The 144179-nt window shown below is 39.6% G+C and overlaps 3 protein-coding genes across 13 annotated transcripts; 1 reads left to right on the forward strand and 2 right to left on the reverse strand.

Annotated features, from left to right (window-relative positions):
* Positions 1-7588: 7588 nt before the first annotated feature.
* On the reverse strand, positions 7589-28213 carry ALG5 (ALG5 dolichyl-phosphate beta-glucosyltransferase). Of its 2 annotated transcripts, XM_065730244.1 has the most exons (10): positions 28089-28212; positions 27438-27609; positions 26180-26226; positions 25469-25537; positions 23898-23990; positions 22337-22450; positions 20262-20321; positions 17868-18019; positions 9139-9224; positions 7589-7965 (listed from the first exon to the last, which is right to left on the reverse strand). In XM_065730244.1, exons 1-10 carry the CDS (start codon positions 28170-28172, stop codon positions 7853-7855), a joined length of 990 nt encoding a protein of 329 aa, XP_065586316.1. In that variant the 5' UTR covers positions 28173-28212; the 3' UTR covers positions 7589-7852. The 2 variants fall into 2 exon arrangements, with proteins under 2 accessions (XP_065586316.1, XP_065586317.1); XM_065730245.1 differs by lacking the exon at positions 20262-20321 and having other exon boundaries at positions 28089-28213.
* A 74-nt stretch (positions 28214-28287) lies between these two features.
* Positions 28288-35568, forward strand: EXOSC8 (exosome component 8). Its single transcript, XM_065730249.1, has 11 exons — positions 28288-28333; positions 28507-28543; positions 29448-29511; positions 29925-29998; positions 30572-30617; positions 31573-31678; positions 31762-31807; positions 32066-32162; positions 32872-32992; positions 34935-35041; positions 35453-35568. Exons 1-11 carry the CDS (start codon positions 28317-28319, stop codon positions 35566-35568), a joined length of 831 nt encoding a protein of 276 aa, XP_065586321.1. The 5' UTR covers positions 28288-28316.
* A 20-nt stretch (positions 35569-35588) lies between these two features.
* Positions 35589-105633, reverse strand: SUPT20H (SPT20 homolog, SAGA complex component). 10 transcript variants are annotated; one of them, XM_065730232.1, is made up of 24 exons: positions 68102-68303; positions 66880-67026; positions 65605-65702; positions 63677-63712; positions 63525-63583; positions 63365-63431; positions 57460-57586; positions 56727-56830; positions 56141-56257; positions 55984-56037; positions 54904-55043; positions 53820-53976; positions 53676-53732; positions 52743-52814; positions 51653-51810; positions 50251-50283; positions 47526-47643; positions 45817-45922; positions 45400-45567; positions 43284-43353; positions 42124-42278; positions 39783-39838; positions 37584-37689; positions 35589-36139 (listed from the first exon to the last, which is right to left on the reverse strand). In XM_065730232.1, exons 3-24 carry the CDS (start codon positions 65605-65607, stop codon positions 36036-36038), a joined length of 2067 nt encoding a protein of 688 aa, XP_065586304.1. In that variant the 5' UTR covers positions 65608-65702; positions 66880-67026; positions 68102-68303; the 3' UTR covers positions 35589-36035. The 10 variants fall into 10 exon arrangements, with proteins under 10 accessions (XP_065586304.1, XP_065586305.1, XP_065586302.1 ...); XM_065730233.1 differs by having other exon boundaries at positions 35589-36136; positions 43284-43596; XM_065730230.1 differs by having other exon boundaries at positions 43284-43596.
* Positions 105634-144179: the final 38546 nt, after the last annotated feature.

Here is a 144179-nt window from a genome sequence, read left to right on the forward strand (position 1 = left end):
ATGCCCTTGTAAAAAGTCCCTCTCCAGCTTTCCTGCAGGCCCCCTTCAGGTACTGGTAGGACTTCAGATACTGGAAGGTAATAATCAGGTACTGGATGGTACTAATCCCATCTCTGTATGTTCAGACAACATCTCTGCATTCTTCCCAGATGACATGTCCTTGTTTCCTCAGCCTGTATGTGCCCTTCTTTTCCCTCAGTTTGACCCTTGGTCCTTGTCAAACTGTGCTGGTTTCCTCCCTCCTGTGCCCGCTTTCTTATTCTGAGGGATGGAGAACTCTTGTGCTCCTGACCCTACTTTTGCCAGGCCCACATTCCTTGAGATCATGAACTCAACCAAGGCACAGTCCCTGCTACCTAGGCTGCCTTCGATCTTAACACCGTTAATGATATCATCTGCATTAGTGAGCACCAGGTCCAGTAACGCTTCACCTCTGGTCGGTCTGTCCAAGACCTGGACCAGGAAGTTATGGACTCCAGGAATCTCCTGGATTGTTTGCAGCTCATTGTGTTGTTTTCCCAGCAGATATTCAAGAGATTGGATTCCCCATCAGGATGAGAGCCTGTCAGCACCACACCTCCTGCACTGAAGCAAGAAGGCCTTGTCAACAGTCTCACTTGATCAGATGGCCTGTATTAGACTCCAGCCACCCACTGTCCTTTATTGGTCTGGTCCCTAATCTTAACCCATAGGCTCTCATCCTCACTGTTTCTCAGAGGGAGCTCCTTACAGTCTATCCACTTTTTAACATAGAGTGCAACTCTCCCACCCCTTCTATCTTGCCTATCCCTTCCAAAAATCTTATAACCTAAATGGCGGTATTCCAGTTCAGAATTGTCCCGTCATGTTTCCCTGATAGCAGTAAGATCATAGTTTTCCAAGTACATCATGGTTTCCAACTCTTCCTGCTTATTTCCCTCGCAGCACACATTGGTACAGAGGCATCTCAGCTGAGTTTTCAGATGCGTTACCCTTCTGGAGGAGCCCTCCCTTGAACGTCTGGGACGAATACAAAGTTTTGCCCTGCTGCTTCCCAAAGTTCCCTTTTTTGTCTTTTTTGATGTTTTTTAATTTCCTGGTCGCAGCCTCATGTGACACAACTTGAAAGACAGGAGGGGATAGTAATCACCCAGCTTTATCATACCCAATATCACAGAATCACAGGCGTACAGGTAGGCATCCAAGCGGGTCTGGAACGTCTCCAGAGAAGGAGACTCCACCACCTCTCTGTGCAGCTGTGCCACTGCTCCGTCACTGCACTGGGAAGAAGTTCCCACGCACATTTGTGCACAACTTCCTATGCTTCAGTTTGTGGCCATTTCCCCTCGTCCTATCACCACACACTGCAGAGAAGAGTCCAGCCTCGTCCCTTTGCCTCCCGCTCCTTAGGTATTTATAGACGTGGATCAGATCCCCCCTGAATCATCTTTTTTCAAGGCTGAAAATCCTCCTCTTGATGTCCTGAATGCAAGCCCGCAGCAGGCAGCAAACCTATCTAGAGAGGTTATACGTGCAGCAGATAGGCACCTCAGTGCCCTTCAGCAAGGAGTCCCCAGTTATGAAGATGCTTTGCCTTTTTCACTTGTTTTTCCAAAACAATTAAAACACAAGCTAAATAATGGCTTGTAAGGATAAAAACTAAACTTGTATCATGAGATTTTGTTACTATTGCTTTGGGTTGTGATAAAAAAACAGTAGGAGTGGAGAAATCTCGTGTAAATTTTTAAAATAACGATTTCTTAGTATGTTTTTCAAAGAGAACTCACTGATATGAAGTAGACTACTGAGAAACTCTCCTGTGTAGTGTCTGTAAGAGCAGAAAACATTTTTTAAAGAGACATTCAAGATCTTTTTTTAAAAATGGAAATTATATTTTTGAAGTCACATAGCATGGAAGGATTGCTGTTGATACAAACGTTGCAGAATTACCATTGTAGGTATACTCCTTATTTCCATTCGAAGTTTGGGTCGTTGGTTTGTTCTGATGTTTCTCTGGGTGGCTGGATCGTGCTGGAGCCCGTGTGTAATCTGAAAGTACTGCTTTTGCATTGGTCACCCCTGAAAGAGCAAGGACGGGAGGAAATAGTAAAGGTTAACATTCAATTGAGACACAAACAGATCGTTTGCATCTCTGCAAGTCCATACAGAAGGGAATGAAGTAAAGCCAGCTATAGCCTTTGTTTGGATGAGAGGCTTTGTGATCACGGAAGCAACTCACTTACATTCAAATCCCGCTCCCTACAGAATCTCTGCGGTTAAGCAGGACTATGCCTGACCTGAATCAATCAGTCTTTCTCCCACTAGAGCCTCTCACTCTGTGCTGTGGTGTTGCATAAAACCAAGTGGTGGCTTTGGAATACACTGACAAACAGCGTCAGGACATTCCTGCTGGAGGTCCATATCTTCAGCTCTTGTCTCAGCTTGAAAGAGGAAAGAAGAAATTTTAACGTGCATTTCCTACTTTAGTCCACAGATGACAGAAGTCATTCTGTGAGCTTGTGGTGAGTTCATGACTGTCAAAAGGGGAAGTCCTCCTTTTATTGCTTTTTACTTTGTGCCTGCTGGAGCACTCAGTGAGTCATTTAAGATCACTAAAATGGCAGAAAATTATCTCAGAAGAAAATAAAAATGGAAAATGGCATCCTGCCATTCTGGTAAGAACTGGCTTGGGAGAGATTCCAAGCAGCCCCAGAACTGGTGTAAAGGGAATGCTCCTTGTTATGGTTGTATGCAATTAAGGCAGCACAGCTACTTCTGAAATGGTACTTAGGAGCATCTTCTGCTGCTTCTGGGATTGCTGTGCAACAATTTGAACTGAGTTATGCTGGAAAGAACACGCCTGGACACCTACCTGTGCAACCTGGGCTAGGGAGCTGCTTTGGCAGGGGGTTGGACTCAATGGTCCCTTCCAACCCCTACAATTCTGTGATTCTGCGAAGGAGAGTAGTACTTTGAAGAAATGTATCCCTGATTTTGATGCTTCTAAGTCTTCCTCACCCTCAGCTAAGTGCTGTGATGAATGAGGTATTTAGACAACATCCCATGGGACAAATGGGTTTGACGTCCCTCCAGTGTGGGAGTTTGCTCTTGGTCTCTCACTTCTTAGGTACTGAGTTGAACTGTAAGCAGGTTCCTGCTCTGTTGAGTGAAGGCTTAGACCTGTTTTTCTGAAAGGCTTCTATTCCTTCCTGCCCTCAGAAAAGGATTCTGGGCTGTGCAGTGAAGAGGCTGATGTCACATAATGCTGAGTAAAGCCAACAGGACGGTCTGGGACAAGTAGTACTTCACATGGGTAAAAGTGCCTCGCTCAGGATTCTGGATTCCAGTAACCACAAGGTCAGGCACCCAGGAACCTGATGGTTAACTTCTGAAGTCACGCATTGGATCTGGTCCAAAAGCTGTCACCTGATGTGATCTTCACGGGAAGATCAAGATACATGATACCAAGCTTCCCATTGGCTCAGATAGCTGCACACAGATATTGGAAGTACGCTAAACTGAGTCATCAGTTAAGTGTCCAAAAATGTACGGATTTCACAAGAAAAGCTCCTCCTTTTAAGGTAAAAGCTTGGAGACTATCAGGATATGAATGACTTACTGTATATATTTCACGTAAACTCACAGCATCTCTGGCAGCTCCAGATTTTTATAAGATGTCATTAACTTTTAAAGGATCTGACTCTGACAGTTTCAAGCAAATTGATTACGTTTCCCTTCAGTCCGTGTCTGACATTTCTATAAAACTCTTTGGTTTGTGTAAAATGTTTTGGTGTCAGACTGCTGCTTGCTTGGGTGTTAGAACTGTCAGATGCTGAAAGTTGGGTCTCTTGCACGTGGCCATCTCATGTGAAAAGGTCATAGTCATTGTGTATCTCAAAACATCTTCTTATCCTTTTTATTTGCTTGATAGTTTTCAGTCCATACTTGCCATTGTGCTTCCCTTTGTCTCCAGTAAGTACATGGATTAAGTTATGAATACATCATTACGTACTGATGTGGCTCTCAAGACACAAGTGGACTTCTGACCCAAACTGAAATCAGCGTTCAAAATCTTTGCTCTGCAGTGAATGGATCTGGATAAGCCACGGTCTGTAGGATCTCTTGAAGTTCCTCATACACAGTAAATTTTACCGTGGACAAGCTCCTATGCACTATTTTTGTAGTGTAAAGGCACTTTTTGCTAATCGAATGTGCTCCTTGTTGGGTTCCATACAAGACTGTGATGTTTGTGCATCGCTGCCCAACATGCAGTTAGAGGAACGCTGGTAACTGAGCAAAAGCCTAAAGCCAACCATGAGTTTAATCTTCTGTTAGAGGCCTCTGCCTGGTGGAGCTCTGCTCACCCGTGATGGTGCTTCTTTCATCATCTGCAAATACAAGGAGTTGAAGACGCTACCCGGGAGACTTCTGAGCACAGAGTATGGCAGCCCTGTTGAGTTGTTGAGTGTTGCTAATGGGTATTAACACTGTAAAACATTAAGTACTGTCACTGATGAATCTGAAGCAGCCTCAAGACATTACTACCTGTAGCTCTCCCCGTTCACTCCAGCTCTGCAGCAAAGCCATCCATTCTCAGCTAAAGTACGTATCCTTTGCTGCCTCTGCTTCACCAATGGAGAGGCAGCAAAGAAAGCTCGAAGCACTTGCTTCAACAAGTGTGGGAAACTGTTCTGAGAACAATGCACACAAAGTACTACTAGTAAAGCAGCTCTTGTGCTTCAACCCCAGAAGATGCTATAGCAAACTTGGAACTCAATTTTTTCAAGTCTGATCTGCTGGAAGATAGAGATATTGCCACATATACATCACTGAACTGTCCACACACCCCCTTGAAATGGCTTTCAGTATGGTTTGGCAATCCTTTCACCATTTTAAGAACTGTGGGCTTGGATTCCCTAAACACCCCCTTGAATGCACTGAGCATTTCACCAAGAGGGAAAAAGAACCATCTGCCTGTGTTGCCATAACCTTAAGCTGATGAAGGAGAGTACACTGCCCCTCTTTTATCACTGTCTCATGAACACGCTATCCAAGCTTCCAATTTATAAACAAGTCAGTCAACCAAGTCGCCTTTGCCACACAACTTATTAATTCTCAGATCAATCCAAAGTGCTAGAAATACGGCTACAGGAAAAGCTGTCCTTATTCAAGCAAATATTTCCTCCCGTAGCACATATACACAACATGGGAAAATGTCAGAAAGGCTCCTTTTGTTTCCTGTGTTCTTCATACCTGGATTTCTTGTTCGGAAAAGTCATCTTGTACTGAAGCCTGGTTTGTGCAGACTCCTGCATCTTTGTTAAAGATTCCATTGCTCCTTAATGCTGTTCAGAACTGGAGCAGACTGCAGCGACCAGGGCTGGAAGCATAACTGATACTGGCAGCCAGTTAAGGACTGGCACAGAAAGATGAGATATGATTTGCCAAAGGATTTTGTGAAGGTTAAATAACAACCGAGAAACACTTTAAAAGGGATCCTGGGTTCCAGCCCAGGCTCTGAATATCGCCGTATCCACAGTCCCAACTTGCTTTAAACCATGCCATTTTTGTCTAAACCTTATTCTTGTGGAGGACTTGGCTTAGTGAGCCCCGTCAGCTTCCCCTTCCCTCATTAGCAGTGTTTCTTTTTCCATCCCTAATTGATCTGTCTTCTTAGCCATTCCCTTGCTCTTGTATTTTTTTGCTGAGTCCAGTGCTGTTCCACCCCATTCCTCATGCAGTCTCGGTGCCCTGTCTCCCATTTCACTCACTGCCTTCCCATCTCAGCCCCAGATCAGCCTCCTTCCCAGCTTCTCCCCATGCTCTTTTTGTCCCAGTTTATTATTATTTTTTTTTGCATTCCATTTAAACTTTATCCTCTCTGCAAGGGAATGTGTCAGGCTACACCTGTACAAGTAACCTACCTGTGCCAGGTGTCCCACAGCTGCCTATGCCTGTCAGCATGCTCTTCAGGCCCACTTTGGCAGTGAGTGCAGGCTCAGGACCACCTCCAACATTCAGCGTGGACACAGCAAACCTGCTCTGAAATGCAGCTGGGAGGACACGGGCGTACGGCTGTGACCCGTGCTGTGTACAGACCTCGGAGTCACAGAACAGATCCTGCACCACTTAGACATGTAGCGACCTTTATCCGTGCCTCAAATTCACTCAGGAAATCCCTATTCACCTCAGAAGAGAATTTCCTGCCAACAAATTCCAGGATCCAATCCCCAGCAGCTCAGAAATGGTAAATCCAGCCTTACCTCTGCATCTCTGAGGTGGAAGAGGTTTTTTTTTGCTGGAATGACCTACGCGCAGTTGATAAAGGAGACAGATCAATACAGAGACTTACTGGAGACTCTTACCTGCAAGGTTTGATACAATCTTTCTAGAAAATTAAAAAAAAAAAATTGAAAAAATATATAAATTAAGTAAAAAACTCAGCACACCCCTTTCCAAGCTCTGATATCCAATATAAAAGCAGAATTTCTTAAAGAAGAGCTCACCAGACTTTCAGTGATTGTACAGAAAACAATGCATGACCTAGGTCTCATAGTTTGAAAAAGATGAACTGTTTTGGTTAGATATCAAATGAATTCAATTTTAAGGTAAGACATGAGGAAAAATTTAGGAATCTGCATTTGAGGGCTGGCTAGCAAGCCGAATTAATCACAGCCAGAGCTCCAATTATCCAGGTTTGATCAGGGCAATCTCTTTCAGCAAAACCAAGAAGCTGGTGTTTTACTTCAGCAAGGAATCACGTGACTGATTCTGCAGGATGAGAGATACATGAGGAATAGACAGGAGAATAAAATCTGCAAAATCAAATATCTTTTTGAGAATTTATTGCAACAGTTTATTATACAGAAAACTGAGGTAACCCTTACAGAAGCAAAACTCAATATTGCAGTATACCGCTGCAGAAGGAATAAGAAAAATCATCAGTTGAAAAGCATGTGAAAGTACAACCATAGACCCTTCGTTCTTGAAATCTGTTCATATTCGTATTTGGCTTCGTTTGTTGGCAGTCCACAACTGTTCTGACAGCACTAGAGTTGTGCACTGTAATAAGGCATGGCATTGTAAGAAAGGCTCAAGGTCCTTTCCTTCCCCTCTGATCGCAATTCCAAGAGTGAGAGCTCCACATTGGCACGGCTAACCGCAGCCCCCGAGTGTGCACGGGGTCTCATTTCTGTATCTCTGCGTTACTTTTCCATCCTCTTTTCACTGCAGATTCGGAGGTGCCAAGGACTCCTAGCCTTGAGCATGCAGTATTAATTAGTACGTATGAACAAAGCATTTATAAATGACAACGGCTGAAAATGAAATGCGCTTTCTCTTGGAGCTTCTGCAGTCTGGAGGCGATCTGCAGTTTGATCTCAGACAAACTGTTTTAGCTTCAGACAGCTTTAGAACATTTGGAATGTCAAGAGCCTACTGAAAGCTCTTAGAACAGCCTTACAAACACTGCTTTTATAAATCAGCAAAACCCACTGTGTTTCCCATAACATTGAATCTGAATACGCATTGGTGCAAATCAAGATCGATCATTCCAGTTGCCATACGGACATATATATATGTTTCCAGATACTACAGAGAAAAGTGGGAGTGAGCTTATACGACACGGCAAAGCAACTGCTTCATAAAAAAACCCTCGACAACCGGACAAGAAAATCTTTGGAAATTCTTTCTCTTTACAGAACATTGTACAGATTCCCTGTTGAGAATCTTACAAAACACGTACAAGCTGCAAAAATGAAACATACAGCAGGAGCAATGAAGAATTACCTCAGCTTTCAACACCATTCCACTTGATTGAAACTGTTCTCATGTTCCATTAAGTATAATAATACATTTGGAAAATGTAAATAAGCTAATTACATTTTCTTGTTTCGAGCTGCCAGGCACCAGTCATATATCGCAGTCGTATAAAAAGAAGATCCCTGCCCATCTGCAGCCAGCTCCAAAAGGGAACTAACTTAGAACCTGTGATTAATGAAGGAGAAAATCGGAAGGGCACTGTTAGAAAAGATGAGGAATGGCAAAATATACTTTTACTAGTGGTGAACCTCTGCATTCTCAGCACGTTCAGCCCCACAACATGGACTTTAATGAAGAAATAGTACAAATACTGTGAAAATACATATTAAAAATGTATCGCCTTGCAGTAATCACATTATATCGTGAGCAGGGAGATACAGTTTAGAAGCAGCACAGCAATCCAGTGTATGCCACAGGGTACACTGACTGCTCTGCAGCAGGGCTTTATTCAAGTCAATAGGAACCCGGACACCAATGGTTGAGTAAAGGATTTCTGAGTGGCTTTGTAGAAGAGGATCACCTCCTGCTCTCTTACAGCAATAATGTGAGCACGCTGATATTTAGGCAATGTACAGAATACACAGCATAAAACTAATTCCTCTTTCATCTCTGCTAACGTTTGTGGGAGGTGCAATACACCTGGAACTACACTGAAAAAGAACTGCACTCTTTTATAGTGAAGTTGGCCTAGGACGTTCTCTGCTTGCCTGCATCCCTTATCACCACCACAGCTCATCACACATTTTGTAGTTCAGGGCTGTGCTGAGGAGAAAAGATTCAGGTTCAAAGGAAGGAACTGGATGTGATAGGAGGGAAGCAAGCGAGCAGAAACAAGCAGTACCTCTTCGTACATGTATGGAGTTCTTCTTTCTAGCACCTCTGTACATGTCTCAAAGTATCAAACCAAATCTTAACAGAGGGTGCTCTACAGATGGGCCTGATAGGTGAGATGAGAATTTTGGAAGGAAAGATACAGAAAAACAGATCCAAATTGATAAAAAAATGACAGTCAGGCTTTCTGCATAGCGTTTCACATGAGCAATATTTTTATTAACACATTATAGCACGAGGATGTGCTTTGTCCCAGCAGTATAACTATCTACTTTGTCTCCAGTGAGAGTTTCTCTCCCCTGCTGTCCATCCACCCGCTCTCCCCGTGCATGCATTACCATGCCATGACAGAATCTGGCAAGGACACGGAATTCTGAAGTTGTATAGAAAGAAGGCTGTGTGCTATCCAAATTGGGTAAAACATGATTCACTTCCAAAAGATCCTCAGCAATTTCATTCTGGACTGATACTTAAGGAATCTTAACAGAGAACAAAGTGCTTCCTTACCTTCAATTTCAGTCCAGTTGACAGCAACTTCTGCTATAGGTATTCCCAAGTGCTGAGCTATATAAAGGAGTTCCACATCAAACGCCCTGCAGTAGAACAGCAAATAGCAAATTCAGTGGTATTTATTTCCAGAAGGAAGGTGGTGGCACTGTTAATTTAAGAGAGGACAGTATTCAGTTATGAAGTTAATACCAATTCTCTACAGATACAATGCATACAAAAGGAAAATTACATTTCCTGACTGAATGACTAAGAAAACAGCCAACATACAGATAACAGCACTTCACTGCATTCTGTTGCTGAAGGTGTATGTCATGCTGTGTGCAGACCACTGCTCACTTTCCATTCTGTCACAATCATGATTTGGAACATTTGGAAGACCAAGGAGTCAAATGGGCAAGGTCAGCCTACAAAGCCCAGTGATGGTTTTTCACCCAAATCCTCCTGTGACTGGGCTTCTTTGCTAGCAGTGCAGCAAAATGAACTGGGGAAGAGATCCTACCCTTATTAAGTCAGTTGCTCCCCACCCAGTTTGTCCAAAACACACTTTAATTCTCTCTGTTCTCTGCATAGAAAGTTGTGCATTTCTTTCTTGCAAGTGAACACATAGTTGGGCCCTATGAACCAAGGCACCACGGGTTCTGGTCTTATAAAAATGCTTTGGCAAGTACAGTTTGGAATGCTTATGTGGAAATCAGTATAGGAAACTACTGGTAGCTGCTATTGACACTGACACTGCTAACTCCAAAACAAATTTTTTTAATTGAAAAAAACCTGTTCCCATTGGAGAAAATGTATGCCACAAAAACAAACAAACAAACAAAGACAAAAACAAAAAAACAGACAAAAAAACCCCCAAAAACCCCAGCATTATTACTTCATGCTTCTAGTGCTGCTTGAATTCAAGCTATTAGTAGCCCCATCTGACACCACAGCTGTGGGACACAAAGAAGATCAAGAGCAAGAAAAATGCACACGTAAGGTGGTGGCCAGCCACATCCGGACACCACTTCCTCGTACCACTGATGAGCCCAACAATAGAAGAGACTTTAAAATATTTACTCAGGTGTGACACATACGTGTATGTGCCATGGAAGTGCAGACTGCAGCACACTGGCCTGAAGGTGAGGTCAGCCCTCATCAACCTGGCCTTGCACTGCACGTGTGTGTGACAGAGCTGCACGGCATTAAGTGGGGGCATGAACAGAAGTCATCAGCAGAGACCACGGTTGCTTTGTTTAGAGAACTTAGAACTGGTCTGTAAATGTGATTTTGATTAGGACACAGGCCTTTTAATTGCCATGAAAACAGTTACAGGAATAAATTAACATAGGTTGTTTTTTTTTTCCCTCAGTCAACTTATTGTGAGCCAAGCAGCCTTGCCACTTTGCCGTTTTCTTTAAATTAGGGCTGAATATTATTTTATTAATTATGCCATGCTCTCTTACTGAAATTGTATTATTTGACATTTTGCTGACATTTTACATTAGTAAGCCAAAAAAAACCCCACGTGTTCACCTCTGAATGTTTATGAGTCATGTGTATTACCAGTAAATCTAATTTTGTAATATTTACTACTCAACTGACTAAAAAACTTAAGAGACAGAATAATTGTCTGATGAATTATACCATATGAACTGCTCTAAAAATATTACTCCATAAAGTATTAGCCCAGTGAATTTGCAACAATTCCTATGGACAACCAATTACCCGAATGTCAGCCATATACATCGGAGCACAGCGACGTTAAATAGTTTTGGAGAACTACTGTGCTCAAAGGAAAAGACTGAAAGGATGGGAGTGAATCAGGCTGAAAATACTGCTACATGGGATTGCCATTACAGCAACAGTGAACATAACCTGAAATACAAAGTGTCATTCAAGGCTGGAAGGAGAACGACTTCTGTGTACACTGTTTGGGTACAGCTCTTCCTCTGCTTGCCACCACCTTTCATGCACTTCAATGCATGCTAGAGTATTTAATCAGGGAACACAGCTTGCAGTGTATTCAATACACGATAACATGACCCTCGTGCTGCAGAGCACCACATCCAGGTGGTACAGGATGGAAGCGTGGGTATTTTAGCTGGAGCCAACTGCAGAGATCAAAGCAACACTGGTGGATGAGTTGGTGAATGCAATACATGCATTCTGACATGAAGCAGCACGTCAGCCATTTGCAACTAGTTACCGTGTGACAGAAGCACTGTCAGGAATTGCAGGGTATTATTCACACCATATACTTCAGAGTGGTGGAAGTAAGAGCCTCCGGGCAGGGAATGCACTCACAGTACCTAAGCGTGGCTCTAGCTTGAACAAGCTCCTAGAAAAGCTTAACGCTGCCTTGATCATGTAGGAACATCAGCCTCTAATTTAAGTACCTCAGCTCAGACATCCAGAAACACACGGTGTGAAGTTTGCCCATCTATTTCTACTAGCAGCTCCATTATGTGTTAATTAATACAAGCATGCAGTATACAACACTGGGAAACCTTTCCATGTGGCTCTACCTACTCTAAGTGCTTTTGTCTAAGTTACGAGTTGTGACTACGTAACACCACGATGAAAGGTGTTCAACTGAAATGAAATCCCTTTCAAACTGAACGTGTTGCAGCTTCTAAAAGGGCTGCTCCGAAAGTAATGCCTCCCACTTTATTATGTCATCCCACAACTTCAGAGGCGGACGTTGGTAGCGGGGTGGTAGAAACTGAACCTTCCCAACATTAACCACATTATATTTCGTTGCTGCGTGACAGACGGAAGCAGAGGGGCAGCCTGACAGGATGGCTTCTGGCATAGCAGTGGGTCTGAAGAAAAGGAGTGTCACTGAATTCCTTCACGTGGAAAACATGGCACCCACCGACATTCATCGACACTTGTTCAACTCCTGTGGAGACCAAACAGTGGATGTGACCACAGTGAGGTGGTGCGTGCTGTGTTTCAGCAGTGGTGACAGCAGGTTGCATGTGGGCTCTTGTTCACTGCAGGTGAAAATGTAATGGTGGTGACTATGTTGAAAAATAAGCTTCTGTAGCTGAGAGTTTTCTCTATCAAACAGTGTTTTTCTACTCTTTGGTGTAGTTTCCATGGAAACAAATATGAGACATTACTTTTGGAGCAAACAACCCTGAGAATTTAACATTTATTTTGAAATTGCTGTTAGGCTCTTCCTCGCTGGTCTAATATTAAATGTATCACACACCAAAATCTGGCCTTCTGTTATACCACTAGAACTGGGATTTGTAATGTCTCTTTGATGATCTGTTGTTGCAGTAAACTCTTAGGAGAGCAGACATAACTTTCAGTGGCCAAAGTATGAAATATGGTGTCTAGCTCCAGCTGTAAGGAGGCTTCTGAAAGCCCACATGCACCTGCCAGGAGCAGGATATTTTACTTCTACAAGACAAAACAGAGATAGTTTTAACAGCAAAATATTTTTGTGTTGATTAGAAGTTCATAAACAATTCTACTTGTCACGCATAAAAACAGGATAAAACAATCCATTCCACTGCTTGTGTTGGTTGACTGTGCCAAAGCAGTGGAAAATGTCCCTGTAACAAATATTTATCTGTTTATCTAAGCAATAGTTACTTATTTTTCTGATTTTTAGAGACTCACACTTACAGCTCAGTGACAGGCAGAAGAAACAATCATATGATGCCTTTTATACCAGACTTGTGAGTTTTAAATGTGAAACAAATGGCTTGTTCAGTGCACAAGGCAATTTTTATAGACTAAAATAATACAATTTGTTCTATCAATTTTACTCTATAAACATTTTAAGCTAACCAATCTATCTAATCAATGATCTGCTAAGTTGCTTAATATCATTACAAATTGCTGCTTTACAAACTGTCAATCAAGCCAGGGAAAGAATTATGCTTTGAATTCCTACTCATTTTATCCCTATTCCGGGTAGAAAAGTGACTGCTGCCACCTCCAGTTCTTCTGGGTGAGGAAATAATTATTCTGTCAGGAAACAATTGTTATGATTTTTCTGTAGTAAGAAAGAAAAGATAATAACCAATCCAATTTTGCATAGGAAAATTCTGTCAGCTGGGCAATCCGATTTTCTTCCTGTGCGTTACCATTTAACATAAGAATTACACTTCCCCAGGTCAAGACTGGATGCAGAAACAGAGCTTCTTCTAGGGTCTGAAAGTGAGCAATTCCAACTGCCCCTATTATGTTTTATAAAATACCTCTTTTAATTTTCTTTTAAGTCTTAATTTAAAAAACGTGCTCCATCCATTTCTGAAAAACAGATTAGTGGTGTAATCAGATTCAGAACATTAAACATGAAGCATATGCTCTCTATTCAAAAGGTTGCTCTTATTTCAAACTAATGTCAAAACTTTGCTATGTAGAAAGTAAATTTGAAGAATGTTTGGGTTTTGCTCACGTATATACAGCCAGTTCTGAGGAACAGTCACACCAAAAAGTAAATAAGAACATGAGTGGAAAAAGAAAAACTTGCTTAGGATACAAGCATGACTTTTAGTATCAAAAATATAAACAATATCCACTACCTATTAATTTTAGGAATGCTTTCTAAACTTTAGCATAACAAAATATCCCAGGAAGTAGCTCGGCCTCTCTTGAAAAACTATTGCATGATTCTCATCGCCATAAAGACAGGACAGTATCTTTTCCTGTGTATTTCTTTTAAGATTTACTAAAAATAAGCATCTAGAAATCAAACACAGCATAGCGAGGAGCGTGGTTTCAGTTTTGTAGAAGCAGCATAATGAAAGCAGAAAAACCTGGAGGTCTGAGCAACTACTTCTTCATTTGTACTACAGCAGAAATCGAATAATTTCCTTGTATTTAAATTTCAGAAGCTGCCAAAAAGATCATGTAAAAGAAGCTCTCGATGCCACATCCCATTGCTCTCACTCCCACCTTAGTCTACAAAGCAAACATGGGAACTCAAGGCTCCATTTATAGGCTAGTGAAATAGTGAAAAAGGCATGAGCATTTAATTGTGGTCTCTCTGATAACAGCGTGAGTGACTCAGCAGTGTTTCGTTCTCTCTGACCTAGCAGCAGGATAGCTATGATGCTTACGTGGATGTATCTACAGCCACAACATGAGGTGTTTAGCTTGCAAGAAAGCCACTGTGCTTCTAACACTGCTGAAGTGAGGCATGCTGTCATCCTGCTGAGTGACACGCAGACAAAGCCCATGTTGTTTACTGGGTACGTACTGCTCTGCACTTGACAACACCCAGCACTTCAGTGCAGCCTCTTGCAATTCAGTGCTAATTCAACACTCGTGCTGTCTGCTGTACAGCCACTTCCGAATTCCTTTAGCAAAAGGGAAGAACTGTCCTGGCTTTTAGTCTATGAAGAACGCTGACATTGCCTATATGGACCAGAAACTGAGCTGCTGTGGATACAGCTCTGGGTTTGTGGACTGAATGGTTTTTACTGAATGGTTTTATCCTTCAGATGCAACAAGCAACTGACATATTTTTTTCCTACATATTACTACACTGAGTGGAATGTACCCTGCTGAACCTCAGCCATCTACAGTGGAGATAATTCCTGTACAAGTTGTCCAGAGTTTCTCTGCAGCTGATGGCAGGAAATGAGCACTTGCTGGCCATGCTTCACTTGGCATACATTAGAGCACTGTATCAGGATGAAATGAATTAAATCCTGAAATTATCCCTTCTTCTGTCGCCCACAATGACAAGTAGATACACTGTAGATGTGATGGAAGGAAATCTTATCCTTTGTGTGTGTATATTTATATTCTGAATAATAAACTTAAGAATTCAGGACAGGGATTACCAGATAACCAATTTTATATGCATCTTATATAAACATCAAGAGTAAATATATACCAGTGCTTAGACTACATGGTATCACAGAATGGTTTGGGGTGGAAGGGACCCCAAGGATCATCAGTTTCTAATCTTCCTACCACAGGCAGGGCCACCAACCTCCAGATCTGGTACTAGACCAGGATGCCCAGGGCCCCATCCAACCTGGTCTTGAACACCTCCAGGGTCAGAGCATCCACAGCCTGTCTGGGCACCTCACCACTCTCTCTAGAACCACAGAATGAAATCATATTTTCACATACAAATTCACTCAACTCTGTAGCACCTCAAGAAACCAGAGCCCGACAAAACTTGTGCAGGAAGGATGTCAAGGCTTCTACAGAACCTCTATTTGCTCTCTTGACAGCTCACAACACTGGCTGAGCAACAGGGGAGTCCACGACAGACTCAATGACCATGCTGCTGGTTCCCAGATGGCCACAGCTCTATTAAATGCTGCTTGTTTGCTGCACGTTCCCCATTATTACTAGACTGTCCCATCACTGACCAATCTGAATTCAATTCTTATTTCAATACTTGACTAATGGGATTTTAAGACTCACAAAGTATCAAATAATTTCTTCAGATGTCAAGTGACACCAGTGCAGTGATGGCAATAAAGCTCCATTTCAGAGGCTCCTCTCCAATATGAAGGTAGTGGTTTCTCTCCAATCCCCTGCAGATGGTCTCAGGAAGAGTGAGGTGATTTGTTCAGGATACTGTACAATAATATGAATACTGATTTTAACAGGCAGATGAAAAAGGGGGCTATTTATTTCTTCTTCTAACAGATCCATACTCATGACATACAGAACCTCCATTCCACAATGTCTAAGCATATTTTCTCTTTTTTTTTTTTTTTTTTTTTTTTTTTTTTTTTTACAAACAAGTAATGCAAGAGAAATGTATCAGGGACCAGCTTTATTTTAAAAAAGGAGTTTATATTACTGGACTATTTCTGATATACTATTAAATACAAAGAAATCCAGTATGTGGTTCTGTAAGATAAGTGGCTGATCTCTCCGTGTCAGTTCCTACTGCAGCTATCCCAACTGCCTGTACACCACAGATATTTCACTTAGAAATACCATTCCTTTAACATACTCACTTTCCCCCCACGATAATCCTCCTGGTCTCCCAGTCTATTTCCAGATCTTGCAAATACTAACTGGAAAGGGTACAGTAATCTGTTCTGTGCACTGAAGCATTAGCTTCCATTTGCACAAGTTGAATTTCAGCTGCGAAGTGGCAAAGCTTTCCGTCCTGAATTCTCTGCTGTTCTGTCAGATTTGCTTGAAATCAGTCAATAGATATGAAAATAAAGGGAGGAAAGCACAGGGAACGCCTGAAAGACAGATGAGGAAAGAAGCAAACAGTATATTGCCTGCTTTGGCAGATAATTAAAAATAATAGTAATAAAAAAGGACTATTACTTTTGGCAAATTTGTGACTTGGAAGTATCTAAAGAGCTGTTCTATGGAAGAATTTGAATTGGGTTTTTTTGACTAACAAAACAAACATCTGTCATTGCTCACCAGTAAGTTTCAGACAAAAAGGAAAACACTAACTGGATTAGTTTATGGGTTGTTGTAAATAATCTACAAGCAAGTATAGAAGGCTTACTTTAAGCACCACATAAAAGCACAGTGACTTAGCATACTGAGGCCTGAAGTGATACTCACTAGCAATAGAATTATTAACAAAATAAATGAGCAATAGCCCTTTATCACTGCCTCTACTCCTATATGGTGAGATACAGATGACAATGTACAGCACAATCATTTTTACTCTTTTGTATTTTCTAGAAACAAAGCAACAAGCAGGAGAACAAGAAGTAGAGCTTTTTTCTTTACATATATGTATAAAAAAAGCTGAATGTTTTACATGTGTCTGACCAGTAAGTACCATTATATTCAAAATCTTCAATTTAAAACATATTAAAATTGATGACTGAGATTTCTCAGATTAAGTTGATTGTCCTTACTTCTTTCAATATTCTTCCTCAAAACATTTAAAAAGTCAAGTTAAATTAGAAAATTTTGAGATGCACGCCATGCATTTACAGAACTCCTGACAATGAAATATACACCATTTTACAGATCAATTTTGGCTTTGGAGGTAGCAGCACAAATCACACTTCTGGCTCAGCTGTAGTTTTCTCTATCTGGAAATAAGAAATCTACTCAGCCAGGAAAGTGATTCTGTCAGTACTAGAAGCCCACAGTTCCAGATTCAGTTTAACAGAAGCTACACGTTACACATCAGATCTGTGAGCCCAAACACTACCTTTGCAACTCCACTCTTGAGGAGTGACATGGTTTGATTACTGCTACTAAAGCTCAGCCTAACAGCAGATGGGATGGATTTGACTAGGACTGTGACACTACACACATTTTTGTAGGGAACACATCCAGTAATCTTCCTCTCTAGCTGTAAGCAGTACTCTGTGAGATTTTCTTGGATGAACAGAATAGTTTGAAAAGATTTGATAATAATTAAGTTTGGAAATGTCACCATCCTTTTCAGCAATAGCTGTAGCATAGGAAATTTGGAAAATCTGTAGTATTTACATGGAAAAAGTGTTTCAGCCACAACAGCAGTAATGACCATTACTCTCTTCAGTAAGAAAAACAGTCCTAAGTAACTCAACAACTATGCATCATTTTCTAGCATCTTAAATTAATGAGGACATCTTCAAAATGAAACAGAATTCCTAGCAAATACCAAGATATTTTACCATAACAAGAAAACTAATTTGCTTTACAAGTAGTACTAAAATACACTAAGGAACTGGACAGTTAGGAGTCATCCACAGACATCACATTTCATAGAAGCTGCAATGCTGAAACTGCTTTTCCAAAATCAGATTAATCAAGAAAAAAAAGCAACAAAGAAAATTTACCAGCGTTCTACATGGAGGGTTGAGAACGTCCTTAAAGCAGCTTCTCTGGTTAAAAGTTTAAATCCACACTGCGTGTCCCTGATCTTCTGGACACAGAGAAACCACACAAGGAAATGGAAGCCGTACATGAGAAGAGTTCGAAAGTAAGAGCGCTGTGAACAACAGGAGAGAAGTTAGATGGTTTCCTTTAGATGATGAACACAGCACAAGAACCCTGTTTCTTGACAGCTTTCAAAATGCATGAACTATTTTTTCTTTGGTGCAACAAACAATACAGAGCTTTTCAGTTGTTACAGAAATTACAGCAGAAAAGGAAGGGCCTGCCAGCAAAACTCATGTCTTTGTATGTAACCTAATCATAAGTCCCCATTCTTGTTGCTGCTTTCCCTAATCCATGGCAGCTTTTCATTCTGGACAGTGCCATATTAAGTGCAGCAGAAGCCCAAACCTGGATTTCAACCCATGAGTGTGACAGTCTGTGATTCTCCCCACCTGCTCTTCGGTTACATTTGTGCTCTTGACATCATGTCATTCGGATATGTTTGTCAGTGGAACTCAGAGGGTGATTCTGTGTTTGCAGAGATCACTTCCAGTCTTGCATTTGAGACAGCTCCTAAACAACTGTAACTCAGATTCATCACTTCTGAACTCACTCCTGAATTCGGTGAATTAAGCTGAATTTAAGATGACTGTATCTTAGACCACAAGCTGACTACCATGCAAAAATCCTTCAGAGACAGCAGTTTAACCATTAAACATCTCTGGGTGATAAGAGATGCCTTAAAGCAAATAATTTCAAACCTTGATTGCAAAATGAGATGATGTTCAGCTTATTATGTAACAGTCTTTGGCTTAAGGAAATTCACAGCTTTCAGAAAAGCACTCTGACCCCAGCTTAATGGTGGATCTGGTGGGGATTCCTCACCTTCCTGGTGAAGGTGAGTTACTGTGTGACAGGGAACACAACTTGTGTGTGACTGCCACTCAGTAACACTGCACCACCAAAAAGTAAGAAATACAGGCAGAAAGGGAAAGCAAAGATGGAATATGCTCATCCTGCAAACAGTATGATTGTATTTTGCACCCAGTAAGATCCTTCAGAGATGGCGAGAAACACGAATGCACTGAAGAAAATGTATGTATACTCCATGCCTCAACACAGCACCAAGGATTTCTGTGGGCAGTGTGGTGTACACCTAGCTTTATGGAGACAATGTTACAGCACCTCCAGGACTCACTGGTTGTACAACTAACAAGTAACAGTAAATGGTGTACTCAGTCACACAAGAACCTGGATTCTGAGTCAAAGATTTATCCTTATTTCTGAAAATTATGTTTTTGGTTTCTTTTTTGTTTGAGGATGTTAACATATACCCACAAGTATTTATAGGAACTCTTCCCAGTGAACTGTTCCAATACCATCTGATAAACCAGAAGAAAAAAACCTGAATGTCTACCAGTGGCTCAACATTACCATTGTAACTTCTTTTGCACTTCTGTAACCATGTGATAATTTGTGTATATGTATCATCATATTTTCAAGTACTAAAAAAAGCTCACTCTTGAGAACATTCAAAACGACAAACACATCCAACCATGCTGAAAAAATCAGTCCAGCAACGTGTCTGTTGCAATACAAGCTCCATGCCTGCACTTTGTCAACTAGTGTCTGCCAAGACATCAGAACACCAGATGCAAGATAAGACTGTGCCTATGCAGCACTGTTTATTTTACAAGAGCCACATAGTGAACAGTACCCATCTGTGTGCTCAAAACTCAAAAATTTCACTATGAGTAATACAGAAAAATTACAGTACTTTCCCACTGATTAAGACACCCTTCAAACAGCTTATTGCTAATTATCCCTAACTCTCTTTGAACAGGTCTCAAGATTTGTAGATCAACAAGCTCCTGCACTGGAAGAGAATCAATAAAAATGAGCTCATCGGTCACCTCCCACTGCAGTCCTGGTACTGGCAGAAGATGTGCACTTGCACAGAGACAACTCCTGTAGAAGTTTTAACTCAGCAGTCACAAAATGTTAACTTCTACCGACCGTGTCCAAAACCTTACCTCCTAATAACAGCAAACCTAAGCTGCCACTAGCTATTAACTGTCAGGAATTTAACACTGGGCTTCTAAGATGCTCTCAACTAGGAAAATGAAATCCTTCAACTGGAACACTAACTGAAACCAGCTCAAAGTTGGTGGCATTTGAAATACAGAACACGTCCTTTGTAATGTGATGGAGTGTAAGATGCACTCGCAGCATTTCTTATTTTTTAAACTCCCATTCTTTTACAGATGTTTATTTAACTGCAAAATCTGTATAGCAGAATCAAATGAAGTATTAGTGTATTAGAGTATTAGTATAGAGCAGAAAGGGAAACAAACCTTTGCTATTGAGTCCTTTTCCAGATGAGCTCTAGAACCACAGGAAATAGCCATCTGGTTCTGCACAAGAATACACATTAAAGGCTTATTAGTTAAACTAACATTTTCTGAATCACTGGAATCTTCTGTCAAGACTCTATATGAAACCTTTAAGAGTGATTAGAATGTACAATAAAAACTTCAAAGCCATACACTTCTATGATTTCTGTAGCTACAATTCATCTACTGCTGGATTCCTGGGTTAAAATAAATATCTTCTACAGTTAACAGATCATCTAAAGACTAATACACTTTGTATATGGTGCTTACAAATTGCTGCAGTTTATTCACACCTAATATCTATAGGCAATTTAATGTACATTGTTCCTCTGAAATACACATACAATAAATAGGCAAGGTTCTACACCTGGGTTGGGGCAATCTCAAGAACAGATACAGGTTGTGCAGTGAATAGCTTGAAAGGAGCCGTGAGGAGAAGGATTTGGGTGTGCTGGTTGATGAAAGATTCAACATGAGCTGGCAGTGTGCTCTTGCAGCCCAGAGAGCCAACAGTACCCTGGGCTGCATCAAGAGAAGTGTGACCAGCAGGTCAAGGGAGGTGATTCTGCCCCCTATTCTGCTCTAGTGAGACCCCACCTGCAGTACTGAAAACAGCTCTGAGCCCCCAACACAAGGAGGACATGGAGCTGTTGGAGTGGCTCCAGAGGAGGACCACAAAGATGATCAGAGGGCTGGAGCACCTCCCCTATAGGGACAGGCTGAGGGAGCCAGGGCTCATCAGCCTAGAAAAGTGGAGGCTCTAGGGGGACCTTATAGCAGCCTTCCAGTGCCTGAAGGGGGCCTACAGGAAAGCTAGAGAGGGACTTCTTATGAGGGCATGTAGGGACAGGACTAAGGGAAATGGATTTAAACTGGAAGAGGGTAAATTCAGAACAGACGTTAGGAAGAAATTCTTTACTGTGGTTGGCTAGAGAAGCTGTGGATTCCCTCTTCCTGAAGCATTCAAGGCCAGGCTGGATGGGGCTGTGAGGTCTAGAGGTCCCTGCCTACAGCAAGGAGTTGGAGCTAGGTGATCTTAAAGGTCCCTTTCAACTGAAACCATCCTATGAATCGTAGTGAACAGCACAGATAAGCAGTTAGCATTACAAGGCACCTAAAGTTATATGTTTTCCCTTAAATGTTGCATCGTGAAAAGAATAACAGTATTTGTCCCATCGATGCATATTCAATAAATTAAATACCATGGTATCGCTCACAAACATCATCTCAAATCACATCAAAAGAGGTAATCAAAATAGAATACTTAAATTTATTCTCGGACGACTCCTACCAAACCCCTAAAACCTGATGTATTTGAGTGTGGGATGGATGCTGGGGATCCGGCAGCCGCTGCGCTGGAGAGTGAGGGAAACACTGCCACCAGGCGGCCCCTGCATGCTTACACAGAGCGACAGCGGCAGCTCCCCCTGGAAGGCTGGCCATCACTTGAGCTTTCAGGAGCCTCGTCAGACCTACCTCTGCTCTGGGTAAAGCATTGGGCTAACGAAAACAGAACTCGGTTCTTTCAGATGACGAAAAGATAATGATTATCCAAGGAGGAGATCTTGTTCCACAATTCGTTTGAATTTATATTTACAATAAAAGTTCCTCCTTATACTGTCATTACACTAACTCTGAGAAAAGAGTTAAAAAGTAGGGTGAAACTAAGATGCATCCTTAGCTATACAAGATGACATCAGATAAGAATAAAATACTGCAGTTACTAAGCAAAAAAGGTTATTTTTCAAGTGAATAGGGAACACATGCTAATTATAGTGACTGCAACAACTTCATAGGAAGAATGATGAGTAGAACACTACGTGCTGCATTTTCCATAGGCACAGTGAACACAAAGGAGGTGAGAGCTCCACGGAAGCTACCACCTCACAGCCCACTCTCACAACTTCAAAGCATGTTTTCACACCTAGAACTTCGTCTGGACTTCAAACAACTCAAAGTTTATAAAAAAAATAATTAAAATCAATCTGTATGCATTTGTATTGAACTGAGAAGAAACAACCAGAATTTATACTCACAGGCCACGGCTGGAGATTTTTTAGACCTTCTTCCACTTTTTCAATGTCTGCAAATTTTGTAGCTCCATCTGCATCAGCCATGAGAATTTTTTTCCCCCGAGAACTAAGAACACCCTGCAATCACAACAGTCAATTAGAATCTACACCTTCCAATGCAGTGTTTGTATTCATACTGTAACAACATCCAGAAACTTCACACACTGCACATCATCCATAATGACCCTCAGTAGATTAACATGGGACCTTAAGGATCCCTATCCACAGGTTACAGACTAAAAGCCTTACAACTAAAATGGTGAGAGACGTTGGCCACAGGCAGCTATGTGTGGGAGAACAAAGCACTCGTTAGTGGTTACCACTGTATTGGACAGCTTTCTTGTGTCATTTGAGCTATGGGAAGGAGGATGCAGTGCTATGTTTTCTAACATATTTCCAAGAGAATTCAAGAGATAATCCTAAACCAGTTTTGAGAAACAAAAGATCTTAAGTCACAGTATCACTGCAAAACATCAGGTTTCATAGCTTGCTTTACCACGTTCTTGGCAATGAGATCTTTGATGATTATTGAAGGGCAAGAAAACAAATAGCAGAGTGTTTGCCAAATCATAACTGAGCATGTGGCACTGAATGAAAGGACCCCACTTTATACTCTGAAGTGCAAAACTGTATCACGTACACCATCAGCCTGCTTCTGGAATAGCTAAGAAATAACATCCCTTACAAAAATTCAATGACTCAACATCACGCTTCCTCCATTTGTTGATATAAAACACTAGTGTCCCCTAAAAAAAATAAAAACAACAACTGGACATACTAAAGATACAGCTTAAAACTGACATACATAGTATGCATGTATAAAGTATTTTTGGAATCATAACTAACTTCACATTGTACAGTTTCCCATTAGGCTCATAAATGCTCTGACAGATCACTAATGCCACCACCTTTTTCCATAAGAGTACAGTATCATCTATCCTACCTAGGTAAAAAACATTCCCCCCAATCGTGTAACAGCTATTTAATGTTTAAGGATATGGTGATTTTATAACAATATCTATGTGCAATAGATATGTGAAAGCATAAATTCTGTCTGTCCTACTGTGAAATAAGGGGGATAAGCAGTGGGTTTAAAGTACAAACTTTGTTGTACTTTTTTCTTTTTTAATAAAAAAGTGATGAGCTGAAAAACAATATTTGCAAAGTTTGTGTTTCCTCTACAAAACCTTTTATCTGTGAGGTTGTTCTTCTTCAAACTGCAAAGTTGTGCCTGAGCTGAACAAGAACATGAACGTCAAGCCAATCTTTTCTTTTTTAATCTTTTGAATTTTGATATAAAAATAATTCTTTGTCACCAACTTTCCCAGGAATAAAACCTCATTTCCAGGATCTAAAATAAATCAATTTAGTCAAGAGTTTTTGCTTTAGTTCATGGAATCTGTATTCAGTTTTCTGGTAGCCATTTTGTTACTATATTGAATTCAAAACGTGTATCAGCACAGCTCTATTCCCTGCATGTTTGGGCACAGGTAGTTCAGACAGAGGAGATGAAAGTATAAATTACCATCCTGACTGCTCCTCCTTTCCCTCGATTTTTTACCAAAGAGAGCACTCGCACTTTGTCACTTCCATATTTCTCACAGTACTTCATTGCAACCTGATGGACATACAAAAAAAAAAAGGCATAAAACAGACAAAAAGGCTCAAGGTAGAAGTTTACAATTGCTCACCCTTTCCTTTTTGTCATTTAATAACACAAAGCTACAAACACTTCAGTCTCAATAAATACACTGCCAGTGTTTGCTGGAGTCTGTTTGGAAAAATAAGTGGTTCACAGTCAACACAAGAAGTCTGAAGGAGGCAGTCATATTCAGGAAGCACAGGATATCCTGCCAAGCAATTCTAAACCCCATCCACTCGAGACCAGAAGACTCACAGTCCTAATATAATTTACACCACACTGTTTCAGACCTTTTATACTATCATTTAATAAAAGAAAAATAATTTTCTACCTGCTACCTATTTCTTGCTTGTCTTTGCCTACTTCTCACTTGTCTCGCTGCTCTGTGCTCTTAAACAAAAATTCAGTGATGCAGGAGCAGGGAGGTGATCATCCCCCTGTACTCAGCACTGGTGAGGCAATTGAGGCCTCGAGTACTGTGTTCAGTTTTGGGCCCCTCACTACAAGAAGGACATTGAGGCCCTGGAGCGTGTTCAGAGAAGGGCAACAAAACTGGTGAGGGGTCTGGAGCACAAGTCTTACAAGGAGCAACTGAGGGAGCTGGGACTGTTTAGTCTGGAGGAGTCAGGGGACACCTCACTGCACTCTACAACAACCTGAAGGGAGGCTGTGATGAGGAGCAGATTGGCCTCTTCTCCCAGGCAACAAACAGGACCTGAGGAAATGGCCACAAATTGTACCATAGGAGATTTAGACTGAACAGAAGGAAAAACTTTTTCTCTCAGAGCGTTGTCAGGCACTGGAATGGCCTGCCCAGGGAGGTGCTGGAGTTGTCATCCCTGGCAGTGTTCAAGAGGCCTCCAGATGAGAAGCTACAAGATATGGTTTAGTGCTTGTGGTAGCAATGGCCATGGGTGGATGGTTGGACTAGATGATCCTGCAGGTCCTTTCCAACTTTGTGATTCTATGATTTTTCTCTCATCTTTTCTAACAGTTGCCACAAGTCAACATCCACTGAAGAAGAACATAGAACTATTTGGAAAACAATGCTACTGGCATTGGGATTTTTAAATGATTTTCAATGATACCATTAAAGATAAGGCAGAGAGATCACCAACTGTCAGCTGTCCTGTCCATCACAGTACGAATCGGGTATTTTACAAGGCTTCCTATGCTTCCTCAAGATCACATTCCCATCACTTTGCATTGCTGCTCATTGAAGCTAGGATTAGAACTTTCAGAATTTCAGCTGTGGAAAAACATCTGACACATCAGCCAATTAAGAATAATCATATTTCAAATGCTAGTATATGTGTATGCTTATGTTTATGTGATATTCGTAATGCGTGTAGGACAATAACAGAAAACATTTAGAAATATGAATTTGAATCAAGAATTTCAAGTGCCAAAACACATATTTCACAAGTACAAAGTACCTCTGATTACTTCCTTACCTCCGTGGTTTGATCTTTACTACCATCATTAACTACTATGACTTCATAAGTGAAGGAAGGGTCTCGTTTCTAAAAAATAAAAACAGAAATAATGCACTGCATGCCATTTCTGAAGTAAGCAGTAGGCCTTTCAAACATCAGCATTCTTTATCTCTGGCACTTTTCAACTCATCCATGTGTGCAGTCAGGATCCAAAACGATGTAGTAAATTTGCTAATGCAGTAGGTTTATTGAAATAACTTTGCCATATTTGATGCCTCTTCATTAGACTGGTTGTCATGTTTTTCCTCAACTACAATGCAGAACTGAACAATCAATTTAATTTATAAAAAGATGAAAATTCGAAGAAATATTACTGCTAAAACAGACAAAACAAAACACCAAGTGCACTTCTCAACCCAACCAACCAACCCTAAGGAAGAACAAATGTTTAAAAACTGGTTGGGACCAACTTATAGTTTATAAAGCTAAATAGATTGTTCATCCTCATCTCTGTCTTGGAGAGATAACACGCACATTCAATTTAATTAAGAAAAAATGCCTTACAGCACTCTATCCAGAAGTAACTGAACTGATAAGACAAATGTTTTACTTCCAAGAGGAAGTTATACTGCTTTAACATACACCAAAATAACAAAGTTAATAAGAGCACATACTTCTTACACATAACTCATAGAAAGATAATGCATTTTGAATGCAAAATTAAAATACCTGTCTTTTTTCTAGATAATCCAAAGCTTCATCCATCATAAGAGGTACTAGAGGGAAAAAAAAGATGAATTTAGTAGATTATAACAGGCTAAACACCGAAGGCACCAGAAAGCATCTGCACAAGCAAGCTGCCAACTACAAGAAGGGTAAGACAAGCAAATTGCCTCATTCATACTACACTAGCTTCAGTGAACACGTTTAGGACCTGCAATTCAAAGCCCTGTCCTGTTTGAATGCAAAAAAGGAAATGGAAAAAAAAAATCATACATGCATGACAACATAAAAACATTTACTTTAAAGATAAGAACGAACACAGCATTTTGAATTAGGTAATTATTTAAGAAGTATTAAAAAAAATGACATTCTTCAAGATGGACCTTGTAAATCAGCACTGACTTCTGTTCAAGCAAGGTGACAGAGACCAAGAGAAGTTCCCAATGGCAGTTAGTACCATGTCCTCTCTTATTAAGGCTGTTGGCCATGATGCATCAGCTGAAGAGCAGGCACCGATTTATTTATCTGCTGGTTAGACAAACACTCAGGCTCACTGCTGCCTTTGCTACAAGTGATTATTCTGTTTCCAGAGAGACAACTAAGTGAAAAGCACACGGAACGTGTTAAGGCCTTGCTTACTGGAAGTATGTATGGAGAACCAGGACTGAGAAATGCACTCTTCTCTAGAAAGGGTCAGGTATACCTCGTGTCCATGTCTCCTAATGGAATCCTGAACAGCTCGCTACTGTCACTCACCAAGAAGAGGAATAAACGTCAGCTAGCACATCAACACCAAGTGCAGCTCTAGAGTTTAATGATTTCTAACAGATGGGAAAGAACTCACTTTTTAGTATTTTGTCCTCATAATTATGGCAAACACCAAACGGCAGAATTAGACCAGGAGATCACTCTTTTCCTGCCTGTCTGAAATTGCAGCTGTTGCTTAGAGAATGGGAGGGTCTGAAATCAATTTTACAAGTCTTTTTCTACGTCCTGCCTCAGGACAATAAGCAGCTTTCTTGTGCATTGTATTAAAACCAAGCAGACTGCTACAAGTGCACCATGCTATTTTTAGCAAAAGAAATCAAATTACACAATATCTTAGTTTTGAAATTCAAAAATGTTGGACTGCTTTCTGCAAATTAGGTACGGAACCACACTCTGGCCTGCTAAAGACTACAGCTGGCATAAGGCAACCTCTGCGTTACCACAGTAAGAGCAGATAGAATTGACTTCTTTTTCCTCAAAACAAGGAAAATCTTACACCGTTCTTCCTCATTGTATGAAGGCACAACAACAGACAGCTCCTTGCTAGGAAGGTCGTGGATGCTCGGCACAGGTTCCTTCCTGCCTGCAGCACTAAGGAAGTATTTTTCTTCTGCGTGTCGGTGAAGGGTGGGCATTTTTACTGCGGTAACGTGAGCGATCACACAAACCTGTGATGAAAAAGAAGAAAAGAGAAAACGCTCGAGCTTTGTTTACCTATCTTGTTAAAGGTTTACGTAGCTGCTGAATGTGCTACAAGTGGCAAGCAAAGGCATTTCGGGGACAAGATGGATCAACAGCACAGGATTTTACCACAGAGTTGGAGGGGTCATGTAGTCCAACCTCACTGAATCACAGCAGACCCTTGCAATTCCTACAACTCTGTGAGTGACATGAGAGGCTTCAGCTGCCCCGGCCACACAGCACTCCCAGCTGCCTCCACCCAGCTTGGCAGCCCAACGCTCGCCTCGCCTCGCCTCCTCCCAGCGATCCGCGCCTCTGCTCCCTCGCCATACTTCATCCTCCACAACCGGAACGCGCCCCAGCTGCACCCACCGAGCCGGGCTTTCCCCGTCCCCCACACAGCACAGCCGCTGCTAGAGGGACCCTTAGCCCGCGCAGGGCCGGGCCCTCACCCCGCGGCTCTCACCAGGAGCAGGAGGAGCACGGCCATTGCCGCCAGCACCGCGCCGACCTCGGGTAGGGACAGAGGCAGGGACAGATGCAGCGCCATAGCGCGGCGGCCACAGGAGCCGCGTCGGCAGCGGTGCGGAAGCGGCCGTTTCCCCGCCCCGCAGTGCTGTGCCGCCTGCGCGCGCTGCAGGGCCGAGCACCGCGCAGGGCCGGAACCGCTCCCGCAGAGAGCAGCGGTACCGCCATGGCGACGGCTTTCAAGTGAGTGCGGGGGCTCCTCCTCTTGGGGGTCGGTTGCGGGGCTGCGTGCGAGGCAGCCTCCTCTAAGGGACGCGCCGTTGAGCAGCTGTTGCTGTATGCTCCCAGCTTGCTTTTCCGTCCCCGCTGTCTCGTTGGGAGCTCGCACATAACACCCCCTTTTCTGTCTGTTTTAGAACAGTGGAACCGTTGGAATATTACAGAAAGTTTCTGGTGAGTAAAGGGTGATGCGCGCGTGTATGCACTGATGTTTGCAGGTTTCTTCCCCTCAATGTCTTGAATGCGTCCACGCGTTTCACGAACGCCGCTGGGGATGGTGATGCACCGCCTCCCTGTGCTGCCCCGGCCCAGCACCTCGCTGCTCTTCTGAGGAGGAATTTGTGCCTGCTACCCAACCCAAACCTTCCCTGGAGCACCTTAACGCCGCCCCCCACCTTCCCACGACCTCCCCTCAGGCAGTTGTAGAGAGCAGTAAGGTCACTCTTGAGCCTCCTCTTCTCTAGACTGAACAACCCCAGTTCCCTCAGCTGCTCCCCATCACATTTGTGCTCCCGACTCCTCACAGCTTTGTTGCCCTTCTCTGGATGCGCTCCAGGGCCTCAGTGTCTTTCTTGTCTTTCTTGGAAACCTGAGGCTGTGAGTGCAAAACAATAAACCTCAACAAACTGAGAAAAAAAGTACTTGTGAATCTTCAGAAGTTGTTTTTCCTCCTGCTTGTGGCATTGATCCCACCTCAGGTTGTGTCCCTGTCTGATTGCAGGTGTGTAAATGTTTTTGTTGGCCTCAAAAAGAATGTGAGTTAAATTTAATCGAGGTGCTGATGCAGGTTTGTGTCTCTTATAGAAAGGTTGGGCTCTCAGATGCTCCAAACTGCTAACACAAAATGCTGCTGATTAAAATACACACACATGAAATGATGATCTATAAGCTCAGACTGGATATCTGTTGATGGAAAAACAAGTTGGAATAAGATCGAGCTTTCCCTAGCAATTTTGTAACTGTATTTCTACTAAAAGAAAGAGATTTTTTTTCCTTCAGTAAGCATACTGTTATGTTGTTTGATACAATATCATATATTTGATGTGTTAGTTGATAGACCTTTGTAAATTCTGTTTAGAAAGAGAACTGTCGACCTGATGGGAGGGAGTTAGGTGAATTCCGAGCAACCACTGTCAACATAGGTAAGTACTATTTGGGAATGATTTTAATGATTCTGTGATTATTAAGGGACATGGTTTAGTCAGCATGGTGGTGATGGGTTGATAGTTGGACTAGATGATCTTAGTCATCTCCAACTTTAATAGTTCTATGAATAATAATACAAACGGGTGTGTTATTAATCTGGCTAGTATACTTGATGACTTGCTGCTCAGTCTTCATAGTGCTCACTGTGAAGATTGCTAGTAGTTCAGTATTTTGACTGTTTGATAGAGAGAGAGGGGAGTTCTGTCCCCATCCTGGGTACATCAAGACTTTGCTGAGACTGTGCTTGGTTTAAAATGATGGAGAGTAAACACTGTGAAGGTGGATGCTGATTAAGGCCTCTTTGGATGGAAAAAATCAGATTTTACTGGACAGCACTTTCTCTCCTCAGGTTCAATTACAACTGCGGATGGTTCTGCCTTGGTGAAGCTGGGAAATACTACAGTAATTTGTGGAGTGAAAGCGGTATGGTTGGGCTTTGTTTTAACCTGTCTGTTAGCTGAGTTTGTACGTTCATCTGGAGAATGCCTCTCCCACAGAGTTACAATAAAATGCCATTCAGACAGAATTAGACTTTCACTCGAGTTACTTCAGGCCTCAAAGATAATAATTGATTGTCCAGTGCTCCTTGTACATTCTGAGAACATGTATTTTGGTAGTGTGTGTAGGGGAAGATATGCACAAGGATGTAAGAGCTTTTATCCAGAAGTAACTAACAGAATCATTGATGAGTTTCATAGGAATGTTCAGTAAGTGGGTTGGTGATTAGCTGGTTGAGCTGCTGAGTGCCCTGTCACCTCAGCTCTTCTGGTGGCCTGCCACAAACCTTGAGACAAATGGCTCCCCACCCCTGCCATGAGAAGTTTCCCCATAGGTAAATAGAGACAGTTTGCTGCCTTGCAAACAACTCATTAAAATAGACATTGTAAATCTACTCGTAATAGTAACTAATGAGAAAATGATACTTCATCAATAGAATAGCAGGAAAATCTTTTGGAACAAAATACTGCTCTTCATTTTCACCCTTTTTTATTCCAGGAACTTGCTGCACCTGCAGTAGACTCTGCTAATAAGGGTTATATTGGTAAGATTTTTGGCATTGTACTTATTTGGATCTTTGGATCTTTTTTGCTTCAACTAAAGGGCTGTAATTCTAGGACACATGGAGTGTGCTGTGAAGTCCTCCTAAAAGAAAGAAAATTGATAGAACTGTTTTATTTTTCCTGAAATCAGTTTCCAAACTGACATTCAGGAGGTGGTGCTTCAGAAATTTTGTAGTTCCCCTGCTTTGCTTGTGAATTTTCCATGCAAAGTAGTCTTTTCATTCCTGGTTCCAGCCCATGTTGAAAACAAACTTCCACTGTGGGATAAGTATGTATGTGATGGGGAAGAAAGTAGTTCATCTCTAAAATACTGCACTGTGCAGGGTTGTGCAAAGGCATGTCATCTTTTTTTTTTTTTTAGAAAAAGTGCTTTTTGTGAAAAGAGTGAACTAAAACCTACTTATTTCTCAGGGAAGTGTAGAAATCTGTATGGCTTCATTCCTGTGTGATTTTTAACTCTGTGGAACTGGGACCTTCTGCAAAGTATGTTGTTTGCAGTGCTCAGGTTTTCTTTCCCCCACCCCCAATAAATATTTCTGTGTTCTTGCTTTCAATCGGAAGCATCAAGTTCTAACAGTTGAAGAAAAGTAAAACAGTAAAGCCAGGCAGTGGGATGGTGTTATTTCATGATCAAATTATGGAAGTGTGTGTATGTGGTCATGATATTCATAGCAGGAATGCAAATGGAAAATGGTACATGTAAGTATTGGCTTTTCAATGGAGTATATATTTCCAAGTACAGATTTGTGGAAATCCTTTAGTACAAAGCCATTTTACATTTAATTTATTTTTTGAAGGGAGGAGTAGGAAGGCTTGACTGAGAAGTCTTGGTCTTGCCTTTTGTTTGAAGTATATAAATGCTATTAGAAGTACATAACGCCCTATTTCTATTTGTGATTTCCCATTAGTTTCTAACTAATAACCTTTGCTCCCTAGTTCCAAATGTAGAATTGCCATCTCTCTGCTCAACGAGGTTTCGCCCCGGACCTCCTGGTGAAGAGGCTCAAGCAGCAAGCCAGTTCATTGCAGATGTGATTGAAAAGTAAGAGCCATTTTTCTGTATTTAAGGTACAAAAAACTGCAGGATGAATTTCTGTTCCCTGGTTTACTCTTGTTTTATTTTAGTTCACAGATAATAGCAAAAGAAGATCTGTGTATTGTGGCTGGCAAGGTAAGTTCTGTCTCAAAATGAAGTGGGTCACAGTAGCAAGATCAGAATTTTACAACCCCAAAGAAAATATGGGGTGGGGGAGGTATAGATTTTGTTGGTGTTTTTTAGTCAACATAGCTTGGCTTGTGTATAAAGTGTAAAAATTTCCTTCTCGTGTAAGAAATAAGTGCCTTTGTTCACGTAGGCAGTGTTTTCTTAGATACTGCACTATTGACTTAGCTGCTGCAATCCCTCACATGTGCAAACCTTCTTTGGTAGCTTGCTTGGGTGTTATACTGTGATATCATATGTCTGGACTACGATGGGAACATCTTGGATGCCAGTACCTTTGCTTTGTTAGCAGCACTGAAAAATGGTAAGTCTTCTCAGGAGTAAAACACACTGACCGAAGCTGCTTGCAGAAACAGTCATTAACTTATTAAATGTCTTACCTTGTTCATCAGTTGTGTGTAGGCAGAATAAGTTTGGGGCCTTCTCATTTATCAGAACAGAATATTCCATGCTTAATTATGTGGTGTGAAATAAATGTTTTCATGCATGCAGTATGTGGACTGATTCTTCACAGGATGTGGGAAACAGTAGGAAACAGAGCAGCTTACAGTAAGGCTTTTTCTTAGTGTGACCAGTATGCCTTTGAATCCTTGTCTCCAATACTGTATGGGTTGTCAGACAAAGAGTTATCTGAAGATCAAACTGCATTTTTTTCTAAAGATTTATTAAACATCTGCACATCCAGTGGGCTTTTTGGGTTGGAAAAATGCTTTTTGTTAAAGATATTGTAATTGTATGGAATTTGGAGGCAGAAAATGCTCCTGTGACAGGAAGAATGTTATATACAGGTTAGCTTAGAACTACCTGTTATATAAATACTTCCCTTGAATTAAAAAAAAAATAAATGCAGGAACACTACAAACATAGCCACAACTCTGTTCTCATCTGTTTTCAGTGGCTTATCCATGTGTTAAAAGAACAGCTGAAATATTTCAATACTCTTGGGTATCTCTAGGCCTACTGAAAACAGCAATACTTAATACTGCACCAATGCAATGTTTTCATTTCTTCAGTACAGTTACCCTCTGTTACTATAAATGAAGAAACTGGTTTGTCCGAAGTTAATTTAAAGCAGAAGAATCCCTTGGCTATCAGAAAGCATCCAGTTGCCACATCCTTTGCTATATTTGATGAGTAAGTCTGTAACTGTTTTGTACTTAAAGAAAACAGCTGAGTATTTAAAAGAAGTAGTGAAGTTCTCTTGCTCTTGCTTCCAAGGTGACCTGTAGTTCTGCATTATGAATGAGTTATGCAGCAGAATGAAACAAAGTCTGTCCCACTTCTTCCTGTGACTTAAAACAGAATGGTTGCCCAGCCTAAGACAGGCTTGAAAGTAGGACTGAAGTTTCTGCAGTAGCAATTGCATGTTTATGCAGTATCTTTGAGGGAAAGGAATGCTAGGAACACTGATAATCTTTTAAAAGTGTATGTACGTAACGGATACAAAAGATGGTAGTTTTTGAACAGCTTACATCAAGTATTTGTCAATAGAGGAAGTAAAAACTGATGCAATTAGAACAAAACCTCTGGCTGATGAAAACTTATTTACCCAACGTGAAATATGACCAGCACTCCTAAGTCCTTGTTCCTGTAGGTGAAGAATCTGAGAGTTCAGAATAATCACATCTGATAACTTGATTGCTCACCTGAAACTGTTTATTGGTTCTTCATTAGTCTGTTAAGTATGTGTTGCTCCACAAAATAAAAGTAGGAAATGACAATCATTATTTACTGTGCTACAAAACCAATTAAGTATTTGAGAGGTCACGGGTTTATGCACATGGGATGGAACAAGGGGAGTGGTAAACTTGAAATGTCAACCAAGTGATTACCAAACTTGAAGTAGAAAGCTATCAAGAACTTAGAACGCTTTTTTTAATGGCTTAATTATTGCTTCTTAAACCTGAAGTTTGACGTGGACTGAAAGTGAGGGCATTTGGATAATGTGACAGGGAGACAGTTGTCAGGAGGTTATTATTTACCAGATGACCAAAAATTGCCTTTGGAAGAAAGTTTCCAGTTAGACTGCTCTTTGTTCCCTTTGCTAAAACTGAGTGTTGCATCAAGTGTTGCATTGCTGAACAAGTCTCACTTTCTCTCTTAAAGTGTGTATGTGTTTCTGAATTCTGGCTTAACTTTTCTACAGGTGTTCTTTGGGTTGGAAGGGACCTTAGAGCTCACCCAGTCCCAACCCTGTGCCATGGGCAGTGCCACCCAGCAGCTCAGGCTGCCCAGGGCCCCATCCAACCTGACCTCGAGCTCCTTCAGGGATGGGGCACCCACAGCTCCTCTGTGCAGCTGTGCCTGTGCATGAGACTTTATGAACTTCAGATATCATCTTCCTTGTTGAGATGCATGCATTTCAGTTGTTTTAGGTTCTGTGCTATGGATGCAGCTGAATGTTAGTAATGCTGGGCCTGTGGTGGTTTTTATGGGTTTTTCTCCTTTGTTATTTTTCTAAATGAAAAACTTAATGCTGAACTGTGGTTGCTGAGCTTTTCAAGCTCTCGTTGTATAAAGTTGGCTTGTAATGAATATTCTCTTCTTCATTGGTTTGCTCTTTTTAACTTCAATACTAACAATTTCTCTTTCAATGATCTGCATTGTACAGTGTCTGATATCTTATCTTGGTTTCCTTAAGGAACTCATTAAATCCATTTTTGAACTACTGGAGTTTGTTGGCAGGAAATTGAGAACGACTTCGATGAATTGGAAATGTATTTTGCCTTAAGGACTGGTAGCAATTAGCACAGCCTACACCTAAAAACATTGTGTAACTATGAAATAAGTGACCATATTTCCAACAGAAGCTTGCTGGTATTTTCTTGAAATACTGTACCTATGAAACTTGCACAGAGATGCATTCTAACAGTCAATATTTTAGCGGAGAGACATCCATTATTTGCTTTTTTTTTTTTTTTTTTTAGTTCATACAGTGTAATGAGAAAATAGATTGAGCACCACATCAGCCTGGAAGTATTTCATGAGACTGCATTGGAATTAATGAGCAGTGTGTATTTTGCACTGATATTTATGGTACATCCTATACTAATGCATATGGTTTTTTTTTCAAAAGCACATTACTCATTGTTGATCCAACTGCTGAAGAGGAAGACTTAGCAACTGGAACAGTGACCGTTGTCACAGACGAAGATGACAGACTCTGTTCTGTCCACAAACCAGGTACTTCCAAGCTCACCACACAAAAGAATGCATGAAGAGGATGGTCTTCTCTTGACTTATGTGTTATGGACCTGCATTTCTTTGTAAAATGTGGGCCCTTTGTGATGACAGATTGCTCAAGTACTGATTAAACCACTTACTGTTAAATTCATTTTGAAGGAGGCAGCATGACTGATGGTAAAAAGTCATCACTGCTCCTATGCATAGCAGAAAGCAGGTTTTGAGCATGTCTGCATTTTAAGCCCTAGTGTTTCAGCCCTGTGCCTGAGGTTATAGATGGGGAACCTGTTTTAACCCCCCAGCTGAAAAACTGTTGGCTGGGAGAATTACTGTATTAATACTTTGACTTGGAAAATACAATTTGGGATACTGGAATACCAATTCTTTTCCCCCTCCTCCCCCAATTCTTAGGTGGAAGTCCTCTGACAGGAGCCAAGCTTCAGGACTGCATCACCAGAGCCATTACAAGACAGAAGGAAGTAAAGAAGCTGATAGACAAAGTAATAAAAAGTATAAAGCCTGAGTGAACAAGAAGATTTTTTCAGAAGCGGATTTATAAAAATTGTATTTGTTACAGTGTTCACAAACCTTTTTATACTAAATAAACAAATACTAATACTACATTTACAAAGTCTGTTTTCTTCTAAAATGCTTTTCACCCTTTCACTATGTACAGTGCTGCTGAACTGTAAAAAATACAAGATAAAACATTCTGTTAAAAAATTAAGTGACTTAAGGAAGCCAGACCCCAGCTGCTTTACTGATGGAGTTGCTGTTTGGTAGGGTTGGCTTCCAAGAAGTTCATTTTTTTATTTTTCAATGTAATGACAAAAGTTCAGTTTCCCAACAGTACTATAAAACGCTGATTGGTTTTTAAGCTTTATCCTTTTTGAACAGGGGGAAATAAAAAATCACCTCTACATCATTTTTATATTGAGGAAAACGAAAAAGCAAGTCTCAGGATTTTGGAGGGGCAGGTGTGCCTCTTTTCCTTTTACTTTTTGAGTGGCTGCCTGAATGCTGTTGATGCTGCAGATGAGCTGCTTGTGCTGCTGCTGCTGCTGCCATAGCCATTTGATGCTGCAAGAATCGCAACTGCTGCCACAAAGGAGGAGGAGAAAAAGCTTGTTAGTGTTAGCTACAAAACTATGGTTCACATCAGAAAGAATGACAGGAAAGGGGGGGAGGGTGGAACAAAAAGGGAGGGAGCACTAGGTTAACAAAAGGAATCCATCACATACAGGGGCAGTGAGTACAGTCAAGCAGCACCAGTGGCACAGAAGCCTGAGGGCACCTCTAATGTTTGTCACATTCTCTCAGTTAATTCTTTGCCCTTTGGATCCACTGCAGTAACTCAGCAACTTCAGTGAACGTTTGGTGACGTAACACACTTCTAGCATAATGTATTTGCCACGAAGGTATTACTTTCTTTGTACATCACAAGGAGACTGGGGTAAAGCATTTTAATGTTTTCATAACTCACGTGTATGATAGTACTGAAGGAATGCTTGGCCAGAGCTGTTTCTGCATACTGCCTATGGCTGCACTACATCAGAACTTGCAGGTGCTTACAGTTCTGTGTTTTTGGAATCCCAATGGCACCTGGCAGATTATTCAGTAACGTGCCACAAGCACTCCTTGAATGTTATCAAATTGGGAAGGTGGATGGCTTAAATGAATAAAAACAAATTCAGTGCTCCGAGCTGAGAGAATTGCAGATTTCAAGTCTTAGCACAACCATTTGCCAAAACCCACAGGTCTGCTTCTCTGTCAGACCATGAGGACAGTTAAAAAAAACAGAAAACAAGATTTTGGCGTTTGGAGCTAAGAACTGCATTGCTATTTTCTATTTTTTTTTCTTTTAACAGCCAGAGTGAAGTTGCTGGATTACTTGTATCTGTTGCTGCTGCTGCTGCAAGGCTTGTTGTTGTTGCTGTTGTAAGGCAGAAGAGAGCTGGAGTCTCTGCTGAGGAAGGCTTTGCCCAGGTCTGTTCATGGCAGAGCCAAGCTGAGACAACACTAAGAAAGGAGAAGGGGAAAGCAGGCAGGTCAGAGAGGTCAGGTCATATTTATCAAGGTAGGGAAAGGAAGGCACAGGAAGAGCGTAACAGAAAAGGAGTCAGTAGAATTAGTCTGAGTAAAACTGGAAACGGTACAGAATAAAATACACATGATATACATGCTTGGTTAGTTAGAACATAATTAGATTATGAAGTGCTTGTGGAGACACAAAGAGGTTTATTATACTGGATGTTCAGCACACAGTTAAGCATTCCTCAATGAAGTCTGGCATGGAATTTTCCTGTATCTTTGTTTTCGTATCAAATGTGACAGTGATAATAATAAATTTCCTACGCTTCACTGCCAAACGAAGCAGAGAAGTGCGTGCTTTGAAAGTCAAGTATTTCTTGTATAATTCATATGCTGATAATACATAACGTGTTGTTCCAATCTTCTTAAATCATAAAGACCAAACTTCATTTCAGTGTGAATTCACCAGTGTACACACTTAGACACAAAAGGAGGCTCAGCAAGCACATACCTGTGGCTTGAGGTTGCATGAAATTCCCTACTCCCGTCAGGTTAATGACAGCAGCTTGTTGGGCAGACAATGCCTGATCTTGATTTGATGGACCTTGGTCAGACCCCTAGCAAAAATGAAAAGCTTGATCCTTATTACCAAACTTTTTTAGTACAAATAAGTAAATAAAGCCAGTGTGAACACAACCTTTTGAGGTGCTACTTGAAAACACTGAATTCTACCTATCACGGTGCAGACTATTCTGGAGTCACTACTGAAGTACAACAAACAGATGCTAATGCCCCCCAAAATCTGTGTGGGAGAAATAGCATTATGCTCATTACTCAGAAGCTGTCCCACACAGACAGCAGCTGACAGCAGGGATTACAGTTTATGGTTGTAATGGTAATGTCTCCTCTCCAGCTCCCCACCCCAAAGCCTTCAGGGAACACCTGAAGCCATCTACATGCAAAAGATCCTAATCGTAATCAAAACAAGCTAAGTATAAGCACATGAAATTGTGTGACATGTGTCCTAACTTCACGATAAACACAAATACTGCTTTTAAAGTTTTGTTTTCTGAACAAAGCAGCTCTGACATTAATCACACAAATGGGATTACTGGAACCTGATTTAGTGTCTGCTGATGCGAAGCAGTGCTGAATCACAAACTTTTCTAGAACTTCAATTATGCATTTATTCAAAAGGTGGTAAAATAAAGTATACATTACACACGTGACTTAAAGAAACTGCATGGCTAATGTCTTCAGGAGAAAAAAAAACACAAGTTTTTGAGCTGGAGCACTTCCAGCAATTGCAATGCTTCTTTTGAATAACCATATGAAATAATGCCACTAAGGTCCAAAAGACTGAGCGTTCAGACCTCAATAAAGACAACCAAGAAGACTTAAGCAGTCATAGAACCAACACCATGAATAAAAAACCCTAAGTACAAAAGAAGTGTGTATACGTTCTGTTGGCAGCACAGAAAATTTTTGGTCTTCCTGGGCTGAAGTATTTTTTCCAGTAGGCAATTGCTTTACAGTGCTGTGACCACATACATTCTTATTCGTATACTCAGAATCTGCCATTTTGAAGACAGATGTATGTTTCCACTGCAATTTTAGACTCAGGTAACTCAATCAGACTGCTGAGTCTCCCCTGTCCTAGGATGAACGTGACATGGGCAACGATGTACTCCTCGGAGAATTAAACAATCATCCTTTAAAATCAATTGGTTGACTATTGCTGTTTGTGAGGAAGCCTCGTGCTCAAAAGTAACCTGCAGCCAGGCAGTTTTAAGATCACTAGAATATATCTTAATTATTCTAATTAGTGTAGTAGAGATTATACCAATGTCAGGAATGTAAAGGCTGATCTTCAAAAGTACTGTAAAGTAATTTCACATTCAGAATATACCACTGAATTTCAGCAGATTCTTCTGACAGCCTGCAAGGTCTGATGCAAAATCTGCTAAAAGAGTCTTCACTGCTCTCCCTTAACCCATTTTAATTGCACTGATTTCAGCCAAATTATTCCTGGCTTATGAGTGCCAGAGGTAGACTGAAAGGGTATACTTAAATTGGAGTCACAGAAGTATAAGCATTTAATTTTATAGAAGCTCTCTACGCTGGCATATCTGCCTCCTGTGCTGTCCCTTTTCCACACTTCTGGAGCTCATATTTCTATCTCTATGTGTGCTTAAAGGAAATAAAATATTTACAGACCTTCCAACACCCTATCCCACATCAAATCTTACTGTCCTTAGCAGCAACCCTTTAAAGTTAATACTGCACCTACCTGTGCATGTCAGGTCCACTTTTAGGCCTTATATACGTAACCCTGAGTGGTTCTACTGTACTGTTTTGTGCTTCTCGTGTAATCACAACATTAGTTTTTAAAGAATGATTTGTGATAAAAACTCAAACATGGTGTTTTTAGATTAACCTCTTGAATTCAAATGTCAGCATTTCCACATTGACGCTGAAAATCAGCTGCTCTGTAGCAAGCTGAGAACATCATTTTCACCTGACATCTTTATGGAAATAACTTTTTTCCTCTCACTTTGAATGTCTTAAAAAAAATAAATTAAAAAATGTAGCACGTGCTTTATCCAACCAACAGGGTTCAAAGATTGCCGTGGGCTAAATACAGTAAAACAGAGCTGAGCACAACTCTAAAGAAATGTAAGAAATGATTGTGTCCGTGTGTATCAATTACCTGTAGAAGATTTAAGGGCCGAAGATTTGATGCATTTTTCAAACCGAAAGGGCTGCCTGTTAAAGAAAACACCTTTTCATTAGTACGAAGTCTTTACTCATACGTGTACTGCAATCAATACACCCTTCCACTGGGAGTATCTGTAAATATCTGGAAGCTGGAAAACTGGCAAGCTTAAATTCTGCATTTAAACAAAAATGCTGCGTTTTCTATTAAGATGAAATGTTCACAGTTACCCAGATTTAAAGAGTTGGCTGAATAGAATAAACTACTGAAAATTGTACACCACAGCTTGTAACTTTTTTATGCTTTTAAGACAAAGATGATCGTGGTGAATATTATAGCAGTTCTTTTCCAGAGACTCTAATTCTAGCTTTGAAATGTTTTATTGTTTGTATGATAAGCTCAGTAATGGCCAAAGGCTGAAGGAAGCAGCAAGTCCCCAGGTTCTCAGTCATTAAAGCCACACAACTCAGATCAAAATCTTAGCAGCTGTCCTCCCTCTCCAAACACTGCGGTGATGACGCATCTGACTTGCAGGGCTTTTGGCATTATTCCACAAGGGACTCTTCAAAGCTATGCTAAAAGGGTTTATATGTAGTTATCTGTGAGGCAGGTAGCAAACTGACTTGAACAGTCCAGTAAAAGTCAAATAGAATCCCCACTGAGGTCTGCTGGGGACTTGGATAACCCCACTACTGTCATCTGTTATGTGAATGGCAGCATACAGTGTAAAAATCTGTGACAAAAACTGGCAACAAGGGTTGATGATGCTTAAAAGGACAGGATTAGAATTAGAAGTGATCCTAATGAGCTGGTAAATAAAGTCCAAAGTCAGTGACACTGAATTCAAAAAGGACAAACAAACAAGTACAAAACTGAGTAATAACCAGCTTCGCATCTATACACACAGAAATGAGAAATTACAGAAGTTACAAGCATAATAATCCCTACCACAAATTACAGAACAAAGTATAGAAGCAAAGAACTTCGTCACACAATTTACATTTATAAAACTGTCACAAAATGCCATAGGTAACAAAAATACAAATGGGTTTCAAAGACCAATCAGATAAATACCCAGAATAAAATCTGCCACTTTCAGCTGAGAAAGTCCCAAAGCTGGAGACCGTCAGAAGACGTACAGTCACAAACCAAAGGATGCATCGCTTTACAGCTGCCTCACCTTAAGCACTTCCCTTAAGCATCCTCTACTGGCCACTGTCAGGGACAGAATACAAACTGGGTGGATTTCTGGCCTAAGCCACGACAGCCAATTGTGGGTTAATGCAATGCTGTTGCAAAAAAATGCAAATAAAAACAGGCAGACCTCGCTTGGGGAAACGTTAACAGGAATGCTGTGGAAGAGATGAGATGCAGTTATTCTGCTGTGCTCCACAGTGGTAAATCAGCCAAGCTCAAGCTTATGTCCAGTTTTGGGTATCACATTTAAAGGATGTGAGCAAATTGGACAGTCTAGAAAAGAGGGACAGGATTATGAAAGGTTTGAAAAATACAACCGATCAGAAAGACAAGACAAACGTGGGACTCAACAGTGTGTTTCTGACAGAAGGTAAAGAGAAATGGTGAACTACATTCCACATCTGCACAGAATAGGAGAAGTCATTTATCTTACAATTAAGGGATGTGCTATGATTAGAATATTTTATACAGATAATGAAGTACTCTGAAGCAGTGTACTGTGGGTGACTGGGGTCAGCAGAAGTGTTTATGGACAGTTTAGATACAGACAGCACAGTATGAGTTCAGACAGATCTGACACTGTCAGTGTGAGAGATGCATACCTTGACATCCCCTCTATCCTCTTGATTCAGTAATCATACTTTAAGGTTCTGTGTCTTAGTCTTTTTGGGTTTTTTTTTAAGAATTTAAATAGTGCTTTAATAAATATTGAAGCCTACTGACTTATTTATATATTCACATTTGAAAGCAATAAGAAACGAATTCATTGCCCATCTAGAATTAAGTGGTGACAGAATAAAATACCCTGCACATTTAAAAAGGGAGGCCTCTTTCTACATCCAGTCATATCTGTTTCCATGCAGTTGTTATCAAAGTTGCACCTGAATTCGGATACGACCTTAAACATCCTGCTGGGCATAACAAGTATCATCTGGATGTAGTGTATTTCCCCAGCCTAGCTTCTTGCAGTCAAATAATCTGTCATTTGCCTACGCTTAGAAAGTAAAAAATATTTATGCTGTTAGAAGCTCCAATCATCAGATCCATTCACAAACAGCCACTTTGGTGCACTGTTCTCACAAGACGTTTTCACACCGTCCCTCTCTGAAGGGTGGCTTTTCAAGTTGTTCACACTAACCTGCTTGAGAGGCAGACTGCATTGCAGCGGGCAGTGCACTTGGTACCAGACCTCCTGATGGTAAAATGCCACTCAGATTTATACCTGCAGGGGCTATGGCACCAGTGTTGCACCCCAACATAGGGTTTGAACCACTCATCAATGTCTGCGCTCCACTGTAGAAGAGGAAAGACAACACATCAAATCCAAGCGGTACAAGCAAATCCGAGCAACTGAGGCTTTGCCCTCTGTCCTGTGGTAATTTAATTGTTTGCTGTAAATAAGATTATGAATAAAGCATCGAGGCAGCTTAAAAAAATCATTACGCCCAGGGTATAACAAATATGTAAATCCATATCCCAGCAAACAATTTTTTTCATTTAGTTTGATCCATGGGAAATATAAAACGTAAGTGCTTCAAAATGGTTGTGGTATCGTAACAAAAAGCTGAGGACAGCTCATGCCTTCCTCCAGCTCCACAATGAAGTCACCTCAACTAATCAGCAGTGATCAACTGCCAACAGCTCAGATAAGTATCTCCAGTGCCTCATACCTGCACTGAAGAGCACCATGTATCTTACGCTGCCCGTCCTAGGCTGACCATGCCATTTTCATTCAGTCTAAAAGCAGCTCACTTTACAGCGTGTAATCTTCTCTCACCAGCAGCATTATTTGTTAAAACTGCAAAATGAGCTCTATAGATCAAAGAGCTTCTAACCTCAGTATTTGGTTAAACTGTTAGAAAACAGTATTTGCTCTCAAGTTTACACGCTTTTCATTCCCAGGCATGTCAATAATGAATTTCTTTCCATTTCTCATACAGAGTGGTCTTAAATCAAGGCACAGCTCATGGAATTCAATTGCAGGTATCTGGAAAAGCTGGAAGTAAAATTTTCTTAATAGAATATTTTGAGAGCAAATGCCCTGAATTTCAGAGATACAGATTAGTTTTTAGTGGGTTTTCACTTCATAATGACGTGAATTAAGTGAATTATCTTTCTGCATAGCAGATTTTGAGAAACACCTTACCTAATGGATGCTGAACAGCTTAGTACAAAAGAACAAGAAAAAAACAAAACCAAAAGGAAAAAAAAAGAAACAAGAAAAAAACCCAAAGCCATCCCCCCCACCAACCAACCCACCCAGGACATATTAAGAAATCGTCGTAATGAAGAACTTACCACACAGAGCCCACTACATTGATGAAGTTAAGTCCTGCAGGGTTTGCCATGACCTGGGTGGAGGTTGTTCCTGTAGTAATGGATGTTACCATGGTGGAAAGAGGAATGGTCATTACAGGCAGTGCCTGGCTCAGAGACATTTGCTGCTGAGCAAACGGGGTTAACAAAGTGGGCTGAGGGGTGAAGCCTGATTCTTGGGGAGTAGGGGTGGCAGAAGGGGTAATAGGAGTTGAGCTCTGAGCATCAGAAGGGTGTGGGGTCGATGAAGGGGTGTTGGTTGGAGTAGGAGTAGATGGTTTAGGAGTTCCAGACCCTGCTCATTGAGAAAAATAAAAAGTGCTAGTTTGTTATAAAAGGCCTGTCCTTTTTGTATAATAAGGTTAATGGAATCTTATTTAGCACTGAAATTTGTCCCGTTTCTTAAATGGCAAGTGTTAATTTCTACATGGCACGAGTGTTGCAGCACGCACTCATTGTTAAGGATGCAGTATAATCACACAAAGCCCATTCTCCATCCTTAATTCTTTAAGGCAAACACTGTTTTGTATCCTATGTTAAGAACCTCCCAGAACTCATCATATGTTAAAGCACAACTCTATTTAGAAGTACCCGAACCACACCAAAACAATTTCTCAGTGACCAGTTTCACCTAGTTAATGTTTTTGTCCTAAGATGTTAAACACACAGCCTACACGCACTGCCTGCATAATAGCACCATGTTTAAGAACATACCATGGAAAACAACAGATTCAACAAAGAACAGATACTGCCACTAAATCATCATGGGGGTCACTCTGAATTTCATCAGACAGCTGAACTCCCCATCTGTCAACTTCTGACCAAACAGAACAAGTAACTTCTTATTAAAATTAAACCAGATGATAATACTGCATCTTTACAAGTTACTGTTTAGTGCCTTTACTTGAGTGTAGTTCACACATAGCAGTATTTGTTGTGGATGCCATAAGCACAGTTTATCAAAAGAAAAAATGAAACAAAACAAGAAAAAAAAAACAAAACCAAAAGCAAAAATCTCAGTGTTTTTCTCTTTCTCTAAAAATAAATAAATAAAGCTTTCATGTCCTGCAGAAAGAAAGGAAAGAAGTGTGAATGTCCAGCTGTTGTCATCAGGGCCTTACTTCTTAAGGTGACAACTGTGAGCAGTAGATTTACACAATCCATAGCACTAAAATAAGCACTGAGTAAATCTGCTAGAAGAAAACTTAGACAAGTTTTCTAGTTTTTCTTTGTGCAAAACAAGAAGGCAGAAAAGTTACACCTTTTGAGCTATTGAGATTTTAAATTATTTAATGAAAAAAATGCATATTATAACACTGTGCAGGATACTGGAATGTGCAGTACACCATTACTCATTAAAACTGAAACTGCAGCTATGGTTTCTTTGTACAGATCTCTTCACAAAATGTCTCAAGTCACATACATGGTTTAAAAATTGTGTTCAATCTATAGCTATGATTACAACGATCCTGTCAGTGTTACTGAAAATAACTGAACTAGGATGTCATTTATTATTGAAATTTACATTTTAACACCTGAGAATACGGTGCTATCATCATCAGCATCACCACCACACTTGAATCAGCAATGATTTGTAAAACAGTGTAGGAGTGTTTTAAAAAATCATCTTAGAGTTTATTGTATCACCACCTTGGGACTGATCAGATTATATACATACACAGAGATACAACTGCATCGGCTCCTGTAACATTTAAAAAATCAGATGCTTAAATTATGTCAAGGCAAACTGGTCTAACATACTGTTTTTACACTGGAGGAAAAGTCTACACTTTGGAGTTTTATCTCATCACATCATCTACCAGCCTTTCATAGAAGAGGAGATCATCATAATTGCATAAAAGGTATTAAAACGTATACACAAAGGGTGCATACATATATACAGAAAGAACGAACACAGTTACAATAAACATAAAAATACATACAGTGAACAAGAGACCTGCCTAAGGCTGCATAACTTATACAATTTAGGGTACACTGTACACTTAACTTTGATCATTCCACAGGTTAAGAAGTTTTATCTCAGGAAGCATTTATGCAAAAGCCTAAGATTTAATGGAGAATTTAGGTCGTGACTCACTTTGTGAAGAGCTCGCAGGAGACATGGCAGCTGGAGAGAGCATGCTAACTTGACTAAGATCCATAGATTGTTTCCGAGAAAGACCAGGTGGCTTAGAAGAAGGTGGAGGAGGTGGAGGAGTTGGGGACTTTAGATGGCCACTTGACTGCTGTGGACTAAAGATATTACCTAAAAACAAGCAAACAGGCAAAATTAAAAGATCTTTTTGCTCTACGAGTACAAGATAGCTCAAGTATCTTTTAGGATACGTGTTTGCAAATGACACAAGCAGAAATCAAGAAAGTGGTATGCAAAAACCTCTTTTCACAGAGAAGATACTGACTTTTAAAACACAAAACTTTACTAAAGGGACAGCGTTATCACTTTACAATAAGCAGAACACATGGAAAGGAAATGCTCAAGTGGATAAATAATTACCTGAAGAGCTAATTCCTGAACTTGAAGGTAATTTGATGGGAGGAGGTCGGTGTTTTACACCTTTCCCCAATACTGAAGACTGAACAGAGCCTGATATACTTTCTGGCTGCTAGGAGGAAAGAGAAATTAACACTACCAGAGAAATAATGTGAGCTTGCACATATTTGACAGATAACAAAAAATCAGTCAACCAGTATTAGAATGTTCAAAACAAAGACAAAATATCCTTGAAACATTTCAGGCCTCTATTTATTAAAAAAAAAAAAAAAACAACTATGAAAAACCCTTGTTAGGTAAAGTGCTTACTATCAAGAAGAAAATCTAAGGTTTCATTTCAAACTGAGGGAAAAAAAAAAGGAGTTTGTTTTTCCCATATCTGGAGTCTTTCTTTGTAACTTTTTACAAATGCAAGTGACAGATGCACTTTAAATAAAAGGACAAATCAGTCTTACTTGAAAAATTACATTACTTCTTTCATTCACCAACTGTAAATATCTGCTATTCCAACCAATAAGGATCTCTGTTCCTTGGAACAGGAATCTGAATACATTCAGTAGAATCCTGAACGTGTTCAAATCAATGCATTTTCTCACTGACTGCAGTGGGATCAGAATTTATCTAACCTGTTTACATTAAATGTGCTAGGTTTCTGTTTCTTAAGGTGCTTATCTGGGTGTTTAAAAGCAATTCAAATTCTGCTAATCAAATCTACAGTTCTTAGTCCCTCACAGCAGACCCTAAATCCATAATTTCAATAGCTGACATCATCAAGACTCAGTGAAACAAGTTTACATATACAGACTGTATATAATGTATGTATCCAGTAATTGAAAATGGTATCTAAACAAGCCTACTGTCCACAAACAATCTGAAACTAGAAAATTCAAGCTCAGTATAGCAAACAGAATATTTCAGTGCTGGAGGCCTAACTTAGATTAGCATGGACTAAGAAATCAAAGCATCCACTACTGTGCAGAATTAACTTTTCTGGAGAGCTTAGCCTCCACAGACTTCTAGCAATAAGAGACATCTCCCCATTTCTAATTGTTTTCAAAACAAAAAAGGAAGAGTATTTTGAGGAATATTCTCAGCATTCTTCTGTTCTACTACTGAAGACTCCTTTCTCCATCTTGAAAATAAAGACTAAAGCCCCATTCAAAGTAAACTAAATCATTAAATAAAACAAACTAAGTAACTTTGGTCCAGCCCTTAGTGGAAGCTTGGGCAGCTGGACAAGATGGCTTTTGGAAGGACTCTTCCAACCTAAGTTACTCCATGACTTTGCAGGGTGTGAGTTGTGTACAGATGTTTTCTGTAACTGCTGCAGCACTTTTGGAATTTCAGCTACCATATCTACTTTTATGTTTACTGATGTTATGTTATACATCGTACAGGTGCACCGTGCTGTACTGCCTGAGAAAGGTTCATCTGAATACAGAAAAATGCCATAACAAAACACTGGAGCTAACTCTGACACAGATTTACACACAAAAAAGTCACAGCTAAAAGATACGATTACTGAGCAGTGATAACAAATGTGCTTTCCTCTAACTTTCCCAATACTCACCATGAAAGATTATGACAATGTGTTTAAAATTAATTCAGCTTGAATTTTTACATTATTTTACTTTCAAATGTGAACAATGAAAAATATTCTAATAATTCAATAACCAAGTGTGGATAAAAATTATACAGCTCAATAAACTCACTTCCATTTCCTTCCCTGGAGAAAGATGACTAAGATTGATTGATCCACCTGAATTATGAAACATTTTCACAGGACATTTAGCTTCACTTTTTACCAACTCGTGATACTGGTTCACCACTCTGAAACAAACAAGCACATAAAAACACTTAAAAAGATTAACAATTTGAACTACTGAAATATATACATAGGCATATATAGGTGATACATATATGTATACATAATACATACAAAGGTGATAGATAAACATAAAACTACACATAAAAGGGACTTTAAATAGACATCTATGCAAAATGCACTTACAGAATGACATGTGCTCCTGGGTTCTGCTCATATTATTCTGCTTTGAATTGTTTTTTGTTTTGTTTTTTAGATTTTTTAACCTCTTTGTTTTTCTAATGCCAACTACAACTCCTCAGATAAAATTTTACTGTAAGGACCAACAAGCAGTGATATACCCAGGAATTTGAAGCAACAACAGTGTCAGGTAATCAAGGGTGGAACTGCTCTACCAAATCCAATGCTGAAAAGTTACTAATTTGAGGAAGCCATCACAAACATTATCAAGTATACAAAGAAACACTAGACCTGAAAAGCAAATGGAAGACCTGTGAGGTCTAACTTATGTTCCAGTAGACTGAACCTCCATGAGCTACACAATTTCATTAGCTAAGGCCTCATTACAATGAACTACATCAGGCATGTCCAAGCCATGGCCCACAGGCCACATGAAGCCCAGCCCCACTCATACTGCAGCCACACATTTCACCCCAAGTGGCCCAGCCTGGTTCTGCGTGCACATCTACTGCTCAGCAACAACCAAGTCAGCATGCTATTAACACTGTTTGAGCTGAAACCAGGACATAGGAGGGAACAGTGCAGTGCTAACTCAAGTTATGGCAAATAATTTCATGCATTTTGACACCTTGGCTGAACAGTTTAGTGAACAATGAAAAATACACAGTTACGCTTTCTGTTTTGATGAAGGAATTTGAGAACAGGTTTCAAAGTTGCTGAAAAAAAATCACCATTTTTTTGGCATATCTGTGACTTTGGTGTATTTTAAGTTGACATAAATACATGACCTGCACGTTTTCAAGTGGAACGTATAGAGTTGCAATCAGATATTCAGCTCTAAGAAAACATTTGATCATTCCTATTTACTAGACTCCTATGAGCCCTATCTTATCAGAGATACATATTCCACCCTTCACAATCATGCCATTTTCATGTCATCCCTTTTTGGCAGCATGAACATTTGTAAACAACTGTTTTCAAAGATGAAGCAGAGGAAAATTTCAAAGGTCTCTGATGAACACCCTGAGAACTCAGTAAGAATGATAACTACTTACACTGAACCAGACTGATACATTAGTCTCACAAACATCCCACTAGTTTTGGTTTTGTTTCTCTCTTTTATGTTCTAATAAAAATATTGAGGATTTATGTAAGTTTTATTACTTATATACATAAACTATCTTCAACATTTGACAGGGGCTGCTCCAAAAATAATGTTTCTACTGTTGGCCCATGACACCAGACCAGATGTTGGTGGTATGGCAGTAGAGGCCGAACCTTCCCATCAATACTCCATTATGTTTTGTTGCTGTGTGACAGATGACAGCAGAAGGGCAGTCTGACAGAATGCCATCTGACATGGGAGTGTGTATGAAGCAAAAGTCTGGAAGTGAATTCCTCCATACAAAAAACTATTTCAGCCATTAACATTCACCAGTGCTTGTTGAGCATTTCTGGAGACCAAACAGTGGATGTGAAAGCAATGAGAGGATGGGTGGTGCGTTTCAGCTGTGGTGATAGCAGGTCAACTCCAAAGGTGCAGATTTTCCCAAGTGTGGCATGCAGGCTCTTGTTCAAGGCTAGAAAAATGCACAGCTAATGGTGATGACTCTGTTGAAAAACAGTGTCTTGAAGCTGATAATTTGCTGTGTTAAATACTGTTGTTGTGCTCTCTGTATCTGTCATAGTTTCCATGGAAATAAACAGGAGGCATTACTTTCCAGAGCAACCTATATTTATTGGGCCCAAGACAACTCCTTTTCACTCAGTGCAGCCCGGGTGAGCCAAAAGACTGGACAGCCATGAACAACATTTTAATTTGGCATAGTGCTGATGTAATATCCTGCTGAAAGCAGGAACCTGAGGTAAACAACAGAAAAAAAGGAGGCAGAGTACCTATTCAGCAATTAGGACCTAGACAACTTAAAATTGAAGTGGAACAAGTAATACAAAGCTATGTACCCAAAAGGTGGCCCTGCCCTCTTCCATCTCTGTTATTTCCTGTTCTACCCCTGAAACACAACTGCTTATTCTGACAGAAAGATTTCAGCAGAGCAGTAAACATCATCAGGAAATCAATCCTAGGACTGATCAAAACTAAACCCGTGTATTATTACTACTGTGATGGTTTTCAGCCAACCAATTCCTCAATTCACCTTGCAGCACCGGCAATAAAAGCCCTTATCAGCACAGAGGAACCAGGAAAGCAAACAGATACTTTATAACTTATTTCCTTGATCACTGAATGTAGGAACTGCAGGCTATCTCCTACTTATTATCATAGCAATTAACTCCTCTTATTCTGCTTATCTGTTCTTCACGTTTCCAGGAACACAACATTCACAGTCACAATGGCAAAAAGGAATTAAACTAATTATTTGGCATCAAGTCTGCTGGTCATATATACGATATCTGTTGCATATATGATTTACCTTTCAGCATCAGTCTTGGAACCAATGAGGAACCTGAAATGTAAAAAAGTAAAACACCTTCAGTGATGAATTGTATTAAAATAGTATGCTTTTTATAATTATAATCTTTGAAGAAGGAATATCAATGCTATTCTCTTTTTAGACTTGCTCACTGACACAAGATGCTTTATTCATTTGATGGACTGGGTATTATTTAGAACCTGAAGTCAAAACATAGTTATGTAACCACAGGTACAATACACGTTATCTAATACAGATCCCTTTAAATTACTTACAAAGTACAAGGTAGAATATAGATTTTTTAATTAAAATAAATAAATAAATGGAAGCAGTTAACTACTACAGCACTGCTACTATGAAAAGTAGCAAGGGTAAATTTAAGAATAAATCAACATACAAACACAGAAACACCCACACAGAACTTATGTCTGCATGTCAAAATCAGCCCTATTTGTAGGACTTCAACATTTCGTTTCCACTGCTTGATTTCACATGCCCAAATTCCAGTTTCTCACCATTTTCCAAACTCAAGCATTTTTCTTTTGCGTAATGCTTACAGTTTGCAAACTGTCTTATTACTTCCGTTAATGTTTTAATTTAAGGAAAAAACCCAACTCCTCCTCACTCCTAGTGTTATTAGGCAACTCTAAACTAGACCTGTTGTTCTAAGTGGAACAGTTTTGAGTACGGAAAGAAAAGAACCTTAGACTGTAACAAAAAACAAACAAAAAACAGTATATAAGAATTATATATCAGACAATGATAAAAATCCTTTTTCTTTAAATAGACCTAAAGTCTGCTCAGCCTACTCTGCTGCACAGGTTTCTCTATGCAAAGAACTGGCACACACACCACGAGAAGAGGCAAGAATTGAGAATCTTTGCAAGAACTAAAGCCAACAATAGCAGATGCAAAACAATATTACAAACAGACTAAACTTCTTTGGGAGCCCACGTTTACTGCCTTCATTTGTTCAGCCTTAAGTTCTCTGCGTAAGGGTAAATGTAAAATAATCAAGTCTTATGTTTTCACAGTGCCTGGCCAATGTCATCACAATGACCAAAACTGTGAGAACCACTGCAAAACACATGCTAACCATTTCTGGCAGCATGACATGGAAGATTTTCTCAATAGGAGATTTTTCTTAAAACACAGCATTAACATGCAAGAGCATTCAGACTTACTATGACAGAACACTCGAGATATGATGTTGGAAGAACATGTCTTCTTTCTCATCAGATTTTTTGTTAAAGTTATGTTTATTAGCTGAAATTTTCAAAACAAAAAAACCTCTTGAATCAGATTTCTAGCTCCTGAATGCTCTCATGCCAGAAAATGGCAAATAGCATTTGCTGCCTTTCATTTATTGGATCATACCACAGATTAAAAGAACACAACTTACTGTGGTGGAACTAATAAGTTGTCACTTTCATCGTCACCTTTGAGTGTCTGAATTTTACCATAGTACAACGGATTGCCAAGAGACTGAAAAATGGTCAACTTGGTTTTTTGCAGCTGATTACCAACTTCACATTCAAACACATAATCATCTTTTACTTCCTAGAAGACAGAAAAAAAATTACCAAATAAATGTTACAAAAAACAGTAGCAAAAAAGCCAGTAATATAAGCCAGTCCTATGAAATACAAGAGATAAATAAACACATTATAAGATGCATTTGTTAAAGCAAAAATTAGGAGGAAAAAGAAAAAAAAAATTATCATCTCTTACTAAATGCCAAAACATTGCAAACCTTAAAGCAATGATGCTAGATGTTCAAAAGGAAGACTGGGTAAACATAAGTACACAGTATTATAAAAACAGCTGCAGTGCAAAAAAAAAGTTCTAAATAAAATGCCAGAGATGCAAATGAAAGTTTTATTTTTTCCTAACATGAGACTTCAAAGACATTTGATAGACGTTGTTATTAAAATGCAATTAATAATTCCTCAGAAATTACCAAGAACTAAAAAACTGATTTATGACTAATTATGTAAAAATGACCTTTCCTTATCAAATCATGTCATTTGCATCAAATCTTAAAGCCCAACTTCAACACTGCAGAAAGAGCTTTCTGTAAGCTTTCTGGCATTTAATATTACATAATCTTTTTTGAAACAGAAGGTTTTTTTCAGCCAGTCTTCATAGGAGCTTCTGCATGGAGAATGCAATTGGTTGATCAGAGTACTGTTCCCTGTAAGTTCTTATATTTTATTTACCATGCAGTGACAACACATTATATGGGAGATTAAAACTGCTTTTTGTTGCATTTCTGGTAAACCTGAGGAAATTACAACACTAATCATATACACGTGAGGCTGTGTATGAAATCACAAGTTTCTGTAATAATCTTTCCAAACACGTGTAACACATGTTAAGGTTTATCACACTGGATGAGGGAAGATTATTCCCATGTTGCTTCAGATTTAATAGAAATAAGAGACATTTTAACTAGGTACAGTAGAGCTTGGCCAAAGGTCTAAATCACTCACATGTGCTGGCCAGACTGTTGGCTGCGAGTCATCGGGCTTGATAGAGCTTTCCACTTTGGCATACTTTTCCACCTTAAAATGCAGATAGAAAAAAAAAAAAAACAACCAACAAGAAACAGAAACAAAAAAACCCTCAAAATCAATGATCATATTGGGGCTGAGTTAATGTCAGCCTGGCACAGCTGCTCTTTTTAGAGTGGATAAAGCTAAACCCTTCAAAAGTGACTACAACCCTCTGTATTCAGCACTCTGAAAAGTTAAATTGAAGACCTTTACATTTTATTGTTACGCCATACTTGCTATGTTAACAAAAGTGTGGCTTAAGACTACAGCATCATGTGACAAGTGATGTGCACTGCCATCCTTACTAAGCCCAAAGCTAGAATGCTGGCTACTCTACCAGATCCTTCTGTATGTCAGTACTACACAGTGCCAAAAGCCAGGAACGGGCATGTCCCTGAGATCAGAATGCACACAGACTGGTGAGAAGAATTTCCAATAAATATTTTCAATATTTTTTTTCTATTTTTTTAACAGATAATTCTACATCCCTTAATATACATGACAAAAAAAAAAATTCTACCAGGCTGAGAAGGAACTCCTTTTAGAACACTTTCCTTATATTTTTTAATACATTATCAAGACAGTTTCAAATTGTCTTTGAAGACAATCCCACAGATGAACAATATTAAAGATCAGTTTGCACTGTTGATCTTATCCAAACTATCACACTGCAGTTGCAAATTATTCCAATGCAGCTTACCTTGTTTTTTTTTTCCTAAACTAAAGAAAATTCCACTTCAACTGGCAATTTTTTCAAAAATTATTGGTATTTGATACTGGATAATATCTAGCCACTTCCTTTTCCTCCCTCATGTAATACAACGGAATACAATTGCTAATATTATTTCAAAAGATAACAACCAAACTTACATCCACTTCAGAAGGCGCAGTCAAGTAGCAAGGGTTCTGTTTCCACATATCTACACACTAGAAGATGAACAAAGTGGCATTAGTGTGCTAATTTTTAAAAGAAATAGCTAACAAGTTTACCCATGTACATCTCAGAACACTCACATTTCCAGCTTTAGAAATTTTGAGGTCATACTGCTGGGCTCCTTTCTTCTCCTTCTTCTTCTGTAAATAGTCAACTAATCTGAGCTGAGGTGGAGTTGAATAGTGAGCTACCTCCTGCTGCCTGTTCAGAGATGACTTTGAGTACCTTTTGAAGCACCTATGGTAAGATGACATATAAATCTGTAAATCCATCACATGAAATTCCCCACTGTCAGTGTATGAGCACAAAAACATGCAGAGAACTGAGACTAGAAAACAGGTTTTGAAATACTCGTTTGATTATACAGCATAGTTCAAACTCAATCTCAAATTTTTAAGAATACCAGTATTCTGTTCATGTGTTTTGGAGCAAAGAATAGGATTATTTTTGAAACACATAATTAAACTGTCAAAACAAGTTATCAAACTTAGAAGATTAATACATTATCAAAGATTTCAATTCTGCCAAAATATCCACGTGCTGATTGTGTGTTTAGAAAGTTATAGGCACAGGAACACCCAACGTTTGTGTCACACCCAATCTTTCAGCACGTTAATGCTATCCTGGACACTCATCTAACACCTGTGTACTCTTCTGATGGAATGTTTGTTGAGCATCATGCTCTAATTCTAAGAGCAGCCTATCTGATTTCTCTATTTACATCACTAGTCGTTTTAAATACATTTCAGTAAATTGAAATGATCATCAGTACTTTTTAGTTCTACACTGTGAATCCATCTCTTTCACTAAAAAATAACCAATTGTTTTGAGTTCTTTTGGAAATAAGTGAATCACCAGCACACAAGTGAAAGAATATCAAGATTTTGTAAGCAGTGGACTCCACATTATCTACAATGAGTTTTGTCAGAACAGTCTAACACTTGTTTACATGTACAAAAAAAAGAATATTGCAGTACCTATCACTGAAATACTCTACAAATAAGATGCAATTTCACAGCTGTTCTCTATACTCTACATAGTTTGAGCACTGCATAACAGAAAGCTGAAGTGTAAAGTGCTTTTGTGTAAAGCACAGCTTGTTTTTCTTTGAAACACCCCCTAAACCTCGAAAAAGTCTTAACATGCTTCACACTGAAAAAATACCGTTTCATGGGGCGAGTATTCATTTTCTGCTTGTTGTACAGGAGCCTGTTTGTAGTACAGGTCACTGCTATTGATGGATCAAGACACAAAGGCTCGGCTGTAGCCAAAATAAGTTGGCTCTCAAGTAGGAGTTTGTCTTCCTGTAATACACACAGCTATTAATAAACGTAAAAGTGAAGATTTCCACATTAAGACAACAGAGACCTATACTCAAGGAGAGAAAACACTTAACGCTTATGTTAGTAGTCATTAAGAGTTACAGAGTTCTGGTTGGGGTTTCTAAAAGGAAAAGAGAACGAACTGTAATGTAGCGTGGTTTCTTTCCCTTTTTATTTTTAAATCACAGTAGTGGTAATGTAATCAATTTTCTCTTAGCGATTTGTCGTGATGGACTGGCTAACAGTGACATAAAGACTAGAGAATCATAGAATAGTTTGAGTTGGAAGGGACCTTTAAGATCATCTAGTTCCAGCCCCCTGCTATAGGCAGGGACACCACCCACTAGACCAGCTTGCTCAAAGTCCCATTCAACCTGGCCTTAAAGGCTTCCAGGGCTCCAACCTCACTGGGCTACCTGGGACTTTGGGTTACAATTTTAAATGTAGTTTAGCACAATTGTGGCTCTGAAAAACAAATGAGTGGTTGCTTGCTCTTTACCATTTAACTAACTTTAACTGTACAATCATAATTAGGATTCTCTTTACTGCAACAACATCAATTGTAATGTGCTGCTGAAGGAGCAATTGTGTTATTAGACTATAATTACTGCTCCTGACTGTATGCTGAAGACTACTGAAGTAAGGTAAACTAGTTAGTGTAATTCCAATAATGTCATTCTGCATTACCAAAAAATAAGACCTGATTCTATTAGCAATTTCTACTGTTTTCTGTGACATCGTAGGGGAAGATACTATTATCAAGTTAATTCAACAGTTCTCAGGAGCACACTGCATGCACCACTATGCACATCATCATCAATTCGAGTAAATCCAAAATATCATAAGTTATGGTTATCAGATTTTTTAAAGCTAAATATATTCACCACATCACTACAAAGTTTTGAAACAACTGCTGACTTACCTGTGTCCATTTGTGGTTGTCACTTGTTATAGAATGAACATCACAAATTAAAGTCTGATGAGAAAGGCATAACTATAGTTAGCTTTGTGAGTTATTAATACTGTTCAGTAATAGCTGTAAATACCATAACTGAGAAATGGCTTGAGAGATTTCTTACCTGCATTGTAGGACGCAAAAGAATGTGCTTGCTTTGGTATGTTGGAGATTTCATGTTACCAGACTGCCTATAGTCACGTATTTCTGCTATGACACATCCACAGTGAAAAATATTAACCTGGTAAAAACAAAGAACAACTTGAAGATACCCAAATATTAGCTAAAGTGCCCCAGTCTGTACAGTGTTTATTGATACTACGGATAAAATTACCAATTTTGTCAAGATCAGCGATGTTACCACAAATGTCATGTATAAGCTTCAAATGTTTCCTTCCACATGTGAGGAATGTGGGTTTAAGAAATTCTCGTGTCAAATATTTAATGACAATAAAGAACAAAGGACATTTTGCTGAGCACAGAGTCCAAGATGCCTGTCAGCCTAAACAACTGCAAAATCTTCACCCCGTTCTTCCCCACTGTTATGACTTTTTTTTTAGTTATCAAAAATTGTTTGAGGCATTCATATTTTAGCTTCAAATGCACAAGCATTTTTCACCTTCTTTTTGGAATCACCTATGTGAAGCATTCACAGTTCCAAATCTATCCAGGTAGAAAGCAATTTATTTTTGAAAATAAAACTTTCAAACCTGAGATTTTTCCAAGAGATCAACCAAAATAGGCGGTAGCTCCTCTGCATCCAAATATTCAAGCAGTTCTCCTTCCTCGTAAGGCAGTCGTATGGTCTCAGAATCTGAATTTAAACAAAACATTGTTTTTCTTTTGCCTTTCATGTTCAGACTTTAACAAAGCGAAATCTAAAACAAGTTCACCACAGGAAAAAAAGCAGGCTTGGTGGAAGTTTATCAAAATAACCAATTTTTTTTACATTATATTAATTTTTATATCCATTTCTGTTCCCAGAGCATGATTTTATTCTTACTGTGCTAGAAAGCAATGCTCCTTCATATCTCTACGCAATCAAATTTTTGCTACCAAATGACACACTGCATGTTCTTATTGCATGCCACAGTACCAGGTGGCATGAAGATGCAATCAAAATGGAAAGTGGATGACTTTTACAAGTTGTAGATATAGGAGGCAGTGCAATAAATTATTTAAGAGAAGGAACCTGAAGTGAGAAAACTTAAATAAGGAACCCAGGAAGAGAAGGAACAGTTACGAAGCTATGGGGAAATAACAGAGTGGAAGGCTATCAGAAAGATCATTACCTTCCAATTTATGCTATTAGAGAAAATGAAGATTTGAAGTACAGTTTTTTACATTAGAAGCAAAACAGTTAAATAGAAGCAACTGAAATGCATTATAACTATTTATAGAACATTCTGAATAGTTTTAAAGATTAAGTAGCAAAAATATTACCTGAACCATTTTTTCCCCTGAGCATAAGTGAATAACCCTCATTTCCCGGATAGAGGTTCACTACCAGACACGACAGTGTCTCCTGCATAACCAGCTTCTCAAGTAAATTCACATTTCGCCTCAGCTTCTGCTTTAAAAGTAAACATTGCTCATGAACATAATACTATCAAGTAATTAGTAGCATTAAAAACAATTGCCAGAATCAAAATACTATTAAGATACATGTTTCAACATTAATCTAAATAAGCCCAGTTAAATTTAATTTGAATCTATTCAGTAGATTATATTCATTATGTTTTTTTTTACATACTTGCACACATTTTTTAATCACTCATTTCAGTAAGTACAAAATAAACAAAGAAACAACCTTAAGTCCACAGACAACAGTTAACAAGAATGGCCCGAGGCTAAAACTCACAATGTTGTAAAGGTACAGCATGCCTTTTCTTGGTAACATTACTATGTGTACTTTTAAAGCATAATTTACTCTGTTTGATACCAACAACAAAATATTTACTACTCTGAAACATTCCTAGCAGAGTGTCCATTTCCCAGATTAAAATACTGAATTACAGTATTTGGAAGCTTTGTTAATTGCATTGCCTTGCCTGTATTTGCTGAAATCGGATACAACAGCTACAGAGACTATTTCTCCATTAAGTGTAAGAAAGATCATTTTCCTGAAAAACATTTAAACATACACACACATACATGTATTCAAATGAATGGATGTTTCAGAGATCCCAGATATATCTTAAAATCTAAACATTTTTAATACCCCTTTAAAAATTAAAACAGTGATTTCTAAACTTCAAGTGATTTTACATCTGGCTGGAGGCTAGAATTCATACTGAATACTAGGAGCAGGTGAAGATATTCACTGGAAGGTGATCTTAGTGCCCTGATTAGTCTACCCAGCTGCTTACTTCATCTACACTCACTAAATGGTAGTGGGATGGCTCTTTTTGAACAAATCTAGCTTTTCAGTGATAACTGGGAAGACAGAAAAGAAAGTTATTACCTCTATGGAAACCATTCCTAAGAGAAAAGAATTAAAACAACAAAAAAAAGCAAAAAACAAAAGCAAGCATGGAAATGTAAGCCAACAGACCACTTCAAAAGATATAAAGAAAAAAAAAAAGATGGAAAATCTTTCATCTCTTTCTGAGTAGTTTTGGCATAAACAGCCAAGTTAACTCTCTCCATGCATCATGAATTACAGTGACTTCATTCTACTTCCTTTTACAGTTTAGAAATTGTGGAAGCTAACACAAAGGAAGTGTGAAGTAGGAAAAACTCTGGAGAATAGATGGGGAAAGAACTGGAGGAATGAAGCAGAAGAGAAAATACATATTGATAACAATAAAAGTAAAGATAGATAAAGAATGCCACTGCTCTGGAGGTATAGCTTGTTAGGTTAGATCTTCAGTCATGACTCCAATTAGACTCCTGTAAGACATCTACCCAAAAAAAGAGACCTCACAGACACTGCTTCAGTTGCCAGCACATCACTGTGTATCGTCTGCCAACCATCATCTTCACTTAGACACAGTGTGAAGTACTCAGAGGTACAGTAATTATCATTTGAAAAGAAACTCAGCACTCAACTGCTCTGACATCTTTGCTCTTAACAGTTAATACAGTCATCTCTTCACAGAATCATAGGGATTGGAATCATAGAATCACCAAGGTTGGAAAAGACCTCCAAGATCATCCCGTCCAACCGTCCACCTATCACTAATATTCCCTCACTAAACCATGTCCCTCAATACAATATCTAAATGTTTCTTTAACACCTCCAGTGACAGTGACTCCACCAATTTCCTGGGTAGCTCATTCTAATGCCTGACCACTCTTTTGGAGAAGAAATTTTACCTTATGTCCAACCTTAATCATCCCAGCCCAACTTGATGCCATTCCCTCTAGTCCTAAAGGAAGGACCTTTGGAGATCATCAACTCCAACTCCCTGCTAAAGCAGGTTGCCTACAGTAAGTAACATATACAAAGGTAATTCAATTGTGAAAGTAATTAAATTGAGTTAATCATGTTACTATGACTTAAATTTATTCAGGGAAAGACATTAGATTTACCTTTTAGTTTTTATTTTCTGTTCAGTAATCATTTAGCAATTACAGCTCAGCAGGTATTTTTGTTTGTTTTTGATGGATATGAGAACAGGTGCAAAGGAAAGAGTAGAAGACAAAAGAACACGTGGAATTTTTCTGGCACTTTATCCACATGAGCTAAACTTCATAAGATAGGTGCTAAGCACATTTTAAAATGTAAAACCCCATCCAAGTCATTGGAGTAAACTGGCATTTAAGTACTGAAATTTCAGTGAACAGGTAATTAGTTAACCTTTCATTAACATGAAAATGTCTGCGATCACAAAATCAGCTTTTTCCTTTGAGCTGGCTACTGCAGGTGCTAGCTTTGAACTGACATTAAGCTCATATGTATGGAAACATTTTAAAGATTAAGAACTGGATTGAGGTGGATTAAATTTCTCAAATGTTCACCTCAGTATAATGCAAGAACTCAGACACAAAACAGCCAAGTTACTGCCTGCTATACTGCCCAGCTATATAAGGTAATACTCCTAACACTCTCTGACATCACCTGCAGAAAAGTGGTACCCTTCTCTCCCTGAAAACACCCTGAGCATGCAAATACTGAAAATTCCTGCCTAACAAGACTAACAGTGGCTCTATGCTATGTTTGTTACTCCTCCGTTTGTGGATATGATTACAATGTTAACTTAAACGGCTTGCATTGGAAGGGACTTTAAAAGACCATCCAGTACCAACCCCCCTGCCATGGGCAAGTCTTCCACCCAGCAGCTCAGGCTGCACAGGGCCCCATCCAACCAGACCTCGATTGTCTTCAGGGATGGGGCACTCACAGCTTCTCTGGGCATCCTGTGCCAATGTCTCACCACCTTCTGAGTATAGAATTTTCTCAGAACATCGAATATCAAACTCTCCTCTTTTAGTTTAAAAGCATACTCCCTTGTTCTGTCACTACTAGACAATGTAAGAAGTTGATATATTTTCTGTTTATAAACATGCCTCAAGTACTAGAAGGTGGCAATGAGGTCTCCCTAGAGCCTTTGCTTCCCCAGGCTGAACAAGCCCAGTTCCCTCCTTCCCTCACTCTCCTTTCTTCTTCTTCTCTAGCCCTCTGAGCACCTCGTAATCTCCTCTGGACCCATTCCTACAGCTCCACATTTTTATTGTGCTGGGAGCTTCAGGCCTACGTGCAGTATTGCAGGTGAGTCCTCAACAGAGCTCTTCTCTTGCCTTGGTTTCAGGAAAATTTTCTTAACAGCCATTGTAACTTCAGCACCATCACTTCCTCAAAATCTTGAAGGTTAACAGATCTCACTGTATGTATCCTGTCTTACTCCAGTCCCTTCAACTGCAGCACGGAAAAAAAAGACATAAGACTTGGATTTTTGATTGCTTTAAAAAAAAAAAACAAAACAGTGAGCACTCAGCATTTCCCATTTACAGTAAGTCACTCTCTTTTTCAGTGTTTTCTTCTGTTAGATAATTCAAGAAGGAATTTTAAGAGGCCAAGATCTATTCAAAGTGAAATCACAAATCTTACAGTAAGTTTTTTTACAGAATATTTCCTGTAGGATAAACACTTAAGAAGTAATTTTCAGATACATTTCTTCATATGGCATACTTATTCTTTTTTACATCATAGAAAAGAGCAGTGGTGAGTATGTACTGAAATACTCATTCCACAGTCAAGCATTTCTAATTACTCAGTATGCCCAAAATGATCAGAATATTCCAAATACCAAAATTAGTAATTATCTTTTAAGGGAAAAAAAAAATGTCTCATGAGATGCCCCATGTGGTTGCATTACTTTTAAGACTTCCTAAGGTACGACAGCAGTGTGGCTAACTACAGTCAACAGTCTCAATGTAAGAATTATCAAGGGAAATTAAGTGGCCACTGTTAAATGCAAAGCAAGATTAAATACCAATTGTAAATGGTTGTATGGAAAAAAGATTTTGATCTAATAGCAACAAGGATTATTTAGCATTTTTGTTCTCTTACATATTATAAACATGCAATTGTTGATGACAGTGTACACATTAACCAAAAACTGCAAAAAAAAACCCTACCCAAATCAACCTTACAACTTGACAGAACTTACACAGAGCATCTTTTTCTGGATACAAAATACAAGGAGTAAAGTGAAACCTGAGGATGTTTGTGTCCTAACTGACCCTCAGTCAGATTCTTAGAGAAGACTGAAACTGCTAGCTAAGCACAAAGACTTGTATTAATGTGGCTAGTAAATGCAATGTGTATGCAGCCTCTGCAGTGGAGGCAAGAAAATATTTCAGTCTCATAACTAACGCTTAAGGTAAGCTTTTACTGATCAACTTTGAGGAAAGCTGTGGTCTAAAGTCTGTTAGCTTCACCCTAATGAGAAACGATTTACTTCAAAGTGGACTACTACAGGCAACAGTTTCCTCACTTTCAGACCATTTGCTTCTGAATGGACAACGCATTTACACCTTGCACCTTTAAAACGATGCAGTACAGCAACAGAAATTTTGACAGTTCAGTACATCAAAATCTCTGAAGTCATTGGCCAAACTCTAGTTTGAATACTATTTCTGTCTTGTAGTACATGGAGACAAAGAAGTAGTCCTACACTGATGGATAAGTCTCATAAAACATTGTGTTCTGAACATCACACCTTAATCACTGAGCTGCTCATTTTCAGCAATTAGAATCCACAGCGTAACACCAAGATATCAGTTAACTATCCACATCTTAGTCCAGATTTAACAATAACTACTGTATTTAAACCCTAGTTTTTCCAGATTCCAGTTTAGCAATCCCAAACTTCTCCTTACTGCTCAAATATCTTGACACTCATTTGCAACTGATAGTTTAATCTTTTCACCTCCGTATTTTGCTTAACATCTTATTTGCATTTGAGATATGAATCAGAATCATACACTGAATAAAACCAACTAACACAGGTTCACCAAAAACAAAAATAATAATTCAGGTGTTCAATAATTGCAGCACTTTAGCACAATTTGTCTTCCTACAGGCTTTTACTTCACCATGGAAAGAAGCAATGCAACAGATTCCACAGCTGATTCTTCTCATTCCATTCAATATTTGCCACTCAGCAAAGCAGACTGCAGCTTTTACACCTTAGATTTACAGTAATTAAACTCGTTTGAGTTTCTCTGATGAAATTAAGAAAAGGTTTCCCAAAACACTTATCAATTAACTGATAATCCCAGGAAAAAAAAAAAAGAACACCTGAATTTACCACAGAATGCAGGTTCAAAAAAATTTTCTCTGCATATTTTTTCCATGGCAGTCAAGCTAATACTAATCAGATTCAGAAAAAGTAATATCAACAACAGTGCACTGACATTTGCTCACAGATTTCAGCGATGCAGTATTAAAACAGAATAAACTGGTCTCTCAAGCCAGACTAGGTAATACGGCATGAATCATCCTAACTACTTTAACCTGTTGTTTAATGAACACCATTCTAGACTGTTCCTTTGAAATCCTGTTTTCATACACAGAAAAGCACCTCAGAAGTAAAATCTCCACAACCTTCTGGTAGCATTCAATTTTATTACCTTTAAAAACAGATTTGGGGTTATCACAGTCAGTGGCACTCACATCATCTTGCTTTCATTTCAAATTGAATTAAGAAAATGCTATGAAATTACACGATCAGTTTAATCCACACAAGACATTTTGTTTCTACTGAAGTTTTAATCTTTGGTAAAGCCACTACTCTCTACTCTTTTCTCAATAAAAGAAATAAATGAAATACAAAACAGTCTATTCTGAACTTGCCAGTTCAAACAGCAATGGGAAAGCTGCTCAGAAATTTTCACTTACCTTTATCTCAGGCTCTTTTTCACATTCTTCTATATATAAATCATAGAGTTTTTGAAATACAGATTTTCTGAAATTTATAATAAAAAACACCTTAAAATGTAACCAAAACTAAATCAAAGAAATGCTATTTAAAAGATATTAAGACTGAAATGCTCACTACCTTCCACTGGATAAATATTTTCTTTTGGGAGGTCTCTGACGAGCACTTTCAATGATATACTGGAAGAGAAAAATTAAAAAAAAAACAGTACATGAATTACAAGGAAATATAATTCTAACTAACATGCAATTACTGTACAAGTAACTACTTACCTCTGCACGGTCCAATGCCTGTTCTAAAGCGTGCTGCTGCAAGATTACAAAGAGACTATTTTAGAAAGTATGCTAATTGTTTGAACAACCTTGTACATAAAAGCCACAACAAAAAAAACAAAACAAAACAAAAAAACCCTCTATTACTGCTGGTATGAATTAACAGAAGATGGGCTCAAATGTTCTCTGGCCCCCACTGAACTTAGCAAATGAAACCTTGTGTAACGACATTAAAAATAATTAATCCCACTACCAATTGTCTACATTAGCAAGGTTCTGGCTCCATTACAAAGAACAATGAAAGGCAGTTAGAATTAAAGTGGGAATAGACATTTCACCTAAGAAAGGTCGTTACAAATATTAATCAAAACAATTGCAGGCACAGAGCAGAAAAACCTGTACTCCTTTAAGCTTGCTACTATCTCAATATAAAAGATAAGCCAAAGTCTTCCTGAACAGCACAGCTCAAGAAGAAAAAATTTAACATTCAGGTACTGATGCCAAAGAATGGTTATTTTTCTACATGAAAGGGAATGAAGATCCTGCACTCAGAATATTATTTCTGCACACAAGACAACATGGGAAGTTTCTTATGACATACTATTAAGTGTGGAGGAATCTGGAGGTGTTGGTCAATGCTCGACTGAACATGAGCCATCAGTGTACCCAGGTGGCCAAAAAGGCCAACAACACCCTGGCTTGTGTAAGAAATAGCACAGCCAGCAGTAGCAGGGAGATGATCATTCCCCTGTACTCAGCTCTGATGAGGCTGCATCTTGAGTACCATGTTTCTGGGCCCCTCACTACAAGAAAGACATCAAAACCTCACAGTGTGTTCAAGGGGCAACAAAGCTGTGAAGGGTCTAGAGTACAAGTCTTACAGGGGAAGGGGTGAGGGAACTGGGTTTATTCAGTCTGGAGAAGAGGAGGCTCAGGGGAGACCTTATCACCCTCTACAACTGCCTGAAAGGAGTTGTGGGAGGTGGGGTTCAGCCTCTTCTGCCAGGTAGTAGCGATAGGACAAGAGGGAATGGCCTCAAGTTGCATTAGGGGAGGTTCAGATTGGATTCTCTTCTTTGAGAGTGTTGTCAGGCACAGGAACAGGCTGCCTAGGGAGGTGGATGAGTCACTGTCCCTGGAGGTGCTCAATAATTATGTAAACATCATACTTAGGGACATGGTTTAGTGGGCAATTACTGGTGGTAGGTAGAAGATTGGACAAGATGATCTTAGAGGTCTTTTCAAACCTTAATAATTCTTTGCTTTTAATCTGCTTAACAGCAAATAAAATCCATAGCTATAACTGTGAATAGAAGTACATTAAAAAAGGTAGAGTGGTGTATGGGAACTGCTGAGTCATGGCTTAAACTACCTGGAGAAAAGACCTGGTCAGCCCTGGAAGCACAGGTGAAGGTAATTCTCTTAGACATCATAGAATCATAGGGGTTGGAAGGGACCTCAAGAGATCATCGAGTCCAACCCCCCAAAGGGGGGTTTTAAGGGTTGGCTTCTACTGAGGAAAGGTTTCTTACTGGAGATCCCTCCTTAGAGTCTTTCTGCAAGTCTGGATCTTCAAAGATGGGTGAGCATCCCTCTTTTTCTAACACCTTCTAATTGCACTGGTCCTATTAGCATTACAAGTGGTAAAAAGGACTTGCACTTTGTACTCAATTATCTAATGTCATACATGACTCAAAACACACTACTATCTTTATGTGATTCTCCTAGGGTGTGCGGGGCAATGACTAAACATCTAGGATAAGCTCTGAAGGAGAAAAAAAAGATAAAACAGAACTCAGGAGCAGAAAGTATCATTTTTTTTTTTAAGAATATCTAACATTAATCACTTTATCCTCATCAGCCAGAGCTAGTAGACTATAGTGAAAAGATCTGAAAATAAATTATCTTAATACGTTATTATAACTTACCATTATAGTTGAAGCCAGGTGACCAAGTTGTGAGATAAGTACTTATGAAGTTTGGTGCAGCAGGCAAAGAATCATACTTTATGGTCACACCTGGGGTACTGAAAGATCAAGGAGGAAAAAAAATATCACTACACAACTAAATAAACATTATATTCAAATACAGTATTTTAAGACATAGAAGGGCTTAGCTTGGAAGGGACCTCACAGATCACCTAGCTCGATGCTCCTGCCCCACGCAGGGTTACTGACCACTAAATCAAGCACCTGTACAAGCTATCCAGGGCCCTGGGTTCTGTCCATCCTGGCCTTGAACACATCCTCCAAGGAGGAGTGTTCAGTATCACTGAGCAACCTGAAAAACACTTAATTGTACTTAAATCTCATTTGTATAGTATCCTTTCCTCCAAAAGCAGAAAAAAACCCAACATTCTGTTCAGTTTAAGTGTTGAAGTTTATTTTCTAACGACTTCACGTGATCATAATATTTCTACAAAATAGAACTATTAATAACTGTACTACTGAAATTAAACAGCCAAGTACAGTTTTCTATCATAAGCACTCCAACCAGCAAAACTAGAGAAGTACAAAAGACTCATATATATATAATTACAATTAGCCAAAATATTTAGCATATCCTATTATGTATCTTGTTTTGTTTGTATCTCATGAAGTTTAACAAGGCCAAATGCAAGGTCCTGCACTTGAGTTGGGACAAACCCAAGCACAAATACAAATTGGGTGGAGAATGGCTTGAGAGCAGCTCTGAGGAGACAGATTCAGGGGTGTTGGCTGATGAAAGACTCAACGTGAGTCAACAATGTGTGCTTGCAGCCCAGAAGGCCAATCATATACTGGGTTGCCTCAAGAAGTGTTACCAGCAGGTCGAGAGAGGTAATTCTGTCCCCGTGTTCTGTTCCAGTAGAGAGCAGAACCATGTCCAGTTCTGGGGCCCCCAACACAAGAAGGACATGGAGCTGCTGAGCAGGTCCAGAGGAGGGCCACAAAAATGGTCATCTCCTCCAAGCTCAGAAGCAATGTATCCTGGGGAAGAGGATAAGAATTTGCCAGGAGGCCTCACTGGCTAAACAAGATGCTCCTGGACTTACTTCTGTGCAAAAAGAAAGTCTACAGGGAGTGGAAACCGGAACAGTTGACCTGGGAGAACGATAAATTTGCCCAAGCAGCCAGAGATCAGGTTAGGAAAGCTAAAACCCAGACAGAATTACATCTAGCCAGGTACATAAAGAGGAACAAGAAGAAATTCTACAGGTATACCAATTAGAAAAGGAAGGTCAGGGAAGACGTGTGCCCTTCGGAAGGAAACTGGAAACCTGGTCATGAAGGATATGGAGAAAGTTGAGGTGCTCAATGACTTCTTTGCCTCAGTCTTCACTGGCAAGGGCTCCAGCCACACTGCCCAAGCTGCAGAAAACAAAGGTAAAAAAATTAGAGAAGATAGATCTGACCCCACTGTAAGTGAAGATCAGTTTTGAAACCATCTTAAAGAACCTGAAGGTGCGTGAGTTCATGGAACCTAATGAGATCCATCCACAGGTTCTGAGGGAACTGGTGGATGAAGTTGTCAAACCACTATCCATCATATTTGAAAGTTAATGGCACCCTGGTTAAGTTCCCACTGACTAGAAAAAGGGAAACGTAACCTCCATTTTCAAGAAGGGAAAAAAAGAAAATTCAGGGAACTACAGGCCAATCAGTCTCATGTGTGTGCCTGGCAAGACCATGAAGCAGATCCTTCTGGAGGCCCTACTAAGGCATATGGAATATAAAAATGAGGTGATTGGTGGTAACCAACATGTCTTTACCAAGGGTAAGTCATGCCTGACAAACTTGGTGGCCTTTTATGATGGAGTGGAAGTGTCAGTGGAAGACCAACAGATGTCATCTACCTTGAATCATGCAAAGTGCTTGACACTGTCCTGCATGACATGCTGGAAATGAAGACTGGAGAAAAATGGATTTAATGGATGGACCACTCACAGAATAATGAATTGCCTGGATGATAACACTTAAAAAGTTGCAGTCAATGGCAGAGCAGTGGCAAGTGGCATTCCTCAGTGACCAGTGCTGAGCCTGGGGCTATTTTGTAGGTGATGTGGCCAGTGGGATTCACTGCACCCTCAGTAAGTCTGCAGATGACACGCTAGAGGGAAGGGATGCTATCCAGAGGGTCCTGGACAGGCTTCCTAAGTGGGACCATGTCAATGTCATGAAGTTCAAAAAGTCTAAGTGCAAGATCCTATACCTGGGTCAGGGCAGCCTCAAGCACAGATACTAGATGGGCAGAGAATGGCTTCAGAGCAGCCCTGAAGAGAAGGATTTGGTGGTGTCAGCTGATGAAAGATTCAACATGAGCTGGCAATGTGAGCTTGCAGCCCAGAAGGCAAACTGTATCCTGGGTTGCAGGATAGTGAGAAGTGTGGCCAGCAGGTTGAGGGAGGTGGCTCTAACCCTCTACTCTGCACACGTGAGATCTCACCTGGAGTACTGCATCCAGTTCTGAAGTCCTCAACACAATGACACTGAGCTGTTGGAGTGGATCCAAAGGAGAGCCATGAAGATGATCAGAGAGCTGGAGCACCTTATTAGGACAGGCTGAGAGAGTTGGGGTTTTACAGGCTGGAGAAGGTTCTAGGGGCACGTTATACAGTGGCCTTCCAGTACCTGAAGGGGGCATACAAAAAAAGGCAGGGAGGAACTCTTTATAAGGGAATGTAGTAACAGGATGACAGGAGATGACTTTAAAGTGGAAGAGTGTATATTTAGACTAGGTATTAAGAAATTCTGTACTGTGAGGGTGGTGACACACTGGAACAGATTGTCCAATGAGGTTGTGGATGTCCCTCTCTTGAAAGCATTCACGATCAGGCTGGATGTGGTTTTGAGCCACCTAGTCTTGGTGGCTATATTCTTGCCAATAGAATAGGGGTTGGAACTAGACAATCTTAAAGGTCTCTTACAACCCAAACCATTCAATGTATTTTATGAAGGTACTGTTTTGGATGAATGCTTTCCCAGACATCAACAAACATCTGTCAGCTACCGCACGCAGCCTAACTCAGCAATTTCAACGTGGTACCAACTTCCACAGAAACCATACAGAGAATGACTCATAGCCTACAACAGCCTGAAAGCTACTGGCAAGCGGTAGGCGAAGAGCAGCCCACAGAGGACGGCCGTAGGCAGCCCAGCCACGCTCACCGCTTTCTGTCTCTGCAGAAAAGGGGCCTCCTGCGAGGGCGGGCGGCGACCGGACGGAGCCAGAAGCCCCCATCAGCCGGGCCCTCCGCTCCCGAGCTCCACCCCATCCCATCCTGCCAGGGCGCGGGGGTCCGCGCGACACCGCCTCCCACCTCAGCCGCTTCCTCCTTCCCTCCTGGCGCAGAGAGCCCCGCGCTCCGTTACCTGCCGGCCTCTCGCGGGGCCCTGCCCACCGCGCTGCGAACCCCGCCGCCCGTTCATCCGCCCCCACCGCGGCGCCCCCAGGCACTTCCGCCCCGCCACTTCCGGTCGCTGCCGGAAGGGGCGGGCGCAGTCACCATGGTGACGACGGAGTTCGGGAGAGGGCGTGAGCCCTCCCCCTGCCCGCAGGCTGAGCTGGGCCTGAAGATTCCTACTTTTTTGTATCCCCAGGATACAGCTTGCCCTTTAGGCTGCCACAGCGCGTTGCTGGCTTACGTTCAGCTTTGTCGTACACCAGAACCTTCATATCCCTTTTGGCAGGGCTGCCCTACTGCTTCACATCCCCCAGTCTGTACGAATATCAAGACTACTCCATCTCAGATGCATAATCTGGCTCTTGCTCTTGTTAAACGTTGTGAGATTGCAGGACCTTGACCTCTAATTTGTCAGTATCTCTCTACAAGGCCTCTCTACCCTCACAGCGACCAACAGCTCCTCCAATTTTAGTGTTATCAAACTTTGTATACTTAGTATTCAAGTCCTGCATTCAGACCATGTATGAAAACATTAGAACAGGCATGTCCAACCTGCAGCCCGACCCAACATGTCCTGTGGGTGCCCTCTGCCCACACCATCTACCCCTCTAAGCAGCCCAGTCTAAAGTCAGGCATGCACCCATTGCTCAGAAGCAACCACACAATGGTATGTGGTTGGCAGGGTCTGGGCTGAAACCAAAGCATGTGGAGAGTGCACTACAATGTCAACTCAAGTTATGGCAAATAATGTTATGCCTTTTGATACACTGGATAAACACACTCCTGTGAACAATAAAAACCCATCCTCTTCCATTCTGAACCATTTTGATTATTAAACTGGGATAATGTGAAATATCAACTTCTGACTAGTCTTTTCCTGATCAGCTTTGTGATGAAGCCTGCCCTCCCCAATTACTCATGCTTTTGGAAATCTTAAAGATGGCTTATTGTAGGTAATATTTTCTTAATTTCATTTAGCTTATTCCCACTGTCTTCGTGTTCTTCTTGTGCTCTCTACAGTCCATGCTAAAAAGCCAAAAGATTTTGAATCTGATGTTCAAAGAAAGCTGGAAGTAGGGAGTTGATCTGGTTTTAAAAAGCCATTTCTCCCACACATCCAGAGCATTTGAAGACACATGCTGTCTGAGAAATTATGAGTCCTATTACAGTTTAGTAAGTTTCATCCGAAGTTCTTGCTACCAAATAACGAGTTTTCTTTTTTCTTGAGAATAGGGAATGCCAATAATAAAAATTAAAACAGTTTCTCCCCATCCCTTCTGTGTTTCAGTTCATCCCTCCCTCCCTTTTTTTCATACATGTGTTTTTGTGTTACTTTCCTCTGGAACCTGTTAACTAAGAGCAGACCCAATACTGTATTTCAGGATGGGTCATTTCAAATATTGTTTGCAGATTTGCCTCTAGCTTTCTTTTGCTGTTTTTATACTTTAAAGGTAAGTCCTTGGGGAAAACACACATTCTACATTTTCCTTCCTACAAACCATTTTAGCACTGTTTTTCCATAATTCTCACATCTGCATTCCACCATTTACTATATTACTGGCTATTTAGATCTAACAAGGCCCACTTTAAAATTTTGGAAATTAATAGTGAGACAGTAGCTGAAATTAAAGGCCAGATTTCCCGGACTTTTCATGTTTTACATCTTCAGCTTCTGAAAAGCCACAATAAAATTCTCCTTTAGATTCAGATCCTCCAAGTTGGGGTTGAAACTGACCTTTATTTATGTTGGATTTCACCTACTGTTTTACTTCTCAGCTGCTTTTGAATGTGAGTTCATCTTTACTATTCTAAATAATCTGGTATTATAGCATTTTTGCCAGTATTTCTAGCAATGTGTTGAACAGTACATATTCGTGTGGATCCCTACTGGTTCACTGTAGAAACTGGCTATTGATTTTTTCCTTTTGATTTTTGTTTACTCTTATAAGTCCGTGTTAAAGCAATCCATCATTTAATCTGTAGATGTGCTTCAGCAAATGCAGCTTCTACAAACTCTTCAGTTACTCTTAGTCTCTAGTCAACCCAGTGACTTGAATTCTGTTACTCAACTTAATGAGAGTTGTGTTCCAATGGTCTCCCAACTTGGTCCCCCAGTTTCCTTCATCTTATAGCAACATCCCCCTTTCAGACCTCAGACTTTCATCTATTTGAGTCATATATTCTTCTGGTGTAGTGGAAAAGATGAACTGATTAGGCTCCATCTGCTTCATGCTTCCATAGGCCAATTTGCTTTGTGGAGATCCATCTCACAAATTGACTTCTGGAATCCAGAAGGATAATACAGGTTTGTTATTGTTGCTTTTGAGTTCTCATATTTAAACTGATTTCCCTTTAAGGTCTATTCCTCCCACATTCCTTTCCACTGTAGCTCAGTGTGGATTTTCTGCTTTGGGTCTGCAAAACTGGTTTTATTCTGTTGTACTGACAGAACTTGACATTTGACACCTAACACTTGACACTTGATGCTTCTAAATTCTCTTAGCATTGCTTCTTCACTGAATTTTTGCTTTGAAATCAACTGGTCCTATACTTGTAACCCTCAGAAGGAGTAGGGAATGACTATGCTGCTGCTGCAGGAAGGTGAACTCCAAGAGAAATATTTGCAATGCATCTTCTGCTGCTTTCCGAATCTGAAGGAAGGGTAATCCATGTACTCAAAGAGATACTTTTCTGCACATGCAACCCCAGGTGCCTTCCTGGAGCAAAAGCTTTAAATGTGTTTGTGTAAGCTGAGAAGTCAGTCTCATTATTCATCTGTCTAAAGTGGATTATTCTTTAATAGCAATAATAATAAGCCTTCGTTAATAACGTTTAATCTGTCCGTAAACAGATTTGCCTATTTAGTGTGTTTGATGCATTCATGGGACTGGAGTCTCAGACTTCTGTAGCCATGGTGATGCTCTTGTCCCAGCACAAAACTGCAAAGCTGTTTTTCATCTTCTTGCGCTGTTTCAAAATGAAATGACATGCAAGCATACCAGTCTGAGATAGATTTATGTGCACTGAGACAGAGATTCAAATATGGCCCCTCTCATTTGAGTACAGATGAAAAGAGAAACGACAGCATGCTCATGAGTAGAAAACTCTTTTTCAAGTTGGCCAGACTGTGGGCACATGACTTAAGCTTAGGGCAAGGAGCCATGAACTCCTGAATTCTATATCAGTTACGTCACTGACTTTCTGTGTGAGCTCTCATAAATCTTCATGAGTAATATTTCCTATCCTGAGTATATACATCCATATTTAGGTCTCTAATAATTTGCAGACATGCTGAAGACCCACAGTTTCCGTATTTTTAAAGTAAGATACACCTTCTCAGGAACAATAATCTATTATTTTTTTTTGTTGGCACATATTCGTAATTTGATTGTTGAAATGGAGCTTTATAGTTGGAAAAAAATATCAACAGCATTTTTATTCAATTTCTTTTTATTTTATCTGAACATTTGTTTTTCCTTCATGAAAACACTTACAGAAAATTACAGAGAAATATTTTTTTTCAGACAGTAGAGGTGAAGAAAACATGAAGTGCTATGAAATACAACTTTTGAAGTGACTATTGATAGGAGTGGAGTACACAATTAATACACCTAAGGTATCTAGGAGTGCAGGATTATTTTTTATACTCTGTAAAGCCTAGAAATCAGTACAGCTCATTCTAAAGAAGTTATCTTGAGTAAGCTTTAGTTGCTTGAATATCTATGAGTATCTAGACTCCTGTCTTCATTTAGACTGTGGCTGTCAGCTGAGTCACCTTCTTGGACTTCTCCACTGATCATGGGAGCATCAACAGATGTAGACCTCTACTCTGCCCTGGTGAGGCCTCACCTGGAGTACTGTGTCCAGTTCTGGGCTCCCCAGTATAAAAAAGACAGGGATCTCTTGGAAAGAGTCCAGTGCAGGGCCACAGAGATGGTGAAGGGCCTGGAGGATTTCCCCTATGAAGAAAGGCTAAGTGAACTGGGTCCCTTTAGCCTTGAGAAAAGAAGACTGAGAGGGGACCTAATCCAGGTTTATAAATATCTGAGGTGTGGGGGACAAAGTGGTGAGGCCAGACTCTTCAGCAGTGTGTGGAGACAGGACAAGGGGAAAGAGCCAGAAACTGCAGTACAGGAGGTTCCGTACAAATGTGCACAAGAACTTCTTTACGGTGAGGGTGACGGAGCACTGGCACAGCTGCACAGGGGGGTTGTGGAGTCTCCTTCTCTGGAGATATTCAAGACCCGCCTGGACGCCTACCTGTGCAACCTGGTGTAGGGAACCTGCTTTGGCAGGGGGGTTGGACTCGATGATCTCTAGAGGTCCCTTCCAACCCCTACGATTCTGTGAATTATTGTCTCCATCTCAAACTGATTCTTTCTCCAAGAGCTCTTGTGCCTCAGTTTTGAGATGCTCAGCCAGAGACACCTTCAAAAACGCCATGATTTGTAGAATATTTTGACTTACACTCATTTAATTAAGCATTTTGGTTGGATCTCAGACTTGGTGGCTGAAGAAGATTTGTAAAATTTACCATTACAAATTGTTTATGATTTCTATCAAGAAAATATAACAGCTATAATATAATCACAACAGAAATATAGGGTTCTCCTTCAGAGATTCAAAAATGCATTATTTATTGAACTGCTTCTGTAATAAATAGTTTATTATACTTCTAAGCAAGCAGGTATGCTTAGATCATAGAAAAAAAAACAAGAAACTATTACTACATAACTAATTTTTAGATCAAGTGCTTTGGCTGAGTTTTCTAAAATTCATGAGCAACACATCTGTTGGTCTTGCAATAGAATTTGGAAAACATATCTGCATATTTGGGCTTTGATCACATGCAGATGTGAAAATGTGGCACATAAGTAGCTCTTTGGAAGAGCTATTTTTTACTTTTCATACATGATGCACTTGTTCTCTCTCTAGTTTGGTCTGATTCTCTTCTGTTTATTTCATGACAAATCAGAGCAACATTATATTAATGTGGATATGTACTGTGACTAAGAGAGTTAACTGTATGGATGCTTTCATTAGCATTACTGTAGTGGAGATTAAAGGATATAGATGGTGGAGCATAGTTTAGTAACTGTGGCTATCCTGTTAAGAAAGTCCACATATAAAGAATTTGAAAGAGGCTGTCCTCGTTCCTATCACTTTGTGACTTTGGCTTTATGTATGAAAGTAGTATATCTTGTATATTTTCTTCAGTCTTCACTTGGAAGCCTCCCATATTTAATTGGAAAATCATTGTAGCAATCATTTTGGAGGTCTGGATTTAATTTGCACTGTGGGACAGAAATAACAGGAAACCAAAAACCTAAGATCCCCAATCTGTTGTATATCATAGAAGTGTTAAGGACCATCAGTTTTCACTGAATTTCATTTTAGATGGCACTTCTAAGCAATCAGGTATTCTTAGATCATAAAAAATTGCAATTTAGTTATCCCAAACCTGCCTTGTCCCTTTATTTTTTATTTTTTTATTTTGGAATTTTCCTCTGAATACAATGATAGATATCTCTTGGTCAAAAGATAGGCAAAAAAGATAAGTCAACCAAACTGTGCTAATGATGGGCTTTATTTAACACAGAGCTTCTAACAGACATCAACATTCATCTGCTGAGTCTCATAAACACTTAATGAATCAGATAGATGTTTCCATAAAGCAAACACAGTACTGCTGTTTGCCTGTAATTAATTTTCATCTGTTTAATAAAATAGATAGCTCTTGGCTGCTTGCATGGCTTTGCTGGAACTTCTATATATTCTAGCTTTAAATTAAAATTATTGTGAAACCCAATTAACAAGTTATCCTGCCTGCAATAACTGTTTCACTCGAGCCACTAGAGGTCAGGGCTGTACTGCTAAGGTGGATGGTAAAAAAATCAGCTAGCAAGAAATCTCGCAAGATGTTTCCAGAAGTGAAAACTCTTTCAGAGGTTTCTGCATTTTAGATATCTATAACATTATATTATTCAGTTAATATTAAATAATCTCTCATATTTAATATGGGCAAGGTAGGCTCCTTCATTAGATCTACTGTTAATATAAGGTTACATAGGTTTATTTTGCAATGTCAGGATATTAATAATATGTTTTGTAACTTCTATATATCCCCAAAATTTTATTTAAATATATTTTAAGCTTTATTTCTAGCTTTGTGTTTGCTTTCTATACAGTGATTATGAATGCATAGACTTAAAGAAGATCTGAGACAGATAGGTTCATAGGTTCATTAGGTTGGAAAGGACCTACAAGATCATCTAGTCCAACCATCCTCCTATCACCAACCCTACCCACTAAGCTACTAAACACAAGCATCTGAAGGTTTAAAGGAAGCAGCAAAAGTCAGTGTGTTGAGACACAATGTGCTCGGTAACTGCCCATGAAAGAGCAGCCATAGTGTGAAGCTGTCTGCTGTGTGGGACAAACAAAGAGATGCGTGGCCTCTAGGACATGCTAGAAAGGTGTGTGTGCAACTTCTGTGCCAGGGTCTCCGCCACCCTTTTTGTGTTTGACACGAGGCCAATACTGGTTAAGAAGATGATAAGTTCATCATGCTATGCCAGCTTGCTGGAAAGGCAGATTCAAATCAGTATTGCTTTGGCATACTGATTTTACTAGTATAAATATACTAAAGTCCAAATTGAACAAAGCTAAGTACCTGAGTAGCTAAGGATGTTTCCTGAATGCTGACATGCTGATTGGAAAATCACATTTGCTCAGTTGTCGAACATACTGAAAACAGTAAAACTGTCAATTACAATTCTTCCCACTTCATGAGGCAGCAGAATTACCGCCAATAAACTGTTTTGAAGGTAGCATCCCTGTAACAAAACAGAAGAAAAAACAGTTGTTTCTCTCAAAAGATATCAGAGTTTAGATCCCCATTTTATCAGTCTTTTCTCTGGAATTTTTGCTCATGTTTCCATGCTTTTTTCTCCTATTTGGTTTGAAGAACATTTTATTATTAGTGAAAAGTCATCAACAGTATTTCCTCCTCCTTTTCCTCATTGTATCTTATCCTACAAAAACACATTGTTATGAACATGGGGAAAGGATTCTCTAGGCGCATGGTATATAGCTAACAGAATGAATAATACTAAATAGTATCATAGATGAGATATTTTACAGTTAAAACAAAGGAAAGTGCTCACCCACATCCTAGGCTCAAGGTAGAAAACTCCAAAGGAGCAATCTCCAGAAGGAGATCCTTCTCCAGTGCTGGTCAGCCCTTAAAATAGTGTATAGGAGAAGCAGAGTCAGATTCCACCCCTTTCAGTCACACAGGTGAATTGTCTTCACCTATGCTCCCATGGCTGACTCGATGCTCACCTCAGGTGATCAATCAGTGGTTCAGGCTGTGATTCAACTGTTCCCACTAGGAAAGCAGGAAGAGTATTTTTTGTCACTCAAGCAAGTACTGGACTTAAATACGCATCAACTACATCTTTAGTAATTGCACTAACCACTCAGGTAATAATGGAAAGAGGGATTCTTCATTCTCCTTTGTGGAGATCTTAACCAGTCACCCATGCTGATGTGCTCTGAACATGGCTTGTTAATTGAGCTTTTAGGGTAACAGGTCTGAAATTGGAGAAACAACTTATTTGGTTTACACATGAAATAGGTTATGAGCTTCTCAGGGCTGTCAGAATTGCATTTCTTCTCAAATGGAGCATTCTACGCTTCAGATGAACTCTACAGAAAGCTGGCCTGCTGTACGTTTTTGTCTCTGTGGCTGGAAAGATACTGAATGGTTATTTTGCTGGGCTTCATTTTCAATCAGCACTTCAAGAAAAACAGTTGGGACACAGCTAAAAGACTCAGGCAATTAAGGAAAATCAAGATTCCGTTATTTAGTACTAATGTTAAGTGCAGTAAAATTAATCAGTGATCAATGAAATAAATACCTGAAAGCAGGACCCTTTCTTTTGTTTTCTCAAGCTCAGAAAGAACAAGTATTTTATGATTCTCTTTGTGTCTCCCAGAATGATATTTTTTTCAATATGCCTCTGTTTTAAGTCACTTTAAAACTTTTTTCAGAAAGATTAACATTGGTGTGCTTTTTTTTTTTTTTTAAGAAATAATTCTGGAAAGATATCAGATTAAATATTGCTACACTGACATAGCATGGAAAAAATCACCTGGTTAGAAAGCCAAGTATCCTTCTGATGTAACATTGTCTTATATATCAGACCATAATTTTGATTGAGAATATTCTTCTTTCCAGTCATTGGAAGCTTCTGCTTTTCAGCTTTATGAGCCTCAAGTGTGTCTATTAAGAAGAAAATTGATTCAAAGCCATTTTCGTTTTGTTGCGTTCCAGCTAGAATACAATCACTGAATCTTCTTTTTGTGTAGATAATCCAGAAAGCTTTCTTATGGGAATTTGCTTCCTGTTAAATTTGGCTTTTTGTTTTCTTTCCTTCATTTATTATTATTGGTTTACAGTATACTGTAAATGATAAAGAATCCAAAGTGTTGAGCTTATACTGAAATCAAGAGTGTTTGGCCCTTTCTCACATGAATAAGGCCAATTAACAAGGCCAATTAACAAGGCCAATTTGTTTCATTGTGGTAATGAATAGATGGTTTGTAATTTTCTTTTATGTTTTAAAACAAATTTCGTATCAATACTCACACACACTCTTCATGATTCTAAGGACTTTTTCACACTGAGTTCAGCTTATTCCTGGAATGCTGTATGACCAGGTAAGCTAACTGAAGAAACCAGACATATCAAGGATTGTGGCCCTGAAAGAAGCACTGCACCTTTCACTGACTTATTCTCCTCCACAATTTGAGGTCTCTTCTTTATTTGTAATCTCTATGGAGCTCCAGACATCTCATGCTATTTCTGTTTGAAAATCTTATGTATTTTCATTTATAATTTTTCTGTTTGTACCTTCAAAATGGGAATCATGTTTAGAGTGTAGACATGTAGGTTTCTGTGTCTCAGAAGAAGTTTCCACATACACCTGATGTGTCTCAGGTGCCCATACAATATACAGATGACTAATTAATAGTGAACGAGGTGGGGTTCAATTGACTAAGTGCAGTTTGTAAGTCTTCAGAGACTTTTTAGCTGCTCACTTGTAGGTGCTTCTTTTAAAATGAGCTGGATCATGCTCTTGATTGTATAGACTTGGAGGATTTAGTTGTCTAAGGATATAACAAGGTCAAGTGTTGGGTCCTGCATCTGGACAAGAACAACCTCAGGTACCAGTATAGGTTGGGGACTGACCTGTTGAAGAGCTGTGTAGGGGAAAGGGAGTCCTGGTGGACAGCATGAGATGACCATGAGCCAGCTCTGTGACTCTGTGGCCAAGAAGGCCAATGGCATCCTGGGGTGTATTAGAAGGAGTGTGGTTAGTAGGTTGAGAGAATTTCTCCTCTCCCTCTACTCTGCCCTGGTGAGACCGCATCTGGAATATTGTGTCCAGTTCTGGGCCCCTCTGTTCAAGAAGGACAGGAACTGCTTAAGAGAGTTCAGTGCAGAGCCACAAAGATGATTAAGGGAGTGGAGTATTTCCCTAATGAGGAAAGGCTGAGGGAGCTGGATCTCTTGGAGGAGACTGAAGAGTGATGTAATTCATGTTTATGAATACATAAAGAGTGAGTGTCAGGAAGATGGAGCTAGGCTCTTCTCAGTGACCAACGACAAGACAATGCACGATGGGTGCAAGCTGGAACTTAGGAGCTTCAACATAAATTCTAAAAAGAACTTCTTCATGGTGAGGGTAACAGAACACTGCAACAGGTTGCCCAGAGAGGCTGTGGGGTCTCCTTCTCTGCAGACATTCAAAACTTGCCTGGGCACATTCCCATGTGACCTAGTGTAGGTATTGCTACTTTGGCAGAGGGGTTGGACTAGATGATCTTTCGAGGTCCCTTCCAATCCCTAACATTCTGTGATTATGTTAATGGTAGTATTCAGAAAGTATAAAGTTATATAAAGTTTTTAGTTAGAAAGTTGAATTGTGTATTGTAAGACTCTGTTCTTCTTTTCAAAATGCATTATGAATAGTGTAACATAATCTATCAAAAGTATCACTCTGTGCTGTGTTCCATTTGTTTGTGAAGTGATTCTTATTTGCAATTCTGGGATCTTTCTAAACTAATGTAATTAACGTCATTGTTACTTGCTCTAAAGAAGGATTCTACCACCAGTGCAGTTTGTCTAATGGAATTATAAATACTGGATGTCTTTTCATTTGACTCTGTTATCTCACCATTTAAGCAACTTGAACAGTTCTGATGTAGATGGCAACTATACACTTCGGTAGACACTGTGAACAGTCTTAATAATAATACCTCACTCTTCTCCTCAGCAAAGAATATTCTGAATTGCTAGACAAAAAATCAGTTGTTGAAGTTGGTCCAGATGTGAGCTGGAGAAGTCTTTGGCACTGTTATTTCTGTCTGAAACCAATGCCTTTTACAATAAATAAGCTTTATGTCATTTCAGTCAGCTACCTCCTTCAAATGCAGAGTTTACTGTGGACTATATGAAAAAGTTTGCATTTTATGACAATAAATGAAGGAGAAAGCCACATAAGGAACTAATACAAATGCCTCCGTTGGTGCTTATCCAGATAGTAGGGCTGCCGTCCTGGGCTTCAGAGACTAGGCCTAGGTTTATGATTCTTGACAAAGAAAAGCCATCTTTATAGTTTTTGGGAGGTTTTTTAGTATAATTTTGCTGAAGATTTAGTTCACTGCTGATTGACCTATATCTGATAACAAATAATGTTTCAGTGCTGAATTACTCACAGTCCAAGGTGTTGAAAGAAGACTGTTGACAGGACAAACAAGAAGTCTGAAGAGACACCACTCCTACAGTAAAAGTCATCTTGTGGCTAAGTCATAAGAAGTAAAGGTTTATTCACTAACTGTCCCACTACTGTCCCAATAGTCTCTGTTTAACTAGCTGTCAAAGTCTAGTGGGACAGGCTATCTGTGCTGTATACCACTAATTTTGCAATGTTTTACCATCCTACTTAGGAAATAAATTAGGTTTATTTGTAGGAGTGTGAAGGACCCATAACTCGTTACTGCAATTGTAAGGTTTCTCAGTAAATATTTCCAAGAAGAAAGAGATTTATATTGATTGCATGTATGACTGCAGTCCTAGAGAACCCTATATATCTGTCATGGCTGTGCTATGCCACTGGACAAATTGTTTTCTGCTGGTCACTAAATGGTCAATATGGTGCTGTCCAGGCTGAGATCTTATGGATGAATTTGTAGAAGTGCTAAGGAATGGAAGTCAAAGGGAGCTAATCTTTGAAGTGTCACTTAATGCTTTATACACCCAGGAGACAGATACAATTACAGTTACCATAAATAGCCATGAAAAATTACCCCAAGAAATTCAGTGTTGGTTTCAGAATGGTGTTGAATAGCCTACAATAACTATTGCATGAGAGAGAGCACAGAGTAAAACAAACAATGAACAGCTGGACATTGACACAGAGGTCTGTGTGCACAGTGAGCACCAAAGAATTTGACAGAAAATGAATGGTGACATGATCTGGTAAATCAGAAATCATATTGTAGCTGAGTTCACATTCACCGCTATACTGACTGAAATATTTATCTCAAAGTATTGTTCTTGCAGCTATGACTGAAGAAAGCCCACTGTCCATGCAGTAGCCAGACAGCATCACATAATGCCAGGTTTCTTTTGTGTGCAAAATGCACTTTTTTCCATAGCATTTATCAGCAGAAGATTTAAAAATACTCCTTATTTTATTGTTCAATAACTGATGTTTGTAAATTTGTTATTTCTATATTTTCTTGAACTTTTACTAATTTTGAACTCAATTTTATTATTATAGTTAAGAAAAATTACTACGTAACTGAATGAGAAAAATGTTGTTTAGCTAAAATTGGTACAAAAAATACGGGGATCTCCTTGAAAGAGTCCAGTGGAGGACTATATAGATGACAAAGGCCCTGGAACACCTCTCTAATGAGGAAAGGCTGAGAGACCTTGGTCTGTTCAGCCTTGAAAAAAGATGATTCAGGGGGGATCTGATGAATGTCTATAAATATCTAAGGAGCAGGAGGCAAAGGGTCGAGGCTGGACTCTTCTCAGCAGTGTGTGGTGCTAGGACAAGGGGAAATGACCACAAACTGAAGCATAGGAAGTTGTGCACAAATGTGTGTGGGAACTTCTTCCCAGTGCAGTGACGGAGCAGTGGCACAGCTGCACAGAGAGGTGGTGGAGTCTCCTTCTCTGGAGACGTTCCAGACCCGCCTGGACGCCTACCTGTGCAACCTGGGCTAGGGAGCTGCTGTGGCAGGGGGTTGGACTCCATGATCTCTGGAGGTTCCTTCTAGCCTCTAATCAGGTGGGGTTTTTTTGTGTTTTTTTTTTTTTTTAAGGTATTTTATTTTTAAATCTAAGCAGTACTGAAATGACTACATTGAAATACAATGTAAAAGAAGTATGATTACTGCAGCTGGCTTATTGTACATACACTATATAATTAAATTGAATCAGGTGGTAGTTGCTTTGGAGGTGTTCTAATTAAAAGAAAAAGCAATTGAAAATGTACCCAGTAAGAGAGAGTTGTTTCATATTTCCAGAAGATAGTTTAGAAAAAAAAAATCACTTTCCAATCAATCTCACTCACTTTAAGAACAATAATCAGACTGTAAATGTGGAGAAAGACTAAAGTTAGCCAAGAACTTAAATGGAAATCCCAAAAGTTAATGAAAGGAGGGGAGAGGTTTCAGTAAAAAGCAGATTAAGTTGTTCTCTTGTTATATATCTGATTTGCCGCTGATACATTTTCCTTTCTTTGCCCCCAGAAAACAGCACTGCAAATAATGTATGGCTTGCATAACAGATGCAGCAGATATGCCTTGGACAGATAAATTTTCCAACTGGAATTATCTTGCAAACTCAGCAAGACATGGATTAAATGCTTTAGGACTCCTTTATTCAATCCTATTTTTCCCTTTGTTCCTTTCGGTCTTAGAATGACCAAATTTTTTTCCATACATTTTTTACTTTCCTTCTCCTTCTCCATGAATTTTAGAACATCTTCACTGGAAAAATGATACAATGACAGAAAAGAAAGAAGAAATAAAATATGTCTATATATGGAGGGAAACTTCTGAACTTTACTAAGTCAGTTGTATTAAGTGCTAAAGAGAGGAATAGGCTTTTGCAGTTATTAACCGTCATGCTTTCTGAACACCATTTGGTAGAGATATTGAGCAGAGAACGACTTTGCACAGCTTAAAATTATACAAAAACAGTTACAGTGAGCATTCCTCGTAAGTAAAACAGATGAAAGATGTCCTGTGCAACTGTTAGAAATAGTGGTCTAAATATAAGCTCTTGTTCAGCTTGTCTCTGGCCTGATGATTGTGGGATCAAAGAAAATATTATTAAAAGAAGATCCCTTTTTAATAAAGTTTTTCTTGCAGTTTTCTTTAAATTCAGTGCTAGTGGTCACTGCTGGAAAGAGGTTAGAATGTTACATGAAATTGTCTTATAGCTGTAAGGGCAGTTCTTATGATCTTATTTCTTATGATTTTAGGTGCCTACATTATTCTCATTTTTAGGGTATTTTATACATTAGCACCTGCTTTAACTGATAGTACACTTTTAATGCCATGCATAATTTCTTACGAATTGTATGAAACATCATTCTTTTTATATTTTCAGTGTGAGAGTAGGATGCATCTGAGCACACCCTTTGGCATATCTATCCCAGAGAGATGGGGAGAAGTCAATCCTGCCACTAAAGCCTCCGTGTCTGACTCACATTCATCTGTGTATTGTGTGTTTCCTGCTGAATCACTGTACAGCTTTCTCACTGTCTTTTCATCCTCTAGTGTTTTCATGTTTGAGTGGGAAGTTATTTTGGCTGCAGGCCAAAACTACATCATACATAGTTCTGTGTACTGTGTATGATGAAGAAACATGATGTGAAAAACTAGGAAAAACAGACAAGGGATGATGACAAGAAAATCAGTCTTCAAAAACACGAGCCATTTCGGCACTTCAGTCACAGCAGCCCCATGCAGCACTTCAGGTTTGGGGCAGAGTGGCTGGAAAGTTGCCTGGGACAAAAGGATCTGTTGGTCTGTGCTTGTTTGAATGTGAACCAGCAGTGTACCCGGGTGGCTAAAGGGGCCAACAACATCCTGGTTTGTCTAGGAAATAAGTGTAGCCAGCAAGAGCAGGGAGGAGTCTGTACCCCTATACTCAGCTTTGGTGAGGCCATGCCTCAAGTACTGTGTTCATTTTGGGGCTGTCACTACAAGAAAGACACTGAGGTCCTGGAGCATGTCCAGAGAAAAGCAACGAAGCTGTGAAGGGTCTGGAGCACAAGTCATTTGGGGAGCGGATGAGGGAACTGGGAATATTCATTCTGGAGAAGAGGAGGCTCAGGGAAAACCTTACTATTCTCTACAACTCCCTGAAGGGAGGTTGTAGCGAGGTGGAGGTGGGCCTCTTCTCCCAGGTAACAGCAATAGGATGAGAGCAAATGGCTTTAAGCTGCACAAGGGGATGTCCAGGTTGGATATCAGGAAAAACCTGTTTTCTGAAAGAGTGGTGATATATTGGAACAGGCTGTCCAGGGAGGTGGTGGAATCACCATCCCTGGGTGTTTAAGAAATGTGTAGATGAGACACTGAGGGACATGGTTTAGTGATCAATACTGATAGTAAGTACTAAGCGGACTTTATGATCTTAGAGGGTGTTTCCAATCTCAATGATTCCATGATTCTAAAACTTTGAACCAATCTTCTTGTTATTGGCAGGGCAGCTGGCATCAAGTGGAAGACAGTCTGCAGGTTGTCATTTAGACAGAAGGATCCCATGCTCATTTTGTTGATTTACAGGGTATAAAATGAGCTTCTATGCCTGAACTTGCAGTTTTCCAACCCCTGTATCTCTAGGACTGCTTGCAACAAACCTGCCAACCAAACAACTAATTAATACTAATATATATTATTAAATAGTATGCAGACTAATCATTATAGTATACAAACTAATAATTAAAAATGATTTAAATAGTAGATTTAAAAGTAGGGCCTGTTTTTTTGTTGGTGGGTGCAAGCTTAGTCTCTTTATGCACGTGTCACTGATTTACACAGTGTATACTCTTTTCATATCTAGTCTTTCCACTTCAGTACCTGAGTTCTACTTTTCCTTTTTTTTCATTCTTGTGAAAGTTTCAGTACATCAGTGGGCTTTGTATTTTTAGCAAAGTGTTTGAAAACTGGGGCTTGTATTAATACATACAATCTACTGAAGGCATTTTTCTCTTTGCTGTCTATCTACAGATTTTGTATTTGCATTTCAGTCTGAGTCTATCTGGTTTTAGTTCTGTAAGTGTCTGCATCCCTAAGAGTAGGAAATCAGGGAAGGGAAGCAGGAGACCTGCAAAGATGAGCAAGGAGCTTATGGATAAGGTCAAAGGGAAGAAGAAGGCCTATGAAATGTGGAAAAAAGGCTTGTCCTCTTGGGAGGAGTATAGGAGTGTTGTCAGGGCCTGCAGGGAAGAGATGAGGAAGGCTGAAGCTCACAAGGAGCTGAAGCTGGCATAGGAGATAAAGGATAATAAGAAGGGTTTATTATGTTAAGAGTAAAAGGAAGACTAGAGATAATGTGGGTCCCCTGCTGAATGAGGGAGGTGTCCTGGAAACAGGAGATGCAGCATAAGGTGTAAGCAGAGGCTGCAAAACAAGTCACTGTGTTACAGATTTCTTGCATGTAAATTGATGAGTTTCTTTGATGAGCACAGAATCAAGAGCCATTCTTTGTTGCTATATAGATTGTGTAACAGTGAAGTATCTGTATGAGCCCTGGGTTTTCTGCTGCTTCACATGACAGAAATTATAGAACCATGGTTGATGTTGAGACTGGTGTTTCAATACCACAGTATCACACCCTCAGATGTTTTTTTCCAGATATATTCAAGGCAGCTTGTTTTCATCCATCTGTTATTTTCTCCAGGTAACGAGACACACGATCCATGTGATAATAGATGAGCCTGTAACATTTAAACAAGAGACAAATATATGCATATAATTTCCATTTTTTTTACCCTTTGGTATTTCAGAGACTTGCTGTGATCATCCTCTCCCTGAACGTTGCATAAAGGAAATAACAAGTACTGGGCCTTCTGGGCCTGTCTGTGAAAGTTGTGGGATATTGGTGGTTCAGCTCTGCAGGCATTTCTGAGACTGATGATTTTAGAAGAGGAATCTGATTGCACCCATGATCTTTCTGAACATTGTTACCATGGATTACTTGACATGAATCAGGGCCCAGTATAGTGATATCCTGATTCCTGATATACATCTTCCCCACTCACAGTTGAGGGCACTTGACTGCTCAGATTAGCCCAAATCAGTACATTTTTGTGTACGTAGAAGACAATTAGATGCTTCTCTGCTCAATGGTATGAAAAAGAATCAATCCTAAAAGGACTCTATCATCTTGGATTGTTCATCAAAGATGACAGATAAACCACCCTGTAGAAATATCTAATTTTTCACCACCTAGTGTTTCTATATAGAGGTCTGAAGTGATGTGGATGTGTTTTTGATGTTCACATTTATTACAAAACCAACACTCAATAAAGTAAGCTAGAGTTGACATCATATTGACATATTCATATCAAAGTCCGTAGTGACAGAGGCTGACATGGCTGAATATTGAGATGAATCAGTGATGTGAGTATTCAAGAAGATATTCCATAGCTTCTTCAGTTCACTTCACTTTTGTGAATGCAGATGTTTATATTTCTGTCAGAGAAGTGGTAAAAATTCTGGTAGGATTATTTTAAGCTCTCTTTTTGCCTTCTATTTGAACAGAAATGAACTTTGGAACCTGGAGATGCTTACTAGTTTCCTGTGTTCCCTGCATTAGGTTGAGTATGCATATGGTTCTCCAGGGTTTCTGGATGTACAACAGTCAGTAGGTAACTGCTTTCAGCAGTAGGATGGCAGGCTGCTGCTATAAACCCTACTATGTGTAACACTGAAAGCAAAGGATGAGAAGTAGTCTGAATATTCACAGTCTGCTTCTCAATTGAGTCATAGCCCTAGTTGTTCCAGCATTAGTTATGTTGCTTTAATCTGCTCTGTGGAACTATGCAGCTGTTTCTTATGACTGATTCCAAGTAATTCTTTTATAGTATTTGATTTTTTGTGCAACAGAAATTTTGTTATGGAAGAAGCTTAGCAATATTCATTGGCACTGTCATCCCTTTTCTGTGTTTACTAGAATGAAGTCATTGACATATGGAAACATTTAGATGAGTGTATCAGACAAGCTAAACTGAAAGAAACTGACAGATGTCCAATGAATTAAATACATAAATCTTAAATGCAAGTGCACCTGTAAATGCTGACGTGATTAGAACAATGAATAGATGAAAAATGACCATATCAAAAATGAATGGAATCTGTTCTTACACCTTCTAAGAGAGTTTCTGTGACATATAAATACAGAGTATAACTGCTTTAGTATAACTGATAATTTGCACATTCTTTGTTATTCTTGTGCTATGTGTTAAGATATTTTTCTATGCCAAAATATCTAACAAAAGTAAGTAAATAAATAAATAGAATTTTACCTTTCCTTTGTGTGTACATTTTTATCAGTGGGACTATGTGCAGGTACACAAAACTTGATTTTTAGCTACTGAAGATTGAAGTGTTTTGCCACTGGCTGGAGCATAGCAATGATTTAATCAGATTTAATATGAAATGCATTTAATTACATCAGAGGGGATTAATCTCTGCCTCACAGACAACCTAGCATGAACTAATTACTTCCTCTACTGTCGATGAAGAGAGGTGGTGGAGATCATGGTGGAATCCTACTTTAAGCAAATATGCTCTTTGTCTGTTGCTGAAGGATGTGTCCCTCTCATGCCTCATTCATTCCATTGCTCCTTCTGTGTCTCTTCAAGAAGCCACTGTAGTGAGCAGGGTCAGGGTCCAGCATACTTTGTGTCTCCATAGAGGTACACAGGAGCATGGGGGAATGTGAAAAGAACCCTTTTGGTGTCACTTCACGTTTCATTTGTGTGAAAGCACCTGTTCAGCCACAGTTAACAATGCATGTAGGGAATTATGCTACCTAGAGCAGGAACTTACACTATTAATGTACTTATTTACCTAGGGGGATAGAGTTAAATGAGATGAATCCTCATCGTAGTGTACTGAAGACTTACAGTCAACAAAAACAAAAAAATGAAGCAATGAAAAAGCAGCGAAACTTGTTTTTCAGTATCCACGTGGCAGTCTGGTGTGATAGTGTGATCATTCTTCATCTTTACAACAACCCTATGAAATATGATATAATAAAAGATGAAAAAAGAGGTACAGACGAGTATGCACTCATAAATATTGTTGACATAAATACTTTCACAGAGTCACAGCATGGTTGAGGATAGAAAGGATTTCTAGACAGCATGTTGTCCAACCCTGCCCCAGCAGGGACACCCAGAGCAGGGTGCCCAAGGTCATGTCCAGATGACTTTTGAAGATCCTCAAGGAGGAGACTCTACAATCTCTGGGCAGCCTGTGCCACTGTACAGAAATGCTTCTGGTGTTCAGAGGGAACCTCCTGTGCTTCAGTTTGTGCACATGGCCTCTGGTCCTGGCACTGGGCACCACTGACAGAACCTGGCTCTGGCCTCTTGGCACCCTCCCTTCAGATATTTATATAGGTGGATAGGATCCCCCAGAGCCTCCTCCAGATTAAACACTATCAACTTCCTCAGTCTTTCCTCAAAAAAGAGAGGTACTTAAATCCCACTGTCATCTTGATGGTCCTACATGGGACTCACTCTAGTATGGCCAGATCTTTCTTGAGTGCCCAGAACTGGATGTAGCAGTTCAGGTGTGGCCTCACCAAGTCTGAGCAGAGGGGAAGGATCACCTTCCTTGTCTTACTGGAAATACTGCTTAATGCAGCCCAGCATATCATTGGATTTTCTAACAGCAAGGACACATTGCTAATTCATGTTTAAATCTTTGTCCACCGGGACCCTCAGTTCATTTCCTGCAGAGCTGCTTTCCAGCAGGATGGCCCTGGCATGTCCTAGTGCCTGGTGTTGTTCCTCCCTGGGTGCAGAATTTCAAACTTTTTCTTGTTGAACAACAATATATTATCTTTTTACAATAGTTAGTAAAAATTTCTTTTAAGCTGTTGTAACCAGTGCAATTCCCTGCTGAGACACGCTCCTTTCTCTACTGCATCAAGTTTTCACATACAGCTCTTGTTTAGTATGTTACTTTATTTGTATAGTATAGAGGAAAAGGCAATATGATCTTGAGCAGAATAGCATAGTTACAGAATACTTAGCAGTTTGAAACAGCACACACCATTTCCTTATAGTATTCATCATTCTAAACAGAGCAGAGCATAAATTACCACCAACTAATTCATGTGGACACCATATGCTCTAGGAGGATGCTCTGCTACGAAGTTGAGATGTCAGTCTAAAAATCTGGGTTCAAAATGTTGCCTCTAACCACTGACACACTCCAGCTGTGTCTGCAGGAAAACCATCTTCCCTCCCATTGCTTGTCAGTCTGTTCTACTTTGAGCCTCAAGAAAGGAGCAGAAAGCAAAGTGGGTAATGAGGTTGCCCCTTCACACCCACTCTGAAGTGGGGACAGCTGAGCTTGTTATTTACCAGCTGTTGAAGTGGCAAAATTTGTGGAGTCGTGTTTTAAAGTAAAGCATCACTAGCTATGGTCTGCCTGAAATACCACAGCCTTTACTGGAGCAGCTCAGAGGGAGATTTGTGAGTTTAGCACTGTTTTTTCCCTCTGCTGGGGACAAGGTAGGCTTCTGGGGTGGAAGTTTTGACAGCAGTCTTGTTTTCTGACATGTCCCTTCAGGAGTCACAGTGCTTAAGACCTAATTCAGCTCTTCAAAGCTGGATTTTTCTCTCATAATGTGTATTAATGTATCATCTATATCATCTACCTTAAGAGGCCCTTCATGTTGCCTGGGACTTTTACTATAATAATATGAATGTAATAACAAGTTAGTAAACATCTGTACATGATTACAGAAAGGCACTACGTAACAGGGTTATCATTAAGAGGTTTTATTAGTCTATTTTCAGAACAAGCCAAAGTGTGGGGCTTGGGAGTGTCCCTGCTCTGTGGAACTGACTCACTTATGAGTACTTTCACCAGCAAAATTTGGGTTGATTGTATGCCCTAAGGATAGGACGTCTTCCAAATGCTCAACTTCCGGTTCTTTGTGGTAACCAACAGGATGACCTTTAGATAGTGTTTTTTGACCCAGTTTGGTTGTATCTACAAAACCCACTGGGAGGTGCTAACCTACTTCTGTGTGGAAAATGATGTTACAGCTGCAAAGAGTATACATCCATGTACAGGAATGATGCAGCAGCAGCTATATACTGAGTAACTGATCTGTATAAAACAAGAGCTTTAATTGATGTGCTTCCTTTTCTAGTTTGCATTTATCATGCAAAGTATGTACATATGCTGTAATGTGTTGTTTCATTTTTCTGACAGACTAATAGTCTGTGTTTGTTTGAAAGATTTATGTTTATTCACTGAACAGAGGGGAAAATACTAGTTTTATATAAACTTAAGGGACATTTGCAGCAAGTAATTGTTCTCAAATTCAGACTAATTCCAGGCTAGTAAGTTATAATTAAGAAGTTATTGTGTCTCATAGATTGAATTTACTGTAGTAGACAAATGTGAAGTATACTACAAAATATTTATCAGTGGGGAGTAATGAGGTTTGATGGCTTTCTAGACCATTCCAAAGTTATGTGACTCATCCTCATTATGTATTATTTTTTCTTGCATGATTTCTTTTGCATTGTATAACCTTGAAAATAGTTCCAGCTAGTGAAAGCATACGTCTACGTTCTTGAAATACTTATCTGCCTAGGTATTAAAAATAAAATAAAATTATGATTTCCCCATGATTTCAATTATTCTAAAAAACTCTGCTTACTTGTGGTCTGATTGCAAGACTAAAAGGTGGTGAGGTGGGAGAGGAGGGTGGGAGTAATTTTTTTTAATACAAGAATTGGTCATTGTAAGTTAAATGTCAGAGTAAGTGCGGATGCCAGTTCTTATGAGCAGAAAACCTCATTTTCCAGTAAAACATGAAATTCTTACTAAGAAATTTGATTCCTAATTGTAAAGTTATTGCCTGTCTCCTTTAGTACTACACAAACTACTTCAGAGCTTGGCCAGACAATAGCAGTGAATCCAACGTGAACCTTTTACAAAGGCATCAGGACTACCACTTGCTTAAGGCATTTAAAACAATATTAAGAGAGTTGTCTGTAAAGCCTTATAAAAAATACAGAGATAATCTGTAATAGTAAATCTTAATACTCTTTATCTTAAAGTAAAAATTTAGTTTTTACTAATTCATATAACTGTGTAAGTTTTCAACAATTTAGTGCATGAGTAATTGAAATAAAGGGATATGAAGAACAAATCTGGGTGCTCAAATTTTGATAAGTCCTTAAGTATACAGACACTTTTCACTTCTTTGAAAATGAAACCACGTATGTAAGTCTCTACGTATGGATTTAACTATCAAGTCTTGAAATGAGCAGAAATTTTGATCTCCTTTCTCACACTTTAAGCATAGGAATTTGTCTCTGTTGTCCCTGCTGTATTTTCTGTGTAAAGCTCTAGTGTTATTATGATGGACATCCCTCACTGTTTGTTCTCATAGCCATATGCATTGTGTATGTTTTTCACATGGAAAGAGCCTGCCTTGCTGTACTCACCACATATCAATATGACAAGTACTTCCACCTCAGCGTACTCTGTCTCATTTACATATAAATTTCTTTCTAGGTCATTGCTTCCTCTTCTGGATCCAGGGAAGTTACAAAACGTAAACTCTGCCCAGTGGTCAGCTTTACAGCAGAAAATCTCCAAAGCCAAATCTAGGCAAGCTTTCTGTTATTTCAGATTTCCAGGAGCTGTACATTCTCTAACTCTAATCTGAAATATGTGGTCTGCAGCTTCTTTAATTATAGCTGCTTCAGAATTAAGGCAAGAATCCATGAAGAAAGTTTTAAGTTTCCTCAGCCATAAAAGAACTCTTAAAGGAAGAAACAAAGTAAAAAGCAGAGAAGCTATAAAATAAAAATGCCAAAGATATTTGAAAACCTGATGCTTATCTACAGGCATTGACTTAGAATGGCAGTGAGTGATGCCAGGAATGAGTACAAAACAAATTCATTACCTGCATGTGAATCTTTAAAGGTCATGTTTTAAGTTAATGTGCTGCCAATAACTTATTACCCTTTCTTTCTAGACATCCAAGCTCATGAGGATGGAATATTTTCACGTTATTTTTCTCTTTGTTCCCATCTTCTCTTCACCATTTCTCTTTTTAAACTTCAGTGCTGTTAAGAATAATGGAAACTTGCTGTCAAAAAAGTCAGGAACCCCCCCTCAACTTTTCATGGAGTACTGTGGAATTTGGAGCTTAGGGCACCAAGGTGACCTATTTCACTTTGAAAGTAGTACTTTCTTATAATGTGATAAACAGTATCTCTTTAAAGTGATTCTTGAGAGAAGATTTAGAATATTTAGGTTTTGTTTTGCATCTGCTATATTCTGCCAGAATTACAGATGAGTTATTAGAAAAGAAAGACAATTCTCCTAGTCCTACATAGGATTTTTATAATATCTTGGGACTACTCACTTTAATAAGATTCCACATGAAGAGGAAAGGCCTTGAATTTATAATGATTTAGCTACTTCAGCAAGAGGTTTTCCTTGAACTGTGTATAAAAGCTCCTTCAAAATCTCTTTCAACTAGTAAGATTTGCCTGCCAAAAGATTAAAAAGTGACAGGACTGTGAATCACCTAAAACCACAATGGAAACCTGTCTTAGTTATGTAATTTCTAGCTATCTGACAATCTTTATAACATACTTTGTTCTTCAACAGTTTTACAGGGTAGCTGGCTGAGCACCATTTTCATATCCATCTAATATTGCTTATATTTTAGCTCATTTTCAGTTTGTCTCATGGAAATGATTCTATCTATGTGGAATGCAACAGATAAATTTTCCTAATGATGAGCAGAGGCCTGGTATTCATGCTAATCTGCCAGGCCTGTCTGAAGCTTTTTGACAGTCCTAAAATGAGGTATCTTGCCGCAAGAAGTGTTCTTTTCAAGACTTATACTCCAAGTAGTGAAAGAGGCCCACTGCTTCAGCATTTGGTCTCACACTTGTGGTGTTCACTGTTACTTATCTATTTATCTTACCCAGTAGTCATCTTAGTGATTTCAACATTTTCATTCCTGTCAGGGAGCAGGAGTTGGGCTGCTCTGCGAAAGGTGACTGGAGCAGAGAGAAAGAGCCCCATCCTATGGTATTCAAGTGAGAGGAGCAGAACAAATTTGGAAATAGTAACCAGGTATACAATGGCTCTGATGCCAGACAAGTCCATGGTGATATACTTGAGCTGAGGCCAAGCTGGGAAGGCAAATGAGCAGATCAGGGATGAGGTTAGGATAATACAATGCCAAGACAACCTTCCAGTGCCACGTGGGCAAGGACTGTGAGCTGTGTCTAAGCCCAAATGCAGCTCCCAAGCCTGAGGATGGCCCCCTGACAAGGATATTCTCAACTTTCTCTCACAGCTCTGGACCCAAGATTACAGCCACGCTGTGCGAGAGCTGTCCGTGAACACCTGCAGCAAAAGGACTGCAGGAGGAAAAGTACAGAGTGTACTTGGGACCTCAGGAGCTTGAAGCTGAGCAAGAACCAGCCAGGGATGGATGGAAAGCCAAGAATGATAAGAAAATCCACAGTGACTCTTTGACACAGTTTTTCTGGGTTTTTTTTTTTTTTTTTGGTTGTTTGGTTGGTTGGTTTGTGGTTGGTTTTTTTTTTTCCTTCTGTTTTTGCTTGGAAGATATCTAGGCTTTGTTGGTCAATTCAGTCTGTAGTCTAAAAATAGCTTTGCCTTCTCTTGCCATGGTAAGGTACGTAATCCTATGAACCGTAACAGGAAAAATTACAGAAAAGAAGATGCCCACCTCACCACACACCCTCCTTCCATGTGATTACAGAAAGAAATAAGGTCTTCCTCCTCCAGTCAGAACAATCCCCATTCCCTCAGGCACTCCAGATCATTCACAGCTGTTTTGCCCTTCGCTGAACATTGTCCAGGGCCTTGATATCTTTCTTGCAGTGAGGGGCCCAAAACTAAGCACAGTACTTGAGATGTGGCCTCAGCGGAGTGAGTACAAGGGGATGATCATCTGCTGGCTGTGCTATTTCTGATGCAAGCCAGGATGCTGGGCTTCTTGGCCACCTGGGCACAATGCTGGCTCATGTTTAGCTGAGTGTTGACCAACACCCCAGGTCCTTTTCTGCATAGCTTGCCAGCCGCAATTTCTCTCTCAATCTCTCTCTCTTTTTTTTTTTTTTTTTAAATAGGCAGTAGCTGCAAGAAAAACAGAGGGAAGTCACTTTTTATATAATGAATAAGTAAAAACGTGAAATGCCTGAAATGACAGAAGCCTAAGTTAGATATAGTAAAAAAAAAAAAAAGTTCAACTAGCTTGTGGAGGATAAATCCTCAGATAAGAAATAAAATTCATAATCAAAATATGACTTTTGGCTCAGGTACACCCTAAGCCATTATTGATTAGCAGCTGGATAGCTATGCCAGGGAAAAAAAAAATCTCTCTGCATCAGACATATTTGTTACATGGTGCAATAATGTTAAAGCAGTTTGAATGTTAAGGCACTTAATCATGATTTTATTGTATTTTTTATTCACTCCAGCAATGTTACTTATCTGGACATGAGTCTTTTTAGCTCCTAGGGTGTCTGAAATAATAAAGTTTACTGCTGCTTGTCTCCTCAGTTATAGAGGGGCGAAGATCAAACTTGTCCTTCAGACAAACCCTGGCTTCCTATGGCATTTGTCATTGGTTTCAAGAGCTCACTGAAACACTTAGTGACTCAGGCCAGGGATAGCTAAAAGCTGTCCTAAATCTCTAGGTTGATGATTTGCTTCTTTGCACAGTGCAACACTCGTGAACTTTCCTGGCAGTCTGAAGATTTGGAAAGAAGTCACCGAGGAACTAAGGATCATTACAAATCTCAGTATATCTTGCTCTTTCAAATTAGCTTTTTCTAAGATAAACATGTCACCATGTATTTTAAAGAATAACCTAGTACAACATGAAAATAAAAAAGCTCCTAAGAAAATTCAAATGTCAAACTAAGTAAAACCCAAATTCAAATAGGACAAAACTGATCTGTTTCTGGCTCTGCTCTTTTCTGCTCTTGGAGAACTGATGAGAAAAATACAAAACAGTGCGTGGCCCTTTCTGTCCAAGTGAGAGGAGCTTAGATTGCACTGCAATAATCACACAGAACAAGAATAAAACAAGACAGATGCCATGGTTTATGCCAAAACAAGTCATTACATTGTGTTCAATCAGTGAAACATTGATAACTCTTATTTTTCTTCCTTCCCTTCTAAGGAAGAATAAGCAGAGAGATTTGGCAGTCCACTGTAGACCCAAAACGCAAAAGCAGTAGTTCTCTATGTCATTTAACTTATACTTATGGTCTGTCTTTACATTCTTACAATGTTGTTCATGAGCATGTATCTCAAGTTTCCATTTTGCTCTTCCAAAATCTGTTTTACTCTTCTACTTCTGTTTGTAGAAGGAATTATCTTATTGTTATCAGGGTAGATAGTCAACTAAAATGATCTAACGCGTATGTATAAATATGCTCAAAAAAAAAAAAAAAAAAAGAATAAATCTGCATGATATCAGCTTCCTGTGAGGATACATTATCATTAAACTTGTATCTCTCCAGCAATGAGCCCTAGATATCGCTTGGAGGGAGAAATGGTGTCTGTAGAGGCTCAAGAACTAGTCATACAAGTCTTGTTTCTTGTTGCCTCGTAATTTCTAGCTTAACCATTGGAACCTGAATTAATCCAGCCTGGCTAACTGTTTCATAGTTGTTTTTTTTTTCCACCTGTGCAAGGAAAAAACAGCAACAATAAAAGATGACCCAAACATAAAACATGTACATATTCAGTACATGTTCAGCGTGCTTGATGTAGTGTTTAACCACATGATGCTGTTTTACAGCAGACTTTCAGAGGGGATAGTCACATTTTTAGAAAAGTAAATTCTCAGCTGGAGTTCATGTGACTCCTTGTATCCTACTGACTCCTAGATTATTTGCAACAGAAACTGTTTATGCTGAAATATTAAGCAGCATTTCTGTATCTTCTCTTCTTCATTGCCATCTCTCAAGTTCTGTGATCCTGACAGTGACTTTCATCACACACATTCCTATGATGGAGGTCTCACCTCAAAACCATGGATCAAATTCTAAAGTCTGGAAGCAGATGTGTGTCTACCGCCCTTATAAATTGTCTTTTGTTCCTGTTTCCTCTGACTTTTATGCTGCTGTGTTGCCATTATGATATCTCTCCTGCTTCTGGTGCATTAGAAAGAGCTACTAGTTCTGTGCAGAAGGTGAAAAATGTCAGCTTGTCTCCAGCTTCAGCCTGTGCCCACAGCCACTATGTTTGACTCAGTTTGAGTAAATATGATCTGAATTCCCATGAAGCGTGTCCAACTTGGGGATATGAGATGTAGGAATTCACATAATAACTCTTCTCTCCCCTGGATGAAGCTAATGAAATAATGTAGATTATCTGGGGCTCCAAGTGAACCTTGTTGGAAGATGTTGCTCGCTCAATCTGTCTTTTGTTGACCCACCAAATGAACAGAGGGGCCAGTTTTGCATCTAAATATCAAACACACTTGTTATGAGGTTTTGGATTTAGCATTATGCTTTCTGTTGGTACTTTGGTCACATTTCATTGATATTGTTTACTCTTTGGCTTTGATTTTCTATGAGTAACTAGTACAAATTTCATGGTACAATGTTGATGAGATGTAACTTTGACACATTTTACTTGAAAAGTTCTGCTATTTGCTCCTGTGAATGTAATCTGGGTAAAAAACATTTCTTAAAAATGTATTAAAAATCAAGCCCACAGTCTATATTTATATACTCTTGAATTCTGTGTCCTGCTGGAAAAAGCTGAAATACAGTTGAATAAAGTAAGTAGCACCGTTCCCTAAATATCTGCAGCAGAGCATCTTGTTGAGATCGTCATTTCAAGTTTTTTGTTAAAAAGTAGAGGTTGCTCTGAAAGTAATGCCTCCTATTTATTTCCATGGAGACTACAACAGATAGAAAAAACACAGTAACATCATTTGATAGAGCAAATTCTCAGCTGCAAAACTAAATCGGCTTGGCTTGCTTTTTCCCTGCATCTCATTAATCTGGTTTGGCCAGATCAGCACTGCCCAGAGTCCTAGACTCTTTTTCAGTCATATATCTTCAGCTGATGGGAGCAGCAAGGCTCCTATCCAGGGAATTCAGGTTTCTTCTGGAGAATAACAAGGCATATGGGAGAAAACGGGGTGTAGGTGGGTGCATACTCATCTGGATTTTCGGACTGCATGGATATGTGGGCTTGAGAACTGGGGTGAGTACCTGTCTGTGGGGATTGGGCCTGGTCTAGACTATGTCTAGACATGATCTAACAAGTACTAGTTTTTGGCTAGTGCAAGACAGCTTGAAATCTACCTAGGTGTGGCAGGAAGGATGCTGAATCAATAGCTCTCATCCAGCTGTGTCCTCAGATAGGGGAGTTTTGTGGCTGTGTGGGTGATCTTGCCACTGCTGGGTGCTGATAGCTTAAAACAGGATTTGTAGACATGAAAAGAACTCTCATAATTTATAACTGATGAATTTGGTACGAAAAGTATAGTTCTGACACTTGATAAAAAAAGGTGTCTTTTATGTTGCCCAATAGATTATGTTAATGCCTACATAAGAATTTTGCTATTCACAAAAGAAAAAAAAAATTAAAAAAAACATGCCTCTCATATTCCCTAACCCACCACTTCCTGGTCATATTCATGCTTCAGATGATATAACTAAATTTCTTTACGCACACAGTCTGTCTGAAAAAGACAATTGTCTTTTGTTTCAGTTCAACTTATCACACCAAAGCAAACCTCCACAAGAAACTTCATCATTAAAAAATGAGCTGAAGCCTTACGAAGGAAGAATATATATACTTTATGAGAGACATCAGTTTGTCTACTGGGAAACTTGTGATGATTTTGAGCTAAAAAGAAAGAATAGAGGAAGATACTTAATAATGTATATTCCCTAATACTCATTTTTATCACTATTGTTCTTAATTGCCTAATGATCTATGTTGGGATCTTATTACCATTACACAGCGGACACTCCAAAAGTAATGCCTCCTATTTATTTCCATATAAGCTAAAACAGATGCAAAGACAAAAATAGCACTATTTGATAGAGCACATCCTCAGATACAAAGCACTGTCCTTTAGTGTAGTCACCACCATTGATTATGTTTTGCCAGTGATGAAAGGCATGCTGTGCTCAGAGAAATCTGCATGGCTGTCAAGAATGTGGCTTGTTTTTCACATTGCTGTCACTGAAATGTAACTCTTCTCAAAACCATGTGGAAGTTTCTGGTTCTTGGTAACAGAAAAATTGACGTGTAAGTTCTTAACTTTCAGAAAATTGTAGCTTTTTCATTGCAGTACTATATTCAAATCTATGGTGATTTTTAATTTAACAGCATCAGTGAGTAAGACTGGGTAGGCTGTGGGAAAATTAATGGAAGGTAAATCTGTTGGGGATTTCTCTTTTAAAAATACATGCCTCTTTATTTAAAAATCCATGTAGAAAATCATTTGATCCTACCAAGAAATTTCTTCTCAGTGACCTTCAGTCCTGAGGACTGGACCAGTAAATAAAAGGCTTGAGCCTTTTCTGGATGAAGAATGCAAGGTCATTGCATCTCCCACTTTCATCTGCAGAAGGTAAGAGATGTGACCACCAAATCTTCCATCTCCCAGGTGGAAGATAGATAGGTTGGATCCAAAGTGGATGTAGGTATAAATTCCAGTGAAGACAGGGAACAGGATATCCCTCTAGAGTTCATGAGATGTTACTTCTTTCCACTGACACTCCAACATAACTTCATTTTTCTCTGAAAGATTGGTCAGGCACTGGAACGGCCTGCCTAGGGAGGTGGTTGAGGCACCATCCCTAGCGCTGTTCAAGAAGCATTTAGATGAGGTGCTAAGGGATTTGATTTAGTAGCTTAGTGGGTAGGGATGGTGATAGGAAGATGGTTGGACTATATGATCTTGTAGGTCCTTTCCAACCTAATGTATCTATGAATCTATGTATCTATAACATTGTTCTAATTTTAGGAGGTCTAATTCATTTCCCAGAAGATGCTACTGATGATAAAGGGTACTGAAAGTGTTAAACAGACAACAAATTTTTGTGCTGTGAATTACACCCAGTTAATAAAGGCCTTTACGGGAAACATTTTTCACAAAGCTGTCTTTAACGAAGTTTATGCAGATCATAAGTAGTAGTTTTATACAGTTCTTCCCAGTTCCACCTCAATTAATAAACTCATGTTTCATAGAATCATAGAATCACCAAGGTTGGAAAAGACCTCTAAGATCATCCAGTCCAACTGTCCACCTATCACCAATATTTCCCGCTACATCATGTCCCTCAGGACAACATCTAAACGTTTCTTGAACACCTCCTGGAACTGTGATTCTACCACCTCCCTTGGCAGCCCAGTCCAGCACCTGACCAGTCTCAGTAGGCTGCCAAGGGTCTTCTCTGAGGGAGTGGTCACCTTCAGTTGTCTCCTTAGACTTACTATGAGACATTGAATCCATCCTAAAGTCTGGTAGCTAATAGAGAGATACTGATTTCAACCAATTTTAAGCAAATCTATCTTTCCTTTGTCTGTTTCTTTCTGTTTTATTTGGCTGTCATTTAACACAGGCTGTTTTCAGATCATTGCAGATTTTACTAAGCAGGATTTAATTGGTAGAAAAAAGAGGAAATATTTCCTTTAGTAATTTTTTATCACAGAACCTCTTTTTGTTGTTGTTGTAGCAGTAACTAAAATACTTTGGATGTATTCTCAAATAGACCACTTGCTGTGTGACTGTTTCTTAGCATTTGTAAATGATTTTCTCCCCAAAAGTTGCACACCATCTGTAGGAGTTCTCATTGCAGCACTCACTTCACGACTGCACAGGGAAAACACAGCCTCTCCAGGGGACTATTTCATTATACTTCCCATCCTTGTATTTATCTCTGCCCATTCCAGGAGTGCATTTTCAGATGTGGGTCTGAAATCTCTCGCCACCTTGTCCAGGAAGACAGTAGAGGCTTGGCTCTGGGGAAACCACAAGCTGTCTTGGCCACCAGCCTGTTGTATAAACACTTCTACTATAGGAACTTGTTTATGAGCGGTACCACATTTTATCAGAGAAACCTGTCTCTTTCTCACTAGACTACAGACTGCCATGAATATAGGGCTAAATGGCTGCTTTTTGCATCAGTTCACCACTACTCAGAGGCTTTAAAAATATTGCTCATTCAAATTAGAATCATTAGAAAATCTGAACACTTGGAAGCCATTGAAATGAGTTCTTTTTGTGTTTTCATATTTATTTATTTGAGGAGAGAGGGCTTTTGTCAGAGTTTTTCTTTATCTAATCCAAGAACCGTGGAAAGAAAATGGAAAAAGTGACTATGGTTTTGTCAGTTTTTACTCTGAGCAGGGAGTACATAAACAGTGTTAGAAGCTCAGTCCAAGATGAAGCCTAACCCCATGTGTGGGTCCAAGCACAGCCATGCAGCCCCATGTCTTGTGGTGGCCATTCCACCCGAAGGTGAGAATAACAGCAGTGTTACATAACTGGCCAAGGAGTAAAGCATACAGCCTGGTTAGGGGTAAGGAGAGGGGGCAACACTTCCAAAGAAGTGCTGTAAGGATGAACAGTGTATGGCTGGGAGCTGCATATGGAGCAGGACTGTGGGCATTGCTGATAGCCTCTACAGGGCAAAGATAAAGAGACTCTCAGCCACTGAGGTGGCGGCCAGTTTTCAAACAAAAATTTTTATCCTGTGCTACTTTTTCAAAAGCAGATAATTGAAGTCAACTCAGATGCTTTACACAGCCAACATTTCTATTTTCACTAGTTGCTTCCTGCAAAGAAGAAGGCTGGAGAGAGCTTTGCAAGTTTGACCTTGCTGACTCCATCTCTCTAGGAATATCTTCTCAAGGATATTTATGAACACGTTGACTGTGCATTTGCACCTCAGAGACTTTCTTTGAGATTTGCTTTTAAAAAACACAATTTCATGGAAATACAAAGTCTCTAGGAAAGCTTGGGGCAATATTTTCCTTTGCAACAATGAAAAAACAATGGAAGGTTAAAATGAGTCCTATTTCATTTTCTCATTATGGAAATCTCAAATTCAGCAGGAACTTTCTAGGATACCCAGAGGAAGCAGTTATTTTTCTACACTTATACTTGAGCTGCCCTTCCACACTTGCCAAATGCACAGTTTGATGGGCCTTTCTGCTTACTGCAGTACTGATATATAGTTCTTGGTGCACAGTCTTTTGTGGAGTGACCTGAGGTATCTGATTGTGTGTGTCATATTGAACAATGAATTTCCATATGATTCAACTTTCCATCATGATTCATTTGGGCTGGGGTTGGACTCAGGAATGAGAAGCATTTGGTGCTATTCTTTTATACACATATATATATGATTTAATTTATACATTCATATATGAGGGCTACTCTAAAAGTAATGCCTCCCATTTTATTATGTTGGTTCACAATATCAGAGGTGAATGTTGGTGATATGGCAGTAGAGATTGAATCTTCCCACCAATATTCTGTTACATTTTGTTGCCATGTGTCAGATGGCATCAGAGGATCACTCTGACATAAAGGTGTCTGACATGAAAGTTGACTATGAAGCAAAAGGTTGAAATTGAACTTCCCCATGTGGAAAAAATGGTACCCCAAAAATGGCACCCACTGACCTTCATTGCCACTTCCTGAACATTTATGGAGACAAAAGAGTGGATGTGTGCACAGTGAGGCAGCGAGTGGTGCATTTCAGAGACAGTGGGTCACATTCACTGGTGCCGATTTTTATGAGCCCAGCATGCAGGCTCATGTTCATTGCTGGCAAAAACACATAGCTAGTGGTTGTGACTGTTGAAAAATAGTCTCGCAGCTGAGAATTTGTTCTATTAAATAGTGTTATTGTGCTCTCATATCTGTTTTAGTCTCCTTGGAAACAAATAGAAGGCATTACTTTTAGAGCAACCTAGGTATATTTATATGCTAATCTTCTCAGTATTGCAGATTTTGAAATGTAAGCTGAGAGTCTTTCTAGTTCTTATTATCTAATTTTCTATCAGTTACATGAAATCTCTGAAAGACATTTGTAATTGCAGTAGCACATTTTCTGTTGGCACCAAAGAACAGTCCAAGAGTTGTTCTTTCTGCACTCCAATGACACTCACTTTCACTACAAAAAATTATTTGGTGATGGATTAGTACTTTCTCTCTTAACTCTTTACCAGGCTTACTGATGATGTTGATGTAAATTAACCTGCTGACTCATGTTCTGGAGCTAATTATTTTTCATCCGGAGACAGGTCTGGACAACCCATCAGGACCTAAATTTATGGAGTTCTTAGTTTAGATGATAGTAGGATTAGCTGGTGGAACAAAATCTGGCAGACATCAAGAGATTAGGCATGTTTGTATAGTGGGAACATTATATTAGTTTTGGATAAGTACCTGAACTTCAGAACGTAGTTCAGCATGTCTGACTGGAGTGAGCAAAACCCTTCTCTGAATGGGTTATCCGACAAATTTTTACTGGATAGGTGGATCAACACTCTGATTTTATATGATAATCCCTTTCTTTTTACTTCTTAAACATCAAACCAGAGCAGTTAAGTTATGTTTATTTTGCCATTGATTAATGCACTTCTTGATGCATACTCCATTGTTTTTCAAAGGGTATGTTTAATACCTTGGAAGTTTTGCTGTTAAGTGCCAAGGCATACAGATTAACACGCATAAGATTTTGAGCATCTGTTCAGATGGAAGAAAAACCACCTTCTTTGGCCTTGGCGCACTCCTGCTGAGGCAGAACACAGTCTAGACAAGGATTTGACACATCAGGATCTGCAGGATGCTGGGCAATAACAGGGAGGGGAGGACTCTGAAACTGACACCCGACTACCTTGGAGAACACATCTGGAAGCACAGTGCAGTTTTTCCACAGGTGAGCTCTTGTGCTCCCTGTCTGTATTTGCAGTGCCTTGCTTAAGGGACATATTTTCAAAAGTTTTTTCATAGTGCAGCATTACAGACTTACTGAGTTGGTATTGAAAACAAAAACTGGCAAAGAATAATGCAAACCTCAGTGAAAGGATCCTTCTTAATAGGTTTTATAGATAAGGATCCTTCAGTTATCAGGGGAGGCTTAATAAAGAAAGCAGCAGGCAGTGCTGTAGAAATCAAAGTATTTTCTGACCTCATTGCTGCTGTCAATACTATAGCAGTGCTGCTTGCCGGTGGGAGAGAGAAATTTATATTGCTGAATACTGTAGCAGGGTGGAAAACTACAAAAATTCTCTGTATAGAGTGAGAAAGAATTCATTTTCTTTCCTAACTTGATTTTTCAAAATACTAAGTGAAGGATTTTGCTTGATGCAGTAACTATTCACATATAAAATAGCTCATTGTTATATCTTTTTTCTTCATATCTTGTTAATTATGAGTCTGCATATGAAACAACAAGGTTTTGGCATAACTACACTGCACCAAGTGACTTGAGTGCTGAAAGTGGAGAAAGCGTAGACATTTTCCTCATTTTTAACAACACTGCCTTCAATGGATGTTGTAAATCATTTGGCCATTATACTTATTTTCCTTTGGCCTTCTGGTGTTGTCCCTCCTGCAGGCTGGAACATTGCTGTGAAGCACAGTGTGTTTCTGGGAAAGTCGTGCTGGCATTTTCAGCTTGAGTTCCTCAGGAGGATAGAGCCCAAGCATGTACAGAGAGGACTAATGCTTCCCTTGCTGGAAAATTGTCTGTACTCTCTGTGATCGCAGGAGCTTAAGTTACTGATGACTGCATCATTCAGGCTTCCAGGCTCTTATTCCTCTGGGAAATAGAAACTTAGAGTTTTGATTTTTTTGCTCATTGAAAATATTCTTCTACCTATTGTTTAATCAGTTTGTTTTTCCACAAAAAGAAAGGTAAATATATGAGTATATATACATATATATTGGAAACCAGACACCCTAATGTTATAGAAATTGTTTTCCAACAGCATGATGCGGAACAACTGAAAAAAAGCAGCTCCCTAAGGCAACATTGACCTTCAAATGGTGACCATATGACTAAATTTTAAACATAAACCCAGCCAACGATGTTGAATTCAAATCCCAATTCAGAGATTTAGGTAAGGAGATGGGTCATTAGCACAGAAGCTTAGTTTTCCATAACTGCTAGTTTGCAAATGGGCTTTGGTTTGGGCCCATTTCCTTAGCACAGACGTGGCTCTGTGTGTATGATTCTGGCAGACTGCTGCTCTGCAGTGTGCTTTGGTTTCCATTGGATCTTGGGAAGCTCTTCTGAGCACCTGTGAAGTTCAGTCCTGTCCATGCTGAGCTCAGACACAGCTCTGCTGGGTCCTTCCCTCCACGTCCTTGTGTGAGACACAGACTGAGCTCTTGCAGACTGAGTTATAACAACTGGTGTAGCTCTGCATCGTGGACACCTGACTGGAGCCTCCAGGGTCAGCTGATGGATTGAGAAACCCTGGGAGGCATGATGTCTTCAGGAACCACGAGGAATGGCATGGTACAGGGTAAGTTACAGTATGTTATTTTTCCAGGAGGCCTCTGGAAAATACTTGCATGCACCAGAGATAATAGTGGGAATGCTTTATTTATCTGTGAGATAAGACGAGCTGCTCGTTAGTTCAGTATCCAGATGTCAGCAGAGCCAGCATCCAAGAAAGATATATGCACAGTCAGACTGATAGTTTTGGGCAAAGCCTAAATTTCAGAAAGTTCCTCCTCCTTCTGGATTTTTCATTAGATTGTAAGCCCAAGGTAAGAATAATTTATGCCTTTACATTTTAGCTTTTCAAGAAGAACCTTCTATGTTTTAGTTGTCTGTACGAATGCCCAATTCTACTTTTATTGCTGACCACTGCTTGAGTGTATGTCATAGAAATGACCCACACAGCTTAATGAAATGCCATATGAAAGGCCCCTGTGTAAAGTATGTTGCTTTTCAGTTTCCGTACATATGCCTTCCAACATCATTAACATTCTGCAGCCATGCAATCTGGGAAAAATAACTACAGGGAAAGCATGTGCTCTCCAAAAATGTGCATTATGGGTTTTTGTAACAGCTACAGGGAGAAGAAAGAAAAATACAGAGCCAAATGGTCCTTTTAACTAATTCATAATCTGATGACTTAGAGAAATATTTGGTTTTGTTTTCATTCTGTTTGTTTTTGTTTTGTCATCTTGATGATTTTGGCTAAGAGAAAAAGTATTCATTTGTAATATAAACAAAGTTGTTACAGGTTTTGAACCTCAGAGATTTTGGAAATCACTGAAAAACTGGCATTCCTGTACAGTACATATTGGCCATGGCTCATGTGCTTAGAGATCCCATACTTGGCTCCTGTCTCTGTTCCCTTGGGCTCACGTTGTGTGCATGACTGGGTGCCAGGAGTGCTCACATGAGCTGCCACAAAAGTATCCGCCCTATTTAACAAGCAGCACTGGCACAGGCTGCCGGGAGAAGCTGTGCATGCCCCATCCCTGGAGTTGTTCAAGGCCAGGTTGGGTGGGATCCTGGGCAGCCTGAGCTGGTGAGTGGTATTCCATAGAGGGGAGTCTGGAACTTGAAAATCTTTATGGTCCCTTCCAACCTAAGATGTTTTATGATTATGTGATTCTGTGATCTTCATAGGAGCTTTCTACAGTCACCAAAGCATCCAGTTCACATGTAGTAGCCTACTCAAGGTTTCTGCACTCAACAAAGCCTTTCTTCTTTGACTCTTGTAGATTCTGGAAGTGCTTTGTATAGACTGAGTGTTTTTTCATAATGGTAGAAAATCCACTTAAAAGTTTTACTAATCAGTAGAACAGTGTTATCAGAAAGTGAAAATCTTCTTGAGTTAAGGACATAAATCTAACACAGTAGACCGAAGAAATACAGTATACAATGCAGACACATTGTTTAGTAGTTTAAATACCATGAAAAACTTGGAAAATCTCTCTTAAAGTTTATGTCCTATTTTGAATGTGTGTGATTAATTTCTTTTATACATAATATTCTTTAAGGAAACCACTCTGATTTAGACCAGCTGGATGTGTGATCCACCATATGTTATCAAGAGAAAAGCAGGAATGCATTTAAAGGAATCTGGCAAAAGTTTTCAAGTACTCCTGGAGGTTTGAGTACCACCCAACTATGGTACAAATGTACCTAACATAGGATGCTGCCACATACAAGCTCAAAAGCTCTTTGAAGGTTTATTATAATTGTTGTTTTTGTTTTTGTTGTTGTTGTTTTAAAGAACCAGCATATCCAAGCTGCCTGAGCAGTGCAGAACCTTAAGCTGTAATTAGGCTGTTTATTGCTTGTGCCTTTCATCTGTTGAACCTAAAGGTGATCAGAATTTCTTCTTCTTACAGCTCCTCCTAAGCATTTGAACTGTATTCTGTCTGTACAGCTTTAGCTGCCTGTTCAGTTGCCTGTGAGAGTTGGTCAGCATTTAAGCAGCACTTCTTCCAAGCTCAGGATCAGCGTATCCTATGAGTAAGAAATCAGGGGAGGGTGGCAGGAGACCAGCAAGGAGCTCATACTTAAAGGGAAGATGAAGGTTCATGAAATGTAGAAAAAGGGTCTGACCACTTGAGAAGAGTATAGAAATGTCAGGGCCTTCAGGGATGCAATGAGGAAGGCTAAAGCCAATCTGGAATTGGATCTGGCAAAGGAGATGAAGGATAAGAAGAACTTTTAAAAGTATATCAGCAGTAAAAGAAAGACTAGGGAGAATGGAAAGCTCCCCTTTGGTGAGGCAGAAGAAGGTTCAAGAGCATCTATGCAGCATCAATGTATGTAAATCCATGGGCCCCATGGCATGCATCCATGTGTGCTGAGGGAGTTGGCAGAGGTGATTGCTCTCTATCATCTTTGAGAGGTCCTGGAGAATGGGAGAGGTGCCTGAAGACTGGAGGTCTAGCCAATGTCACTCCAATCTTCAAAAAGGGCAAGAAGGAGGATCTGGGAAACTACAGGCCAGTCAGTCTCACCTCCTTCCCTGGAAAGGTGATGGAACGGATTGTCCTAGATGCCAGCTCCAGGCACTTGGAAGATGAGAAGGTAATAAGGGTCAGCATGGGTTCACCAGGGGGAGGTCGTGCTCAACCAATCTGTTAGCCTTCTATGATGTCATTACTGTCTGGGTGGATGGGGGGAGAGCAATGGATGTAGTCTAACTTGACTTCAGCAAGACATTTGACAGGGATCTCCTTGAAAGAGTCCAGTGGAGGGTCACAAAGATGATAAAGGGCATTGAGCATGTCTCTTATGAGGAAAGGCTGAGAGATCTAGGTCTGTTCAGTCTTGAATAAAGATGAGTCAGAGGGGATCTGATCAATATCTATAAATATCTAATGCGCAGGTGGCAAAGGGATGAGGCTGGACTCTTCTCAGCAGTGCATGTTGGTAAGATGAGGGGAAATGGACACAGACGGAAGCATAGTAAGATCCACACAATGTGCGTGAGAAGTTCTTCACAGTAAGAGTGATGGAGCACTGGAACAGACTGTGCAGAGATGTTGTGGAGTCACTTTCTCTGGACATATTCAAGACCCACCTGGACACCTACCTGTTCAACCTGGTCTAGGGAGCCTGCTTTAGCAGGGAGCTTGGACTAGATAATCTCTGAAGGTACCTTCCAGTCTCTACAGTTCTGTGATTCTGCCTAATGCTTTGAAACAGGAATAAGGAAAGGCACATCAATGCTGTCAAAATTCAGAACTTGTCTGCAGCAGCAGAGTTAATGTGAAATTAGTTCAGTGAGTTTAAGCTAAAGCCCTGGCAGGACTTAGAATGGGGTTAGAATGGCAGATTGGAAATATGGTGCATTTCTACCTCATGCTTCACTAATTGAAGTATGAAGTAAGTGATCCTGTCAACTATTCTGAAAAGAAAATAGCAAATATTTATTTTGTTATGAAAAGTTTTTTTGAACTAATGCTTTTCAAATGTGTATTTCAAGTCATTATGCTGCTTATATTATGTCTTAATGAAATACATTGCTCATTATTTCTTCTGTCAATATTATACTAAATAGAACTCATAGTACTTGCTCCAGTACTGTGAAAATACAGACAAGTCACTATATGTAGTGGGCTATTTTTCTTCCGCCCTCCAGCAGAATTCTCTGTCCATGCTTCAGCAGCACTACTTGTTCCTCTAGTACATCTCCATCTTTTTAAAATCAGCATCTATTCCATGGCTTTACTTATAAACCTATTTTATTCGTTGCTGGTGTTTAAAAATATCCAATGTTTCTGGTAGCTGTAAAAGGAATTTTAAAATATTTTTGTTCCACCCTATGGAATGAAAGAAAGATAATTTATGATTTAGTTTTCTGGCTGCCTTCTATAGGCGCCATTGGATAACTTCTGAAAAGCTGAGGGATGTAGATGTTGGTGTAGAGCCATGGAGCCTTAGTTAATATAGCAAAGAAGAAAAGGAAAAGCTGTAATTCCTGCAGATCTTGTACAAAAAGAGAAGTAAAGAGAAAAGCTGCAATAGCCACTTTAATGACCTCATAAGCCAAAAATGAAATTAATATGTGTATTGGCTTAACTAACAATGGGAAGTGGAGCTTAATATCTGGTGACACACAATTGTGACTATTCCTGTGCAACTGGAGACACAGGGAGAGCTGGTGTAACTGATTATTTGAGTCCTCTTGGAACAGCTTGGAAGGCCACCCATCAAAATGCAAGGGAAAGAGCTCCTGTATTTTCCCTAGTCTCATAATTTTTCCTGTCAATTCAAAACCAGTAGTAGATGGATCTCTTAATTGTTGCTTTCACTGATATTTTTGGGAATTTCCTTTATTTCTATTTGACTTTTAACTCTTGTCAGAGCTACTACCAGCTCTACCCACCACAGGTAGATATACTGTTCTGCACCTTATTTATGGAATACTGAAATTATTAAAAAAGCCTTACAAACATCCCAGACTTGCAATTGAAGTCTGTTATTTAGAGCTTCCCCCTTTTGAAATCAAAACTGGAACTAGATTCAACTTTTCTCTATCTTCTTTCCACTTAGGGCAGCAAGAGCACACATAATTCTTCAAAATCTTAAGCAGAGGAGTATGTAGTTCACACTCATCTGTTGGAAGACCTTGCAACTCTTACTGGGGGAATGCGTCCAAGTTTCTTATCAGTGCAAAGGAGAGTTGGAGGAAGATCAGGAAGAGAAGCATGTGTTTGTCTCCTTCTTTGGGGTTAGGCCTGACTAGAGAGCTGTGGAGCCTACTAACACTTCCAAATGTTTCATGTAGATGTATTATAGTTAAAGGACCATGCTTCACTCTTTTTTGAGTATGAAGACTGGGTCCAGAATAGGCTGGGACAATGGATCCTCTGTCTGAAGGAGGAAAGCTATTAATAAGAGGAAAAAGTTAACATTCTTCATAGGATTTGGACACTTGTTATCCCAACTAATGTGTAATCTGACTGTTACCCTCAATATTGCCCTAATAATATTTAGAATTAAAATCTGTTATTTTCCTGGATCATGATGTCTATTCACTGGTCTTATCTGTAAGACTGTTAATGTACAACTCAATTCAAGTTTACTCAATCAGTATTTCTAATTTTCCTGTCTTCTTGGATCCCAGGAGGTTGATGGTACAAATATGGACAAATAACCAAAAAGTGAAAGTGGAAGGAGAAAAGTGAAACAAAAGCCCCAAACAGCCTTGATCAAAATCACACAGCAGTCAGTGGTGAAGCTTGGGTTACAACAGCATTTGGCTCTTTGAACCTCAGTGCACTGTCCTAATGGTTGGCTCACAGGTGTTATTTTCTCAAATTCAGACACTTAGATACCAAGCTTTGAAATACAGAATAAAAGAGTAGTATATAGAGTGGTTATGTATGGGATTGTGTTTCTATTTTTTTCTTCGTAATTATTTATTATTATTTTCTTTTTTCTGAATCAGATTTTTTTTTCAAGCTGTTTGTGGTTACAGCAGTAAATTATGAAAAACAAGTAAGGATTTTGAAGAGTTTTTGGGCACATTATATCTACTGGATTTATTGAGCTGGACCCTGTGCAATTTATGTAACCATGTGGGCTGGTTGCATAAGTTAGTCATCCTCTGGAGAGTACGGATATTTCAGGAACAGTCTTATTCACTGATAAAACATATTAGCCACATAGATAGCTAATGATACCATGTTCTGTGAACGATGTATTATATAATACATTGAAGTTGCTGATTTTTAAAGCCTCATTTGTACAGGAAGGCAGAATAAAAGGGAATTTCATTTAGTCAGTTTCTATTTTCTCCTTTAAGACTTGAGGTTTCAAGAATTATAGGAGCAAATAGACTTATAAGATTTAATAGAATTATTTTTCTTATAAGACTTGAGGTCTGGTTAACACCATGTTGTGTAAATGTCCATCTGGAGGCAAAACCTAGACTATTTAAAGGCACAACCTCACAACCTTGTGCACAACCTTTGTCTTCCACCTGGAGTTTTGTTATTTTTAAAATATAAATAACAGGCCAGCTAAATACATTAAAATGTTAGTGCAAGTTCTCAAATGGCTTCACTGGAACATAATTACTTGTATAGGGTAGATCATCAGCATCATATTCAAATGTGAAGATAGTCTTGTGAGATGTGAAACTCAGAAATTGGGCAGAAAAATTGTCAGATGAAGATCAACCTTTGTAGGAGTGTAAAGGACATCCACCAGGTAGGTCTGTTGTTCCTACTGCTGTCAGCAACTGATTTTGAATGTGATATTATTAAATAAATGATCAGTTGATTCACCATGCTTAGTGGTTTATATAGCCTCCAATTCTATAATCACAGAACACTGAAGAGAGAAATCTTAACCATTAACAATCAGCAAAGTGTGGAGCTCTGAGGAGCAGTGGCATCTAGAGCCAGTGCATGGCCTATTTTGGCACTCAACTTCTCCTTTCAACATCTTTCACATTCAGAGTTTTTCACTTCACAAATTCTAGGCTCCTTTGAAGCTGTTCTGGTGAAGGACTGAAACTGAAGTTAGAATGACATGCTTCATGTTTCCTGATCAGAATTTCCAGACTCGAGCAGTTTCTCATACAGTGTGAGACTTTGCTCCACTCCACTGCATTCAAATAATACAATTTGTTAATAATTGTGTTTTATAATTTCGTTAATTATTGTTTTAATATATATATATATATTTTAATGAGAAATAACTTAATTTTACTTAAAAACAATCCTACTGGTCATCTCATACAGTGTGCTTGTTTTCATTTACAATCAGCTGAAAAAACAGGATGTGTTTCTAATGGACATTTATTAGACATTTCTACTTCACATTTTTCCATGGTGAGAACGTGTATGCTCTGGTTTGCATGTTTCACAGACCAGTCATATTGCTCTTGTGTCACTTCAGATTCTCAGACCTTATTGCTCTAAAGCAATAGTTTCCAATCCATAGAATGTGGGCAAAGAGCCCAGCATTACTCACTGTGCTTTTTTTTTCCCCTATAGATTTTGCTTTTATGTAGCCTTAAAAAAATAAGAGGCATATATGCTCTGAAAGCAGCAGAGACTCAGTTGTGTTTCTGTCTGCTCTTAATGTAATTTACTTATAGTTGACTATCTTCTCCAGAGGTTGGTCATATTTTCCAAGGAAACTTTTTAATTAACCAGATACAGTCTAAGGAAAGAGTATCAAAGAATATTCTGACTGCACAAGATCACTGTTTTTGTACCTTTGTGATTTATCACTCATCGAAAATTTTCCTATCAATAACAATATAAAAATGAAAATATGCAAATGTTTACTGCTTCAGTGCAAAATATCTTTTAGGGTTTTTTTAATCTTTTATATTCTGTGCTAAATAGTAGTTTACATGTATTTCTTTTCTACTGTGATCATGTAAGAGTACAAACCCTATGGGCTATTTTGCTTGGCCATGATTTCTGGAGAAATCACTTTACTTGACTCTTTTTTTAGTGTTTGACTTTCCACTTGTCATTACATGTGGCTACTGGGTTATTCCATTTCATTTTGTATTCTGATGGGAGCTTCCATACCCTGAAGAGACGTCAAGCTCTTGCTTAAATATATTGGTTCCATCCATAGAACTCCCTCTAGACAATAACAAAAGCATTTTTAGCAGATCAGAGATATTATGACATATATTTATTGCAATTTGCTATTTGCTCCCTCCTATAGTTCCTATATTCCACCGTTGAGGAAAAATTGGTATTTTAAGTCTAGAATTTTACTTCTATTCCTTCTCCTGCTTTCTCCTCATCTACCTATGCTCAATTTCATTTTTGTGCCTCACAGACTGACATGTATATGTCTAGGTTTAAGTTGTAATTGCATTTGTTCTCCCTGTTCAGCTGGCACTAGGAAGGGTTTTCCATTCACTGCTTGGGCTTCTGCTATTTTCTTTGTCCATGCTACTCTCATCCTAGTGGTATATGCAAATTCTTGCAAGCTGTGTAATCTGTTGTGCTTTTGCAGAGGCTTAGCCATCCCTGGTTTGTGCTATTTGCCACAGCATGTAAAATTGCTGGGGCTTTTTGGACTCTGAATTGGAGCTATGTGTACTTTTCTGTCTCAAATGATTTTTCTTTTACTATGCTGTATTATTTGTCATGCATCCAGTAGCTGAAAAGGAAACATGAAACATCTTTCATAAAATTTTTAGAAAGGAAAGGCAAGCATCTGGTTACTGGAAAAGGGAAAAAGTCACTCTCATTTTCAAGAAAGGAAGAAAGGAAGACCCAGGGAACTATAGGCCGGTATGTGTCACCCATGTACCTGGGAAGATCATGGATCAGATCCTCCTGAAATCTATGTTAAGGCACATGGTGATCCAAGTCAGCCAGTATGGATTCTTCAAGATCATGCCAGACTAATCTGGTGGCCTTCTCTGATGGAATGACAGCATTGGTGGATCAAGAAAAGGCAACTGATGTCATCTACCTGGACTTATGCAAGGTCTTTGTCACAGTACCACACATTCTCGTCTCTAAATTGAAGATGTTGATTTGAAAAATGACTATTTGGTAGATAAATAATTATTTAGATGGTCACAGCCAGAGGATTGTGTTCAGTGTCTCTGTGTCCAGATGGAGAGCAGTGAGAAGTGATGTACCTCAGAGGTCCATCTTGGGACTGGTGCTTTTCAACAACCTAGACAGTGAGATTGAGTGTACCCTCAGCAAATTTGCTGATGATACTGAGTGGTGCAGCTGACACAATAGAAGGGAGGGACACCATCTGGAGAGATGTGGACATGCTTGAAAAGTGGGCATAAGAAAATCTAATGAGGTTTAAGAAGGCCAAGTGCAAGGTGTTACACCTTGGCTGGGGGAATGTATACAGACTAGGAGAAGAACTCACTGAGAGCAGCCGCGCAGAGAAGGATTGGAGGTCCTGATGGATAAAAAGCTGAACACGAATCAGCAGTGTGCTTTTACAGCCCAGAACACCAACTATATCCTGTGTGGCACCAAAAGAGGGGCAGCCAGAAGGGAGGGAAGTGGTTGTCCCCTCTACTCTGCCCTCATGAGTTGCCATCTGGAGTACTGTGTCCAGGCCTGAGGCTCCCAGTACAGGAAGGATGCAGAGTTGTTGGAGTGTGTCCAGAGAAGGACCATGAAGATGATCAGAGGGCTGAAGCACTTATGAAGAGTGTTGAGGAGATGGTCTTGTTCAGTTTGGAGAAGAGAAGACGTAGGGAAAACCTCATTGTGGCCTTTCAGCACCCAAAGGGAGCTTACAAGCAGGAGTGAGGACTGACATTTTATGCTGTCAAATAGTTTCAGGACAAGGGGAGATAGTTCTAAAGTAAAAGAGGGGAGATTTAGGTTAGATGTTAGGTGGAAACTCTTTACTCAGAGGATGAGGAGGCACCAGAACAGGTTGCCCAGAACAATTATAGATGACCCATCCCTGGAAGCATTCAAGGCTGCGTAGGATTGGGCCCTGGTGGGCATCCTGATCTGGAGGGTGGCAATGTGCTGCCCATAGGAGGAGGTTGAAACTAGATGATTTTAAACCTAAGCCTTTCTACGATTCTATGAAGTACAGGGGTTGACTGGGCATCTCCCTTAGCTGGGAATCTAATTTTCAGCCCAGCGTTCAGCTGCTTTGTTTGTAGGAGGAGAATTTCCTTTCTTGTTTTTTCCTTGTGTAGATAGTAAGTGTCCAGGCTGGGCACAATTTGCACAAATTCATTTTCCTCAAGACAATTTTTTTTTTCCAAATCCTTAAGTGCCATGGAATGTTCATTTTGTATGGTTCATAGTGTCTTTCTGTTGCTTAAGTAAGTAATTTTTCACTATTTCAGGTAATTGCTTGCAGTAGAGTATGGCAAGGCCTTCTCCAACTGGCTCTAGCAAAGCTCAACCCTTCTTGACCTCTCTTTGGCATTTTCTCATCTGATGAATGAGTCAGAGGCTGCAGGTACTGATTCAGGCACAAAGTTTTCCTGTCTGGCTGCCATAGAATTTCTTCAGAAGAGCAATCAGGTGCACCATCCTTTAGGAGTTCTGTCTTGCTCTCCCTTTCTTTTTTTTAATTTATGTTCACGTATGACAGTACAAAAGAGTGCTATATATCAAAACAATCCTGGTCACTTGCCAGTCTTCAGGCAGCAGATTATGATAAATTGTAGAAAAATATGCCTCTTAGAAATCAGTCCTGCATTGTCAGTTAAACACTCTCCTGTAGGTCCAGGGCACCTATGCTCTAAAACAATTATATCAAAGACATAAGCAGAAATGAAATAGTCATTATATATGTGCTATTGGATATACTGCGTGGCTAAGAGGATCTCAGAGCTTTCCCTCAGTTGGTGGAAATGAACTATTTGCAAAAACAGAGGGAGAAAAATCTGAACTCTTCTTTATTTAAGACATTTGTTCACCATCAAAAAGGGAAGGAGAGAAAAAGTCAAAGAAAGTCCTACAGGTTTTGTAATCACACTCCTGCCCTCCCTCTGGAGTAATTTATGAGCTGCTAGGATGGGAAAAGGCAACTTTTTTTCCCAAGAGTACTTTCTGTAGTTTTGGTATGCTGTATACAAACTCTAGTGGCATTTGAATCTGTGTGAGACCCCAGGGAAGTTTTATGGTTTAGGCTAATTAGGAGGTTCTCAAATAACAAGGGCTGAGAAGTCAGCAATTATTTCCTTCTGCACCTGCTGCAGTTTCTGGTGTGATACTAAGATGTCCAGGAAGACACAATATTTCACTAACATGCCACGACTTAATCTGTGTCAGCTTGCATGTTGGAACCCTTAGGTTCCTTTTTCTCCTCTATATTCATAATTTATGAGTTAGTTATGTCACCATAGGGTGCCACACTGGTTTTTTTTTTTTTGTTTTGTTTTGTTTTTTTTCACAGAGAATGAATACTCTGTTCCTCATCTGAGACCCAAGGAAAACTGTCCAGGAGCCATTTTGTTACTGAACCAAGAACACTGAATTATTTGTTTTTTACACTTATTAAAGAATAATATCATCTTTCCCTTAACAGAAAACATTTAGCACTACAACACTGAGTCCTTAATCTCTGATTATTACCATTAATAATTTCAGCAGCAATGTTAAAAATGTTTAATCAACTCACTTTTGCTATAAAGAGCAGACAAGGTGGATTGTCTCCTCAGGGAATAACAGTCTGGGAATTGTTTACCTGGCTCTTTTCTTCAGCTTCTCAGTTTCATGACCAATGCTGATTGAGAGACTGATTCTCACTCTCTCCCACTAGCATCCTCCACTTACACGAGACAATTAGCAGCATGCAAGCATATAGAAGTTAATCCTGACTTCTAGAGCATTTGTATGGCAATTACAAAATTTCCAAGAGGGTTAGGGAAGAAATCCAGCAGCTTATTTCCACAGCTGTTATTCAAAACCTCTCAGAGAGTCAGAGAGAATGAAGCTGCATCCAACCAGCTCTGTTTCTGTATCCTGTTTGCTTTCTACTGCCTCATTAGTTTTATGCTTTGCAGTCAGAGATCAGCTGTCCTCTTGTTCCAATTTGTATACCCATGGAGGCAGTGACTCAGTGAATCTGCCCTATAGTACAAGACGACTTCTTATGTAAGACAATGAAGTTGCATTTCCTTTAAAAGCCTCATTGAGTTTTATCCTGCTCATTTTGCTTCTCCTAATTCCTCTCTGCCAGGCTTATTCCTCTGTGGACATTTCTGAATATGCTTTAGAAATGTGATCATGTGGAATATACATTTCTTTGTTTTATTTAAGGTATCAACAATTGGAATATCACTGCTCTGTACTGTGGCGTTATGTTGTATTTAAACAAAGTTCAGAAATGGACCTGAACAAATGTGCTTTTATCTGTAAATAGTACTTAGGGATATGTTTGTCTTACACACGTAGTTTATCCCATTGAAGTTGTGCATGTGCATAAGTGCTTTATTGGATCAAGGCCCTTGGTTCCTTTGACACCAGGGTGAAAGATTGCTAATGAAGCCTGTGCTGAGTTCTTAATGTTTTTAGAAAGGGGAATAAGTTTTTCACTTTTGGCAAGGACTTTCCAAGAAAATATTAGGTAAATTGTTAATATGTCTGGAGGCAGAGTGTCAGGTTTAAAGTATTGGTGACAAGTGGGAGTGAAGCCTTTAACAGTTCTTTCAGATTTGTCATACTGTGAGTAATCTCCTCTTTCATGGAGTGAGAAAGACTTCCTTAGAAATTACACAGTTGCTCAGAGGATGTTTTCCTTTGATTTATTATAATCATCCCCGTGGAAACCACATACTGTGTCTGTCAGCTTGGAATGTATTATAATGGAGAGCACTCAGCAGAGGACATCTGCTGATGGTTGGTAAGTGTTTGTGTGAATAAAAACACAAATAAAGAGACTGCATTTGCATTTGCTATGCAAGATGAATTAAAGGCAGCAGTTATGAGAGAATGTATTTTAATACTTAGGTAGGACTGGGACAGTAGAGAGGATCAGTTACTATCAGTTACTATCTTGAGGATATGAACACAGAAATACCTGCTACCTATCTTGAGGATATGAACCCACTCTTTCCTATCCCTGCTCCAAATTTTGCCCCGTAGCGTTTCTGGATTGCAAAGCAGAGCTGTTCTGGCACTTCTCTGTATTGGCTTGTCTTCCTGGGGACATTTTCACAGCTAGCAATCACAGATATTCCTGGGAATGCTGTTGCTGAAGAAAGAAGGTAATGTCTCAGCATGTTATGGGAAAACGATGTGCAGCTGGAGGTGCAGGACTGACCCCTGGCTAAGCCTACTCAGCCTCTCAGGGTCAAGTTGTGCAACCAAAGGAAGGTGTGGGAAGCATACATGGTGCCAGATGTCAGACAAGAAAATCCTGTGCAAGCAGTGTGATCTCTGGTTCTGTTTTGGGATGAGTAGGGATAGGTGAGGTGCCATGACTTAGGTGCAAGACCTTGCACTTGGATTTGTTGAACCTCATGAGGTTCTCCTGGGTCCACTGCTTGAGCTTATCTAGGTCTCTCTGAATGGCATCCCATCTCTCAGGTGTGTTGACTGCACCACACAGCTTAGTGTCATCCACACACTTTCAGAGGGTGCACTTGATCCCACTGTTGATGTCACTGATGAAGATAGTCAGTACTGACCCCTGAGGGACACCAGTTGTCACTGATCTCCATCCAGACATTCAACCATTGATCACCACTCCCTGGGTATGACCTCACAACTAGTTCCTCATCCATCAAATGGTCCACCTGTCAAATACATATATTTCAAATTTGTAGAGAAGGATGTTATAGGGGACCATGTCAAAGGCCTTACTGAAGTCTGGACATATGATATCAGTGGCTCTTCCCTCGCCCACTTACACAATTACACCGTTTCAGTCAAGAAAAATTCAGGAACATAAAATAAAAAAAGAAAAATAGAAAAGTAAAGAAAAAAAGAGAAAAAGATTGAACTCAGTGTTTATTCCAGTTTTTCTGCTAAAACATTTTTCACTGTTATAGTTTTAATTTCATATTTTGGGACCCTGAATGTTATAAGTTATCTTGGTTGCTGGTCTGAATGTTTCTTTTGAGAAAAAAAAAACGAGCGCTCCGTGTTTTTTGTCAATTCTTGTATCAAGACATACCAGGATTATTGTAGTGTCAGTCCCAGAAGAGAAGAGACAGTGTTTGTATTTAAAAAATAATTTCTTAGAATCACAGAATTTGTTTGGGTTGAAAGGGAAATAAAGACCACCACCCAGTTCCAATCCCTGGCTGTGGGGGTTTGGACCTCCCACCATATCAGGCTGCCCAGGGCCCTATTCAAACTGCCCTTGAGCACCTCCAGTGATGGGGCACTGTTATGGTTTTTTGATTTTTGTTGTATTACTGATATTCCACATCAGGTTCTCTTGGCAGCTATTCCAGTGCCTCACCACCCTCTGAGTGAAGAATTTCTTCGTTATCTATTCTATATCTCTTCTGTTTTAGTTTAAAACCTCCTGTCCTATCACAGCTCTCCCTGGTAAAGGGTCTCTTCTCATCTTTCTTGTAGGCCTTCTTTTAGTATTGGAAGCATCTGGCACTGTTTCTAAAGGATCAGAAATACAAATTGTTGCTATGGCTACAACACATTCACTTTTGTATAAAATGCTGTGAGACATGTTAATTAAAAAGATTTTGCTGGACTGATGGGGGATTGTTCAAATTTCTATTTGTAGAGATCACTGTCACATTTTGGAGAGTAATGACTACCCAGAAGCAAATTCTTGTGTGAGGCTTTGGCTCCCATGGAATGAATGGGAAGACAGTGGTTAGGTTAATCAAAATGAGCTGTTGCAATTGTTACTTGGTTGGTTGTTGTTTTTTTTTTTTTTAATGCTACAGATTAGCTGACTGAATAAAATAATATTGACTTGAGTAGTCACTAATTGATTTAGTCTACATTAAATAGACAAATAAGGAAGGGCAGATCTGTAAATAACACCCACAAAGTAGTTCTACAGAAATTCATTTGCTGGAGTCTGTCCCTAGAGTCTGACCAGCTTCAAAACAGCTCTTCCATACTTAATTCATCTCATCTGCCTCTGCAAAGTTTGCTCTCTGTAGGTTGCATTAAAAACTCCTGCATGGATGGTCCAAGAGGCTGGAGCTAAGGTCTGTCAGTTGTGCCAGGACCAGAGGCCATGGGCACAAACTGGAGCACAGTAGGTTACCTCTGAACACCAGGAGCATTTCTGTGCTGTGCAGTGATGGATCACTGGCACAGACTGTCCAGAGGCTGTGGGGTCTCATCCTTGGAGATCTTCAAAAGCCACTTGGATGTGGTCTTTGGTATCCAGAGATCCCTTCCAGTCTCCTAACCACAACCATTCTGTGATCCTATGAAAACACTGAAAGGTGAGTGTATGCATATGGGCAAGGAATCTCCACTTCTAATAGGGCTGGAGCACAGCTGTCTCCTAGTAATATTTCTGAGAATGGCAAGGAGTCTTGCTTATTCTGGGTTTGATAGCTCTTCATTGTCAAATGGATGTCAGGACTGATGTAGGACAAAGAAATCCCTTTTCCCATTGGGAATGATTACTACTTCTTTACAGGGCTAGTACTGACACACTTTCTAATCTGTATACTATAGCAATTGGGAGTAATATCCAAAGTTCTTCCTTTATTTATCCTGAATCTCCCTCAAGAAAGAAAACAAGAAAACATTAAAAAATCTAGTGTGCGTTAGTTGATTTTGGTTCTTTCTCATGGTTTTGCTTATCCTTTTGGCTTGAACTGTTAGAAATATTTTATGCCTACAGGAATGCCTGACTGTAAATCACGAGAAAGCATAAGCAGTATCTTTTGGCTACAAACTGATGCCTCACGAAAGGCTGATTCATGGTCATGATATGGAAAAGGTCAGATCTTTCCCCAACAAAATGTAAAATGCCCATTACTGGAAATATTAAATTTAAAACATATCTTGAATGCCTCGGATGTGGCTCTGTGTTGTAGCTGTATAAAAACTGGCAGGTAGCAACTATCAGCATTCTTTATAATGCAATGTGCATAACCTTCATAACCAGATTGAATAACAAGTGTTAATTCATTGTCTTGATAGCACAATTATTCTTGTTCCTGTGAAAGTTTTTTCTTCCATGGGTATTACTTAGTTTTGCTGGAAATGGGTGAGTTGTTAAGCCTCTCTATGTGTGATTTCCTTCTGTCATCCTTCTGACTCTACTGGCCTTCTCTGTTTGCATCCCTGACACATCTTGTTCCCTCTCACCATCCTGTAGCAATGCTCATGGCATAGTTTCATGACTGAAGTGTACACACCAAGCAGTGGGCCCTTGATGTGCTTGTGCTCAGTTTGAAATGGGTGATCTGAGTGTTCTCAGAGAGAGAACAAAGAAGTGCATGTTGATTCTTCCAGCTGAATGCTGGGGCCAAAGACTTAATAATATCGATCTGCTTTGTCATATTCATTATTATGCAGTGAGAAACTCATATGGCTCTTTTGCATATCTCTAGCACTAACTCACAAAATGCAAGATGGTGTTCATCCTACTATCCTTCTGTACAGTCTTATTTCTAGAATGTAAAACCTGCCACAGCTTTCTTTTTTCTCTCTCTCTCTATATGCATTAATTTTAATTTTTGTATTTTTACAACATGTTTTGGAAAACTTAGGTTTCATTGCTCTCTTCTTATCCTACTGTCATTTTACTGAAAGTGGATGTGAAACCTCACCCGTTAAACATAGTCTGAACACACCTGGTTGGGAGTAAGGTGCCATGCTCACAGTTTTCCTACCAAGTCTTACAGACTCATGGCCATAGCTCATGGTCATGGCTCTGTGCTCATCCCAGTGCCTGAGCATTCTCACATGTGAGTGCCACAAATTGCTGCCTCACCTGGTCACATCTTTGTTCTCTACCTCCTGTGTTCTCTACCTCCTCTATGTATACTCAAGCCATCAGGCTCTGGGTTTTCCTTGATGAAAAGAGGTAAAAAGCAGTGCATGGGCTTCTGGATGAGTTACTCCTCTGTCCCCACATGGAAACATTGCTGCAAAAACATTTTCTCATTCCTTGGTGCAGAAAGAGAATGAGCTTATACATTAAATGTCTGTATGTAATTTACTGGTTAGTTCACTGACTTAAGAGTGAAGTTTTCATTTTTGGTCCCTTCTCCCAGGGTTTTTTCACATTGTATCTGATAATAACTTCATGCAAAATGAATTCTAGTGGTGAGAAAAAAAGGAGCTCTCTTTCTCTCCCTGCCCAGTGAGAGATGGCAGTCCCACTCCACCTTATTAACAGATACACTTTGTTATAAAGTTGTATTTGCATCATTTTACAAGAAAGAAAAAGTGAAATCTCTGTTACATAGCCCAACTCTGCTGTCAGTGTAATTCCAAATGAGTTTCAGAAGGATGCTGGGTATTGTATTTTGGGAATTCTTTACCTACTTAGTACATAGAAATAATAAACTTAAGAATTGTTGGTAAATGTGACTCTTGACAACTGAGCAAAATGTTGGTAAATGTTGACTCCTGTGACAACTGAACAAAATTGAGTTGAAGATAAATTTAGCTCTTCTTAGCCACTGTGTGACAGAGGAAGTTGCCTAAACACTTGTGGTGGATTGCACTACAGATTTACAATAAATAACTTATATTAGGTCAGGTAACAATATTTCACTTGCCAACATCTATGTCTGACAGAGTTCATGGTGAGGCATGAGCTCTTTTTGCTAGAGACAGGATTTGAAGTACTGTGCACCAAGCAGTAGATGCCAAGATGCTTAAATTCACGGCATCAGGGCTAGTTAGAATCAAAGAAATAGAAAATCATAGAATCGTTCAGGTTGGAAAAGACCTTCAAGATCATCAAGTCCAACTGCAACCAAACCATACTACCCTAACAACCCTCCACTAATTCATGTCCCTGAGCACCACATCCAAACGTATTTTAAACACATTCAGGTATGGTGAATCAACCGCCTCCCTGGGGATCCTATTCCAGTGCTTAACAACACTTTCTGTAAAGAAGTGTTTCCTGATATCCAACCTAAACCTGGCACAAATTGAGGCCATTTCCCCTCGTCCTGTCAGCTGTCACCAGTGAGAAGAGACCAACCCCACTCTCACTGTAAACACCTTTCAGATACTGGAAGAGAGCAAAAAGGTCTCCCCTCCGTCTCCTCTTCCCCAGACTAAACAGCCCCAGTTCCTTCAGTCCCTCCTCATAGGGCACATTCTCCAAGCCCTTCACCAGCCTTGTTGCCCTTCTTTGGACCTGCTCCAGCACCTCAATATCCTTTCTGTATTGAAGTGCCCAAAACTGAACACAGTACTCGAGGTGGGGCCTCACCAGTGCTGAGTACAGGGAGAGGATGACTTCCCTAGTCCTGCTCACCATACCATTCCCAATACAGGCCAGGATGCCATGGACCTTCTTGGCCACCTGGGCACACTGCTGGCCGTATTCAGCTGGCTGTCCATTGGTACACCAAGGTCCTTTTCCATCAGGCAGCTTTCCAGCCACTCCTTCCCAAGCCTGTAGGATTGCCTGGGGTTGTTGTGACCATAATGAAGTACCTGCCACTTGGCCCTATCGAAACTCATGCAGTTTGCCTTAGCCCGTGGATCCAGTCTATCCAGGTCTCGTTGTAGTACCTTATGACCCTCAAGCAGATCAACACTCCCTCCCAGCTTTGTGTCATCTGCAAACTTATCCAGGGTGCACTCAACCCTCATTGTGATCACTGATGAAGATGTTGAATAGAAGTGGCCCCAGTAACAAGCCCTGGGGGACACCACTTTTTACTGGCCAACTGGATTTAGCTCCATTGACCACAACTGTTTGAGTCTGGCCATCCAGCCAGTGTTTCACCCAGCAGAGTGTATGCCCATCCAAACCATGGGCAGCCATCTTCTCCATGAGGATGCTGTGGGAGACAGTGTCAGTCTTCACTGAAGCCCAGGTAGACCACATTGACAGCCTTACCTTCATCTGCCAAGAGGGTCGCCTTGTCATAGAATGAAATCAGGTTTGTCAAGCAGTATCTACCATTTGTGAACCTGTGCTGACTGGGCCTCATCCCCTGTTTGACCTTCAGTTGATTAATGATGGCTCCTGATATTAACCATTCCATAATCTTCCCTGGCACCAAGGTGAGACTGATAGGTCTGTAGCTACCAGGCTTGTCTTTCCAGCCCTTTTTGAAGATGAGCATCATATCTGCCAGTCTTCAGTCCACTGGGACATCCCCAGTTAGCCAGGACTGTTGAAAGATGTTGGAGAGTGGGTTGGCAATCGCATCTGCCAATTCCCTCAGTACTCTAGCCTGCAGTCAGTCTGCTCCAATGGACTTGTGAACATTCAGGTTTTGGAGCAGGTCCAAAACCATCTCATCATGGATTTTTCAGGGCCTATTCTGTTCCCCATTCCTATCTTCCAGTGCAAGGGGATGTGTGCCCAGGGAACAACTATTAAAGACTGAGGCAAAGAAGGCCTTAAGCACCTTAGCCTTGTCTTGATCCTTGGTCACCTTGTTCCCCTCTGCATCCAGTAAGGGTTGGAGATTCCCTCTAGCCTTCCTCTTACTGTTGAGGCATTGATAGAAATATTTATTGTTATTGTGCTGTATTTACAAATAAGTCAGCTGGGTCAGTGTAGTGTTGTAGCTAAGGTGACATGCACTGATAAAAGTCCTTGTTAGCTTATGTACAAAACTGTGTCAGTGATGTTGCAGTGCTCTGTGATGTGGGATATTATCTCCACAATGTTTTATTAGTGTCTCATGAACATATCTGTCTTGTTGGTAATAGATTCAGCATCATGATGCTCCCATGTAATGTGAAGAGGCCTGCAAGGCACTAGACACTCCAAAGACGATTAAAAAGACGACAGGTCTGTCTAGTAGAGTTGTTGAGCAGCAAAAGAAGTGGTGACCCTCCTCTACTCTGCTCTCTTTCTCTGAGTAGCAACACAAAAATGAAAATTGCATCTACAGTAAGATGTAAGAAAAGGCTGTTGGACTGTATTTTGTGCTCCAGAAATTTCTTTTGTTTTCAGTAACCTCCTCCTACTGCAAACATATAGCAGATGTAAGAGATCAAGAAAAAAACAAACAAGCAAAAACAAACAAACAAACAAAAAAACACAAAAAAAAAACAGTTCTTCATGTTGCTGAATGTATTTCAGTTATTTTTACAGGTAAGGAGGAGAATAAACTGTACATACTTCTCTATCTGTAAGATGTGTCTCCAAGAAAAGAAGGCCATGTATTTGGAGAACATTTTCCCATCTCTGTTTGACTTTAGACAAGAACTTGGTTTTTGGATAGCAACTTCATGCTTCTTTCTGATCAGCAGATACAAGTAGTTCAGTGATCCTGCTATCAATTGAGTCATCTCTGCCATTCTGCTGTGTAACAGCTTTCCTGGCTGGTGGTTGTCATGTGGGTATGTTCAGTTGTCAACAGGTGTAACAGGAGTAGCAGAGGAGAAAATCTCTAGAGGACTAGAGAAAATGAAATCCACCTTTAATTATTATAATTTTGAGATGTTTTTTTCATAACTGCTTTCAAAACATTTATAAATTCTGTTTCTAACTTTGACTTAAATACTTTGCTGTTCATTTGGAAAGCAAAGGTTGTAAGTGACTCAGCCTGAGCATCTGATCATTCATCTTCAAATCATTAGCAATTAGCCATTTGTACCATTTGTCATTTGTATTCAGTCTCCAGAATCATTGCTCCTCTGTGACACACAGCAAGTGTTTGACAATCCTAGAACTTCAGGTCTTCATTTTGGTGGCGCACTCTGATCATATCATCTGCTGCTCTAGTTTGTTTAATGAAGTTCTCTAATATCAAACTGGCATGAGGCCAAATTCCGTTTCTTATGAGACAGAATTCAATTTTTTCCATTAGATGTAGGACTCGCTTGATGACACATTTCCTCCAATACTGGAGCAGCTTTACACTGTGCTTGTGTCTTTCCCAGATTTTTGCAGGTATAACAACATCTCATTGAACTTCTTTCATCCAACACTTTGTTTCTTCATGGTACACGTTCCTAGTTCATGCTGGCAAGGATAGCCCAATGACTACTGATCGTCACTCTCATTTTTTTTCCAGCATTCTAGTTATCCTCCCCATTCAGAATAAGAACACTCAAAAAGTTGCAAAAGTTGTTTGGATGCCTTTTTTTTGGTCTCATATCAGAAGAACAGTTCCAGATATCATTAGTTGATGAGATATCTAACAACCTTCTTGCTCTTGATTTCTCTAATGGTTATTGTCCTCTTTGATATAAGAATGCATTTCATTTGGTTATTATTCTGTAGTAGAACTAAATGGCTGAAGATGAATGTAGATATTACAGTGATACATTCAGCAATGATTATTGCAGGACTTAGGAGAATTTCTGTGTAATATTGGAATGGCAGTTGCTACCTCCTTAAATGAAACAAAGATATAATCAAAATAAAAAAAAAAGAGAGAAAACTTTGGAATCCATTTGCTATTCAATTGTTGATTAAGTGGGCATCAACTCATCAGCTTCTTGCAGAGATATTAATTAATTTTGTTTTACATCTGCTTTTTTGAAATAATGTCTTATTTATAAATTTATAATACTTTTATGACTTTTTTTCTTGAAACTATTGTTCTGGAATGTGTGTTTTAGGCATTCCCTCTGTTAGAAAAATCTGATGAAAAGAGTGACTTTTTTTGGAAAATCGTCTGTTCAGAAGCAAAGGGAGGAGCAGCACTGTGCAAGGCAAAGACTCTTGCTTTTGTGAATAACATACTTGTTTTCATGTGCTGAACAAGCCCATCAATTACATGTGAAATATGTATAATATGTATTTTTGTGACATTTATACATCATATTAAAATGTTATTTAGGGCTATATGCATTATGACTAGAATTCCATTACTGATAATTGACCTGCATGAGTGAAAAAAAAAATTGCAGTGAGTATTTTTGAGCTGCAACTCCGAGTTCTGCTCCATCTCTCTAAAGATGGGATCAATTGGCAGAGTTCAATTGCAGGGAACAATATTTCCATCTCATCATCACCACATTAAGTTGTTTTGCTGTGGGAAGCAGTGCATAGAAGCCAAGTAACTAATGAGAATCAGGGGATTAGGAGGAAAACTAAAGTTAGGAATGGAAGAATAATTTTAAAGAGCTTGAGATGTAATAATCCTGGTTCCATACCACTCCATCTAAACTTATTATTTAAGTAGATCTCAAGGAATTATCAGCCTCTTTTCAAGTGATTTTGGTTTCTATTCAGCTTTAATCTGAGAGGACAAAGAGCAAAATAAGTTATTTCCGTCTCAAAGAACCAGCATACTTGTGGTTTATTCTTAACTTTTCTGTGTATCCCGTATATGCTAGATGTTTAATAATTCAATAGGAAACTGTTAAGGCAAATTTTATTTTGGTTTTGGATGCATTTCAATGATCCATGTAGGACCACTGATGACATTTTCTTACAAAATCCTAGGTGTGTGTATCCTGCAAAACTCACAGACCTCTCAGATCTCAGGAACTCTTCTGTTCTAGAAACATCATGAAGACATCTGCGTTATTACTGTGCCAAGGGTTTTGGCTTAGCAGGCACAACATGAGAGACATTCTCCCTCTCAGTCACCTCTCCCAGTGCTCTCTTCTTGGGAGGCTGAGCCTGATTAGGACTTGGACAGGAGGACCCTGATGGAAACACTGCAGACAGTGACACAGCAGGCTCCCTTTCAACTCCAGCTCTTCAAATATTCAAATAATTAACTCCTTCCTACTAGAGGGATACTAATGCTTTTAGTGTACATGAAGATCTGAGGATATAGCTGAGAATGGCAGTAAATCATGTCACAGACCACCATGAATGTGCCTGCTAAGACAACCAATGTGGAGAGAGCTTAATCTCTGAACTGGAAGCAGAGGTCCTCAGCAGACCTGGCACCGCAGACCCTATTTAACTTCTTTCTACCCTATTTCCATGTATGAGCTATGGGAGTGCCACCACCAGTGTGGATAATGAGGTGTGGAAGGTTGAGCATACCCTCTGACCTATGCTTTGCCATTGCAGGTCTCAGTGGCATCATCCCCTTGAGGTCACATCCTGCTCTCAAGTCAGGGATAGTCACTGCACCTAGTAAGATTTTGATGTAGATCAATGATCTGTTGCCTGGCACCACGTGGTCTCAAGTTACTTTGATGAGATTATGCTACTCTTTTACATCCAGCACTGAAACTGGGTGGAGCTACTGCACTTCTGCCCAGAATGAATAAAGGAAACAGATGATTTTAATCAAACAGAAAATCCTGTAGGTCAGTTTATGAGTAAATTGCATTGACTAATAAACAATATTTAAGAATGTAAGGCTTGCAAGGCCCATAGTCAATTGGTATAAGGAAGAAAGTTGGCCAAACAACTGTTACTTATGGTAAAAGTATAGTCACCAACATGGCAAAAGCATAGCATCATCACTAAATAAAGGCTGGAGATTTATAACCATGATACCTAGGTGAGACTTCACAATATACGGAAAAATTCAGAGAGCCAAATGTGAAAAAAGTACGCAGGCAGTCAACTCAATGGGAATAGGCATCAATAAGCAGTCATTTACATTGCTGGCTGAGGTGGAGAAAAAACAAACCCTTTCATCAATCAGACTTAGGGTACTCTGGAAGATTTTGTGTGTGTGGGAGGGGTTGTATTTTCTGTTTTGTTAGTTTTTCTTTATTCCTTTCCCTTTCCCTTTCCTTTCTTTTTTCCCTTTTCCTTTTTTTTTTTTTAAAAAAAACAACTTTGGAAACATAATTAGACTGGGAAATCAGGTACCACAGGACTGAGAATTCGCTGGAAAATCACATGGAAGCAGTGTTGCAGGGTGTTTGCCAATCAAAGAACAAAAATTGGTGAGGAAAGATCTGACAAGGAGCAGAAGGAGACCAACAGTATGCGTCTGGAACCACTGCACAATGATATCTGACATTGGAGACAAATGCAGCAGTGTGTGCCAGCTGCAGCTGAGCACTGGGAGTGTGATATAATGAGACACCTCGTGTCTGGCACGATCTGACACTGCTGGAGAGGAGGCTTGCTCAAGAGCTTTTGGGGGAGTGACCAGGCCACTGGAGCTGCAATCATAAAAGCTCAAAAGCTTTGTTCTATTGGTGGGTGAACAAAGTCACATGCAAGACACCAGGATGAGCTGCAGTCAAGTGCCCTATCTCTAAGAAAAGGAGAGTCTGAAAGAAGTAAAAAAACAGATGAAGGACATTTGTCTCTTGCATCTAAATTCTTACTGTAGTGTGAGAATAATCCTGGAAAGTAGGACTTAATGTCAGGATGACGGAGACCAGCTCACAGGGACCTGCTCATCAGGAGAATGGCTTAAGAGCAGCCCTGAGGAGAAGGATTTGGGCATGTTGGCTGATGAAAGATTCAGCGTTGGCCAGCAATATGCACTTGCAGCCCAAGAGGCCAACAATATCCTGAGTTGCATCAAAAGAAGCATGACCAGCAGGACAAGGGAGGTGATTCTGTTCCTCTACTCTGCTCTTGTGAAATCCCGTCTGGAGCACTTTATCCAGTCCTGGAGCCCCAACATAAGAAGGACATGAAACTGTTGGAGCAGGTCCAGAGGAGGCCCATGAGGATGATCAGAGAACTGGAGCACCTATCCTATGAGAACAGGCTGAAAGAGCTGGTGCTCTTCAACCTGGAGAAGAGAAGGCTCAGGGAGACCTTATAGAGGCCTTGAAGGGGGCCTACAGGAAAGTCAGGGAGGGACTTTTTATGAGGGCATGTACAGACAGAACATGGGGAAATGGTTTTAAACTGGAAGAGAGTAGATTTAGAATAAACATTAGGAAGAAATTCCTTACTGTGAGGGTGGTGAGACTCTGGAACAGGTTGCCCAGTGAGGTTGGAGATGTCCCATCCCTGGAAGCATTCAAGGCCAGGCTGAATGGGGCTGTGAGCAACCTGATCTAGAGGGAGGTGTCCCTGCCTATAGCAGGGGGTTGGAACTAGAAGATCTTAAAGGTCCCTTCCAACCCAAACCATTTTGTGATTCTATGATTCAATATGTCTATGACCAGCAAAAAGCACTAGAAGAAAGGTAGAGTGGTTGAGTTCTATCCCTTAGTAAGGAAGGATTACTTACTTATTATACTGTCTTGAAAGAGTTGGGTTTGACTGGTCCTGTATAGAATTTGTGCTCAAACTTGAGCAAGACATTACCTCTACATCATGTACAATTCTTAGTCCTGAGTTTACTGGGCCTTGTATGGTGATCCAAGGATTCAGTAAGTACATGTGACTGCTTCAGTTCGTAGTATCTGAAATACTGCAGGGGCCATTTGCAGGCCAAGAAATTGTATCTTCATAACCTGAAATGTAGATTATGTGTTGAACATTCTGGGGAGAGGGAGCACAGGAGTGCGTGGGGTGTGTTTCAGGGTGCAGGATGTTTGCAGGACAGGAAAAAAATGTCTTGTGTAGTGATTTCCATTTTGCCTTTTGGAGGCATCCCTGAACAACCTCAGAGCCATACTCAGACTTGCCTGGGAGAGAGCTAGCTGGAACATGCTGTGGAAAAAACAAAAAATACAGCAGTATGGACAGCCGGTGTCAAGCTGCGTCCCTAGACTTTTCTTATTTAGTGGTGCACGTATTTCATTGCTTCTTCTTGCCTCTACCTCTGAGCAATTTCCAGTTCACACAGACAGTACATGAGGAGGAACAGCAGGGAAAGAGAGGCCACTGGGAGCTACAGTAGTGATGCTGGATTCACAATTAAGTAGTTTTGAAAACTGCAGCATGGAACACTATGAAAAATAGTTACACTGAATAAAAACCTACAATAATACAAAAGTTCAGAGAAAGTAGAAAATAGGGTCACTAGTGGATTAAATAGAATGTCTCTAACAAGCAGCAAAATTAGGCAGAACTGGGAAATAAAGGATTTTAAGTCTGTACGGTGCTTGGGCTGACTTTATAGGGAAATCTGGCTGTCTTTAAAGCTTCACTGCAGTCAGGAATGCATAAGCAGATTAAGAGATGTCTCTCCCATATTTGAATCTGATATCCAAAATTATACCTCACATTTTCATTATCTGGTTGATAATCTGGCCCTGGGCCTGTTGTACGTGTCTCCTGAGAATAATATGGCTTCTTTCTAGGGAGAATTTTGGAACTTTTTACCTTCAATTCCAGAAATCCTCAGATGGAGTTTCCCATTTTCAGAGACCTCCAGGGAGTGTTACTGCTGCATGGTGGTACAGCTGGCTGCTGCTGCTCTGGGACTGTGGGCTGCCCATGCAGGAATGCAGCACCCTGCCAGGGGGAAATTTCAAGGCATACCTGATGGGTCTTGTTGGAATGGCATGGTTTCCATCAGGTCATGATAAACCAGCATAAAAATGTTCTCTTGGAAACTTCCCAAGTGGAAACACCCATTAGTGACACCACATCAAAAACATCTAGTCTCTACTCAATCATAAGCAGTGAGAAGAGCTTGCTAAAGCACAGAAGTTTTAAGAAGAAATGAGACACTGTCCCTAAAAATGCCTTGCAAATTGAAAACATTTGTTAGCTGGAGGATCCAGTTCTCATGGGCTGCATCTTTTTGCCAAAACATAGTGATGAATTCATGTATTCTTTCATTTACCTGAGGAAAAAGGCTATTTTTTTTTCCCAATTAAATCTGTCAGGGTTCTGTGGGATTTGCTGTTATAGGCTGTGAGGTCATAATACAATTAGCAGTGATCAACATGTGGAGGGTTTCTTTGACAAAGTAAACTGGGTTTTGGACATTGAGCAAGACAGAGAAATGCTGGTGTTTCCTTGTGAAAGGAGTACTTCTCATTGGGCTTTTGGTGACAGGCATAGCACAACAGCTTTTAAAAAGGAGGTGACTATATGCGAGAGCGATGCTTATAGGTGACAGTGCAAGAGAAACACAAAAGAAGAAAAGTCAATACTGAAGCCTGGATGATGAAGTGCATGGAAGGGGAAGATTTTAAGGTTGGAGTAGATATCTCTAGATGCTCTTTATCTCCTGGATTTCTCATTTGCAGTTAAGTACTGAAAGTCACCTTAAGCAGTCAGATAACACTACCTACATGTTCCCCAGCCAGGGACAATCCTGAACAATCCAGGAGTTATGGAGTTTACACACACACATACAAAAATTGAAATAAGCACTTAAATGAAGCACTTTAAGCATGACATTTCTAAATCTGCATAGATTAAAGTCAGAGACACTTATTAAATGTTTTCAAAGCTCTTACATCACTGCAAAAGCACTGCAAGAGCAAAGGGAGACAGAGACTCTTCAGAGTTTTCTAATAATCACAGTCCTTCCTGAAACTGGAAAGAAAAGCTATAAAATCTTATACTGAGTCTTGCAAAGCACAGGGGGAAGATATAGGGCAATGAACACTTAAGGTCATAATATTATAATCCGAGAACACAACCACTGCTGGCAGTTACACTGTCAGACGGTGCCAGCAAGAGTCTCAGTGCCTCTGTGATGAATGATCTGGAGCCCTCCTGCAGCTGTGAGTCATTGAGCTCGAACTGCACAAACAGGGCTGACACCCTGCACTGTGCTGGGGGTGCAGGAGTCCAGGAGGGAGAATGCTGCATGTGAGCAGGTGCTGCTGGGCTGTGGAACCACTCCGGCCCTGCACGGTTTGAGACCTCACTGGCACTGCTGAGAAGGAGCTGTTACCTCAAAGCCCTGTGTACGTCTCATTGCACCCTCATGAGTTTGAAGGAGTAGCTGGAAAATTCAGCTCCTTAAGTATTCTGTTGGCTGAATTGTGCATGGTCATATTGATGTCATAATAAAACAAGCATTTATCTCACTTTCTGTTCTTTTTTTTTTTTTTTCCTTTTTCCTTTTTCCTTCCCAGAAGATGACCTGCACATCATATGAGTTATAAAGAAAAGGTTATGGGCATTACTGTAGTATGTATCACTTCTACATTTTTCAACTTTCCACATGATAGCCTACTTCTTTGCTCTGGGAATGACCAGAGCTCACTTCATGTTGTTAAGATTATTATTATCCATAGTTAAACATCCAAGCCTGAGGTTGTTTGTCTGCATGCAGCGATGTATAGGTAACTGTACATTGTAATACCTTTCTCAAATACTCCTGAACAATTCTTCTTTATGATGGATTGCATAGGGTTGAATTAGTGTTTTCTTCAGGCTGGTGCATCCCTTAGCTTTTACAGCATTCTGCTTTAGCTCTGCTTTCTTTCCTCATCTCCACTCCACTCTACGTATGGCCTCATCCCACTTCTCTGATACTGTCTTAAGGATTTCCCTTCTTTGTTCTTCACTGTCCCTCCTTCATCCCCTACCAGAATTTGACCATTATGTCTTATCACTTTATCCTACTGATTCACCCAACATCGGGAAAGCCTATTCCTTCCAAATCTGATTTCTAATACTGGCAGGTGATGGCTTCACTCTGATATGTGCACACACTCCTGCTCTGTCTGATGGAGACAATTGCATTCTCCATTCCTGGATATATCACCTGTAGAACAATGATGAAGCAAACCCACTTTTCCAACTGTTCTTAAGAAGTGAGTTCTGATAGGTAGCACAAATCCCAAATCAAAAATAATGAAATTATAATGATATGCTGAAATATGGTAATAACAATTTCCTATTGTTCTCTGGCTGTAGCCTGAACCTCATTACCACTACACATGTTTTTGTTTAGCACCAGTGTGTCACTGGAAACATGGAGAAAACCACATGCAGAGAAACATGACATTACTTTTGAAAGAATTAGCACATGATGAAGTTAAACTTAGAAATTATGACAAATGTAATAGAACAACACTTTAAGCTGCTCTGACACAGCTTGTGCCTGCACTTATCTTCCCCTGTATCTTTGTTGCTTTGGTGATTGTTGTATAGAGAGCAACATCACTGGGAGGACCATTATTGGCCACAGTCAGTTTGGTCTTACTGGAGCAGGATAAGCTTATGAACCATTTTCAACATCTGCCTGCCATGTTCCCAGGTATCTGAAGCTGCTGTTAAGCCTTTCTTCCTGTCATGTCACTTTCTGCTGCATTCTCCAAGCATAAATAATTGAAATATTTTTGGCTCTGACCAGTGCAGATTCACTAAATTCTCCATTAGTTCCTGTAGCGTAGTGGTGGAGCTCACCTCACTTCTTTCTTCTTATGCTTTCTAGATGTTTTCTTACAGTGCCACTTTCAAAAGACATATTTTACTATGTGTTCTCTTTGTTGTAGCCAAGCATTTGTGCATTTGTTACAAAGGAATTCATTTGTGCTGCCTATAGATCTGTTGCCACATTTCTTTGAACAAATTTTTCGTTACACACACAACACCTTCAATGATCCTGGAATAGACTTATTTTTTTTTTCTGATGCTATTTTGCATCTTTTACTCACGTTCTTGTAATTGGCCATTTTTAGTATTGAATGCCCTTCCTTGGAAATTTTACAAGGATATTTTTTGTTAAAAGCCAGGATGATCTGTCATTTAAAGAACCACATTCACAGGATTGCTATCTTAGTTGTAAGCCCGTAAAAATGTATTACCTGTTTTATCCTTGTACTTTGCTTTTATCCCAAGCAGATACATGTATAAGTGAGAATAATCTGCTTAGAAATGAAAATCTTCCAAGTTTTTTATCCTTTCTTCAGAGCTTCTCTCTTCGTTACAGCTCCACTGGGCACACTGGACAGAGTTTTCCAGCCAGGCAGTGCTGAGTGCACACAAAAGGTCTGCTTGGATTTATAGTTTACTCCTCTCTCTGACTTTCCTATAATGTTCAAGCTTGCTGTTTGAACCCTTTCCAGGCATATGTTTCTCTGTATTGGTAGAGTTGGTGAGAATATCCTTATACAGGCTCCCTGGTAGCCATTTGAAACTTTCTGGCACCCTGTGTTGTACTTCTGGCATCACTTAAAATTTTGTTAGTAAGCACAACTAGTTTCAAAGTAAAACTGATGTTAGAACCTGAAAATACATTCAGGAATGAAGTAAGACAATGTCCTGAATTTTGCTAGGGGTAACCAGGGAAAGGACTGTTGAGCTCATTGTTTCCATTGCAGTTCCTTTAAAAAAATAAGGAATGACATTGACATCAAGAGTTTTTCTCCTTAAAACTCCTGTGGATTCAGACTCAAAGCACTTATGCTCTGGGCCAACAAGCACTGCTCAATGTGAGGGTGAAAGGTGATGTTAACCTGTTATATCCGCTTATCTTCACTTTTGAGTCTCAAAGACTGCAGCCATAATGTCATAAGATGTGGTCTTCCTGTCTGTAAGCTCCTGCTAAAATGTTTTGCTGGCAGCTTAATTTATCACAATGATGGAAATGTATGATAAATCCTAAGGGGACGACAGTGAGTCTGAACTTTGAAACTATCTGATTGGAAATAAAGCATGTTCAGAAATGACAATATCATCTCTCCCAGACAGTCTTCCCAGGCTTTCTGAGTGCCTGGCCATGTTTGCTCTACATATGAAAAAGAATTTGAGAGACGTATAACTGCCTGTTCCTGTTGTTTCTACCTTCTCACCAGTTTAATAGTAAAAAAAAAAAAAAAAAAAAAAAAAACCTAAAAAAAATCAGAAAAAAATTCAAGCCTGGGATCTCTTCTAGGAACACAGAAAATATGAGTTTAAAAAGGTTGTGCCTGGAAAAGCTAGATGTGAGAGAAGAGAGTGACAATGATGTTATTTTGCAAATGTAAAAATATTTGTATGAAAGCCATGGTTGAGAGACAGGAAAAAAAACCAAAGAACAACAACAACAACAAACAAACAAAAAAAAAACCAGGCAAACAAACCCTACTTTTATATATTTCATAGTTCCATAGCAGAGAACAAAAGAGAAGCATTTGCGTGAAGCAGTTCAGCAGCTCGTAGAGTCTGTTTTGTATTAGTGAGCACCTGGTTGCTCTAGTCTGTCATGTTTTCTTATTACACAGATGTTTATATATTTTATCTGGACCAAAGTCAATTTTAAAGAAGAGAATTGGACCTGATTCAAAGTCAGTGCACCCAATTCACCTGGATGTATCTGAATTATTTACTATTGATACTATCATGCAGCATGTGTAAAACTAACTTGTGTCCCTTAAGGAATAAACTATCACTGACTTCAGGACTTGACATTATCTGCTCCAGTCTGACCTCACGGTGCTGACCCAAAGGAGACTTCTTAATAATTCTACTTTAGGAAACTCTTTCTACTGATCTTTTGTGGATGGTTTGATTTTGGGACTGGTGGCCTTTGACACATGAAACACTACTTTGCTGCAAATAGCTTGAGAAGATCCACAAACATGCACAGAGCCAGTGCATCTTCCCAGGAAAGCTGAAATCCCATGACAAACTCTGGCATGACTCTGTCATTAGGACTCTGTATCGGTGTTGTTGGTATGGAAACATTCCCCATGGTTCTTTCACGGTCATATTTAGACAAGACAGATAACTTTCAGGAAAAGTTATTTACCAGAAGTATCTCTTAGGTTGTTTGTTAACAGGAAAAAGTGACATAAGCTCCTTCTTATGACAGAATTTGAAATGTTAACTTTAAAAAATAAAATTTACAAATTGATTGCAATGAGTAGGAAACATAAGTCTGAAAAGACTTACCAGAAACATGAAAAAGAAATGGGACTACTCAACTGATCCTCCATATTATGCCTTGTGTTTTGCAATATGATACATCGGAGGGCAGCAGAAAGGGCTCATTGTAACTACATATTTAGTCTTCTGATTGACTTTAGATGTGCTGAGTCAAGCAGCAGCTTTCTATCTTGCTCTGAATTTTTTATACATACTAGCAGATCAGTTTATGTAAAGTAAGTTGCTTTGCTGAGCTTCAAAGGACATGGAAGAAAATGTTTAATTCTGCAGGTTTAGAATTAATACACATTTCATTGTTTATTTATTAATTCATCCATTCATCCATTTATTTATTTATTTTTAACTGAAGAAAACTACGAATGTCAATTTGAGGTTTGCATTTGCCTTTTCTGTAAAAACGAAGAGATTTAGTCCTAAATTCTTCTTTAACTTATTTCTGTGCATTTTATAGGTCTACTTTTAAAACACACGTACAATTCAATAATGTACACTGTGTACAGTACATGTACTGTACTCTTCATCAGCTCTATTAATTGTATTTTTTTCTTAAGTACATCTGCTGCCTGGGGTAACACAGGAAGTACTGGTTTGGCTCCAGACTGAAAAGATGAAGATTGTCACACCTCTGTTTGTAATAACTGTGGCCTACTTTTCCTTTCATGTCTTCATGTTCATCTTCTCAGTAATATGCAAATAGGAATAGGAACTTGAAACTTAAGAACTTGATCCCTCTGAACTTTGAGCCAACTAAAGCACATTTTTTTAATTGTCTCTTTTTCATCTCCAAGAGAATTTTGCAACCAAGGGAACTGAAATGACAATCAACTGATATTTGATATGCCCAAACTAGCTAAGCAGAAGTACATGGAAACGCTTCTTGTAATTCTTGTATTTTAATTATGATTATGCTAATAGTTATTTATTATTTAATTATAATTATTCATAATTATTTAACAATCATTTGTTATCCCAGTAATAATGATGATACTGATGTTCTTGAATAAAATAATAATTTGGCCCCAGGTCAGTAGTCTTCTTCCTTTTGTGGTTCCTACCTGAATGTACTATGAGCTTGTATTTGAACCCTGAGTCTGGATCTCAATCTGCATACATTAGGGGTGATCCGGTGACACAAAGCACTGTGATGGAGTTACCCCATGGAACTGATGCCAGACCAGAGCTTGGAACACACTGAGTACTACTGCTCTTTTGTTTGTCTATCCTGGAGCGGAATAGGTGGGTTTGGTCACAGACTCTCTCTTAGAAGAAGACCAGTTTGATGGACTGAGTCACTAGATTTTGGCCATCAGAGAGAAAAAGCAATATCACTAGACTGTGTATCCCAGGATTTGTTCCTTCTTGGTGCAAACAAACTGTTCTGCAATTGCAACAAAGAAGAGCTCAGCCTGGGTAGTCCTCTGGAGAAAGATATAAAGACCAGAGCAAGATTGTTGTCTGTCTTTTTCTCTGTAGTATGATGGGCCTCCTGACTCATACTGGTGAATTTAGCCACAATTTCAATTATCTTGGTGTTTTTTTTGAAAGACTTTTAAAGAACAAATCTATTATCAGACATAGGCAGCATGATTTCAATAAGAGAAATTCCTCTTTTAGTAATTTCATCTCCTTCCATGATAAGATCACCCACTTGGTGGATGAAGGGAAGGCAGTGGACATAATCTTTCTGGATTTTAGTTGGACCTTTAATACTGTCCCTTGTGGCATCATTCTGGACAAATTATCCAACTGGGAGATGAACATGTTCATGATATGCTGGGAGATGCATTGGTTGAACAGCACACCTCACTGAGTCATTGTGGGTGGGGGTATCTCTGGCTGGCAGCCAGACACTACTGATGTTCCCCAGGGACAATTCTAGGGCCAGCCCAGTTTAACATTTTTATCAGTGATCTGATGTAGGAGTGTAATGCACCCATAGCAAGTTTGCTGATGATACTAAACTGGGAGGTGCTGTTGACTCTGGAGGATGAGAGGCCTAGATAGATTGTTCCAGCCTAGATAGACTGGAACACTGCAGTCATCCACAGCATGAAGTTCAACACAGGAGTATGCTGGGTTCTGCACCTGGGATGGAGCAATCCTGGACAAAGGCACAGACTGGGAGCCATGTCCTGTGAGGAGAAGGTGAGGACGCTTGGGCTGCCTTGCCTGGGGAGGATTCCAAGAGGTGACCTCAGTGCCCTCTGCCAATCCATGAGGAGGGGAAGCAGAAGGATGTGCCGAGCTCTTCTCTCTCTGAAACAATGATGGGATGCATGGGAATGGCAAAAGCTGTGCTAGGGGAGGTTCAGACTGGACATTAGGAAACATGTATTTACTTAGAAGGTGTTCAAACACTGGGAGAGGCTTCCTAGTGAGCTGATAGATGCCCTGACTGGCAAGAGGCTCCAGTCTTGCAGGAAATCCTGGATGGAGCAGGGCACTACAGGTGCTCAGAGAAGCTCCTGCCAGTGCATGGAAGAGCTTGTCAGGAGCTTAACACCCCAAATTCCTTCCCAGCCCAGGAGAACCTTCTGGCAGTGGGCCATTCCCAGGCTGCTCTGGGTGGGGATGGGAGTGGAGGGGTATCTCTCAAAGCACATTGCGTGCGGAGCTGTCAGCAGTGGCAGCCGCCCCTACCAGCCTGAGGGAAAACTGTCATTCAGCATATTGGGAAAACATCCTTCACTGGTGAAGGTGTTTTCATCTTGGGGCAGAACGTTGTTGGCAAAGCCTGTGACCAAGGTCTGCATCCCAGCCTCTGCCAGTGCTCACCTTCCCTCCCTGTCTTCCCAGTGCAGCCAATTAGGAGTTATGAGACTACTTTCAAAACGTGGCTCAGTTGTACCATCACCCTATACTTCTCAGCTTCAGCTGGGTCGGATTATTCCCTTGGCTCAGTCCTTTCCTGCCCTCAGTAATGAACAAAGAAAGCGGTTACTCTTTAAAATGTTACCAGTGGTTTAGGCTTTAGGAAATCATCCTATCCAGTTAAAATAATTCTTTCCCATGTAACTTTTGTGTTCCTAGGCTTCCCTTCTGTATTTTCTCTTTTGAGTAGATCATGGCAATTTTCTGAAAAAGTCACCAGGCTCCCGTGGAGGAACAGATGCAGCCTTTGGGCACTCTGTAGGCAGTAAATGATGGCAAAAGAGATGACTGTGGTGACCTTGCCAAAATCATAGTTATTTGCACTGCATGGATCCTAAGAAGGACTTAATAAGTCTGTCATCCCAAACTACTTTGTGCTCAGACAGTTTGGATGGCCAGGGCAAGTTTTGGCCAAAAAAACAGATAGTCTATCTGCTGACACCAGAGAAAAATGTTTTTAATCTTTTTCTATATCTGGGACATTTACAACTCTTAATTTAGATGTCACATTTAGCTATCAAACAATGTTAGAGTTCTAACACACAGTTTTCTGTGTTGCTTTACCAGTTTAGATGAAGGAAACTTAGTTTAATCAATGTAGCTAATTGTGCTTCTTTCCACTACCAAGTCCAAAACAAAAAGCCATATTTCCCATGCTTTTTATCTTGTGAGTGTAAGACTCATATACAATAGACGACTCTGAGGAGTGGTTGTTGTATCATCTCAGAAAGGAAGAGCACACTTAGTGAAGGGGAACATCATTATTACTTAGCTCTATGTCTAGTTTAAGTATGGAATGGAATATTAATGGAATTTCCATGCTGGTTAAATCCCACCATAGCTTTCAGAAGGTAGTGTCAAGTGCAGTGAATTACAGAGGTAATTCACATGCTATTTTAAAGTAGTTAACAACATTCTCACAACCTGATCTAGTACATGACCTAGCAGTTGGCAACCCTGTCCGTGGCAGGGGAGTTGGAAATTGGTGATCCCAAGCCAATATGATTCTATGATTAAAATAAACAGAACAAGAAATGCACATCAATAAATGAAATGGATTAGCCTACAGAGATACATTAGCATTTCTTCATATGTTCAGAGAGCCGATGCACAATTCTTACTGTCACACAGTGTATTTGTGATGAACTGCAACAGGAAGTAAGATGACTTCTAGTAATGCAACTTTGCTGGAAAGAAAGAATTGGATGGGTTGGAGAGGACAGGGTGTTTTAAATGGTCAGGACTTATAAGAGAGGTTGCAACATACTGCTGCAAAGTGAATGAAAATTGACATGTTCTTGTCACAAAAAAATCCAGTCACGACTTTTTTTTACCACATTTTTCTTTTGCAACTTAATAAGAGGCTGATTTCAAAGAGTGAAATCTTGGTCTGAGTGTAGTCCAATATAAAGTGCTCAGTATCTTCATGCACGGACATTGCCAGACATGTCTAGTTTCTGCTTTTTCAGAAAAGAATATTTCAGTCATCTCTGTACACCATTAAGTATCTTATAAAATCACACCCCAGAACCTGCAAATCCAGCAAATACAGGGCATCGGAAAACAGAGGAGACAAAATCATTAGTGCTTTTAGAAGAACGTGCTTTTTTTTTTTTTTTTTTTTTTTTTTTGTCATAATCTCAGTTTGGTATATTCAGATGGAGAAAAAGAATCCACGCAGCATCTGAAGGCAGCATAACTGTTGCTTAACGTAATCTCATGTGTCTACACATTTTTTTTTTGTTTATTCTAATAGCCAATTTAATATTTACAGAAATTACAGCTTTTTCCCCCCTTAGGCAAGAAACATTTACAATTTCAACACAGTTGTTTAACTTCTTAATGACATTACAGTTTGTTTTTGAAAATACTTATTTTACAAGTCAACAAGACATGAATCTTCCCATTCCAATATCTTTCCAAGAAGTATTACTTGCAGAAGATGAGCAATACTGCCTATGTAAGGGTGTAAGGCACATTGTTGGCCCATGTGAAACAGCTGTTGGATTGAATGTCCTTTTCTACTGTTTAAACTTTGGCTGCAGCTGCACCACACCAACCTCCTTCAGCGGGCTTTAATCTCTGCAGATAAGTGAGAGGTAATGAAAAACATGCCAGGTAGCATTTTTTTTTTTTTTTTTAAGACTGAATATGAGAAGTGGAAAGAAGGTGGAAGAAGTAGAAAATGTTTGTTTTCCTGCACTAGAGAACACAGATTGTTTCTTTGCTATATTTGATGAGCCAGTTTATTTAGGTCTCTTCCCATGTGTGACACAATATCATTGGCCAGATATAGCAAGAAATAGACTAAATTAAAGAGAAGCAAATAAAACAATACTTTTTTGTTATTTTTTATTTTTTTGTCTCTGCAATCACACAGGCCAGAAATGAAAATGAAAAATAATCTAGGTTGTTTGCATGGAAACTTCCTATATGTTTTTGATTACCTCGTGTTGACAGCCCTTTGTATTATACTGCTTCTGATGCCAATTTGCGCTGAATTTGTAGACAGAATTTACGAGGTACTGTCACATTTCTAAGTTGTGGGTTTCGTACATTTTCATGATGCACACTGTGTTTTGACAGAAACATTGCCTCTTGGAGAAACTCCCTTCCCTTTCTGAATCTTATGTCGCCGATGAAAAGTACAGCTCACAGTTTTTGGTACATTCATAAATCAATATTATATTACTCATTGTTTCACTAGAGTCCAATTTATTTTCTTCCTTTCACATATTTTTTTTTCCATTCTTTTGTCTTCCAAAGCAAATTTCTGCATTAACTGATTCTCTCTATGATCACTGTCCCCCTTGCCCATGTACCCTTTTCCTTAGGTTTCCTCACTTGGATATGTTGTGAATCTCTCTCTACCATGTTGTCCAGGGACCCATTAGCATTGATGTTACACTACTGGCAGTAAGTTATTGAGTTACTGAGATAGTAACTCAGAAAAATATAACACTAGATCCAGTACTAGCTTGCAAGTGGCATCTGAAATAATGCTCTTAAAGCAAATGCTTTAGTTCATGTGTTGCTTGCGGACGAAAGTTACGATCTCTGAAACATTTGGGATCTTTGAAACAAGATTTCTTGCCCATTAACTTTGTTTAAACTGGAGTTTTGCTGGAACCATTCAGCTGCCCCTCCATCGATTTGAACATTCAGGCTCATTCTTGGAGGATTGCTTCATCAGGCCCTTACAATTAGATCTGTAAGCCAGGGATGTAAGGAAAGGAGCTGAGATTTCAAACACGTTTAATACTGTGTTGGGTACAAGTACAGTCTGAAAAACATTCCTTGTCAGGTAGATATCTCCATCTTATAAACACTGAATTTATTTTCCTACTTGCTAACATGTTTAAAAATATTTGTTAGTATGCCTTCAGCTTGGACCCTTGGCACAGCACCAACTTCCAGATATTAACTTTATTCTAATAATATTCTTCAATCTTATTCCCTCTGGTTCTCAGATCACAGTCTCATGGCTGGAAAATCTTGCACACTTGTACAAGTGTTCTATTGCAAAAAGCAATACTTATATGCTTAATAGCTAAGCCAGGACTTCTAGTAACCATGGTGTTTCTGAAAGCTTGTAATTCAAATGAGGAAATGTCAGCTTGATTTGCATTTTCTATAGAACCAACGTAATCCAGAATTAACTAAAACTCATTTAGTAAAATTTTAAATACCTACTGGCTTAAATGTTTTTACATAGTACTTCTGGTTGACTGGTTCCTAAAAATGAACATTTCAAGTCTGTTTACAAAATATAAAACCTTTGCATCCATCCTTATTAGTGCATAAAATGATATAACTTAAATCCACCTGGTTTAATAAATAATGACATAAAAAATGGATTTAAAGCTCAAAGAGTACTGTGAAAGCATAGTCTTACTCAGTCTTATGAACAAAAAGCTCTAGAGATCCAGCCTCAACAGATATGGAGATTTTCTTTGAGATCTATACCTCCAGAGAAAAGTAACCTGTAAGGCCATGAAAGAAGAGTTAAAGCATCTGACTTTAATTTGTAAGATGGCAAAGATTCTTGCATTTCATAGCAGTTTCATTTGATAGATACATTGTATTATTACTCGTTAATATCAGGTTTTGCCATTTTTTTAGGAAAAAATTTGGTAAAGTTTTCACTCTGCTCTCACTGTCTTTCTCATGAAACAGCTACTAATACTCTACGTGCTAAAACCATCTCCTTTCAAGTATCCAAATGTGCCATAACCAAGCTGTGGAAGGAAAAAGGAAAATAAAAAGAGGAGGAGAGTCAATGAATTCAACTAAAATGTATTATTAGAAAAATATAGACAATACTGTACAGATGAATTATTTACATGAAATCACAGATTTTTGTATTGGGTGGGAAAGAGTTGCTTCAAATCTAAGTTTTACTAAAAGCAATGAATCTGTGAACTGCTGTCAAGATGAAGCTTTCCTTGGGACAATATTCATGAAAGACACGAGTAAGTTGATAAACCCAGCCCTAGACAATTCTCACTGAAGCAATAGGTAAACTGATAGAGAGAAAAGCAACGTGATCAATTTTAGACCAGCAGGCATCCTAGGGAATGTAAAAAGCCATGGATATTTTGGTGAATTTAAGTCTTCTCTGTAAAACGAAGAGATGAGGAAAATGAGAAGCAGGGAATAAAGAACATGAAACACAGGAGAACACTTAGAAAAGGCTTGGTGAGGGAATTTCGGGGCCCACTTCTTTTTTTCCCCCCAAATAAAACTCTGCAGCAGGTAGCTGAATCCATTTTCAGGTTATCTTAGGGTAAATGTTCATGGAGACCAAACAATGGATGCATGGTGAGACCATGGGTGCTGTATTTCAGCAGTGGTGACAGTGATGTGAAAGACGAGCCACATTCTGGATGGCCATGCAGATGCTTATGAGCATGGCATTCAGGCTTTTGTTCATCGCTGGTAAAAGTGAACAGATAATTGTGATGAGTATACTGAAAAATATTGTTTTGTATCTGAGAATTTGCTCTATCAAACAGTGTTCTCTTTATATCTGTTGTAGTTTCCAGGCAAATAAAAAAGGAGGCATTACTTTTGGATGAAAAATACATATTATGGAGCATACTGGTGCTGTGTTCGTGAAAAGTAGGTGCTGGGCTTTAGCAAATATTCCAATTCAGTTGAACTGACCTAGATTTTCCCTCTCTTTTTCTTTCTTTATTTTTTTCTTTTCTTTTTTTCCATGAATTAGTCATTGTAGTCTAATTGTGTGTTTTCTTTCTTGTGCAGAAGATTCTTGACTCAAGTAAATGGAATCTGATAATTTATTCTAAGGTATATCACAGCATCACAATGTTGAAAAGATCCAGGTAAAAAACCTTAGGGAAAGTTGTCAGGGGAAAATTTAAATCCCTGCTGGAACCATTCACTTGAAGCCTTATTTGATTCTAAGAGGACAGGATTTCTCTTGAACAATCAAAATAGAATTTCCTCTCAAATATCAAATATCAATCCTTTCTCCAAATAACATTCTTAAAATATTTATTCCTGACCCCTCCCTTTATTTTTTGCTCATCTTCAATGTATCTTCTTCATCCAATCTGCAGTAATAACACAAGTTTGAGGAGAGACCTTCAGGAGGCCCAAACGTAAGAGGGGAATTGGTCAGACAAGTTTTATCAAATTGCCATGGAAAACAGGAGACTTCCCATTAACTGCCCTTAGTGAGAAATATCTGTCTCCACACAGATGGAAAGAGATCCTTAACCAGCAAGTATTAATTACATATGTGTTTAATTGTCTTCACCAGAGCCTTTTCTGAGGTTTTTCAAAACTTGAGTGAAGAAGTCTTGTTTCAGTGTTTACTTGACTGAAGAGATTCATGTTGCTGTACCAAGAAGGCGGGTTTTGGTACTCGGGATCTCTCAGAGCTTCTTAGAAATTATGCAGTTCTTGGCAGTTTATTTTTCATCCCAAGCTAAATGTATGATATTTTAAAATTAAATTATTATGGAAACTGGAAATAATAAGTTTCCAGTACTCTTACCCAAAGAGGCAAAAAGTGTGATATTTTAAAAGGAATGCAAGTAGAATTTGGCTCTGAAACTCAAAGTGTAGCTTATAACATTCCTCGGGTATTATTTCATCTAGCATACAGCAGCAAATAATTTTTTTTAATTGAAATGATTTTTCTGAAATTACCAAGAGATCCAAAAAAAAGAGGAGCTTCCAAACACATTGATTTAACTTCTGGAGAGTCCTTCACTGGTTCCTTACTGCCAGGAAC

The sequence above is a fragment of the Cyrtonyx montezumae genome, unplaced genomic scaffold (genome assembly GCF_038088225.1).
Source record: "Cyrtonyx montezumae isolate F1298 unplaced genomic scaffold, pur_monq_1.0 scaffold_12, whole genome shotgun sequence".
Lineage (NCBI taxonomy): Eukaryota > Metazoa > Chordata > Aves > Galliformes > Odontophoridae > Cyrtonyx > Cyrtonyx montezumae.

Coding starts and splice junctions, on each gene's coding strand:
- ALG5 (XM_065730244.1), bottom strand. CDS start 28,172: ATGGCGCTGCATCTGTCCCTGCCTCTGTCCCTACCCGAGGTCGGCGCG. Junction 26,227..27,437: donor ATACAATGAGGAAGAACGGT/GTAAGATTTTCC, acceptor TTTTCCCTCTAG/TACCTCTTATGATGGATGAA. Junction 22,451..23,897: donor AAGGAGGAGCAGTCAGGATG/GTAATTTATACT, acceptor TTGTGATTGCAG/GGTGTTCTTAGTTCTCGGGG.
- EXOSC8 (XM_065730249.1), top strand. Junction 29,999..30,571: donor TAATTTGTGGAGTGAAAGCG/GTATGGTTGGGC, acceptor TTTTTATTCCAG/GAACTTGCTGCACCTGCAGT. Junction 35,042..35,452: donor CTGTTCTGTCCACAAACCAG/GTACTTCCAAGC, acceptor CCCAATTCTTAG/GTGGAAGTCCTCTGACAGGA.
- SUPT20H (XM_065730226.1), bottom strand. Junction 53,733..53,819: donor AAATTTCTAAAGCTGGAAAT/GTGAGTGTTCTG, acceptor TTCATCTTCTAG/TGTGTAGATATGTGGAAACA. Junction 52,815..53,675: donor CTGCGCCTTCTGAAGTGGAT/GTAAGTTTGGTT, acceptor CTGCATTTTAAG/GTGGAAAAGTATGCCAAAGT.